This window comes from Leucoraja erinacea, chromosome 5 (genome assembly GCF_028641065.1).
Source record: "Leucoraja erinacea ecotype New England chromosome 5, Leri_hhj_1, whole genome shotgun sequence".
NCBI classification, from domain to species: Eukaryota; Metazoa; Chordata; class Chondrichthyes; order Rajiformes; family Rajidae; genus Leucoraja; species Leucoraja erinaceus.
Window position 1 is genome coordinate 72,748,670 of NC_073381.1, and position 144,179 is coordinate 72,892,848.

At 42.0% G+C, this 144,179-nt stretch overlaps 1 long non-coding RNA gene and 1 pseudogene across 1 annotated transcript; one reads left to right on the plus strand and one right to left on the minus strand.

Moving 5' to 3' along the window:
• Positions 1-575: 575 nt before the first annotated feature.
• On the minus strand, positions 576-92,363 carry LOC129697398 (uncharacterized). Its single transcript, XR_008723518.1, has 4 exons — positions 90,622-92,363; positions 90,418-90,499; positions 87,820-87,983; positions 576-786 (listed from the first exon to the last, which is right to left on the minus strand). It is a non-coding gene; the product is annotated as an uncharacterized LOC129697398 (long non-coding RNA).
• Positions 42,063-42,176, plus strand: LOC129697738 (U2 spliceosomal RNA; annotated as a pseudogene).
• Positions 92,364-144,179: the final 51,816 nt, after the last annotated feature.

Below are 144,179 nucleotides of genomic sequence, written 5' to 3' on the forward strand. Positions count from 1 at the left end.
TGTGGTATAAATAGTAATTAAAAAAATTATGATGACCCTTTCGGGATTTGTCCTTGTATGTACGTGATGGGATATTTACTCTCAGTGGAGAGAATCTGGGGAGTTTTAACAAAATAATTCACTGGTATGGCTAATAAGATAAATCTGTAGGAATATTCTCGCAATGGGAAGAATAATGTTAAAGAACTAAAATGTTTTTTTTTAAAGCAGGCTGATGAAGTTTTTACTTGCCCAGTTGTTGGCTGAAGTGTATTCAGTATTTTCATTTCTAGAAGGAAGATTTTGTGACTCTGAATGTTGATGCAATAGAGAGTGAAGCCTCAGAGTGCATACTTAAAATTATAACAAGGGGTCTCATTAAAATTCATCTCAGGATCTTGGCTCTTTGGTTCAGAATCTAAGTTTCATCTTGTATTCATCCTTACAGCAGTTTTACTCATCAAATTTCAGCTTAAGCCAGGGCCATTTTCAAATGTTTTATTGCTTTATTGCCTTTAGGAACATGGGGTCATGTTGAGATCTCAATTGACTTAAGTTTTGATGCATGAGAAAAGGATAACACATTTTCTTATAGAGTTGTTTATATGTTTCAAGTAGGTATAATGATGTGGGATTTGCTGGTAAATACCAGTGATTCTGAGCAGGACTGCCTTTATTTACCTGCTTAAACAGAGATCAGTGTTGCCAAGGTTCCCCTTCATTTGCCCTCAGGATTGGACTCTTGCATCATGCTGCAGAACCTTGTACAGGTTCCGGCATCACTTTGATTTCAATGAGGATAGGAAGCTGTGGATATAAAACAAAAGTTAACAATTTAATTATTTTACTTTAGTTAATTTTTAAAATATTTCCTCAACTTTATTTTCTTTTTTTAATGTAATCACATCATAAATAAACATCAATCATTTTAATTAAAGAAATGTTTAATTAAAATGTAATAATTTTTGTTTCAGTTTCAGCGACGGTCTATTTTATTCATTGTTCAGATTAAGCCAATGATACAATGATAGTTCAGACCAGTTAAATAGGCAGTTTGGAACTTCACATCTCCCTATGCTTTTCATAGACACAGGGAAATCTTGAGTATCAATTCCAGGTGAGGCAGGGTGGTGCAGGGGGGTTGCACAGAAGCCCTGTGCTAATAGCGGCAGGAATGAACCACCTCAAAAAACTATTCATGCACATCACCCGCCAGGCACTTTCTTCTCCATCTGTGGTAGAGTGCACAATTCCTACATTGGCCTCATCAGTCAATTCAGAACCTACAAAAACCAGAGTGCAAGTGTCATCTTCAATCCAGAGTGGATGTGCAGAAGATGTTTCCACTACTGGGGAGTCTAGGACTAGAGGTTATAGCCCCAGAATAAAAGGACATCCCTTTAGAAAGGAGATGAGAAGCAATTTCTTTAGTCAGAGGGTTGTAAATCTGTGGAATTGATTTCCACCGATGGCTGTGGAGGTGGTCAATGTCTATTTTAAGGCAGAGATTAATAGTTTCTTGATTAGTACAGGTGTGAAGGGTAATGGGGAAAAGGCAGGAGAATGGGGCTGATGGAAAGATAGATCAGCTGTGATTGAATGACAGAGTAGACTTGATTGGTTGAACGGCCTAATAACATGAATTTATGAACTTATGAAATGATGACACTTCTGCTTCCATTTCTCATTCTCTTCATGGCTATGAATACCCATGGCCTCTGCCGCTTTTTTCTTCAGCGGATCTGAGAAAAAAAAAACAGAGTGCAAACAAAGTGTGACAAAAGTTTGCTCAACCTCACCTGGGATTGAGGAGAAAAATAATAAGACAGAACCTTGCAATCATGCAACGTCAGCAGGGATAATGTCATATTATTATGTGTTCAATAATGCGCGCCCCAGAACTTACTATTTTCCACTGCTGGACTGCAATGCCTTCCCAGTGGCACTCTGCCCTGTTGTTGGCAAAGGGATGAGCTCATTAACGTCAGAAATATCCCTGTCTTTCACGTTCTTTGTGAGCCATTTCTCCAGAAATAGAAGGAGTGAATTGGGTGAAGTCTCAGCATTCAAAACTGACCCCCAGGTGGTATAGAAATATTGAACATAGGAAACAGAGACAGTCGGCTCTTGCCGTGTTTAAGGATGTGATTAAGCTAGACAGGGTGCAGATAAGATTCACAAGGATGCTGCCAGGACTGGAGGGTTTGAGTTATAACAAGAGGCTAGATAGGCTGAGACTATTTCCCCTGGAGCAAAGGAAACTAAGGGGTGACCTTATAAAAGTTTATTAAAGCATAAGAAGTATGGATAGCATGGATGGTTACAGTATTTTCCCCCAAGGTAGGGTCATTGGTTTAAGGTGAGAGGGAAAAGATTTAAAAGGGACCTGCGAGACATGGTTTTCACACAGAGGGTGATGGGTATGGAATGAGCTGCCAGAGGAAATGGTGGAGATGGGTACTAATACAATGTTTATAGGATATTTGGACATGTTCATGGATTGACAAGGATTAAAGTGGTGTAGGCAAATGCACAAGATCAGGAAGGCACTTTGGTCGGTATGGATAAGTTGGGCTGAAGGGCCTCATTTCCATGCAGTGTGACTTTATGACTACATGACGTGGCTGATTCTACCCTTGAATAACACCTAGCTGCTTGATACTGAAATCTTCTGATTCACTCAGTCTACAGCCTCATGTTCAACGCTGAGGCCATTCCCATGAATGTCAGCCTTGTACCTACTCAACAATGAGAAGCTACAATTTTCTGAGGGAAAGAATTTCAAAGATTTACAATCCTGTAAACAATTTTTTTTCCCAACACTCCTTATTCAGTGACTATAACTCTTAGTTCTAGATTCTTTAACATGAGAAAATACATGTTCAGTAACTACCGTGCCAATCCTTTTCACAAACCTAGCAACTCCATGGAGTCGTGGGTGACTTACTGCCACTACCGTGCACTCTGAGTTGACTAGTGAACCATATGCAGATGCGGTAGAGATTGGCACAGGTGAGAGAAATGGAGCATGAGAGGGTAGAGGGTAAATTGGTGAGAGGGCGGAGGATAGGGAGAGTTGTGTTCTTGCTTGCACCTACCACTTGGCTTGCACTTGGCCTCCATGTGCTCTTGTCAGAGAGATTTGGAAATTATCAGTGTATTCCAGGATGCACCTTCACCAGTGTATTCCAGGATGCTCCTACACAAAATGCTGGAGTAACTCAACGGGTCAGGCAGCATCTTTGGAGAAAAGGCATAGGTGATGTTTTGGTTCGAGACCCTTCATTAGACTGAGAGTCAGGGAGGGGGAAACTAGAGGTATGGGAAGGTACAGAGCAAAGCAGAACCCACATCGATGACTCAGGAAAGAGGGAGTCAACAATGGTCCATTGTTGGCTGGGGACGAGGTGATAACAAAGGAATGCAAACGGTGAAATTAGGAAGAAGACTAGGGTAGGGGAGGGACGGAGAAAGAGGAAATGCAAGGGTTAGTTGAAGTTAGGTAAATTAATATTCATGCGCTGGGGTGTAAGCTGCCCAAGCAAAATATGAGGTTCTGTTCCTCTAATTTGTGTGTGGCCTCACTCTGACAGTGGAGGAGGCCCAGGACTGAAAGGTCAGTGTTGGAATGGGAAGGGGAGTGAAAATGTTTAGCAAAGGGGAGATTGGGAGAACTGGGAGCTCCTTCATCACACAGATTAGTCATAGCCAAACGTTGCCAGTCAAAGTCAGTCAGTCTAAAGGCCAGTCAGTTAGAAGAAGGGTCGAGACTCGAAACATCTTCATGTTAACCAGAGATGCTGCCTAACCTGCTGAGTCACTCCAACACTTTGTGTCATTTTGTGTATTAATCAACATCTGCAGTTCGTTTTTTTCTACATTTTGACATTGCCATGAGATGATGCAGTGCTTCCTATTTATCCAGGAGGTTCTCAGGGTGTATTTGAACTTTGAGGTCCTGTTATACTGGAAATTATTTGCGATGATCAAGGTCAGATTGGGAGGAGTTCCCCCCGCCACGGGTACCATGTAATCCCATGCTACCTGCTCCATGGTCAGATAGTCGGCGACTAAACCGTCTCCTCCACCTGGTTTGCCAGGTGAGGAGGGGGCTGTGACCCCCAGCAGGACCAAAAACAAGACCTATCAAAGGGTGGATGAGCTCCTAGTGAGCCAATGGCCATCCACACATCAGTAGAAGTTGTGATCACTGTCGTACATAGCATTGTAAAGCATGATGTTTTCATCGATGATGATGATGATGATGATGATGATGATGATTAAGGTTGTGAGTAAAGTGCATATTTAGGGAGATTGATATCAGACATAGATGATGTGGCCTGATCTTTGAGGCTGATGGAAAGCGATCAGAGACTGGACGTGCATGCTTAGAGGAGGATATTATGATACAATACATAGAAACATAGAAACATAGAAATTAGGTGCAGGAGGAGGTCATTCGGCCCTTAGAGCCTGCACCGCCATTCAATATGATCATGGCTGATCATCCAACTCAGTATCCCGATACTGTCAATACGATCGAACTTTGTTTAACCCAAGAGGGAAATTGATCAGGGATGAATAAAGTTCTATCATATCATATCGCAATATCCTCCTCTAAGCATGTCCAGTCTCTGATCGCTTTCCATCAGCCTCAAAGATCAGGCCACATCCTCTATGTCTGATCTCAATCAATTCTGGAGTACTTCAGGATTAAATGTTGTTCACAGGCCATGGACTGTGCCTGCGATCTCCTGCACAGCAGAAGATGCCCACAGTCCTGCAGCAGTCAGCAAATCCAACCCGCAGGTCTTCCAAATAATACATGCTGTAAATAAGTTGAATGATTATTAGTTGGGGAAGTCCTGTATACAGGAGGCTCGAAATCATTATTGTTCAGTGGACCTGCTGGGTTATGTATGCTTTAATTTGATGATTTTTTTTCAGTCTCCACATTCTTGCAAACACAGCTCAATTTTATTGAAGCTCTTCTCAAATGACAACCTCCTTTCCCCTTGGTTATAGAATTTTCCCAGGCCCATACCACTTCCCCTCAATCACAGTTGCAGAGAGTTGATGTAGCGGCTGATAACAGTGGGAGAATGTAGCCTTATCACCCTCTCTGGCACTGGAAGTTTTTATTAAATGGTGCGGCATCATTTCAGGCACTCCAACCAAATATTTCTCTTTCAAATAGGATTTCAATGGACATCTTCCCATGAAAATATAAATGCAATGATCCACAGATCGTTGACAGTTGCACTTCTATTGAGCATCAGCTCGAGTAGTCACTGCAAATTCACTGCACTGTTTGGAATCCCGGGGCCCTTGTTTCTTTCTTCAGCTCGCTCAATGCATTTAAGATAATTAGAGTCCTTCACGTATATCAGAGTTTTCACTTTAATAGTTCCTTGCTGCTATTCAGGACATTAACGTTTTAAAACGGCTTCTAAAAATTACGCATCTGGAATGTAGTAATGAATAAATACTCAAATCCAGTAGAGTGAAAAGGAGGAAATAGCCACAAACAGTGATATCCTGAAGGGATGTAGCTAATTAAAGGCTATTTCCTGCCTTCTGACCATTTGCAAATATTTTCTGCTACAGGAGGTCTAACTCGCCAGTTTATTTCACTAAGATACTCCCTCAGGCCTGAAAGGACACAGTCAGTATTACCGAAAACAGGGAAAGAGCACCAACAGTTCTCCATCATGTGATTAATTTCTTCCAGTCAGTATTCGGAATGAGTCAACAAACATCCAAACTATCTTGAGCAAACATAAGCTTTATATACACAATGTGGTATGAATGTGTACACACATGCATAGGATACACACATCTGTTTACCACTAACCTCCCCACAGCAATAGACACATGTTAGAGGGATTACAAACATGTTATAATTCTAGCAAAAAATAGTATCAGCTTCTTAGCTGTATTCCAAAGTTTCTCTCCAAAGTGAAATTACTATCCTCTATGTAAAATAGTTTCATATTCCTCAGTAGATTAAATGAACATCAGATCAATATGGTATTCAGAAATTAGAAATCTTCGATGAAAATAGTCTGAGAATTCTAAATTTATGCTTTGAAATAGATAATAGTTTTTTTTATTTTAATACTGGGCAATCATTTCAATACAATGTCTTGTAACTCAGTTCCTGCATCTGTACCATATAATCCGATGCCTAATGGCAATGAAACATCATTAGATGTGAACCTATGAAATGTTTCTTACAGGGGTAAAATATAGTTGCGGTTATTTTTATTTTGTATGCCTGAATCAATGGAATTCCTCAGAATTAAATGTATATCCTTTGAACAACTGGACATAATACAGGGGGGTGTGTATGTGTGTGTTTGTATATATATATATATATATATATATATATATATATATATATATATATATATATATATATATATATATATGTGTGTGTCTGTCTGTGTCAGTGTGTATATGTATGTGTGCATTTGTCTGTGTGTGTGTCTGTGTGTTTGTTTGTCTGTGTTTGTGTGCAAGTATGTGTGTGAGTGTATGTGTGTGTATATGTGTGTGTTTGTCTGTTAATGTGTGTGTGTAAATATATGCATGTATGTGTGTCCTTGTCTGTGTCCATGTGCATGTATGTGTGCATGTTGGTGTGCCCTTATCTGTGTAGATGCATAAAAATGCAAAATGCAGGAGTAACTCAGCGGGACAGGCAGCATATCCAGAGAAAAAGAATGGGTGACATTTTGGGTCGAGGCCCTTCTTCAGACTGAGAGTCAGGGCAACCAGCATATTAACCAGCATCTGCCATTCTTTCCTGCACACTCTCTGTATATGCACGTTGTGCCTCTGTGTGTGTTTATATGTTTGTGTGTGTATACATCATGTCTGTGTATCTGTGTGTGTGTGTGTTTGTGTTTGTATGTGTGTGTGTATGCATGTCTGCGTCTGTGTATGTGTGTAAATGCGTGTGTGTGTGTGCGTGTGCATGTGTGTGCATGTGTGTGTCTGTGTGTGTGCGTGTCTGTGTGTGTGTGTGTGCTTATGTTGTCTGTGTATGTGTGTGTGTAAATACATGTGTGTGTGTGTGTATGTGTGTTTGTGTATGTCTGCATATGTGTACGCATGTATGTGCCTGTGTGTGTATATGTGTGTGTGTATGTGTATACACGTGTCTGTGTGTATATGAGTGTATATGTGTGTGTGTCTGTGTGTACGCATGTCTGTGGGTGCGTGTGTATCTGTGTGTGTGTCCGTGTGTGTGTGCGCATATGTGCCTGTGTGTGTACGTGTCTACGTGTGTGTACGCATGTCTGTGTCTGTGTGTGCTGGGGAAGTAGGGGATACTGGGAATGATGTTCCATTCTTACATGCAGCACATACGAGCAAGTGATGTCAAATGGATATAGATTCGGTGTGACGGCTCCACAGCCAATAATCTGAGAAGCCCTGATTGGTTATGACTGCCTTGCAGTTTGCCATGATGCATACAGTATGCGAAATTCCCATCTGCCCCTACGTCTGCCCACCAGTCATCCTGCCACATTGGCAAAAGAAGACCCAGTGGCGAGCGGAAGATGAACAGAGGTGCGGACGCCTTTGCCTGAGACCAAATATCTTCTGACAATGTTCACGTTCAGTTAGGGTCCAGAGTGCTTGTAGCTGTCACTTGTGATAAATGATAGAAATCCCATGTCTGAAGAGGAAAAATGCCACAGGATAAAATGCCACAGCTCTTTCTTTTAAAAGGAAATGAATTTTTTGTAAAAAATTGACTACAGGAAGATTTTTTTTTCTCTCTCCTATTGACTTGCACAGTTCAAGATAAATTTGGTAACAGTCAATCCCCGTTAACAAAATAACATATCCGCCCTGCAGATTTTAGTCATTCCTCAGGAATATTTGCTCAGTATATTTTCATTTAAATGTTAGCACAGTGCACTGCACAATTCAATGCTATTCAAACTAAGAATTTTGGCAGAACAATTTGGGATTGTGTGTACAAATTAAACAGCTATAAACACCAATAGAGCTATCTGAAAATCCTCATTCATCTTACAGTTTGTCGGATTTAAATGATGTTAAACATAAAATACACAAGTAAAAATTGGAAAGCGTAGAAGGTTATAAGGTGATCTTTAGTGACTAAAGCACAACTTTAAAACCCATTGTATGGGCTTCCAAAATCTGATGCAATGTGCCTATATGACGTAATCTGGATATGCCTATAAACCTCTTTCATATTGGACACATTACTGGTTTGCATTTCATGCAAAATTAAGGGATTAGTGGAGTGTCTGGTCAGTGTTCCAGATGGGCTGAAAATGTTTCTCCGGTTTTGCAGAAAGATAAAAACCAGAGAGGGCAAATTAAGAGCACCTTATAGATGGAGGTGGGGGAATTATTAATGGGAATAGAGAAATATAGAGGACATTAAACAGATACTTTGCCTATGTTTTTAAGAAGGAAGACACAACATTTTATTTTGGCAGAAATACTACAGAACTGAAAAAGATAAACTGGAACAAAAATAGTAATAATAGTAACGTGGCACTGGAGAGGCCTGTGAGAGTGAAATGCAATAAATCTCAAGGAAATTATGATCTACATTTTGGAATTTTGAAAGAAGTCACAATAGATTTAGTGTATTAAAAAAGGTAGCAGAGCCTGGAATAGTTTCAGCAAATTGAAGGTTCAAATAAGTTTCACTATTTAAGAACAGAAGATAAAACAGAAAATCCTATTAACCTAACCACAAGAGTGGGAAAAATCTGAACACAGAAACACGGAACTGTAGATGCTGGTTTACAGAAAAAGACACCGAATGTTGGAGTAACTTATTGGATCAGGCAGCATTGCAAGAAAACATTGATAGACACCCTTATTCAGCACTGAAACCAATGATGATGTTATAACAGAACATTAAAAAAAAGACTAATATAACTGAGCAGAGCCAGTATTAACATTTTTTGACTAATCTTATACTTTTTGACTTCAAATAATTAAAATAGGATTTTCAGAAGTTCATCAGTGATAACAGCAGAATTAGGCAATTTGGTCCATCAAGTCTACTCCACCATGTCTAATCTATCATTCCCTCTTATCCCCATTCTCCTGCCTTTGCCCTATAACCCCTGACTCCCCTACTAGCCATAAGGTTCAACATAAGAGACTGGTCACATAGTGAGAACACATGGTACTGGACTTAAAATACTGGAACTGAGTAAGAATTGGTTATCAGACAGAAAAAGAGTTGAAAATAGCCAATGTTTCTCTGAGGCTGGCAGACTTAAACAAACAGGAGTAATGCATGGAACAATGCATGAACTTTAGATCTTTACTATGATTTGTTTGGTAGAGGAGTGGATGGGGGTAGGGAGAGGGGGAACGATAGTCATTTTCCATGTTTGTTGATGATAAAAAACACAGGACTAGTTTGTGGAATTGTGAATTGAAAGAAGGATGTAAAGAGGCTTGAATGAGTCACAGGCAAGCTGAATGAGTAAAGAAATACATTGAATATCAGGAGGAAACAGTGAGATCATCCACTTTGGTGCAATAAATAAAAAGCAGTGTGTTTTTAAATGGTTACAGACAGAAGATGTTGATACTTAATCAGACCAAGTAGTCTCATACAAAAGCAACTTAATGTTAAACAGCAGGATGGTGGTGCAGCAGTAAAATTGATGTCTGTACGAAGTTTGTACGTTCTCCCCGTGAACTGCGTGGGTTTTCTCTGAGAACTTTGGTTTCCACCCACACTCTAAAGACATGTAAGTTTGTAGGTGAACTTGTTTGGTATAAATGTAAAAATTGTCCCTAGTGTGTGTAGGATAGTGTTAATATGCAGGGATCGCTGGTCAGTGTGGACTTGGTAGGCCAAAGGGTCCGTTTCAACGCTATATCTCTAAACTAAACTAAACTAAATTAAATTAGAGGATTTAACAAGAAGAAAGAAGTCTTACTGAACTTGTTTTCAGATTTGGTGGGACTTCATCTGGAGTATTATGTGGAGTTTAGTCTTTGACCTCAGAATGGATATGTTAGCCATTGGCGCTGCACAATGAAAACGCAACAGGATAATTCCTGGTGATAATGGATAGTCTCGTTAATCTCTATTTTGTATGAAGGGAGTATAAAGAGGCTTGTGTTGTATTCCATAAAGTTTAGAAGAATGAGTTGTGACCTAATTGAAATTTACAATGTTTTTGTAGGGCTCAAGATGATAGATGCAGGGAGAATATGTTCCCTTACTGAGGAGACTAAGAATAGGGGTCACCGTCTCAAAATAAGAGGAAGGCCTGATATAAGAAGAAACTTCTTCTGAAAGTGGCAAATCTTTGTAATTCTCAACCATGGAGAGTTGTAAAGGCTGCCTTTGAGTTCAGTCAAATCAGAGATAGATTGATTTTTAGATATTAGGAGAAACAAGAGATAAAATAATTTTGTGATGGTGTAGGAACATATAGCTGATTGAAACGATTGGCTAAGAATAGCAGAACAAGAGTCCAATGGACTATTTCTGATCCTGATTCATATTCTTACATTCTTAGATTTAAATAAACTGGGCAGAGGATGGGAAGGCTTTTTCTAAATGTTGGGTATTTTATCTTTGAGGAGATTAGTTTTTTGTCAATGCATGCCAAGATTATTTGTAGCTCTTTTAATTCTGCTTTGCTTTTTATCTTATTTTATGCAGGTAACCTGCTTCTCTGTTTTACAAGATGACAGTTTTTCACCACTATTATCACTGAATGTTTTTTTGCATAATTGGTGAATTTGGCCATCCTCTTTCAAAATTATGTAGGAGGGCATTTAAGAGTTATTAAGAGTTGTACATTCTCCACGTGATCCCATGGGTTTTATCCAGGTGCTCCGTTTCCCCCCACACTTCAAAGATGTACAGGTTTGTAGGTTGATTGGCTTCAGTAAAAAAATTGTAAATTGTCCACAGTGTGTAGGATAGTGTTAGTGTATGGGGTGATCACTGGTCAGCATGGACACGGTGGGCCAAAGAGCCTGTTTCCGCACTGTATCTCTAAAGTCCAAAGTCTAAAGGCATAGATCAAAAGTCAATGTGAAGTCGATTTAAAAGCTTATTATAATCCATATGCATAATGATGAGGTATTTGTATTAAATAATACTGAATGAGAAGACTTTGATGACTGTTATAGAATCAAGCAACCTTCAACATCATTGTAAACAAAGTCTCTTGTTGATGGATGTTAAGATAACCAGGAAACTATGCCAATATTTAATACACATATAACATTTACACATATTTTATACACATATAAAAGATCAGTCAGGTCACCAATGTTGTGTCGGTTCAAAGATATATACAGTCTGTACTTTATAGGAGACTTGTTATGATTCAGGTGAAAAAAAATCATGTAGCCAACTTGACCAAGAGCAAGCGCTGTCTGCGGAGGGCGCTCAGCATCGCCAAGGACTGCTCTCACCCCAACCATGGACTGTTTACCCTCCTACCATCCGGGAGGCGCTACAGGTGGTCTCTCCGTTGCCGAACCAGCAGGTCGAGGAACAGCTTCTTTCCGGCGGCTGTCACTCTACTCAACAACGTACCTAGGCGACTGCCAATCACCACCCCCCCCCCCCCCCCCGGACACTTATTATTATTTATTCAAATCGTTTGCTATGTCGCTCTTCAATGGAGATGCTAAATGCATTTCGTTGTCTCTGTACTGTACACTGACAATGACAATTAAAATTGAATCTGAATCTGAATCTGAATCTGAAAGGCACAATTGACACGGCCAAAGTCCTTCATAAACTCACCTGCAAGCTTCATTAACTTTATGTCTGGTCCTTTGAAAAAGCAGCAGTCATATGAATATGTTCAACAATATCTATCCAAATTTAGTACCATCCACAAATCCTTGGATCTGGACCTGTGAATATCTTAGCAATTTCCCGTATTACCTCATGGTAATTGAAATCTAACAACTTCAAAATCTGATGATGCTAAGACATACCTGGCCAAATGTTGCACTGTCTTTCATCTGGCTTTCCAGTCTATGACATAACATTACGAAGATCACACATTTCCTAACCAGGGACTCTGTTTTCCCAGTAAGAGGGAGAAATTAAGTGGATGGTTGATGAACTTAAATTACTTCCTCTTGTGTGGCATTCTGTGCCCCTGTGCAGGGCAGAACTTTTGGAGATGTGGATAAAGCTGATGACATGAAACTGTGAATGATAGTAGTGATGAATTGAATTTAAGGGAATGTCGACAAGCTAAGTGACTGAACAGTAACATGGAGTACAATATGGCAAAAAGTGAAGTAATCCATAAAGTAGCAGCATGTAAACAAGCCTTTGGTCCCTCATCTCTTTGCCAATCTATGAGAACCAATCTATACTAATTGCATTCCTTGGCATCTTGACTGATTGCAGGGGTGGGAGGAAAGAAAGCTAGATGAGTGGAGGGCCATGACATGCATGGTGGATCATAGGCAAACACAGGTGAAAGGGGGGGGTTGGTACAAAAGCCAGAGGTGAACACACACAAGTGCATGTTTAAATACTTCTTCAATATCGTGAGAGTACTTGCCTCCGCAAAACGCTTTGAGTAGATATAGATTTCAACCACCTTCTGGTTTAAAGTGTTTTCTCAAATCCCCTCCACATATTCTATTTTTATCTTAAATCTATGTCTTCTGATCATAGCACACTGGATAAAGGGGAACATTTTCTTATCAGCTATCTACTCCATGCTCCTCATCATTATTGTATACCTCCATTAGGTTACTGCTCAGCATTCTCTGCACCACAGTATACAAACACAGTCTATTTAGTAATGGTGTCAGGGGTAATGGGGAGAAGGCTGGAGAATGGGATTGAGAGGGAAAGATAGATCAGCCATGATTGAATGGCAGAGTAGACTTGATGGGCCAAATGGCCTAATTCTTCTCCTATAACATAAACATGAACTTACTCAATCTCTGCTCATATCTGAAGCATTCCATCTTAGGCAACATACTGATGAATCTCCTCTGCACTCTCTCCAGTGCAATCATATACTTCCTATTGGGTGGTGCAGTACACCACGTGTGGCCTTAATTGTTTAATTAGATTGTACAATAACATCCCTGCACTTGTATTCAATGCTTCTGCTAAAGAAGGCAAGTAATCACCTGATCCACACACCCTGCTGCCTAAAGGGATCCATAGATATGTGTACCGAGGTCCTTCTATTCCTCGTACTTCTACGAGTCCTATCATTGAGTATATTTTTTGTCTTTGATTACAAAGAAACTAGTAACTGCACATCCTGGTTTACAAAAAAAGACACAAATTGCTGGAGAAACTCAGCAGGTCAGGCTGCAATGCTAGAGGACGCGGAGAGGTGGTTTATCAGACTGGGACCCTTCTTTGGGTTGATTGTAATGGGAGGAGCCTCACAATCAGTTTGAATAAGGGTCCTGACCCAAAATGTCAACTTGGGTGCTTCAGAGATGCTGCCTGACCTGTTAAGTCACTCCAGCACTTTATATCCATTGTTGTGAATTTTTATTTCTTAACTGACCTGAGCTATCACATCACCCACCGTACCTATATCATATTATTCCATCCTATTTCACCAATCACATTAACATAGGTTCCTGTGTTTTACTTTCAGTTCTGAAGGCGGGTCCATATTAGCCAATATATTTATATGCTTTCAGATTTCATTATAATTTTGGTTCAGATTTCTGAAATCTGTAAGCATTTGCTTTTCATGCTGATTTCGTTCTTTTGTATTTCCAAAAACAAACTCTTTATTGAGTTTTTGAAGGAAAATCTATTGTTAGTTGGGATAGGCTGTGTCACTTGATGTTTCTCTCATTTTCAGGTTGTAAGGCTGATGCAGTGATTTCCATTTACTATTCCATTCTCCTTACATTTTAGTGTTAACTATTCATTTCACGCAAACAAAGGCTAAAAACAGGAGTACATTGACATAAAAGTCCAAGCATAAACTGCTTGTTTCTGCATTAATTAGACAAGGGCTTTTTGTCCTTCAAACGTATACCACAAACAGTAATAAATATTTATTTTCATGCATTATACTACACTTTGTAGACTTACGCAGGCTGCACGGTGGCACAACGTTAGAGTTGCTGCCTTCCAGCACCAGAGACCTGGGTTCGATCCTGACCACGGGTGTTGTCCCTATGGAGTTTATACATTTTCTCCGTGACCACGTGGATTTTCTCTGGGTGCCCCAGTTTCCTCCCACACTCCAAAGACATACAGGTTTTGTAAATTAATTGGCTTCTGTAAAATTGTAAATGGTCCCTAGTGTGTAGGATAGTACTATTGTATGTGGTGATCGTTGGTTGACGCAGACTCTGTGGGCCGAAGGACCTGTATCTCTAAAGTCTAAATCTCCATTTAGCTGTTAAAGACCGTGTCCCCAAGCTGACAACAAAACCATTAGGAGTTTATGCCAGGACCTGCACTAAATAGCCTTGGGCATCTGGTTTGGTTTCTTGATGGCCTTCATGCATTACTCCAGTGATTCTAGGCTGAATATTTTGCTACAGTCTAAAGGCAGCTGTTAATTAAGTTACTTAATTAAAATTGCCCAGCAAATTTTAAAAGGACTTCCATGTTAAAATAATCCTTCTTTCACATCAGGAGACCAAAAGTATCATCCTTTGGGTTTTTGTGGAGAATAATGTTGGCATGTCCCTAGATAGTAAATTCTGAGAATCACAGCAACTTAAGGTCAAAGACTAGAAACACAGAAAATAGGTGCAGGAGTAGGCCATTCGGCCCTTCAAGTCAGCACGGCCATTCAATATAATCATGGCTGTTCATCTAAAATCAGTACCCCCCATTCCTGCTTTCTCCCCATATCCCTTGATTCATTTAGTCCTAATCGCTAAATCTAACTCTCTCTTAAATATATCCAGTGAATTGACCTCCACTGCCTTCAGTGGCAGAGAATTCTCCGGATTCACAACTCTCTGGGTGAAAAGCATTTTCCTCATCTCAGTCCTAAATGGCCTAGTAAGGAGATCATGGAATATTGTTGAAAGATGAGCAGTTGTCATATCCCATCTTCATCCAACTCCAGGACACATGGAGCAGAAGATGCCAGAGGTGAAAAAATTATTTGGTGTTCTAAATAGGAAAACGCCAAAATGATGGTCAATGATCTGATTAAAAAATGATGGGATATGCATGCATGCGAATGTACAGCTGCATTTTAATTATTCTTCCTGGCAAGACTTGGTTTGATTATTCATCACTAATTGTCCTTGAGTCACTTTCTTGAATCAGATTAGGAAATAGTTTCGCTCAAAACGCTTTGACTATATGTTTTCAATTCTAGTAGTTTAGTCAGTAGCAGTAAATGCTGGCAGTCATGCAATGTTCAGGGCATGTCTTTGTGCTCTTTTACTGTGGACCAAGTTTGTTGTACAACCTTCATTAAGGCTTTTCTCTGTAGCTCCTCATAAGTTAAGGTTTCTGACTAAACTGAATGAGAATCAGGACCGATGTTCGTTTTCAGCAATAATTGAACTTAACTGATCTCTTGCTCCTTTTTCATATTGCTTTACTTGCACTACTTAATGAAAGCGATATTCTCCTCCTACTGCCGCAAGTGACTGATCAAAGGAATTGACAGAAGTTGCTTAATGTAGTAATTGTTCTTCTTCATGATTAATTACCTGACTGCATTATTTAGAAGAGATTGCACATTCCCTTCATCATTGCCAAAGGGATTCAGGACAAATGTACTGTACTGCTAACAACAGAGAGGGTTCTTAATTTCCCAATTAGCTTTAAATAGTTTCCTCTAACTGTTAGTAAATGATTTAAAACATATTCCAGCTTACTTATTACGGAGTGCCAGCAGAATGCCAAAAAACAAAACTAATGTTAAGGATGGAGAACTGTGGTTGCATTTTTTTGTGAGAGTGGATTTTAATTGAATCGTTCAGCTGAACACAGTTGAAAATTTCCAGATGATTTTTTGCCAGTGTGCACCCAAACCAAAAAACAAGACCAGAAGTGAGGCACAGACAACGTATTTTGAATGATCTGCTGTTATTTTTTATCTCACAAAAGCAAGTCACAGTGGCCCCAAGAAGAGTGAAAGGTCATGAGGGTTTAAGTACAGTTTTGAGACTAATGCTAATAACAGGTGGACTCAGTGTTAGATCAGAAATTCCACATAGATCAGAGAAGCGACTTTACAACCCATGCCTCAGAAGCAGAGGTCCAAATAGTCTCCAGATCTGACAGCTCATATTGTTCCTCACTTTTAGACTGGTTTTGGTTTAGGCACGCACTGCCAAAAGATGGCTTCGAAAATTAACTGGGCTCAGTTCTGATATCCCAATTTACCTAGAACCGAATATCATGCCTTATATAACAAATAATTGTCATTTTGAATCAGTAACACAGCAAAACAATGGGACTAGACAAAGGGTCTCGACCCAAAATGTCACCCATTCCTTTTCTCCAGAGGTGCTGCCTGTCCCACAGAGTTACTCCAGCTTTTTGTGTCTATCTTTGGTCTAAAACAACGGGACCAGTCATGTAATCAATCCCAACAGGGAACAAAAAAATGTGGAGAGCCAAATAGATGGTAAAACTTCAGTAAATATTCATTTCAGAAGCAAAGGAGAAATAGCAAATCAAACCAGTGAACAGTATAACAATTATATTAATAAGGTCTCATATGCTGTTAGATTCCAAGGCGATATTCATGGCAAAATTACATGGCTAATCTCAAATATATATCTGCACACACAATCTACAGGATGGTTGCTGCAAGTTCAAACTTTAATCTGGAGCTAAAATAAAAGTTACAATAAAGTAAATCAGGTCTCGCTTTTATAACATTTGGTACAGCAGGCGCTTTGAACTTAACTCGTAATTTCTGTCCTAATTTGCTACTGACAGATCTGGCAGGCAGTGCTGAATACTTCAACACACAAAAACTTGCATCCACAAGTATAAAGGAATGTGAATGTTTGCCTTCAGGTTAAATAGACACAACTGTCACTCACTTGAAAGGAGAAGAGTGGAGTTGCATCATCAAATGGCAGATTCAGATGCAGTAGCATGTCAGTGACCTTAATGTGCTCAGTTTGTCATTTATTTTTCATCCAGACTCAGGGAAAAGTTTGAAAAAAAAAACCCCCGCAATCGGAAAGGCTGAAAAACAGCAAGCCGGCAAAAGAAATCCTGTTAGCTGTAAGTCGGCAGTTGTGCTAAGCTTGGCTGATTAATTATTGCTCATAATTTGCGCTAGGATTAATTAACTAATTAGAGACGAATGTCTGAAGGCAAAGTTATGGCTCTGCTTGTCAAACCCAGGGCTTTAATTATTTTGATATTTTTTCATTTTAATCACCCACTGAATCAGCAGCACACTGTCAGCTGTTGCAGCTGCAGCAGGCATAAGGAATTAAATGATTGTGGGTAACGTGCTGCCATTCTACCCGGGATAGCTATTAAAGAAAGACCATTTTCAGCAAAATCAGCCATTATTAGTATGGCGATAAGAGAACCAGAGTAATCATGCCACTTGCTATGCCATAAATAAGCCATTGCTTAGAAGTTGATGGATTGCTGATTAAGCAGCTCTCATGGTGTTTATCTGTAGCTCCACATCCATGGCCTGTTTGTGCTAACCCCCAGAACAATCATTCCAGTCAGATGTTGGGACCTGCTGCATTTGCAGCCTTCCTATACCTTGCATGGTGCGTGGCAAAAGATTGTGCTTGTGGCAGGCTCTTTGCATTGCTCTTGCACACGCAGAAAGACTTGAAGCTCTGCTCACCGTCACAAAAGCGAGCAATGGTTACTCCATCAATTAGAGGATTCCAGGAGACCACTCAGCTCATATCAATATCATCCAGGGATACAAAGAGAAACTTGCAGGATCATTGCTCAGGGTTGCAGATTGAAGGGGTGCACAAAGCCCATTTTCCAGTACATTTTTCAGCCTAAGAAAGGAATTGCTTGACAGGTGTTTCATTTGTCATAATCTGCCAATAGGATGATGGGAATATGGATTGAGTTATCAATTTACCCTTCCAACCCTAAATGAAGACCGTTGTGTCCCTTCGACCTCCCTCAAGAGAGATGCAACAAGACAGGGAAGTAAGATTCATATTTGCAGTTCTCATTCTATTCAGCTCATTTCAAAACTTGTTTTCCTCGGATATTAAATACACTAATTGGAAAGAGCCCCGTACCTCCAACACTCCCTCACAGGCAGCTGAGAACATACAAGATTCAACTTGTGACCTCCAAGTTGGACAGCCCATATACATAATTGCTTGGAATAAGCAAGAAAATAAGAATATGTAAATATAAAATAAGAAAATAAATATTTAACTAATGATAGGCAGAAAATGCTGGAGTAACTCAGCGGGACAGGCAGCATCTCTGGAGAGAAGGAATGGGTGACTAATTATCCACTCACTGTATAGCTCTATTTTCTGTCACTGTTTCCGAGTCGCCTTCTATTTTACTCATTGTATTATTAGGTTTATGTTTAAGTTTAAGTTTATTATTGTCATGTGTATTGAGGTGCCGTGGAAAGCTTTGTTTCGCATGCTATCCAAACAGATCAGATATACATAATTGCAAACTAGTCAAACTCAAGTACAATAGATGGAGATAAATACATTTTATGACAATAAGCTACAGATCAGCCATGATCTCTTTGAATGGTGGGACAGGCTTGAGCAGATAAATGGCCCATTATTACTCAGCATTACTCACTGTTCTCCAGGTGTTCTCAAACACGGTTCTGTATAGATGAGATATTAGGGGATGGAACTTCAATCACGTGATCACATTTTTTGTGGTATTATGCAATTAAAGTTTAACATTGACTTTACTTAGAATGAGATGTGATAACGATCATTTCTGTGTCACTTCCCAGGTTATTATCCCAAGTGTGACAGGGAGTTTTTTTTTACCATTAGTCAGGTATGGAATGACAGGAAAGCTCCACTTCAAATCTAATGAAATAAATTGGACAGAAAGCTGCCTAAATGCCACAGACGGCTGTGGAGGCCAAGTCAATGGATATTTTTAAGGCAGAGATTGATATATTAGTACGGGTGTCAGGGGTAATGGGGAGAAAGCAGAAGAATGGGGTTGAGAGGGAGAGATAGATCAGCCATGATTGAATGGAGGAGGAGACACGATGGGCCGAATGGTCTAATTCTGCTCCTATAACATGAACTTATGAAGACCATGTTGTCCCAGTGGGCCACCAGTGCTTTAAAAAGGTAAACTAGGTTACAATAATACAGGTAAACTAGGTTTCTATAAAATCCTTTCAGGTTGTTTTCTTGTGCATCATTGAGGCTTTTGTTTAGAGATACTGCGCGGAAACAGGTCCTTTGGGCCAGCGAGTCCGCACCGACCAGCGATCCCTGCACATTAACACTATCTTACACACACTAGAAAACAATTTACATTTATACCAAGCCAATTAACCTGCAAACCTGTATGTCTTTGCAGTTTGGTGGCAACTGAAGATCTTGGAGAAAATCCATGCGGTCACAGGGAGAATGAACAAACTCTGTACAGACAAGCACCCATAGTCAAGATTGAACCCGGTTCTCTGGCTCTGTAAGGTAGCATCTCTACCGCAGTGCCACCGTGCTGCCCTATATAAACTCCAATGGTCCTGTCCTGTAAAAGTTCCACTCTCATGGGCTCCAGCTATGCCTGGCTTTTTGTCAATTATATCCAGCAGCCCTTGTTCCAAACATATACTGGCATCACAGCGCAACTCTTTCTCAACTGCATCGGGGCTGCTTCCTGCACACAAGCAGAACATTGATTTCATTAACTTTATAACTAGTTTCCACCCTGCCCTCAAATTGACATGGACTATCTGTGACACATCTCTCCCCTTCATTCATCTCTCTGTCTCCATCACAGGAGACAGGCTAACGACTGACATCTAATATAAACTTACTGACTCCCATCGTTATCCGGATTACACCTCCTCTCACCCTGCCTCCACAAAGACGCTATCCCCTATTCTCAATTTATTCAGCTTTGCCGCATCTGCTCCCAAGATGAAGCTTTTCATTCTAGGACATCCGAGATGTCCTCTATCTTTAGCAAACACAATTTCCTCCCCCCCCCCCCCCCCCCCCCCCCCCTCCCCCCCTCCCCACTGCTGTCATAGATGGACCCATCACCCATGTCACCTCTGTATCTCATAGTTCTGCTCTCACTCCTTTCTCCCCAGATTTACCGCACCTGCCTTCGGATCCAATACATCATCTTCCAACATTTCCGTCACCACAATCAGTCTGAAGAAGGGTCCCCGACCCAAAACATCACCTATCCATGTTCTCCAAAGATGCTGCCTCACGCAGTGAGTTACTCCAGCACTCTGTATATTTTAATACAAATCAGCATCTGCACGTCTTTTGTTTCTCTACGAAGGCTTGGCCTTAATTCTCTGATCCCCATGTCCAAACACAATACCTCCCTGGAACACCACTACAGCAACGTTTCCCTCCCCCACTCCAACCTCCCACTGGGTCCTCCTTAGTGGTCCTGATGCACATCACCGCCCTCTTATCCCACCTACTTACTCAGCTAATCCCAGCCCCCATCTCTTCTTGCAGAACAACGTTCAACCTATTCCTCATAACTTGCCTAGCTCACTGGTGCAGTTTTAACTTCTGATTGGATCTGTAATGATACCTCCTCTCCTTCCCAAATTCTCAATCCCAATCTTGGGATTTGGACGGGAGAGAGAAAACAAATGCCTCGCATAAACACAACAGGGGACTAAAAATATGCAATGCCCAGTAGTGCCCAAAATGTTAGATGCATCCAAATTTCTAGGCAAATTCCCATCTCTGTGCGTATTTCAATTTTAAAGTTTATTCTTTTGTTTTTATCATTTTCAATAACTTTCCTTGATCTTGCAAGGCTGCCTAGAGCTCACTGTTCACAGTATTCTGTTGAGAAGTTCTCACATCTACCTTTTTTTAGTACAAAACCTCAGTTTTTCCTACATTATAATGTGTCTATCATAATTTTGATTCCTCGATTACTATCTCTTTGTGGTTCAATACTTCAGGATAAATAATTTTTTTACAGTGGCCAATTAACCTACAATACCCTACGCCTTTAGGATGTGAGAGGAAACCAGAACACCTGGAGGAAACCCACGCCATCACGGAGAGAAAGTGTAAACTCCACATAGACAGCACCCAAGGTCATGATTGAACCCGGTCCCTTCTGGGGCTGTGAAGCAGTGACATTATTATTATTATTATTATTATTATTATTATTATTATTATTATTATTATTATTATTATTATTATTATTATTATTATTATTATATATATATATATATTGTTTATTGTTGTCACGCGTACTAAGGTACAGTGGGAAACTTTTTGTTGCATGCTATCCAGTCAGCAAAAAAACTACAGGATTTCAATCATATCATCCACAATGTACAGATGAAGGATAAAGGGTATAATGTTTAGTGCAAGATGAAGTCCAATAAAGTCTGATAAAGATAGTAGTCCGATTAAATATAGTAGCAGTGCCACTGTGCCGCGCGGTGCTATGATTATTGTTATTTATCTTGTTGTAAAGTTCAGTTCCCATTGCAGAGTAACAACTACATAGGGCAAGATCCTTTGCTGACCAGCGAGACGCCCAAGCTCATCAACCTCATACCCTGGGACCACACAGTTTGCCACTGAGTCTCTCCAAGTATGAGAGACCACTTTTGCTTCCAAATTGGTTTTGGCAGCCAGTAATGCCCTAAAACTAGCCGGCAACGATATTCTCAAACATCTGCACTCTATTAGAATAATTTTAATATCTCATTGATATGAAATAACGACATAAAAATATACGTGCATTTAAGGATAATGTAAACTAATTGAATTAAGCAGTCATTTCCTCCCATTCATTTCAATGAGGCCACAGCTCTTTTTGCTTATTCACTCCGGAAATGGAGTTTGTCACTAACTCTGTCCCATCTCTATCCTCAATTGTCCCTGATTTGTGCAGCCTGTCCTGAGATGTAACACACTAGCAAGCCTGGATTTAGATGTTGGTCAAACTGAGTAAGGATGGCAGATTTCCTCCCCAATAGGATAATAGTGAATTAGATGTTTTTTTATAACACACTAATAGCTTCACGGTTGCTGTTGCTAGCATTTTTTTTTAAATCTGGATTTATTAAATTTAAATCCCCGAATTGCCAGGGTGGAATTGGGCCTCATGTCTCTGGATTAATAATCTGGAACTCTGCTGCAGATCTATGACATCTACACTATGACATTCACAGAGGGTTAACATGGTGTAGTCAGTGGCCAAGTTTTTGCAGCCTAACAATCTAATGATGTCTGCACTGCCTCATTCAACTTCAGTATAGTTGTGTGGGGCAAGCATACTACTGGCTAAAGTGCAGTCCATGGAAAACAAGCTGCATGAACTTAAAGCTAGACTGACCTACCTTAGAGAACTGAGGGACTGCTGTTTGCTCTGTTTCACAGAGACATGGCTCACCCCTGACATATCAGACTGTGCCATTCAGCCCCAGGGCTTCTCCCTTCACCAGATGGACCGTACGGCGTCTTTGGTCAAGGTTGGAGGTGGTGAGCTCTGCTTTCTAATTAATACCTCATGGTGCTCAGCACCTCATGGAAGTTCATGCTCACTGGACCTGGAATATCTGACTGTGAAGTGCCGTCCCTACTACTTGCTGAGGAAATTCACCTCAGCTATCCTGACAGCAGCCAACATCTCTCCCCATGCGGATATAAAGCTTGCTCTGAATGAACTGTACTCTACTATCAATAGCCTTGAGACAAAACACTCCTAAGCTCCGGTCATTGCAGTCGGAGACTTCAATCAAGCCAACCTCCAGAGCGTACTATCAAAATACTATCTGCATATCCATTATCCCACCAGGGGCCAAAACACCCTTGACGATTACTACACATCCATAAAAATGTAGGGCAAGAGGTTTAGGACTCAGATGATGAGAGAATTCTGCATTTAAAAGGTGCTGAACACGTGGAATGTGCTAAAGGACCTGTCCCACTTAGGCGATTTTTCAGCGAACTGCTGGCGACTGTCAAGTTCCCGGCAGTCGCCTGAAATACCGGGAACTGGAACTGCGACTGTCAGAGTGGAACACACACACAAACACATCGCAAAGGCAGGGGTCGGGGAAAGCGGGGGAGCGCTGCCTGAAATTCACACGGTGCAAAGCCACGGTGATACAGAACACACCGCGATGAACAGGAATGTTAAGATGGCTAGCATAGTTTACAGTAAGTCCTTTAAAAGAGGGGGGATTGGAGAAGGGGGGAGCAGGAATGGAGACACTTTTAAGAAGCCAGACAACTTTTAATAAGCCAGAGATACACAGCTGTGAAGTTTGGCCAGCATTTAACATTACCGGTCGATTATCCTTGGTTCTGAAAACTCGTGCTTACATTTTTTTCCTGCAGTGAGCCAATGAAAATGACCGGTCAGCAAAGGCGAGTAACTAAAACTACCCACGACTACCTCAACTACCCATAACTACATGGTGACCCCACTACAACTGCACCTACGACTACAGGATGATCGATTTTCTCCATGGCGACCAATCTTTCAACATGTTGAAAAATCTGCGGTGACCAGAGGCCGCGACTATTTTCCAGAATGCAGGAACTCCTCGTGACCATGAAGGAGACTCACCAGAGACCACCAGCGAACATGTGGTGACCATGTGGCAATCATAAAAAGTCACCTAAGTGGGACAGGCACTTAAGGTTAGGTTTAGGTTTATTACAGTCACATGTACCAAGGTACAGCGAAAAGCTTTGTTTGCATGCACGCTTCTTGCTGCTTTTGCTATGTTTCTTTGGTTATTTTAAATTGAGCCGTTGCATGGGATAAGTCTTGACTGCGACTCAGATCACTACAAGCAGGAAAGATTCTCAGCCTGGTGTTCAGCCTTCCAAATATCCATTGTGTTTCAGTACCAGTGGAATGGAAAATGTAACCTTTCATCCCTGAAAGATTTTAACTCACATAGTTTAAACTTAATCATTATCCACTTCCCAACCCACCCCCTTCTCACCAGAGTCCAAAATCAACTTTAATTTGAGCTTAGAAGGTATCAAGCCCAAAACACAGCTATATTTTGTAGATAACTGGATTAGCTTGGATGTTAATAATGAGTTGGTCAATTTGCCCCTGGCAGTTGTTTAACACCAGAAGAGCGTTAATCCTCAAAGCTTTGATGTCTTATACATTGCATTAGTGTGTGGCACACCCTATTTTATCCTTAAAATATCCACCTCTTTAAAGATCATATTGGGTCTTCATTAGTAGTACCTATTACCAAGGTGACTTCCTCATGCCTGAAACGCTGAGGAGGAAAGCAAACATAAATACCATCTTCAATCTGTTTCTTTGTACCACTGCCAATATCTAAAAAAATATATGAAATAAAGCCCTGTTATATGTTGCGATTCGACTTTTTATGGCAAAGCTTTACTGGAGAAATGTTTCTGATGAAAAGTTTGCTTTTAAAAAAATGCAATAGCCATTTAAAATGAGTGGATTAACAACAATACACAATGCATTGCATTGGTAGGTAACATAGTACTTTTGTGGTAGTGGACAGTGAATTTGAGTGTCTGTAATTGTGTAAACAGCCTTAGAACTCGGGACTCAGCTCGGGATATCACACAAGTCAGAAAAGAACTATGATAAGTCTAAAAGTGTAGGAAGGAACAGCAGATGCTGGTTTAAACCGGAGATAGACACAAAAAGTGGAATAACTCAGTCAGTCACACAGCATCTCTGGAGAAAAGGAATAGGTGACGTTTCGGGTCGAGACCCTTCATCAGATTGAGTGTCAGGAGAAAGGGAAACGAGAGATCTAGACAGCTCTACATCACCGCCTATATCTCTCGTTTCCCTTTCCCCAGACTCTTTCCCTTTCCAGAGACAACGAAATGCACTCTCAGACTGAAGAAGCGTCTCGACCCGAAACGTCATCTATTCCTTTCCTCCAGAGATGCTGTTTGACCTGCTGAGTTACTCCAGCTTTTTGTGTCTATCTATATGATAAGTCCGAGCAGCAGACAACCGCAATGGTCTCGATTTATATTTTAATGAATGATAATGTGATCTTTATCATCCATTTAATTGTTTTAACATTAACAAGAAGCAAATAATCCATATCAATTTGCATCAATTGGACTGGATTACATTTTCACTGGGCAGAGAAATGTGATACCCATGTCACCACTTAGTTCTACCAGTCTAGAACCTGTGGTGTAATTGGCTCTTTAATGTGTATATACCTTATTTGAAATAGGTATTCAATTAAAAATGAATCAATAATTTGTTTGTGTGTTACAGAGATGAGCAAGTAAATGTAACAATGGCACGTATCCAATTAGAAAATCTGAATATATTTGTGTGAAATTATACTGCCTTTTAATAAAATATTAGATCATTCTAGTGTGAAGATTAATTTTATTCACATCAAATATGAATGAAGAGGATTTATTGTCATATGTACCAAAGACAGAACAATTATATGTCTGTAAACACAATACTCATAGATAACAGAACAAACAAAAGAAAGTTCAATAAATTAAAAAAAACAATATTTGTGCAAACAAAATCGCATATTACCCTAGTGCAACTAAGCCAGTAGTTATATATATATATTACAATCATAAATAAATTACATTTGAACAAACCTATATTCTACTGTGTAGTTGGTTAGTAATTCTGAATGCAATTTCGATACTTACTATTTGAACTAATTCATTAACTTAAAACATCGAAACTTTAGAAGCATTCTGGGAACTAATTGTATGTGGTTTATAGCTCATTATGTAACTGTAGAGTATATTTTGTGTTTTGGAATCTGGAATTGCTTAACATAGACTAGCTGTAAAATGATAAGGATTTTATCTGTCAAGTTACTCCAGCTAATGAAAAACAGCCCAACCTCCTTTCGGCTGATTGTTCAACTAATAACATGCCGAAAATCCTATCTTTGTTTAACATAAAGAAAGTGATATTAATGTGGTTCAATTTGTGTCACTTTTATGCAATAGTGCATTTCAAACTATCCCATAACCTCAACAAATAATGTTCTCTGGACCAATCCAAATATGGAATTTGCAATTTTGAGAATATATTGGAGGAAAAACTCAAAGCACAATATACAGATGAAAATATATGTCACAATAAAGATCATGGGAGTAACGAAGAAGGGAACTTTACACTACAGATCTGTACCCATCCATATGAAGATGAGGAAGGCGAGATAGCTCCATTGTTCTGGCTATGAAACCAGGAATGATGAAGCTCCTTTTGGTGTGTACTTTAGTTAAGATGTTGGTGATAGTGATGTTTAGTTGGGGGTGGTGCATCTGTGGAAATCATTGGCACAGGTGGCTGTGGAGGCTAAGTCAATGGATATTTTTAAGGCAGAATCTTGATTAATACAGTGTCAGGGGTTATGGAGAGAAGGCAGGAGAACGGGGGATTGAAAGGGAATGATATATCTGCCATGATTGAATGGAAGAGTAAACATGATGGACCAAATGGCCTAATTCTGCTGCTATAACGTATGAACATGAGATTTCAATCAGGTCAGCTAACTTCTGTCAAATGACCTTAGGAATTCCATTGTGTATGCAAGATTTACCTGCATAATATGTATATATATATAGAATTTCTTCTGAAATTTGATCGCCACAAGTGAAATAAAAAATATTGTATTGATCATAATATTTGAGGTTTTCCTTCCTGGTCCACTGTGTATATTGTATATTTATGCAAGGAGGCATCATGCGGTGCGATCCAGCAGATTGCCATGGACATCCGAGTACTCAAAGAATTTCATGGAAACATAAAGGGAATTTTTTTTTTCTGATCAGGTAACAGCTTGTGGAGCCCAGTACTGGGCATTGGCTTCATGGAGGTTCACTTTAAGATTAATAATTCACCAAATCTCATGTCTTCCCTGTTATCTTGCTTTTGGTGCAGAAGGGCCTTTGTGTGCATTTAACATTCAAAGCCTGTCCTATTGTGCATGTATGCAATAATATTTTTCAGTAACACTGGCAAAATCTTGGTACAAAGAAAATTGTACTCCCATATGTTTAATACACCTTTCCCAGCAAGGAAGGACTAAACTATGATCTTTACTTCCAGAAAGTTAGTATTTGGAGCAACGCTCCATGAGTTTGAATTTGCAATAACTCAGTGGATTTCCGGATAGAGCAACTGAGCTGGTATCAGAAATCGTAAGGGACACCCGGCTTTAAAAAGACACACTTCACCTGCATATTAATGGACTAATGCTGTACTAATCGTAGATTGCAAATTTCCTCGATGCTTCAAACACTGCGTGAAATAATTGATCATGAAATTAAGTAAAGCCCACCTTGATGCCCGGGATACCCACATTAGATAATGTTTTTGATAGGCGATGGCTAGAGTGTTAAATATTTTAAGTAACTCCAGAAAACTTGCCTTTAACTGTGGGGTTAGATGATGGCTCACTAGAAAATTGCTTTAAGTAATGCCAGAAAGAATATTTGTCCAAAATTGTCCGAAATTTGACCTCAGAAGATTTTACTCTTCTTTCTGTCTCATTTTCAATTTGAACATTGCAAGATTTCAAACATGCTGCAACCTGTACAAGCAACTTTTGTCATATAGAAATTATAGCAATGTTCCAAGCAATAAATCCTCCTACAGTTGATAACAGCTTGGCAGGTTAATCTCACAAGGATGATAAATAATTTTTGATTGTGACCGGGCTTGCTCTCCATTTCCAACTGAATGGATGAACCATTCAGTTAATGTCCCAATTAAAATTGGAGAGGGTGCAAAAATTATAAGCATTGGCACTGTTTGAGAAAACAGTCTTGTTTAACATTATCTCCAAGTGTTTTGAGCATTGGAAGGCTCTGAAATAAAGATACCGCAAATTCAGAGACCTGGGTTCAATCCTGACTATGGGTGCTGTCTGTGCAGAGTTAGTGCGTTCCCCCTGTGGCTGTCTGGGTTTCCTCCAGGTGCTCTGGTTTCCTCCAACATTCCAAAGGCATACATGTTCGTAGGTTCATTGGCTTCAGTAAATTGTTCCTTGTGTTTAGGATGCAAAAGTAGAACTGCTATATGGGTGATCAATGGCCAGAGTGGACTAGGTGGGCTGAAGGGCCTGTTTTCACACTGCCTCTAATACTAAAACCAGAGTTGAGTATACTGTATGAACTTGCACTGACTGAGCCAAACACACTCTCTGAAGCTTTACTCTCTAAACTTTATATTTTCCATTAGCCGTATTAATACAAAGATTAAACGAGAACTTACCGTTTGAAATTTGATCTTTATTTTATGAGAAGTTGAAGTGATGGACTACGTGAAGAGCCCGCCATTCACTCATGGCTGATCTAACTCTCCTTCTTAATTGGATTCTCCTGCCTTCTCCTCATACTTTGCAGCCTCAGCGGGGCTCACTGAACAGGTCATGCCTGCCATTACTGCAAATCTGGTTCAACAGGCTGCTCTTGCAGGGCCACCTAGTGACTCCCGACTGCTCCTTTCTGAAGCTTCAATGGCGCTTCCTGCCCCTTGTATACAGGGGTGAAAACCCGCCGGAATACTGGAGCTTTACCCACATAGGATGGTACTCCACGCCTTAAATTTTCCCTGCAAGACTTCAAGTTGCTACATAAGTCCTCTCTGAAGAGATACTATGCAGGCCGCACGTTACTGGCCCTGTAAAAATGAGCCATTTTAGACATTTTCTCATGCCTTATAGCACCGGAGCAGTATGTGTGGAAGTATTGACGCACATGCGGGCTGGCGGACTCTTCACGTAGTCACTCATGTGACTTCTATATAAAATGCTGTGTAAGTGGCACAAGCGTGCTGTTTTAAAGAAAACAGGATGGTCTAAAAAGAGGATTACTAAACATTATCAATGATTCTGCAATATTTATAATGGAATCGTGGTAAACTGTGCAAGTGAGATCAAGATTGCTCATGAGGTAATTTAAGCATCATTAAAGTCTCGGAGTGATGAAGAGCCAGATCCAAATTTGTACATTGAACCTTCCTTCATTGAATTAGATGGACACAAAAAGCTGGAGTAACTCAGCAGGGCAGGCAGCATCTCTGGAGAGAAGGAATGGGTGATGTTCCGGGTCGACACCCTTCTTCAGACTGGTTACGGATAAGTGAAACGAGAGGTATAGACGATGACGTTGAGAGATAAAGAACAATGAATAAAAGATATACAAATAAAGTAACAATGATGATGGAAACAGGTGTTAGCTTTGTTGGGTGACAATGAGAAGCTAGTGCGACTTGGGTGGGGGAGGGATAGAGAGAGAGGGAATGCCGGTTCTACCTTAAGTGAGTGAAATCAATGTTCATAACACTGGGCTGTAAGCTGCCCAAGTGAAATATGAGATGCTGTTCCTCCAATTTGCGTTTAGCCTCACTCTGACAATGGAGGAGACCTAGGACAGAAAGGTCTGTGTGGGAATGGGAAGTAGAATTTAGTGTTTAGCAACTGGATTTGAATCAGCCTCATTCAATTTTTCCTCCCCTAAGCTTGACTTGATCATGGATGGGATTGGCACTCAATCCCCTCACCCCAAATCATTACTTTGTCAGGAACTGTTTTTACGGGTTCTTAAGTGAGAACTGATTCCTCGCCTATTTCACTCTTGTCAGCTGACAATAATAACATTCCAAGCAGGTTAGTGCAGAAATCAGCATTAGGTTGTGTACATCAGGTCTACAAGTTAAAATTCACCTCATAATTCTGGGGACAGGAAGGTTTGCAGCTACATTAATCATGTTCATTAGGCTATAAGTGATAGGAGCAGAATTAGGCCATTCTGCCCATCAAGTCTACTCCGCCATTCACTCATGGCTGATCTAACTCTCCTTCTTAATTGGATTCTCCTGCCTTCCCCTCATACTGTAACCCCTGATGCCCGTACTAATAAAGAAGCTATCTATCTCTGCCTTAAAAATATCCATTGACGGTCTCCACAGCCTTCTGAGACAAAGAATTCCACAGATTCACCACCCTCTGACTAAAGTAATTCCTCCTCATCTCCTCCCTAAATTCCTTTAATTGTGAGGCTATTACCTCTTGTCCTCGAATCTTCCACTAGTGGAAATATCCTCTCCACTCTATCCAAGCATTCCACTATTCGGCAAGTTTCAATGAGATTCTCCCTCATCCTTCTAAACTACAGTGAGTACCATCAAACGCTCATCATATCATAACCCACTCATTCCTGGGATCATTCCTGTAAACCTCTCCAGGTCCCTCTCCAGAGCCACTACATCTATCCTCAGATATGGTACCCAAAATGGCTTACAATACTCCAAATGTGGCCACCCCTTCGCCTTAAAGAGCCTCAGCATTACATCCCCATTTTTGTATTCTAGCCCTCTTTAAATAAATGCTAGCATTGCGTTTGCCTTCCTTACTACTGATTTCAACTTGCAAATTAACTCCTCATTTGGGAATCCTGCATTGTGAGTTCAATCTCACCTTGCATTAAAAAATCAGCCTACTCTATCCAATCAAGTTTCAATCTTCTAAACTACAGTGTACCATCAAACCATAATCATAACCCACTCATTCCTGGGATCATTCCTGTAAACCTCTCCAGGTCCCTCTCCAGAGCCACTACATCTATCCTCAGATATGGTACCCAAAATGGCTTACAATACTCCAAATGTGGCCACCCCTTCGCCTTATAGAGCCTCAGCATTACATCCCTATTTTTGTATTCTAGCCCTCTTTAAATAAATGCTAGCATTGCGTTCGCCTTCCTTACTACTGATTCAACTTGCAAATTAACGTTTTGGGAATCCTGCACGAGCATTCCCAATCCACCATGCATTAAAAATCAGCCTATATAATCCATGAAACCATGGCATGCCAAAGTATATATATATATATATACATATATATATATCAGATAGCCAGATGCCATAGTTGTTGGTAGTTGATCCTATGTGCCTTTCTTCATAAAACAGTAATAACATTTATTTTGTCCTTACCTTAAATGGAAAAGTAAGCATTTGCTGAAAAATAATTGCTGATAAGTGGCAGCAATGACACTTTAAAGCTCACTTAAGTTCCTGTATTGTCAAACAGTTGGATTAAAAATGTTGTTCTGAAGTTCACGATTTTTCTTCAGAGAATCACATAGGAAGTAAAAGTATGTTGGGGCATGACTGACTTTCACATAGACTCACCCCAGTGCCCCTCTGTAAATGTCTTCTGTAAACATGAGGAAAAATAAGCCCATGTTATTTATACTAGATAGACCAGATAGCCATTGTAAGAAAGGAGTCTATTAGCGACCTACAAGAAAAGCTTGGCAAATTGAACAAATAAACAAATGAAAAATCTAGTGATCTTATGGAGTAATACTGTATAGGCTGGTTTGCTTATTAACCTTTTATATTAACTCTTTATGTACATATTTCAATTTCTGAGTCCTTAAATGGAACAGAATTAGTACTGTTCTTGTTTCTTAGCAGAACTCTTAAAGATCCAATTTCAGGTCAGTCATTATATGATACCATGAACTATAAAGGAGATTAAACCAAACACCAATAATTTTGCAATTGAAAAAGAAAATACCTAATTTCTTAAGGAGGTCTTTAAGCATGTGTACCTGATCTGATGTATGAATGTAAACGTATCAGGCAATGCCGAAACAAATATCTCATTTTGTTTTGGATCTTTACACGTGCGCGCATGTTTTCCCCATCTGTTGTACTATTTATCCTTAAAGTGCAAACCATTTGATGCTTATCTCTTCAGAAAGGAATAATTTAAATGTAGATTGTATTTAATACCATGTAGAGAATAGGTACAGTGTGCAAGTGTCAGTAGACTTGAGTGTATGGAGATATGGAGTTCTGAGCTGCTGAATTTCCAAGTAAAACCTACTAAATTACTGCCTCATTCAGTATACATTGAATTAGCAAGAAAGTGTTGACGGTCATCCATATGTTATGAAAGTTTGAACTTTAGTTTATTCATTCTGCACGTCCAAGTGCTTCTGTCTGCAACTTTTGTACTCATCTTTCTATCACAATCTGTCTCAAATTCTTTAAGACCATCGCCGAGCTGGTCGGGGAGGCAGAAGAACAACTACAGGACTGCTTGGAGTCTGTAGACTGAGCTATGTTCAAGGACTCGGCAACGAACCTAAATGAATTTGCCACAGTCGTTACAGACTTCATAAGGAAGTGTGTGGAGGACTGCGTTCCAACAAAAACTTTCCGAGAGTTTCCTAACCAGAAGTCTTGGATGAATCAGGAGATCCGCATTCTTCAGAAGACCAGATCCCGGGCATTCAGGTCTGGTGACGCAGAGGTCTATAAGAAGTCCAGATATGACCTTGACAAGGCCATCAAAAAGGCCAAAAGGGACTTCTGCTTAAAGCTGGAGGTTGGGGCGGATGTTCGGCAACTGTTGCAGGGCTTGAATGCCATCACCTCTTACAAGGCGAAATCAGGAGGCAGCTCAAGCGACAGCGAAGCATCACTCCCTGACAAGCTCAATGCGTTCTATGCACGCTTTGATAGGGAGAACACTGATGTGCCTTCCTGAGCCCTCATTTGCCCTGATGGTATTACTGTCACAGTCACGGAGGCCGATATCAGAAGATCCTTCAGTGGGGTGTACCCTCGGAAAGCTCCAGGACCTGATGGTATACCCGGTCGAGTTCTCAAAACCTGTGCAGACCAACTGGCAGGGTTTTTGACAGACATTTTCAATATCTCACTGCTGAGGTCTGAGGTTCCCTCCTGCTTTAAGAGGGCATCAATAATATCGGTGCCCAAGAAGAGTAAGGTGACATGCCTCAATGACTATTGACCAGTGGCACTAATGTCCGTGGTGATGATGTGCTTTGAGAGGTTGGTTATGGGGCATATCAACTACTACCTCAATAAGAACCTCGACCAACTACAGTTGACCAACCATCACAATAGGTCCATGGAGGATGCGATCTCACTGGCTCTCCACTCCGCACTGGACCACTTGGACAATAAAAACACTTACATCAGGCTGTTGTTTATAGACTACAGCTCGGCATTCAATACCATCATCCCCTCCAAGCTGATTAAGAACTGGCCTCCCTTCGGTGGCCAAAACTACATGGGCTCACCAGCTCGCTGAACCACATCCTCAGAAGAAGGGGGAGGGGCAAGGGGGTGAAACAACCTGGAGAAGGACGCCAAGACCAAGAGCAGTGTCGTTCCTGTTGAGGGCAGAGGGACCAGTGGAGCGTCCCTTGTAGCCAGGGTCCAGAGGGCAAGGAGCACCGCCATTCCACCTTGGATCAGCAAGGGGAGGAGTGGCTCAGCTGTCAGTGACTGAAGGACTGGTGACGGGATCTAGGGAGTAGGCAGGAAGATGCCCTGGTTGGGTTGCTCCTAGGCCTGGCCAAGCTGGCCATCTGCGAGTCACGGAGTCAAGCATAAGAGGGTTTTGCCCGAGCCAGATGCTTGCCCCTTTATCTGGGTTGTATAGTAGTTATTAGAATATTTGTAAAATAGTTGTTTGATGATTTTTTAACATGGCGGTGGTTTTTTTTTTTGGTTTTTGTATCGTGGTGAAATTAAATAAATTATTTTTTGACACATAAAAAAAGGCTGGTTACGAAACTCACAGAACTGGGTCTCTGCACATTCCTCTGCAATTGTATCCTCAACTTCCTCATCCACAGACCATAGTCTGTTCGAATTGGAGGAACCACTTCATCCTCAGTTATAATCAGTACAGGAGCACCTCAAGGCTGCGTGTCCAGCTCCCTGCTCTACTCACTCAATACTCATGACTGTGTAGCCGGACATAGTGCAAACTCCATTTTCAAGTTCGCTGACGACACCACTGTTGTGGGACAAATTACAGATGGTGATGAGTCAGAGTATAGAATTGAGATCGACCAACTGACCATATAGTGCCTGCACAACAACCTGGCTCAAAAATATCAGCAAAAATAACTGTTTGTGGACTTTGGAAGAGGAAGGACGAGGACCCACAATCCTATTTACATCAATGGAACGATGATGGAGAGAGTCAAAAACATCAAATTCCTGTGCGTGCTTATTTCTGCCGATCTTTCCTGGACCCAGCACACTGATGCAATCATAAAGAAAGCACATCAACTCCTCTACTTCCTGAGAAGATTACGGAGAGTCGATATGTCAAAGAGGATTCTCTTGAACTTCTACAGGTGTACAATAGAAAGCATACTGACTGGTTGCATCGTGGCCTGATCGGCAACTGGAACGTCCAGGAGTGGAAAAGACAGCAAAAAGTTGTAAACACTGCCCAGGCCATCACCGGCTCTGACCTCCTCACCATCAAAGGGATCTATCATAGTCGCTGCCTCAAAAAGACAGCCAACATCATCAAAGACCCACACCATCCTGGCCACACACTCATCTCACCACTGCCATCGGGAAGAAGATACAGGATCCTGAGAACTGTAACGTCCAGGTTCTGGAACAGCTTCTTCCCTACAGCCATCAGGCTATTAAACTCTACAACCTCATTAGCTATGAACTACAATAGACTATTATTATTATTATTATTATTATTATTATTATTATTATTATTATTATTATTATTATTATTACACTGTTATTGTTTGTTCTTTTTTTCTGAGTTTTTGTTATATTATTTATTGTGATGACATATTCTGTTGTGCTGCAGCAAGTAAGAATGTCATTGTTCTATCTGGGACATATGACAATAAAACACTCTTGACTCTCTTGACAAATTAAACACTCTTGACTCAATAACAAATATATAACCTGCAAATCAATTACATTATTTCATCCTTCAAGTCTATTTGAACCTTCATCGAAACTTAGAGACACAAGGAACTGCAGATGCTGGAATCTGCTGGCAGGTATATGGCAGCGGGAGGCGGCAGTTGAGGCAAGTTCTGTCACACCATCTAAAGAACATTTAGACAGGTAGACAATCGACAATAGACAATAGACAATAGACAGTAGGTGCAGGAGTAGGCCATTTGGCCCTTCGAACCAGCACCGCCATTCAATGTGATCATGGCTGATCATCCACAATCAGTACCCCGTCCCTGCCTTCTCACCATATCCCTTGACTCCGCCCAGCCGTTCCATTCTATCAACATATGACAGTCCCGCCATCCTGGGAATTAACCTCATGAACCTACGTTGCACTCCCTCAATAGCAACAATGTCCATCCTCAAATTTGGAGACCAAAACTGTACACAATACTCCAGGTGTGGTCTCACCAGGGCCCTGTACAACTGCAGAAGGACCTCTTTACTCCTATACTCAATTCCTCTTGTTATGAAGGCCAAAGCTTTCTTCACTGCCTGCTGTACCTGAATGCTTACTTTCAGTGACTGATGAACAAGGACCCTCAGATGTCGATGTACTTCCCCTTTTCCCAACTTGACACCAAATAATAATCTGCCTTCCTCTTTTTGCCACCTCTGTTTTCACCCTGTATGACTCTATGACTCTATAACAGAGATGTGCAGCCTCTTGGAGCGGTGATAGGCAACATTATTGCTAGTGGCAGGACTGGAGATCCATGAGCCATTGGTGAATCTACTTGAGCCCAAACCACGGGCAAGATCATGTGTGAAGACAAAAAAACAGAAATATTGAATAAACATAAATGAATAAACATCATAAAATATTTTTTTGAAGAGCTACATATTTGTTATTTGCAAATATGGGTCAAAGGAAATGGTCAATAAATTTATAGTTGGGCTAAAAGGAGACATTTGCAAACTTACATAATGCAAGATTGCAAAATGTGCAAAAATAATTCACTTAGAAGCTATTTGATATATGGGATTTAACACTCAAGTTATTTGCCTGCATGGAAATAGTTCAAAAAGGTTTAGTAGTTTTGCTCGGGGCACAATTCCAAGGCGCAAGCAGGGAATAAGCCCACAGAAATGTTAATGACATTGCAGGCTTCTTCCTTATGGCTAACATTTATGGATGCTGCAAATTACTTTGGTCCAAAGCGACAAACTAAGTGAAAGCAAAAGGCATTACAATTTGTGCAAGTGAAGTGTGCCATTGTAGTCTGGGAGTAAATGGGCCTCATGATACCTATTTAAACAGCAAGTAAAGATGGTCATCCCTGCTTGCCTCAGATGCAAATAGCAAGGATATGGAAGAGCTTCATGGGATTTGTATATTCTTGAGAGAATCAGATATAAAAGGAACTAGCCAGAAATACCTGCAATATTTAGTAGGTCAAACAACATGTATGAGATGAGATAGACACAATATGCTGGAGTAACTCAGCGGGTAAGGCAGCATCTCGAGGGAAAAGGGATAGTCTGAAGATGTTTTGTGACCCAAAACTTCACCTATTCCTTTTCTCCAGATGCTGCCTGACTTCTTGAGTTACTCCAGCATTTTGTGTCTATCTTTGGTGTAAACCAGCAACTGCAGTTCATTCCTACACTGTGTGTGAGACAAGAAAAATATTTCAGGCCAAACCCCTTTATCTGGGGAAGATGTATACCTCAATCACTTCCTGGTGAATCAGAGTAGGATACAAATCAGGAAGGACACTCAGAGTTATGGTGAAGTGAAATGTTGGAGATAAATATAGCCAGTTTCATACCAGTTGTGTCATACACATAGATTAATCAGTTAGTGTGCCATATACAGCCTGTCCGCGTTTTTTCATTTTGGGTCTGTGTTTTTATGTAGTTTTTGTTATTTTTAGTTGGGGTGTGTGTGTGGGGGGGCGGGGGTGTGGGTGGGAGGGGGGGGAAACTTTTGAATCTTCCCTGCACTCACCTTTTCCTCGTCGGGTCTAGTTGTCGTTGGGGCCGCAACGAGGAGCGGCCTCCCAGAAGAGCCGGGGACTCTGGTGCTGACTCACCTCATGATCGCTGGCCGAGACCGGAGCGGGTGGAGCGGTGGAGGAGCGATGGGCCTGGCTCTGCTGCCTGATGCTGACTGCTCTGAGCACCAAGACTGGAGGGAGACCGATTTTCAGGCTCCTGCAACTCCAGCTTCGAAGAGCTCCAGCCTACATCACTGGCTTGGAACATAATGCGAGCGCACACCGGGGGACTCCCCAACACCAATAACCCGGGTGATGCGACCTCGCATCACCCCGGCGTGGCTTTAATGGCCGCGGGACAATCGCCATCGCCAGCCGGGGGCTGACTTTGACTCTGACAATCGGGGGGGGGGGGGGGGGGGGGGGAGAGTGCCGTGGAGAGATAAGTTTTTTTGGCCTTCCATCACAGCTATGTGATTGGATGTTTATGTAAAATGTAATTAGGTTGTGTCTGGGGTCTATTTGTGTGTAATGTATGGCTGCAGAAACGGCATTTCATTTGGCCCTCCAGGGGTCCAAATGACAATTAAATAGACTATTGACTATTGACTATTGAGCTAGTTGGATTGTGTAATTTTCAGTATGCAACAGTGAGATCCAGGAACATTGAACACTCAGGATGCTGGCTCTGCTAAGAAGATCTCTGGCCCGATGGACTTGAGAAAGACTAGGAAGTCTCCAGCTTACAGGCACTGGTGGAACATAATTATTGACTGCAGATTCAACAATAAACCTAATTCTGTGCTTATCCTAAGTCACACCTGATCCCACCTATTTGTTACTCCTGCCTTTGTTGGTATACATTGGCTCAATGTTTTTCTCTTGCTTATCTTGATAATCTCTTGTTCTTAAACATCTCAAGAAATGTTGTGTACACAATATCTAGCTGGCTTCACCTCACCCATTCCATGCACACCTCTGTTAGCCAATCCGCTTTCAGATATCGAGCAAGTTCTGGACTTTCTTTCCAGCAAATTTCTGTTTCCTCTCCATCCAGATATTTCTTAAAGTTGCCTCTGGTTTGGAAATTATTGTTCGAGTAGCCTGGACAAGTAACTGCAGTGCATTTTGCAGATGGCATACTGTCAGACAGTGGTGTAGGAAGCGACTGTTTAGGTTGGCTGATGGACTACAGTTGCTTTGTCCTGGATAGTATTGAACTTCCTGCATGTTGTTGGAACTGCATTTATCCACACAAACGGAAAATATTCCATCATTATTTATGTCCTGTAGATAATGGAAAAGCTTTGGAGTTTTAGGAGGTGAGATATGGGCCTGTCCCACAGGCAAATTTTTAGGCAACTGCCGGTGACTGTCAAGTCGTAGCAGGTCGCTGATAAAACCAGCGACTGGAATGTGGACTGGAACTGCGACTGTCAGAATGGAACACACACACACACATACACACACATCACTTCCTTCACCAGCCAGTTATGCAGGCGGGGGACAGGGCAAGCGGGGGAGCGGTGTCTGATTGAAATTCACACGGTGCAAAGTCAACATGACACAGACGCACACGACAATGAACTCCGAGGTTGGCGCGGTGTAAGCACAATGTACGGGAAGGGTAAAGTAAGTCCATTAAAACAGGGGGGGGGACAGGGGTGGGAGAGTGGGGGAAAAAGGGGGGAGAAGGAGGGGGGGGAGGTGGATACGGAGTGGGGTGAAGGACTGGAGACAACTTTTAAGAAGCCAGAGATACACAGCTGTGAAGCTCGGCGGACATTAACATTACCGGTCGGTTATCCTTGTTTCTGAAAATTACTGTTTACATTTTTTCCCCCAATGAGCCAATAAAAGTCACCGGTCAGCACTGGCAACAACCTATGAGAAACTATGACAACCTTCAACCTCCTGGTGACCCACTACCACTGCACCCATGGCACGAGAATTCTCGCTAATCTCCATGGCGGCTTCATTCTGGTCGCCGCAAATTTTTCAATATGTTGAAAATTTAGCGGCAACCAGAAAGAAGCGGCGACTAGTTCCGAGAATGCGGGAACTACTCATAATGATGAAGGCGACTCCTCGGCAATCACACGCGAACATGTGGCGACCATGTGGCGACCACATAGTCTCCTATAGTCGCCTGAAAAATCGCCTAAATGGGACAGGCCCATAACTTAGCAATGTTACAAAATTTTGAGATTTAAAAATTCAAGTCTGCAATTTATCCCATCAGATAAAGCATATAAATAAGTTTAATTTGACACCTAATTCACTTGTATATCTCAAGTATTTAAAACGTTATGGCCATTTTCATACTCAGAAATTAGCATATTGTTCCCTATTGATTTTCTATGGACATAACAAAAAAGCTGTAATCGTGGACAGTCAAAAGCCCATAACTTACTTAAAAAATAAGAGAACTGAATGAAATTTGCAGTTATCATAGATTGAAGCATTCTGAAACAAATATAAAATAATCTTACTTGGATGACCTGAAATTAAAGCATATAATTAGTTAGTTACCCAATTGTAGCTAATTTCAAACTTCAATTACTAGATCTAAACATCTATCCATTTCTTAATAAATGATTAACATTTTTAAATAGCCTAAGTGCCCAAATAATATTCACAAATAATTCACAATAAAACATGATTTTTAAATCTCATTTACATTAATTTATAGGCCAAATGGAAGAAATTTAGTGTTCAATTGCTGTAAATTAAAGTCCATTTAAATCAGCTTTCTAGTGGGTTCCTGTGAACGCGCTGGTTTAGAATGTTCACATTGCGCTAGATTTGTACCCTCAAATGCCCAGAAAAATACTGCGGGATATAATGGGCCCAAAATTAGCTGCTCGCAACATTAAACTTTGTATAAAGGGATCTTAAGAAGCCCTTTTTAATGTAAAAATAAACAGCCTACCTTCCGTTGTCCCCTGTATGAGATCCGGCCGGTTGCCGGCCGTCGGGGGTTTAGAGGTTAATTTTTAAACTACTATAACAATTACATAAAGCCCTTAAAGCTAATAATAGCTAAAGCGACGGAATCTGCCAGCGAATTTTTGTTAATAATTAACTAGGCTGAACATCCTCAATTTGAACAGCCTAGAGAAAATTGCGTTTTAAACCCGACCCCTCTAAACAGCGCCAAAATCGCGCACACGGGCTGGGACAGATTTTCAGCGACGCTTCAGGTAGGCTTTGCAACATACCTACATAACTTGTCAAGGGATGGGCAGCCTCAGATCTGTTTTTGTTGGACAACATAAATACACTTGGCTATAGGTACAAGAAATGTGCATTTACGTGACTAGTAAAGTTTTTGGTCAATGAGGAACCCCCAGACTGACATCAACAGGATAGTTATGTTGCTGCATATCTTGAGTACGTTTTTGGAACTCATATTTTAGATTGACTGTTCTGTGCATATTTCAGAGATCCTATTACATGCAGCTAAGGTCTACTTCATCTGAGGACTTGCAACTTCTCCATCATTGTTTTTGTCAGGAAGGACCACAGCAGTAAAGGAGCAGAAAATTGCTGGGAGCTACTTTGTGATAGCCCCTTAGGTAACCCTACTTGTGGACATCTTGCTCATTTAATAGAACAAGATAAAGATGCTGCAGAAACTCAGCAAGTTAGCCAGCATCTGCAGAGGAAAATGAATGGTTGATGTTTTAGGTCAACACCTTCATTTAAGAGAGGAGGGGCGCCGCATTGATGGTAGCCTCTGTTACCATCAATATATAGACTGTCTGTTTACATATATATATATATATATATATATTTTAGTCTGTTTTAAAAGTATGTTTTGGAGGTTTCTTTAGTTTTTCTATGTGGAGAAGGGGGGTAGGTTAAGGGGGAAACCGTTTCCCAGTATGCTGTATGGTGACCAACATTTCACTGTACCAATTGGTACATGTGACAAATAAATGTATCTTGTATCTTGTATCTTGTTCTATTAAATCTTGTATCTTGAAAATGTCTTTAAAGTGGGCATACTTTGAAGAGGATTCACCTGCGCACAATGCAATGGAGGTACAAGAGACTAATGATGGGAAGAGGTACCAGAGGAACTCAATGTGTTAAGCTTCATCTGTGGATGGAAATGGATAATAGTGGATTTTACTTCGGAGTCACGTGAGTGACTTCGTGAAGAACCCCGCTTCCACGCATGCGTGTCATATATCGCTACACGCATTGCAACGAGTCACACAGCGGGGAACGGCGTTCCCCAAGCGGGAGATTTGAAAGTCGGGAACAGCAGGTAAGCGACTCTGCGTTCCTTTTTTCTACTTACTTTTAGGAGGCTGCGGAAAGCTGGCGGGGAGACCCGTGGAGGGCGAGCAGCCAGCAGCAGCAACAGCACGAGTTTCCCTGGGGGGGGGAACAACCTGAGCCCGACTTTGCTCCCGCACCGGCAAAATTCACCTCTCGGCCGGGCGGGAAGCAAAGTAAAAAAGGTCCCTATGCCAGTCTCAAAACGAGACTGGCTTGGGACCAGTCGGTAGCGGCCAGCACAGAGGCTGCGGGACAGACAGCTCGGAACAGCGGTACCGGGGCTCGAAACGCTCAGCGAGTGCAGCGGCACTTATGGAGTCGGAACGGGACGTTCGGGCTGAAAACCTTCTTCACAAGGTAAGGGCCAGGGGATCAATAGGAACAGCCGGGGTTACCGGCTGCGGAACTGCCGCGAAGGACCAGGCCCGTGAACACCGGGGTCGGTCCAAGCGGCTCGAACCCGACACAGGGAACGACGGTCACCGGCGGGAGAAGGAAAGTTGGGAACAGCAGGTAAGAGACCCTGCGTTTTTCCTTCAACTTACCTTTCTAGGTGCAGACATGGACCAGGTCCATGTAAGGTGCAGAAGGCCGGCGGGAGAACCGCGGAGGAGCGGCAGCAGCAGCAGTAGCAGCAGCAGCGGCAGCGGCAGCAGCAGTGGCAGCCGGCAGCTGCAGGAGCACAGGCAGCAGCAGTGGCAGCTGGCACTTCGTGAGGAGCTGGCAACGGCAGGAGCAGCATGGGCACATCGGTTCCCGGAGAGGGAAAAACACCTGTGCCCAACTTCGCTCCAGCATGGTGAGAAAGTTCATTTCTCGGCAGCAAAGGACTTTACAGTTGACTGGCTGCAATCTACTACAAGGGACCAGTATGTGAGTACCAGGGTCGGTCCCAGCGGGGTTTTGTTACAATAATCGCTGCTCTCGCCTTTTTTTTGGCTAAGATCAAGTGTAGTATCTGTTCTTATCAGTTTAATATCTGATACAACCCCTTATCTAGGGACTATATATATTATATAAAAACTATAGTAGCTGTTTCATCAGTTTTAATGTCTTATATGTCCCTTATCTAAGGACCATATAAGTAGGAGTGCCCAGAATTGAGGGCATTAGAGTGGGGTTGACCGGCTGCAACGACCATAAGGGACCAGTACCGTTAGTACGGGGGTCGGTCCCAGGGGTCTTAGATAAAGGAGCAGCCAGGAGCGCTGAGAGCGTTGGTGCCAGGTTTAAAGGAATAGATGGAAGCAGCTGTGCCAGTTATCCGCCACACCGGCCATATCCACTTCACGGAAGGAAGGACAAAACTGGAGAAGGAGGACCATGGAACAGCGGGCAGCCAGCAGCAGCCAGCGGCACTTGGATCAACCGTAGTGGGATCAGCTGTGCCCGATGTCGGCCCCGCACCGGCCAGATCCATGTGACCGAGCGGTAGGCTAGACACAAATCAAACAAGGTAGTGGACTCAGAAGGGTCCGACTTTGCATAAAACCGCCGGCAACCAGCGCCCGAGAGGGCTGGAGCGGGAAGAAGCGGTGTATGGAGCCTTGCTCCAACGTGATAAAACCACAGCAGTACCTCTTTGAGGGCTGCACAATGCTTCTACCCCATCAGAGGGGAGCACTGTGGGTCAGTTTCTGGGCTGACCTGCAAGAGGGGTCCGCAGAACAAAAGACAAGTGGGCAGCAGTTAAGCCCACATGGGTACCCCGTGCGGGACCCTAGAGATCTCTAACTCTATAAAAAAGAGTAGGCAGGACCCTGATGGGCCAGAGCCTGGTAATACAGCGTCCCATGATCCTAACACAGCAGGGACTCTGCTGGACATGGTGGCCGATTACTTTAGCCAAGTCAAACATGGGTAGACTTGGATCCAGGATGGCAATAGTATTACTATATGTCTGGCCACAAACGCCAACAAGAAAAATTTACAAACACTGGCCAGACATCTGCCACCTGGCAACGGTGAGGCATTACAGGTGCCCAGTGTAATCCAATGCATTTGGCAGCATATGGACGAACATCAGGAACCAGGACCTCAAGATCCGGAGAACCTTCAAGGGATTGACGGAAGGCATCATAGCATACACCAGCACCCTGGACTAAACGTAGGTAACCAAAGACCATCAAGACGCACTAAATCTGTTTAATAATATGCAATATGACCTGAACTACACGTGGAAGGCGGCCATTCAGCCAGCACTAGGACCCCAAAAATGCTACCATTTGCAAATAAAGAACCGTGTGTGGACTAAGCTAAGACACTGGGGCTCATCAAGGCCAGCGCAAGGGCCTATTTTGGAGCATGATACCAGCCACAGGCAAGGCCATAAAAAATGTGGCTCATACCAGTAGCAGTGTCAGAAATCAATATAACCTGCAGGATCCGTTTTAGGGTATGGCCAGGGCGGCCACCCTGGAAGATGCGGAAGCCTCAACCTCCCACACAACCCCGAACAAGAAATATTAAACCAGAACCTTATTTTCAAAAAACCAAGGAAATAACAAAACCACCGGTAACCATGGAGGTAGGTGGGTGGGGTTTCTTCTGTTAAATAGGGACCTACGGGTGTAGGGGAGGTTGCAACACTATAGTTATGTATGGTATATAATCACTACAGATTCATATAATCTCAGCAGTATTCAGGGTTATCTGATAGGGTTTTTCTCATCCCATTAACCACGGTACATCATACACCAGAAGGGCATTTTGTCCTTACATAAACCAAACAATCTAAAACCCACATGGTGCTACAAGAATTGTACACAAAAGATGGGATTGAACATATTTATTAAAAATAAGATAGAGTAGGGTTGCAGGATTATCATTGATTTTAACCCTAAACACATTTGTTCTAGATATTCATTTTAGGATGGATGCTCTTATTATTCATAAAGACTTGGTGTCAGTTGTGGGTTTCTATATGGCAGGCATTGACTCAATAGAGGAACTTTGGCAATATAGAGCTTACAAAAGGGGCAATCATTAGCCCCAATATTATGTACTAAAATTCGTAAACCAGCTTGGCATTGTTATGTAAATAAGCCATAGGGTGAGGTTTTTTCCCCCGTTCGGACCCATCATGGGGGTACTAGGGAAAATTCAACCACACTCGGCATCTGGAATTTTCAGAGTACCCGACTGACCTTCTCAAACATGGTATTTTCAGTCTTACAGGGGATGGTGTTAGAACCATGTTCCCTATGAACATTGCCAAAAATTATTGATTTATCCAGTGACTGGAGGCAGTCATCCATGCCATAACACTTTGGATTTATTGATTTGTAGAGTCTAACAGACCAACTACACTGTCAGACAGGACGATGAATCTCATCTCATCTGCACTAAGACTGGCAACACGGAAGCAGTACCTTGGACACATCAAGAAATGGGGCATATACTGCTTGGACAACAATCTCGACCAAAAGGCCAAGAACATTCTGGCCGTATTGGAATTTTAACAAGCCTCCATTAGGATAATCGATGGAGCTACAGTGCCATCAATAGTGCCCCAAGTGCACTCTCCAATTACCTATCACAAGGATCGGAACGGCACGCGGTGGGAACGCACCCCTGGTAAGCTAACCAGGTACTCCGAAATCTGGGACATGGGTGTCGTTTTCTCAACATGCTGAGGAGCTTGTAGCTCATAACAGCGTTGTCACCTCAGTAACAGACCAGGAAGATGGTTATGCTCATGGTGTTATTTACTGCACAACAAGTCCAGCCAATTAACCAAACTGAGCCTGGACTCCCTGATCATCTCACCGAGAAACTGGTGTTGTCATACAGGATTTAATAAAAGAAAACAGATCGGGTTCCTCGGGTCTAGGGTTTGATTTTATGGTACACCCATATGGCAAACGACTGTGTATAACAAGACACATCTAACAATACATAGCATATACTCAGAACATTCGAGGTCAGAGTATGGAGTTGTTTATCTCTTACAAGAAACTGCATGATAGGGTCACGACTCAAACTATTTCAAGGTGGCTCAAATAGGTCCTAAAAATGGCAGGAATAGACACTGATGAAACATCTCATTCCACCAGGACTGCAGCAACATCCGCAGCAATATTATACAGGTACCCACAGACCAAATCCTCAGAATGGCAGGAGGGTCATTTTAAAAAAGGGGTTTTTCCACAGGTTGTATAATAAACCAGTTAAGAGGAGGGAGCCATCATTGTATTAAGAAAACATTTTAGGTTCAACATCAAATAATTTGGCCGATAGGTTACAGGGTTATGATTCTCAAATTTAAAAAAAAAATGTTTATTTTTTTTTTCGTTATACCACACAACTCTTTGTATAATTGTGTTTTTAAAAACTTTAATGATGCTCTCTCTCCCAATACCCAAGGCAGTTGTGAAGCATGGACTCGTTCCACGGCATGAGGTCACAGAGCTTTGAAATCTTCACGAAGTCACTCACGTGACTCCGAAGTAAAATAGTAAGATTAAACGAGAACTTACCAGTTTGAAGTTTGATCTGTATTTTATGAGGAGTTACGATGAGGGATTTCGTGCCCTCCGCTCCCACCCTCTTATGATCATATCAAAAACTGGTATCTCTTTGATAATCTTACTATGTTAGATCATTATAGGTTTCTGTGACCTCACACCGCTGCTTTGAAGAATGACACGCATGCGTGGAAGCGGGGTTCTTCACGAAATCCCTCATCGTAACTCCTCATAAAATACAGATCAAACTTCAAACTGGTAAGTTCTCGTTTAATCTTACTATTTTATAGCACATCCCTTGTACCTACAGCCAAGTTGATTTTATTTAGTATACCCACAGTGTGGTATAACAGGGCATATTTCCTCACAAGCTTGTACAGGGTCTGCAGTACACCTGTCAGTCATTTAGGGACTTATTCACCTCCATGGACTTTTAATTCTCCTTTTCCAGCTATGACATAAGGAATTTGGCAAGTAATGTTAACCTCTGTACAAGTAGAAGATGATTGACTGATATTTAGCAGTATCGAGGAGTGGTGAAGATTTCAAGATAGGAGATGCTTAGAAATCGTGGTATGGTATGGAATTGACCCTCTTTTTTAGCAGAAAGCAATGAAATACTTCTTGCTCAGCAATGTGCTAAACATCAGTCTTCATTGCCTTTTGACGACAGCATTGACCCTACTTGAAGATACTGTTCAGTTTTATTATTGTTGCACATAAACTGATAAGATCAGTTGCAAAGTTGTGTTCAGTGTCATTCCTTTACCTTTCTCCAGAGACATGTTTATATCCGATTTACATGAGAATCTGTCATAATTGCTTTGGAAATAGATGGGTTGTGTCATTTTAGCCATTTATGAGTGTCTGATTGCTATGATTTTTTTTTGTATTGCATACTGCTCTTGCATTTCATTTACATACCTTGACAATACCAAAGCGATTGCAGACTGATAAACCATCCTTCTGTATGCAATGAATTGAATCTGAAAAGCAGAGCTCTACATATTGGGATATTGGTTCGCTAGATTTGCTCTGTATGACACAAACAAAACATCAAGTGTTGTAACATGTTTATGCTCAGAACTATCATTTTTCAATGTAATGGTTCTGATACATTGCTAAAATGTTTTAGCTTTACAGAGTGGAAATTATATTTGGTACATTATCATTGCACAACTATTGTAAAACATATATATCATTACTGTTTTAGGCAGATATGCTGTTCAAATGTTTTCTGATTTTTATCCTTCTCCCAAAATGCTTCTGCCTAAATGTAATGTGCCACTTCTAAACAAGAATCAATAGTGTTTTATTGTCATATGTCTCAGATAGAACAACAAAATTCTTACTTGCAGCAGCATGACAGAATATGTAAACATAGTACACTGTAAACAATATAATAAACAAGAAAAAAATGAAAAATAATAAATGAGAAGAAAAGTTCAGTGTGTGTCTCCACAATGACAAGGATCCTTTTTTTGTTTTCCGAAATATGACACTGTGTTTTTATAATGGATAAACACAAATGCTTTTTAAAAAATCCATGACAATATTTATGTACAGGTATAACACTGTCATTTACTGCGCACATGAAAAACTTTATCTGTCAGAATACTTCAATGAATCATTGATGTGTTTTACTCACACCAATATAAAATACATAGTTATGTCAAAATGAAAGGCACATTTCGTGAAACTTGTGACAGGAAGTATGAGTTAAACACATGTAAGAGCTTATTAGATTTGTGTTAACAGATTGTAAGGTTAGTGAACCTTTAGTTCTACTAATGACTAATTCCTGCAGATTGCCTTGCTTTAAAGGACACTGTCACCTCAATTATATATCGCAAGATCCACCACAATCAGAATTATTTTATTTTACTGCGTTCCTATTGAGTAAGCCAGTGAGTGATGGAGGGTGATCACAAGATGCCAAAACTTTGTCTCTCTCATGGCTCTCCTAATAAATCCTTTGAGACTCCCTGAAGTCCAATACATATTGAGATTTGTTACCCAATGAGTTATAAATTGAATACTAATATTTTCACCGTTACGTTTTCTATTTGTCATTTTTGAGAAAAAAACAAATTTGAATTTTTATACCTTGCATGATCACAGAATAGTCCAAAGAGCTTTGCAGCAAATGCAATATGTTTCAAGTTTTGCATACAAATGCACACAGCAAGATTCCACTGTTCTAGTGGTAATTTTTAACAGATAAATATAAAGATTCCTGGGTTCATTTTACATCCAGTGATGATATGTGGTGATGGGAATATATTTAAAATTGCCATCTTAAGTTCTGAAACAGAAGTTATAAAATAGAGTGATTTGATAAACTACTCTTTTTCCTAAATTGAGACTGACCAGAAGGCCAGAAAACCAAGCAGCTCAAAGCAGATGCAATATTCTAATCCATTCAGTTTTTACACATTCAAAGCTATGGAGGAGCTTCAGGAAAAATGGGAGTAGCGAACTTTCTGCCTGAGCCAATAGGTTTTCCAGTATGTACAATGTCCACTCAAAACTGTAAATTAGGAGCAGAGAGGGTGAGGACGGAGGTAGGGCAATTGGGGGAGAGTGATGGCTGATTGAGATGAATAAAATCATAAGGCATTGACAGGGTAGACGGTAATAAATGTTTTCGCAAACATTTAAGCTGGAAAGAGTGCATAAAAAAATTATGAGGATGTTGCAAGGACTTGAGAAGCCGAGACATAAGGAGAGGCTGACCAAATTAGGACTTTGTGTAGAAAGGAACTGCAGATGCTGGTTTATATCGAAGATAGATACTGTACAAAATGCTGGAGTAACACAGTGGGTCAATCAGCATCTCTGGAGAAAAAGGATGGGTGACGTTTCGGACTGGGACCCTTCCTCAGCCTGACAGAAATGTCACCCATCCTTTTTCTCCAGAAAAGCTGCCTGGCACGATGAGTTACTCCAGCACTTTGTGTCTATCTTCACACTAGGTCTTTATTCCTTATAGAGGTGTATAAGATCATAAGGGAGAATAGATTGAGTGAATGCATTGAGTCTTTCCCTCAGATTAGGGGAATCAAGAACCAGAGGGCATAGGTTTACGGTGAGAGGGAGAAGGTTTAATAGGAAACAAGGGATAACATTTTCACACAGAGGGTGGTGGGCATATGAAAGGAGTTGCCGGAGGAGGTAGTTGAGAAGGGTACTATAACAACATTTAAAAGACATTTGGATAAGCATACCGATAGGAAAGGTTTCGATGGAGATGGGCCAAATGCGGGCAGGTGGAACTAGTGTAGATGGGGCATCTTGGTCAGCATGCAAGATGGGGCATAGGGCATGGTTCCATGCTGCATGACTCTATGGAGTCTTTATAACCAGAGTGCAAAGCTTTAATAAAGTTTAGAGCAGGGATATAAAGAAGCAATATTTCACCCAGATGGAGCTTGGAATTCTTTGGGTGGTGAAGACTGAGACATCACATTTAAGAAGTATCTTTATGAGCATTTGAATTGCCAAGGCTCAGAAGACAATGGCACAATTGCTGGTAAATGGGATTAATATAGATAGGTACTTGGTGATCAGGATGGACTAGATGGGCTGAAGAGCAGGTTTTTGTGTTTTTGTAGTCTCTATGACTTGAAGACACAAGGCTAGAGTTCAAAAGAAAAAAATGTTTATTTAAAATCTTATCCTATTAAATATTCATACCAACACTCCATTTCAGTAGGCCGGACAAGTGAAGTGATAAATGAAAGACTTATCACGTTCATCAATTAAACTAAGACACTTAATGTTCCTCTTCCCTCCATGGATCCCCGTGCATTTATAACAACTCCCTCAGAGACACAGTACTGAAACATTCATAAACTTTGTTCTGTTTTCCTGGGATAATTTTATTTTAGTTCAGACATGGATCCATTTTAGAAAATGTTTTTAAATAGCTGGAAAATTACCATGGCATTGGTCCCTTGAGAGTATTTTATTTTGGCTAGCACTTCAGCTAACATTTTTTCCAATGAACCTTTCCCTTGAATCATATCTATCTATCTATCTATCTATCTATCTATCTATCTATCTATCTATCTATCTATCTATCTATCTATCTATCTATCTATCTATCTATCTATATATATATATATATAAAACTCAAATCAGTCCGCCTGCCGTCCGGCTGCCGTCCGGCTGCATTTCTTCCTTTCATTCATTGCCACGCCCAATCCAGACGCTCAATCTCCGAGATATTTTCCATTTCGGTAGAGATTTCGCTTTTCTTTCTAAGTATCCGCTCCTCATTTCATTTCGTCGTGTTGAAGTACATGTTTTTTAATCAAATCCTTCTCCCCCCCCCCACCCACCCCCAAGTATTTCGAGAATAAACAGGCTTCTTCATTTACATGTCAGCTTCCAACACACTTCGAAACAAAGTTGCAAGAGAGGAACACTGAACTTTTCACTGCTGCAGCAGGCAGGGGAGGGCTGCAATCTTACATTTGGGAACGGGCTCAGTTCCAATGGCGGAGACGGGTGTATGGTGGAATATTGGGTTGGGGGAGCAGACCCAACGGGTCTGCACTTGGTCTAGTATATCTATAAAACTCTGGGGCTATCCGTCCGGCTGCCGTCCGGATCCCTTTCTGCCTTTTTATTCGTGCCCGATGCTCGCAGATGTCCAATCGGAATGGCCGATGCTCGCAGATGTCCAATCGGAATGGATCCATTTGCATGTACGGCTGCCGGCTGCATTGTTTCCTTTGATTCATTGCCACGCCCAATCCAGATGCTCAATCTCCGAGATCTTTTCCATTTCGGTACAGATTTCGCTTTTCTTTCTAAGTATCCGCTCCTCATTACATTTCGTCGTGTTGAAGTACACGTTTTTAATCCAATCCTTCTCCCCCCCCCCACCTCCAAGTATGGCTTCTCCATTTACATGTCAGCTTCCAACACACTTCGAAACAAAGTTGCAAGACACGAACACTCTGAACTTTTCACTGCTGCAGCAGGCAGATGAGGTGCCATAAGAATTTTTTAAAATCCACTGCTGAGGGAGGCAGGGCAGTGCTGGAATCTTACTTTTGAGAACGGCTTCAGTTCCATTGGAGGAGACGGGTGCATGGTGGAATATTGGGTTGGGGGATCACACCATTGGGGGAGCAGACCCAACGGCTCTGCACTTGGTATACATTTAAAACTCTGTGTGTGAGTGGGTGTATGTCATTTTGCCTTTGAAACTTATCTCCTCGAAAACCGGACGCAAAAACGTGGATATTTTTACAATTTTGGTAGGGATATAACATGATTTCATAAATGCACTCCTCTCTAAATTCAGTCAATTATTTCCCCAGATTTTGAATAAAATTGTTTACGAAACATCAAAAAAATTTAAAATCAAACTGCTGCATGTCACAGGTCCAACTCACAAATGCCCAATCACAATGGATCTCATTTACATATATGACATCACAATGGGACTGGTGTGGGAGATTGGAACCTTCACATGGTCCAACTAAAATCAAACTGCTGCATGAGTCACAATGACATCTCACAGATATCACAATGGGATAGGAGTGGGAGATCTCTCCCCCTCCCTTCCACCCCCCGTGCCTTTCCCCACTCCCCCCTCTCTCTCTCTCCCCCCCACCCTTCCTCCCCTTCTCTCTCCCTCCTCTCTCTCTCTCTCTCTCCCCTCTCCTCTCTCTCCCCCACCCTCTCTCCACCCCCCTCCCCTATCCTTCCCCTCTCCCCCCTCCCCCCTCTCCTCCCCCCTCCCCTCCCTACCCCCCCCCCCTCCCCCACCCCTCCCCCCCCCCTCCCCCCCCCTCCCCACCACTCCCTACCCCTGTCCCCCCCCCTCACCCTCCCCGCACTCCCCTCCCCTCCCCATCCTCATCCCCCTCTCTCTCCCTTCCTCCTCCCCCTCCTCCCCCTCCCCACTCTCTTCCCATCTCCCCCCCCTCCCCACTCTCTACCCATCTCCCCTCTCCCCCTCCCCACCCTCCCCCCTCACCCACCCACTCCTCCTCCCCTCCACCCCCCTCTCCCTCTGTCTCTTGCCCTTCTGCCTCTGCCCCTTTCTCTCTGTCTCTACCCATTATCTCTCTGCCCTCACTCTCTACACCCCCCCCCCCCCCCCCCCCCCTAGACATGTCTGCGAGTTGGGGGCTATGTGCCAATGGATAGGGTGGTTATGGGGTAAAAGGAGAAAAATAATAATATTGATATAATATCAAGGAAGGTAGTTAGCGTGTGTGCTGGGTGGTGGTTAATGTTTGTGATGCCACATGCCGCCCCCCCCCCCCGCAACCGCAAGTTGGGGGAACAGACCCAACGGGTCTGTACTTGGTCTAGTATATTTTAATTCTAAATTTGTAAATTATACTCAAAAGACATCTTGAATGTAAACAAAAAACCCTCCTATTCAAGTAAATTCAGCTACCCATAATAGCAAATGGAAAACATTTATATGAGAATTATGGTGAATAGCAAAACGTATGCTGGCAGCATTGTGCTAGCTTGCCTTTATTCTCTAGGATAGATCTACCTGTGAGTATGGATAAATGTGCTTGTCAGAATTACAATGTAGCGATAGAGTGGGTTGCTTTGTTGGGGGGAAAATATAAATGTCTTCCCCTAAACGGGTTAAAATTATCACAGCACCCATGTCACCAAAGCTAACCGCATTGTGCCTGAAGGAAGGTCTCCAAAACCACTCAACTGCATTCAGAGATGGAGCTGAGTTCTTCTTGCATATGAAAAGCGCGATCAAGCTTTCATGAGAGGGGGGAGGGGCAAAGGGGGCGTCCAGTGGAGGAGAAAATCATCGGCATGCAATGCATTGGTTTTTTACTGGCTTTTCAGCTGGGTGACCTGGTCTTCATGTCAAATCAGAGCAAAGTGCAGGGAGAGAGAAAGCTGGAGAGACAGAAAGAGGATGCATCGAAAATAGATTATTACACATCAGTCCTGGATAATGGAGGGAGCCTTTGTCCTGTTTCAGCTAAGCATTAATTGACAACAATTTAAAGTGACTTATGCTGACACATTATTGATCTAAATCAAAGATTTGTTGTCATTTTATTTTGTTGTAGGATTAAACGTGGCAGAGTTAATTGAAAAAGTAAGCCTCGGTTTTGGGTGTCCTACACTAGATGGCCATCCTACTTTAAAAAGACAATATTGAGACTGTCAAATTGTGATTTCCCGTATTTAATAGTGCATGCACTCCAGTCACATTTGGTACTGTGTCGTGACTGCTAGGTAAGAGATGACAAATCGCTCGCATTAGTGCACAGTACAGCTCATGTTGGTATAAATGTCATTCCATGTACATGTACATTTTGAGTGGGTAAACCATGTGCCCTACTATCACAGGAGTAGAGGGCAAACTGTGGCAGGATGAATGAAGCCACATTTATTTATGTGGCGTTTCATTTAAAAAAGAAGCCTGAGGCCAAATAGGTTTCATAACCACTTCTACATACATCTTGCATATTGACCAAAAACTAAACTGGACCAACTAAACTGCAGCAGCAACCTCATTTTGTGGTTAATACATGTCAACACCTTGCAGCAGCAGATCACACATCAGAGGTTGGGTTTATATGGGCCAAAAGCAGGCAGGTTAGTAATGGTGGCCATCATCAAGTTGGCATCCTGTTTCCACGCTGTATGACTCTATGACATTGTCAAGAATGTTGTAGGGCATTCACAACTTGCTTGAATGAGTGCAGATCCGATAATAGTCCAGAATCTCAGGGTCACCAGGCCAAAATGTTCCACTTAATCGGCATGCCATCCACCACTGTCGATATTCACTCTCCCCACCACTAGTTCAACACATCAATCATTGATCACCGGTTGACACTAGTTTTATGTTCTCCCACCCTCTCATCCACACCCACAACACTAGATGCAACTTTAAAGAATCCATTTAACCTACAAACATATATGTCTCTGGGACATGAGAGGAAACCGGAGCACCTGGAGAAAACCCACATGGTTACTGAGAGAACATGAAAACTCCACACAGACACCACCTGAGGCCAGAATCAAACCCGGCTCTCTGTGTCAATATGCTTAATGGGAACATCACCATTTGTAAATCTTTGAGTTATACACCATGCTGACTTATAAAAGATATCACCATGCCTTCATCATTGCTGGGTCTCAGTCCTCGAACACCAAGAGCCAAATATTCAAAGAAAATCAGATGCTGGAAATCTGAAATAAAGTAGAAAATGCCAGAAACCATTCAGGCAGCTTTGGTGCAAAGAGAAGGAGAGTTAATGTTTGAGGTTGAAAATCTCTTGTCAGACTGGGAGAGTGAGAAAGCAAGACTGAGGAAGGAAGAACGTGGCAAACAAAGGAAAGTTTAAAGCAGTGAAATGCAGGTCGGAGATGTTATTGAAACTCAAGGCTGAATGCTGGAACTACTCAGCAGATATGGCCATGCTTGCATCTCCAGTCGCACCTGTCAAAATGTATTAGATGGTCAGTGACGTGTTGAATTTCTTTGAAAAGATTTAGGCAACAGCTCATGCTTGAATTTTAACATAATCTAATGGGTTTTTAATCTTCCTTGATCAGTCCCCATTAGTCTACGAACAAAGGAGCTCTGTAAACATTGGAGGTAGACAAAAATGCCGGAGAAACTCTGTGGGTGAGGCAGCATCTATGGAGAGAAGGAATACTTCTGAGGTTCCACTGAGGTTCCCTGTGTTGGGAGAGGGAGAGCATTAGGATCCGGCACAGTCAAACCACGTGGTGTGAGAGTCTGCAGTGTGGAGACTTGAGGCCCGGTGCTGAGCCTGGGACTCAGGTAAGGCGACGACTGCGGCCTGCTGCTGGGCGGTGGAGTGGCGGGGGTCAGTAGAGTCACTGGTGGAGGCCCGCAGGGTGTGGAGTCCAGGTTAACGGGCAAAGCGTCGGAAGTCCCGGTCAGCAGATGGCCAGGGAGGCAGCAAGGGTCGGCGTCATCGGTCGGTGAGGCACCGATAGTCGGAGGTACCGGTGAGGCAGTGTAAATAGCTCATTCTAAGCTTCCCGTCAGACTAGTTTCAGTCAAAAATCACTGAATCAAGCATAGAAACATAGTCAATAGGTGCAGGAGGCCATTCGGCCCTTCGAGCCAGCTCCGCCATTCATTGCGATCATGACTGATCAATAATCTGTGCCTGCCTTCTCCCCATATCCCTTGACTCCACTAGCCCCTATCTAAGAGCTCTATCTAACTCTCTCTTAAATCCATCCAGAGATTTGGCCTCCACTGCCCTCTGTGGCATGGAATTCCATAAATTTACAACTCTCTGGGTGAAAAAGTTTTTTTCTCACCTCAGTCTTAAATGACCTCCCCTTTATTCTAAGACTGTGGCCCCTGGTTCTGGACACGCCGAACATTGGGAACATTTTTCCTGCACCCAGCTTGTCCAATCCTTTTATAATTTTATATGTTTCTATAAGATACCCCCTCATCCTTCCAAACTCCAGTGAATACAAGCCTAGTCTTTTCAATCTTTCCTCATATGACAGTCCCGCCATCCCAGGAATCAATCTTGTGAACCTACGCTGCACTGCCTCAATCACAAGGATGTCCTTCCTCAAATTAGGAGACCAAAACTGTACACAATACTCCAGATGTGTTCTTACCAGAGCCCTATACAACTGCAGAAGAACCTCTCCACTCCTATACTGAAATCCTCTTGTTATAAAGGCCAACATTCCATTAGCTTTCTTCACTGGCTGCTGTACCTGTAAGCCAACTTTCAGTGGCTGGTGTACAAGGATGTCCAGGTCTCACTGCACCTCCCCTTTACCTAACCTAACCCCATTGAGATAATAATCTGCCCCCTTGTTTTGGCCACCAAAGTGGATAACCTCACATTTATCTATATTATACTGCATCTGCCACGCATCTGCCCACTCACTCAATCTGTCCAGTTCACCCTGCAACCTCCTAACATCCTCTTCACAGTTCACACTGCCACCCAGCTTTGTGTCTTCCACTAACTTGCTAGAGTAGCTCCTAATTCCCTCTTCCAAATCATTAATATATATGGTAAACAGTTTCGGCCCCAACACCGATCCTTGCGGCACTCCATTCGGTCTAGGCGGTCTACAATACACCCCTATAAGTGTTACTACACCTTTCCCATTTCTCAGTTCCACCCAAACAGCCTCCCTAGACGAGCCCTCTAATCTATCCTGCCAAAGTACTGCTGTAATATCTTCCCTGACAAGCAACGCAACACCTCCACCTCTTGCCCCTCCAATTCTATCTCACCTGAAGCAACGAAATCCTGGAATACTTAGTTTCCAATCACAGCCATCCAGCAACCATGTTTCACTAATCGTCACAACATCATACTTCTAGGTGTCAATACAGGCTCTAAGCTCATTCACCTTTCTTACAATGCATTACAATATACAATACACATTTAAGAAACTCACCACCTCTTATTCTCTGTTTATTATCTTTTTCTTCTTTCTCCCCTACATGTTGGGTCTGATTGTTTCCCTTTCTCTGCCTCCTGCCCCACACATTGTCCACTAGCTTTCTCTGTTTGAGTCCCTCCCCCCAACGGTTCTAGTTTAAAGTTTAAAGTTAAAAGTTTCTTTTAGTTTTATTCTATCCCTAACCTCTTGTCAGCCACGGTTGCCTCCTACTCCCCTTAGAATCTTTCTTCCTTTTTGGAATGAAATGATCTTGTGTCTTCCGGATTATGCCCAGAAATTCCTTCCATTGCTGTTCCACCGTCATTCCTGCTAGGATCCCTTTCCAGTCTCCCTTGGCCAGCTCCTCTCTCATGCCTTCATAATCCCCTTGGTTCAGCTGCATCACTGCCACTTCCGATTTAACCTTCCCCTTCTCAATTTGCAGATTTAAACTAATCATATTATGATCACTACCTCCAAGCGGATCCTTTACCTCGAGTTCTCTTTATCAAATTTGGTTCAATGGAGAACACTAAATCCAGAATTGCCTTTTCTCTGGTCGGCTCCATTACAAGCTGCTCTCAGAATCCATCTCGGAGGCACTCTAGAAACTCTTTTTCATGGGGTTCTGAACCAACCTGATTTTCCCAGTCTACCTGCATATTGAAATCCCCCATCACCACAGTGGCATTCCCTTTGTTACATGCCAGTTTTAACTCCTGCTGCAACTTACACCCTACATCCGGGCTACTCTTTGGGGGTCTGTAGATAACACCAATTAGTGTCTTCTTGCCTTTACAATTCCTCAACTCAATCCACAGTGACTCTACCTCGTCAGTCCCTATGTCTTCCCTCGCAAGGGAAGCGATGATCATATCGAATGGCGGTGCAGGCTCGAAGGGCCGAATGGCCTACTCCTGCACCTATTTTCTATGTTTCTATGTTTCTATTCCTCACCAGAAGAGCTACCCCCCTCCTCTGTCCACCTGCCTGTCCTTTCTATAGGATGTATAACCTTGAATATTAAGTTCCAAGACCTGATCCTCCTGCAGCCACGTCACGGTAATCCCCACAATGTCATATCTACCAACCTCTATCTGAGCCTCAAGCTCATCTACTTTACTTCTTATACTTCGTGCATTCAAATACAGTACTTTTAATTCCTTACACATCTCACCATTCACATCGATCCCTACTACACTTGGCCATACTCTTCTATCCCTTTGTGAGTTTTCTTTCCCATTAATTCTGGGGTCATTAACTACCCCTTTGCTCCCTTTCCCTTTAACTCCATCCTTGCACTTGCGCATCTAAACTTTATTTTGACAAAACACAATTACAGTTCAACTACTATACTGAACCACCACGAATTTGATCCTCGTATCTGCCTGACACGTATCTGCCTAGCTCAAGACACTCCAGAAGGTCACGCAGTCCGAAGCACTCTCTCAGAAGATCGACGCAGGACCTCGTAGCAGAGGGGCCGATCCACATGGGGGTGGTCTCTTAACAATCCAATTACAGATATCGATTAACCCCATACATAACAGACATTTCCCTAACCCAATAATACAGTGGCTAATACATTGTATTCAAACAGTGTTTCTTAGAGGAAACGAAAATCGCAACATTTGCCCTGATATGCAAGAAAACCAGACAAGGCTCAATACCTAATCCAATCAACATTCAGCAAAGTAAAGCTTTTCAACATTATTTACAATGTATATGTTTGGTTTGCATTCATCCAATCCATTCAATGCATTCAGCAAGGTCTGTAGATGTTCCCATTCTTTCCTGCAGCTCTGATCTAGACTCCAGACAAACTGGCACCATTCTGCTTGTCCCATTTCTACAGAAAGCACTTTTAAATTGACCAAATGGCCTAGCAGCCCAGAAGCCTTTACTCAATTTTAGGGTCCTAGCCTCTCCAATTTGGCCAGGATTAATGGCAGCAAGGGTCGTTGTCATCGGTGAGTCGGTGAAGGTTGGTGGCAGTGGCCCCGTGGAGGTGCCATGTGTATGAGGTGCCTAATATTTTGCATGGGTAGTTTCCATCCCAGCGGTATGAACATTGACCTCGAATTTTAGACAGCCCTTGCTTTCTCCCTCCTTCCCCTCCCCTTCCCAGTTCTCGCACAAGTCCTACTGTCTCCACCTACTTCCTTTTATTTTCCGCCCCCCCCCCCCCCCCAACCACCCCCGGCATCAGTCTGAAGAAGGGTCTCAACCCAAAATGTCGCCAATTCCTTCTCTCCATAGATGCTGCCTCACCCGCTGAGTTTCTCCTGCATTTTTTGTCTACCTTCATTATATCGTTACTTACTGTAATACAATGACTAGCAAATTAAATTTGAGATGGAAGAAAGAATCCAAACCCATTCTGTATTCTACCTTACATTGTCTGCATATATCAAAGTTGTGCAACTAACATGGAAATCATTTTGAATCATGCATCAAAGGTTTTCAACAATGTGTAAAAAAAATAAGCAAATCATTTCAAACTACGATTAGTTCCCCTTCTGTGAAATTGAGCGGCACTGACATCTATAATCTTTACTCCATAATAACATTGCACAATGTGGAGATTCACACACAGATTATGTCACCTCCTATATGATATGTTTACTCTGTTTCTTCTTCCTGTTCCTTTTCCTTTGTTGTGGATTGATGCATACTCCCAGTCTCTGTGTACTATTAGTTATTAACTTCTATTTATACTGTTGCTTCTGTCCAACCCACCATGACTAATATTCATGTAGAGAATCCTGTTTAGTTTAGTTTAGTTTAGTTTAGTTTAGTTTAGTTTAGTTTAGAGATACATCTCGGAAACAGGCCTTTCGTCCTATTGGTTCCGCGCCGACCAGCGATCCCCGCACATTAACATTGCCTTACACACAATGGGGACAATTTTATATTTATACCAAGCCAATTAACTTACAAACCTGTGCGTGTTTGGAGGAAACCAGAGATCTCAGAGAAAACCCACACAGGTCACTGGGAGAACGTACAAACTCTGTACAGACAGCACCCATAGTCAGGATTGAACCCAGGTCTCTGGCGCTGTAAGGCAGTAGTTTTACCGCTACGCCACCATGCCGCCCATACTGTATCATGCATTTGGCAATTCATATTCAGTCTCCAAGGATTCAAAACTACTTCACTGACATATATATCTCATAGTCAATGGTGGGATCCTGGTGTATATTGAAGAACAGAGATACTGAGGGATGCAGGTACATTGTTCCACGGAAGTGGTGACACAGTTGGACAAAGTGGTGAAGAAGGCATTCAATATGCTTGTCTTCACCAGTCTGTGTATTGAATACTCCTGTAGTTATGTTACAGATGTACAAGATGTGCGGTTCTGGTCGGCCTGTGATAGGAAGGATGTCATTAAATTGGAAAGGGTGAATAAAGGGTCTAGACCCAAAACATCACCCATTCTCTTTATCCAGAGATGCTGCCTGACCCTCTGAGTAACTCCAGCACTTTGTGTCTATCTTTGGTGTAAACCAGCATCTGCAGTTCCTTGTTTCTTCAAAAATCTATTACCAAGTCCGAAGGGTTTGTGTTATGCAGAGAGGCTCAATAGACTGGATTTTACTGAGAGGTCCTATTCTCTCTCTGGTTACCATTTTTCCCTTTATGTACTTACAAAATCTCTTGGGGTTATCCTGATTATTGCTGTCTGCCAGAACTATCTCCTATACCCTTTTTGCCCTCCTGGTTCTCTTAGCTTACTCCTCTGTTCCTGAAACTCCTCCAGGGATACACTTGATCCCAACTGCTTATACCTGCCCTATGCCTCCTTCTTTCTTTTGACCAGAGCCTCAATTACCCGGGTTATCCAAGAACCCTTAAGTCCATCTGTCTTGCACTTCACTCTAACAGGAACATGTATGTCCTGGACTCTTGTCAGCAAACTAAAAACACCCCACTTTCCTGACGTTCATTTTCCTTCAAACAACATGATGCAATAAATTAGAGCAAGTTTCTGTCTTATACCTTCACAGTTAGCCTTGCTCCAATTTACAATTTTAATGTTAAAGTGGTTTAGCAACCAGCAGAAGCAGTAGGTCTTGACGGTCCAAGTGTAAGTCAAAGATGATGGCGGCGCTTTGCGGCAGCGGCCTCTGCAGTCCGTCTGTCTTTTTTTAATTTTTGGCCTGTTGAGTGTATAGTTTGGTTGCAGTTTATATATTGTTTTTAGCTGTGTATATGTGGGGGGGGTGGAGGGGGACTTTTAAATCTCTTCCCTGTATGGGGGACCCGACTTTTTCCCTGTCGGGTCTCCGTTGTCGTTGGGGCCCAACCGGAATGACCTATACGGCTGCAGGACTTGTCATCGCCCGCCGGGGGCTCCAGTCGCGGAGCCTGCGGACTCACCATCGTGGACCTGGCCGGCTTCGGAGTGTGGAGAGCTGTGGTGGCGCACGGCTGCGACCAGACTTCGGAGCTTCGGAGGCTCCAGCCACAGGCCCGGTGGACGGTGACATCAGCAGCTCGCGGGTCCCTGGTGGGAGACTTTTCGGCGCTCCCGCAACGGCAACTTCTCCCGCCCGAATTGCGGGGTTGAAAATAACCCGGAGCGGGGCCTTACATTGCCCAGTGCGGCTTTAACCGCCGCGGGACTTGCCATCTCTTCCTGCCCACCGGGGGCTCCAACATCAAGACCCGGAGCAGGGCCTTACATCGTCCGGCGCGGCCTATATGGCCGCGGGACTTGCCATCGCCCGCCGGGGGCTTTAACATCGGGAGAAGAATGGAAAACAGGGGAGCGACAATGACATTGCCTTCCATCACAGTGAGGAGGAGATTCACTGTGATGGATGTTTGTGTAAATTGTATCAATTGTGTGCCTTGGTTTTTTTTTTCTTGTTTTATGACTGCAGGAACCAAATTTCGTTTGAACTTCATTTGAGGTTCAAATGACAATAAATGGTATTGTATTGTATTGTATTGTATTGTATTCAGTGGAACAGTTGCTCAGTCTTTGCTTTGTATCGCCAATATGCAGGAGCCCACGTTAGGAACATCGGGAATTCAGTGGATGAGGTGATTGTTTTACCTATTCACCATGCTTTTAGATTCAGCTTGATATCTTCTGTGCTGTAACAGATTACATCACTGTATAATGGTACAATATTCATCAACTAGTGTCTTACTGGTTTCATAGTGAGTTAAACAAGCTTCTTTTCATTTTTCAATTTCAAAGATACTATTGCCACGTGTACCTTGGTACAGTGAAATACTTTGATTTGCATACAACTCGGTAAAATAATACAGCTGACCTCACCTAGGCAATACACGAGTCACCACATTTCTGGCGAGTCTTAAATAATAATAATAATAATAATAATATCATAATAATAATATTATTATTATATTATTATTATTATTACAATACAATATAACTTTATTAATCCCAGGAGGGATAAATCTGTTCCCGAATGCCCTTGACCAGATCTGGAAACCGATAGTGAGCATGGTGAATATCATTATCTGATTCAACCTGTGTTCCCAATGAAAATTAAAAGGGAACATTGTCTTCTGCATTTATGACAACTTTGTTTCATGTGAGATCGAAATTAAACTGTTGCATTCCATCCTCAATATTGTTTCAACATTTGGAATCAGAATAAGTTACATTCAGAAGTTTCAAACAATTGTCACGCTACAATCCCTGGCTTCTGATGGGAGGGGACTACAGGCCAGAGGGCAGTACTCTTGTAATGTTGGCAGTACAGTCAAAGATAAAAGCCTGACGTAAATCCCTCCATACAGATTTAATAATCTTGTCTTCATCCAAAATCTTCATATAATTATTTAAGAGCTTAATTCGATAGAACAAAAGGAGTTTAAGTAGGGCTTGAATAACAAAGCAAAAATCATATGTTTCATTTTTAAGAGCAGATTTAAACTATCAATTGCTTTCCTCAGAAGAGGTATTAGCTGCAGAAAGGATTTGGGCAATTTATTTTCAAAGCCCTTGTCAAGCCCTTGGTGGTGTGTCTATCTGCAGTGCTTTTGATGTACCTTGGCTAAAGGAAGACAATGTTGCAACTTGTGCTTTGTTTCAGTAGCTTCATCAGGTTGACAGGCTGTTCATCAACACAGTCCATTAAACGGACTTTAAATTAATACTGATCTTGTTTTCAGCAGCCAAGCTTCCTTTTGCTCTGCTGGGTGCTCAGGTGTGAATGCCTGTTATTCCATCCAGGTGTCTGTCTTGCTGATGGGTCGAACAGCCCAGTGTTCAGACACTGCCATTGAGGAGCTTATTGAATAAGTCACGGTCAAGAATAAAGCCCTGACTGTTTAGGATGGCAAATGAATGAGCATGCATGGAGCAAGATGACTCTGTCGGTTAGTGCCAGGGGCAGTATTCTCGAAACCTTGTTGTAATACAGCAAAACCCTACTGGGAATGCCACAGTAAAATCAAACAATATGACAAATTCTACTTTACTACTGTACGATATTCTACTTTACTACCCTTTCCTACTGTACGACAGGTTGCTGCCCTATCACCTTTGCAATAGTTTCAACTCTCATTCGTGTCTGTACTCTGCCATGGACATTCTGTTCTTTCCATCGTCGCCCACTACAACAACCCTTCCTTTCCCCAGAGTCCCAGCAGCCTGCGCCACTACGCAACGTTACAATTACCTGTTTCCTCACGCTTACAGTTCCAGGGTCATTAATAGTCATAGAGTCTTACAGAGTGGAAAAAGGCCCTTCGGCCCAACTTGCCCACACCGGCCAAAGTGTCCCATCTACGCTAGTCCCACCTGCCTACATTTGGCCCATATCCCTCTGAACCTGTCCTATCCATGTACCTGTCTAATTGTTTCTTAAACTTTGCGATAGTCCCCCCTCAACTACCTCTTCTGCAAGCTCATATCATACACCCAGCACCCTGATATACCTATTATCCTCTAATCCAAGCAACGTTTTGGTAAATCTCTTCTGCACCTCCAAAGCCACCACATTATTTCTGTAATGGGGCAACTAGATCAGCATCTTAGCATTTAGTTTGCAGGTTGCATAATAACCTACTCATGTTGCTCTTAAATTCAGAACCACATGCAGCTGAATTAATTAATTACAATTAGACGTGTTTAGATGGAAAAAACAGGCAATGTGCAATAGTGGCTCACAATCATTCAATGCTTTTCCACTATCATGCAAAACTAGTTTATAATTCAATGATTTTTAGTTAGACTCTGTGAACATAAATAGTTTTTTTAGCATCTCCATTAGTTAATTTTGAGCCATAGACTCATTGTCATACGGCTTGGAAACAGGCCCTTCAGCCCAACTTGTCCATGCCGACCAATATACTCCATCTACACTAGTTCCACCTCCCTGCTTTTGGCCCATATCTCTCTAAAGCTACCCTATCCATGTATCTAAATGTGGTGATCATCACAACCATTTCATAACAATATGTAAAGCATTTTCAGTCTCTCAATGTTAAGATTTGTATCAGCTCTCATCTCTATAATGACTTGAAAATAACTGCTGTCCTATTAATCTCAGCAACTTTATCTGATCATAATATTGCACTTCCAGCATTTACTCAGGAATTGCTGACCTCTATTGTTTCAATAGCTTACGGATCATTTATTGTGAAACGTTTGCTGTAATCATTTGGATTGTCATGTTGTTCAAATGGAAAGGATAGTTCTTTAAAGTCCAGATCCACATCAGGAAGTGGTTTGGTGCATTAGATTTCAACTGGCAAACCCCACTGTTAAAATGGTGTTATTATTATTATTATTGAGTCAGTGAGATCAAAGGCCAAATCCTGTGCTATAGGAAACCACCAAGTTAATTGGAGCTTCCCAAGCAAGTAAAGAGGATATTAGAGTGAGACGGTTGTTTCTGAAATATTTGAAAACAGCTGCAATCTGAGAGACAGCAGTGGCACATTAGACCCTCGTGAGCATCTTAAAACATGTTGTCTGTAAAGTTGCATGTATCAGTGACATTTCTGTTAATAGTTAAGTCAAGAGTGCTCAATTGTCATATGTACCGACAACGGAATGATTGAATTCTTACCTACTGCAGGCCCATAAATGCAACAACAAAATGATAAAATATAATAATAAAAAAACATAGTAAATGAATATGATGGCTCACCATAACAGTACAAAAATTGAAGTCCATAGTACAATCCAGGACAGGGTCCATAGACCATAGGTTAGTGCTGTGATAATGTTCCAACCAAGACGTCAATGGTGGACAAGGCGGAGGATGATGGTTAAATTTAGTGGAGCGTCACAAAGGCTGGGAAGGCGGATGAAGGCTGCAGCAGAAAATGTTCCCCAGTCATCTTGGATTCCATGAAACTGGATTCTGACCCAGATCTGTCAAGGACCATGTGGTGGTTGTCTGTGCACTAGTTTCCTCACGTTAAACAAAGTGACGCACAGGCATCCTCCATGAGAGGACAGTCATACTCATTCCGCGTGACCGCCAATGAATGTTACTAAAAATGGAGGGAAACTTTTAGCCACAAATAAACTGCTGGAGGTAATCAGTGAGTCAGGCAGCATCTGTGGAGGCAAACAGATGGTTGATGTTTAGGGTTGCATCAGAGCTGAGAGTGGAGAGGGATGATGTTGTAAAGAGATAAGAGGGAACGGTGAGAAAGTAGCAAGTAGGTAAAAGGTGTTATGACGTTTAGAGTCAAGACTATTATTCTGAAGATGGGTCACGACCTGAAACGTCACCTATCCATGTTCTCCAAAGAAGCTGCCTGACCCATTGAGTTAATCCAGCACCTTGTTCTTTTGTGTAAACCAGCTTCTGCGGTTCCTTGTTTTTAAATCTGGTCCTAACAAAACTGGCTTTAGCTAGGACAACGGGAACACAACTCCAATTGGTTTTATTTCCTAAGGGTTAGCAAAAGAAGCTGTGTTTTCTGTCCACACTTGCATTTTCAACAGCAAATCAATGACTATTGACCAATGTTATGTGAGGACTGCATCTATCAATGCTGTTTCTGTAAGAAATGTTCTTTACCAAAACTCACTTTCCTCTCTACCAGATGATCAATAGCCATTTGTAAGACCATAAAACTACATTCAAATGAAGAATGAATTCCTTCAGAAACAGGAAAGACGGGAGGAGTATAAACTGTGAGCAGAACTAAATCAAAAAAAGTGTTCATTTTGTGGCAGCTTAATAGTATCAATTCAGATGTCTTTTGTCTTAGTAGACATCCAATATTTGGTAAATTACTGGGACAGCAATATTCTGGAGGGTAAATTAATGTTAAAGACTTAAGACCCCAGAGGATATATTTTTGCTGCTCACGGTGTGTGTCTAAATAGCCTGATTATTCAATTTCAATTGTCTCAAAAATATAACATTAAAAGTTGACATCAGATCTAAATGACTGAAAATTGATTTAAAGTTTCAAACAAACACCCAGTAGTTCTATTTGTAATTGCTTAGAGACCAGAGTTGAGTGTTCAATTATGTCTATCCAATAACAACACCAATCTCTTAGTACTAATGCATAATGCATTTTCTGATGCTCAGAAATCGATAATAACAGAAAATACTGGAAATGCTGATCAGAAAGTATCACCTTGATTAATGACAAAATGTTTACTTGAGTATTTCCAACATTTTTCTTTTTGTTTTATTTTCAATTTATTTTGGATATACTAATGAGATCTCGACTTAAATCCATCGTCATAGAGAGACAGTGATTGAATCATTGCTGCATGGAAACAGGCCCTTTGATGCACAATATAAATGCTGACCATTAAGTTTACGGAACTCATTTTCCAGCACTTGGTCTGTAACCTTCTGACAATTTAACTGCTGATCTAGATACTTCATAAATGCCTCCATTACCACCTCAGGAAGTGCAATCCAGAATCCAGTCACCATATTGGTGAAAACATTCTTCTTCAGGTCCCTCCTAAACCTCTCACATGATGCCTTAAACCTATCTTCTATGACTCTATAATCCAGAAAGATTTCTAACCATCTTTCATATGCACCTTGTAATTTTGTTCAATTAATCAGGTCCCTCCTCAGCCTCCTTTGCTCTGAGGTTATCATCTCTCTTCTCTTAATTGAAATGCTCCATCCCAGTCAACACCCTGGTGCATCTTCTATGTACCCTTTCCAATATAATCACATAGACTAAGTTGGACAATTCTGATCACAACAACGCCTGTTGATTATGGCAAGGGTTGCATGCTGTAATGGGTTACAAAGCAACGATGGGCAGTATCGCTGGCAATAACGCTTCCATTCCCGATGAGCTCACTACATTCTATGTACTCTTTAAACAGATGCGTCACTTGCCCTAACAGCCCTGGGCGCACCCGTACCCAGTCACCATCACAGATGTCAGATTAGCCTTCCTGACATTGAATCCATGGAATGTAATAAGCCCAATTGGAGTCCTTGACTATGCCTTCATAACTTCAGTGGACCAGCCGGCAAGAATATTCACAGACATCTTTAAACTCACCATATGCTAATTGTTGATTCCCACCAGCTTTAGGAAGACTATCATCCCAGTGCCAAAGAAAAATAACTTGGCAATCGCTTGGCCTAAGACGGCAAGAAACAGTGGAGATTTATGTGAACAGTTCAATCCATCATGTAAGCCATCCACCCCCCTTCACACCCCCATTCTCCAACAATTGACTCCATCTGTACTTCACGGTGCATCGGAAAAGCAGCCAATATTATCATGGACCTTCAGACTTTGGTCATCCTTTCTTCTCCCTACTTTCAAGAACTGCTTCTTTTCCATTGTTGTCAGACTCTGGAATGGACATTTCATCTACAAAGAATGTATTTCCAATCATAGAATAAATCTCATTACGGTCCTTTTTTAATCCCTACAGCTGTAACACTGTTTTCTGCACTGCCTCTTTTCCCTTTTGTACTACCTGGTGTGCTCACATCTGGTATGGTTGTACCCATGTATGGTTTCATCAGCCTGGATAGCACACAAAGCAACGTTTTTTACTCTATCTTGGTACATGACAATAATAAATCAATACCAATATTCTATGTCGCCTACAATCATGCCAAACTTGGATCTAATTTGCCACCTTACCCTAGCCTGTTACCAGGCTAACAAGATAGCAAGATATTTTCCGCCTCATATCTGGAGCATTCAAGCTTCATAAAACAATGATGTGAATGCAAAGTTTCCTCAGGATTCCCCTGCTTATTCACTGTAATTTATGTAGAAAATCTTAGAAATCCCAGAATAAAGCCATCAAAAGCACGTGCACCATCCCTCAATGGCTCTGGCACAGTGGTTATATTATGGAGGCACAGGAGAAACTCTCAATGATATTCACCCTTTCAGCATTCAGTAACTGTGAAGGAGCCTGCACATGAATTTCTGTGTTTTCTCTCTTCGCAATTACACCAGACATTAAAAAAAGAATAAAGTATGTTACTAAATAGTAAGAATCAAACATAAATGACACAGTTTAAGCACACATTTGTTTATAAATTCCACAAGAAATCCTCATATACTCATCCCTTTTTATTCATTATTGTCTATTCATAAAACCTCTTAGCTGGATGTTTTACAACTTTGCACGGTTTAAACGATAAAATGCCTGATTGTGTGAGTAGGGCCATCTGCGATGTTTATAAATGTACACATCTACCAAGTAAAAACTCAAGCTGTGTGATACTTATTTGACAAAAGCATCCCATAGAGTTATTGATTCTGCATCTGTGCTTTAGTTAGCAAGCTGTTTAATATCATATAATTTATTACAAGAGCAGCCAAGCTTTGTAATTGTTGCCACTTAGGTTCAACAATTTGTTTTGGAGAAATTGAGACTTACAATATGATATTTACAAAATTTGGATCCTCTGTAATGAAAATTTTAGTCCATTGTCAAGAGATCACTATTTTGGGGGGCCACTGGAGATAAAATATAATTCCCAACTATATTTCGAACACTGATGTATGCATCACTGATTATGGCAAAACCAACACGTATCAATCTACCATAAAGGTATCAAATGGATGAAATAGAACCAATGTTTTATCCTCCTTATTTTGCAAATCATGGGCTATAGCTATCTGAAGAACAAAGGGAAAACACTAGGAGCTGAACAGAACAAAATTGTTGCCAGCAACAATTTCAGACCATGAACAAATAAACCTACTGGGGTTTTTCCCATTACCAAAGTAAGAAGGCAATGAGCTTGCAATTAAACCATTTTTAGGTCAATTTGAAAATGATTAATGATATCCATATTTAGTGCTCTGCGGAGCCAGACAGCTGATGGAAATCAGAGACAATTGTGAATCCTCCTTAGATATGCTAACTGTGCTGCAAATGGGGGGGGGGGGGGGGGGGGACATACATAAATGTAACACCTTTAAAGAAGAAATGGAAGAAACTTGTTGATTTGACATTGACCAGAGACAGACACATTGAATTAATAATAGAAAATCAAATTAGTGATAATTAGAAATGTGGGGGATAATCAAGAAAAGTCAACATGGATTGGTTAATGGGAAGGTCATATTTAGAACATTTGAATAAATTCATTTTGAAACATTGATCTGGTCAATTAGGTAAATAAAGCACGATAATATGGAGTTTAAGAAGTCGTTTAGGAAGATCACGCACATGAGACATTTCAGAATATGTCACATCTATATCATGAGATGTTGCCGCGAGTGGACAGAAACCTATTTTGTGGATCAAAGAAATGTTTGATGTGGTCGACCACAGAATTGCAAATAGGGTTCATTTTTGTTTCCTGAATATATAAATAATTCGCCAAGAAATGTGAAATTTGTCTTGGCAAAGAAGTAAATCATTTGTCAAATAGCACGGGGGGGGAAGGAAAATAGTGTGGAGAACACAGACAATATAGAACAACGAGGAGACAGCCAGCAGGTGCAAATTAATGTGTGAATTAATGCATTTTTAAGGAGGTACCAAACAAGGGATTGATGCTGACAGGTGTGGAGAAACAGAGTCTTCAAATTACAAGTGATGTGGTGAATGTCTTAAAAATGATAATTCTGGGAAACATAAATATAGCATTGGCCAATTTTCAGGTACACTTAAGCTTTCAGTGAAATGCCATCATTTAAAAAGCGTTGAAGGCATAGACAACATCAACTCATGAGCAAGGTGCCAGAGATGAGAAACCGTCATAATGAGAGATCCAATATTATAGGACTAGTCCCATTGCAGCATAAAAGCAGATAGTAAAATCATATTTTTTTCCATTATGAAAGATTTTGAGAGCGATTGTTGAAAGATTTGACTGTCACTATATTCTGTTTGAGAAAATGGACGTGTGCATAATTATGGCATGCCTTGGAAAGAATGTAATATTGCATATTCAAGGAGAAAGGTGGATAAGAAAAGGGAATTACAGCCAGAGAGCTGTGCATGTGGGTTGTATTGCAATGTTGGACAAGTTGCCATGGGCTAAAAGGCTTTCTTGAATATTTGGTTTATACAATATATCCTGATATCAGCTTCCCTATATCTCGGCAAATTTGTTTGCAGAAACAAATTGCCATGTGAGATTAAGTCATGTTCTTAATGAATTGTTCAGCATTAGCTATAAAATGTAGCGAGATTTGGATGTGTTTATGCATGATTTCAAAAGACTAACATACTGTTACAACAGGTAATTAGAACAGTTAAGAGAATGTATTTTGCAAGAGGAATCAAGTACAAAAATGAAAAATTCTGCTTCAGTTATTTTGGAAAATGGTGAGTCCACATCGGGAATATTGGTCGCCTTAATTATGGAAGGATGTAAGTAGTCTGAAACCAGTTCAGATAAGATATTATAGACTGATACCTGGAAAGGGCAGTTGTTTTTTAAAGGGAGATCAGGCATGGCTTGTATCAACTGATCTTGTTAATTTTACAGGGTCAATTTTAAAAGGATTTTTCATCCTTTAGGAAAATCAGGAAGTAAGAGTCACAGTATTAAACATAGGGAACTGAGTCTAATCTTTTCTCTCAGAGGGTCTCCAGTCTTAGCAAGTTCTTTCCTCATAGTCTTTGCATATTTCAAAGGCAAAGATAGATCCTTGACAAATATAAAGGGTCACTGTAGTAGCTAGGATTACATAATTGAAATTATAATCCGATTATAACCATGAGTTTATTGACTTGTGGAGCAACTTCCAATTTATGAGATTATATATACACTAATGGTCCACCTTTGCCACTTAATTGCTTTTGCATTGGGCATTCTATCATATTGAATAATTCAGTCAGTTAACCCATTCAATTATGGAGCAGTCTTTAAAAAGACTTTGTTATCAACATTGTGAAATATAAAAGGAACTGCCTTTCCATTCAATGTTGTCAAAAAATATTGACATATATCTGCTTATAAATTGATCATATGGTTCTTCTGAATAAAGCATCAATGTAAAGTGAGGATAATTGGTGAGATTTGCAGAGTTTATGATTCTTTTCACCAGGTTGCTCCACATCATATTATTCTGAAAGGGTACTCCACTCACAACTAGTGGTATTCAACAGTATGTATCTCACATCTGGACACAACATTCAGGGTGTTTACATAGAAACATAGAAACATAGAAAATAGGTGCAGGAGTAGGCCATTTGGCCCTTCGAGCCTGCACCGCCATTCAATATGATCATGGCTGATCATCCAACTCAGTATCCTGTACCTGATTTCTCTCCATACCCCCTGATCCCTTTAGCCACAAGGGCCACATCTAACTCCCTCTTAAATTTAGCCAATGAACTGGCCTCAACTACCTTCTGTGGCAGAGCGTTCCAGAGATTCACCACTCTCTGTGTAAAAAATGTTTTTCTCATCTCAGTCCTAAAAGATTTCCTCTTTATCCTTAAACTGTGACCCCTTGTTCTGGACTTCCCCAACATCGGGAACAATCTTCCTGCATCTAACCCTTAAGAATGTTGTAAGTTTCTATAAGATCCTCCCTCAATCTTCTAAATTCTAGCGAGTACAAGCCGAGTCTATCCAGTCTTTCTTCATATGAAAGTCCTGACATCCCAGGAATCAGTCTGGTTATTTATTTTAGAATGGCCTGCATCATTCATAGATCTTTCCAACAGAAGTAACCATCCAATGATCTATACAATCGAGTTCTACGGAACTAAAGCCCCTGTTCCACGATGCGAGTCACCCAAGAGCTCTCCCGAGTTTTAAAAAACCCTCAAACTCGTGGTACTTCATCACGAGTATTTTTTTACTCTTGGAAATTTTTCACACTGTTGAAAAAACTTCACGAGTTTCCGCAGTTCCGAAGTACCTGCCGTTAGCATTACAAGCTGCTACGAGACATCCACGAGCTCCGACGTGCCCGCTACGTACATTCTACGTTCTTACCATGAGTTTGATTTTTTTTTTAAACTCGGGGGAGCTCTTGGGTAAATTCGCATCTTGGGACGGGGCCTTTTGGGAAGACCTCTGCCAGCATACTCCAGGCCCTATTTTGCAAACCGAACTGAAGGTAGGTCCCCTCACAACCCTCATTTGACCTAATTCCCTCACCCAGCAATCACTTAGCTGGATCTCCCATCCACGAGTCACCCAACGCTTCCTGTATGTAGGTTTACCTCTTCACTGCTACGAATTGCTGACAACTGGCTACCCTCGGCTCAGTAGTCTGCCTATGAGGGAGGGAGGGAGGGGGAAAAACAATGAACCATGGGGGACCCGGTGTGGGGGGACCATGCTGGGGAGGGGGGGAGAACAAAGGGGGAGCTGGCGCGGGGGAACTTTGTAACTTTGTAAGTGCCCTTTATGGGTGACTATTTGCATACCATCGGTATGCAAGCAAAGAATTTGACTATGACTTGTCACATGTGATCGTAAAATATTCAATTCAATTCAATGCGTGATCCTCAGACCCAGATGATTTATTTTGTGTGCTCTGCACTTGTGCAGAATGCAAACTAAAAACCTTCCCTCTTTTGAGGACAATTCTTTGGTACTTGAACTTTAGGCATTGGGTGCTATTACATTGTCTCCTGATAAGTTTGCAACCAAAACAGTCATTGACATTCCATGTGGTGACCTTTTAACATGCTTGAGCCATCAATGAGGAGATTTTTGTCATAAATGGAAGTCAATTAATACACTGAAATAATGTCGTCATCATGTAAAGTTTGTCCACTTAAGTTATCACATCAACAGTATGATTTGCTTATGCCAATTTCAGTAAATACACTAATTTCATGTAATTTGCGAGCAATATGTGAAATATTCAAGAGCTATTGAACATTTCTAATCATTATTAGTACTATACAATAACATCACAGTGAAAATGTATCTTTATTGCAATAGCCTGCTGAAAATTAAGATTTAAATTAGGTACAATAGCATAAAAACACCTATTGGGTTAAAATGGTAATGAAAGGCGGGTGGGGAATTTGTGACACTGGGAAAGAAGTTCATTTCGACCTCACTAATGGCTTGAAACGTCAATAGCTCTGTAACTTTTTGTGTAAGGACTATGAGAGATTGAAGAAGTTTCACAAATGAAAAGTTTGTTAGTTTGAATTCTACCCACAGAATGAATCGTAAAGGATTATTTCTTTAAAGGATAAATATTTTCATTAATAAAGCTCTTGAACTTAATATTTTCATTCAAAACCCGTGAACTTAAACATTTTTTTTTAAGAAAGATTTCTCACTTAATACTCAATACATTCTACGACATACTTACGTGGTCTGAATTACTGGTGAAATGTACATTGTTTTTCAGTGTGATACTTTAACACAAAGTGGTACCGAAAGATGGTTATTTGTAACACTGGAAGAGTATCACACTGAAGAACAATGTAAATTTCACCAATGTGTATTTATGCTGTTATAATTAATTCAAAATGTTTTTTAAATCACAGAAGTATGTCTATCTTAATTTTCTGAAAACTACTGCTATAAAGATACACTTTGCAATGTGATGCTATTGTATTGTAATAATAATATTGAGGTTCTATTTTTACTGAAAGTAAGGTAAACAAACAAATCTTGAAGCAATTGGGCAATGTTTTTACTTCTAGCTGAAATAATAACCAGATCATGTTTTATAACATGTTTCACTACCACAAAACTTCCTCTTCTTACTGCAAGTACTTTCAACTCTCGGGAAGATTCCAGTCTTCCGTGCTGAGATTAAGCTGATCCAGTCTCATCTAAAATAATGCACTGAAGTAATCAAAGTCAACTGAGTTTAACAATGGGCTTTTTTTCCCTAAACTGCATACCCATTAAACATACACAGTGAAGAATCCAGTAGACTTTGATTTCCTTTTGTGTGTGTGCAGCTTGGGAGGATTTGATCTTGTACAAAACTTTGGCTAAATAAAGGGAAATGTGGTTATAAACAGGGTATTTGAAAACCTTGATAGAACACTACAATGCTGAGAACTATATTCTGCACTCTGTATACCTCCCTCTGCTCTCTCTCCGTTGTGGTTGAGTTTGAAGTGACACAAAAAACAGGAGTAACTCAGTGGGACAGGCAGCATCTCTGGAGAGAAGGAATGGGTGACGTTTTGTGATCCTTCTTCAGACTAGTCAGGGGGGAGGGAAACGAAAAATATAGATAATGATGTGGAGAGGTAAAGAACAATGAATGAAAGATGTAAAAAAGTAACGATGATAAAGGAAACAGGCCATTTTTAGCTGTTTGAAGGGTGAAAACGAGAAGCTGGTGCGACTTGGGTGGGGGAGAGAGTTAGAGAGAGGGAATGCCAGGGCTACCTGAAATGAGAGAAATCAATATTCATACCACTGGGCAGTAAGCTGCCCAAGTGAAATATGAGATGCTGTTCCTCCAATTTGTATGGTATATCTAATCTGTTTGGATAGCATGCTAAACAAAGGTTTTCCCGTATTTGATACATGTGACAATAATAAACCTAAACCATCTCGTATTATTTTTCTCCACCGATGATCTTGCACTACTAAGATAGACACAAAAAGCTGGAGCAACTCAGCAGGTCAGACAGCATCCGTGGAGAAAAGGAATAGATATGCTGTCTGACCCACGGACCCAACAGAGCCAACCTAAACTATCACCAAACTACCACAAAACTATGATTGATCACTCTCCGGATTGTTACAATCAGAGTGATTTGCAGAGATCCAGATCAAGTCAAGTCAAGTCATGTCAAGTTTATTTGTCACATACACATACGAGATGTGCAGTGAAATGAAAGTGGCAATGCTTGCGGACTTTTGTGCAAAAGACAAACAACAAAACAACCAAACAAATTATAAACACAATCATAACACACATATTCTTTTACATAATAAATAATGGAAGGAAAAACGTTCAGTAGAGTTAGTCCCTGGTGAGAGGCGTTTACAGTCCGAATTGCCTCTGGGAAGAAACTCCTTCTCAACCTCTCCGTTCTCACCGCATGGCAACGGAGGCGTTTGCCTGACCGTAGCAGCTGGAACAATCCGTTGCAGGGGTGGAAGGAGTCTCCCATGATTTTATTTGCTCTGGAGTTGCACCTCCTGTTGTATAGTTCCTGCAGGGGGGCGAGTGAAGTTCCCATAGTGCGTTCGGCTGAACGCACACTACTCTCTGCAGAGCCTTCTTGTCCTTGGCAGAGCAATTCCCAAACCAGATGGTAATGTTCCCGGACAAGATGCTTTCCACCGCCGCTGCGTAGAAGCACTGGAGGATCCTCGGAGACACTCTGAATTTCCTCAATTGCCTGAGGTGGTAAAGGCGCTGCCTTGCCTTACTCACGAGTGCTGAGGCGTGTGATGCCCATGTCATATCCTCGGAGATGTGGACTCTCAGATATTTAAAACAGTTCACCCCATCCACAGGATCCCCATTTATCCTCAATGGAGTGTACGTCCTCGGATGATGTGCCCTCCTAAAGTCCATGATCAGCTCCTTCGTTTTTTTGATGTTCAAGAGGAGGCTGTTATCCTGGCACCAGAGTGCTAGATCAGCCACCTCCTCCCGGTAGGCCTTCTCATCGTTGTCTGAGATCAGGCCCACCACCACAGTGTCATCAGCAAACTTAACTATTGAGTTGGAGCTGAACCTAGCCACACAGTCATGTGTGTACAGGGAGTACAATAGGGGGCTGAGGACGCAACCCTGGGGCGATCCTGTGCTCAGGGTGAGGGACTTCGATGTATTCCCTCCCATCTTGACTACCTGGGGCCTGGTGGTGAGAAAGTCCAGGACCCAGGCACACAGGGAGGTGTTGAGCCCCAATTCCATTAGCTTCCCGGTCAGTCTGGTGGAGATCCACATTGACCTGATATATCTGTCATAAAGAAAGCCATATATGGAAACAGCCCTACAATTGGCGAGGATGGGGATGGTTGGAGAATTATTCCAACAATTAAGCCTGGTATTTACGTTGCTATGAAATTGCTGAGATTGAACTTTTGACAGTCATTAATAATAATAATAATAATAATAATAATAATAATAATTATAATAATAATAATAATAATAATAAATTTTATTTGTGGGCGTCTTTCAAAAGTCTCAAGGGCACCTTACAGAAATTAACAAGTGTAATAAAACATATAATCGGAATAAAATAAATAATAAAGACATCACCAATACACAAATTAAAGACAGAATTCGATCCAAAGACAAAAAATCAAAAACACAATGTGAAGCGAGAGCAGCGGCAGCCAAACCGCGCCAGCGTACACTCTCCCTTCCGACAGCCATCTTGGACACAAACTAAAATATTCACTCACACACAAAAATCATCCCCCCACAATGGTTACCACTGTGGGGGAAGGCACAATGTCCAGTCCCCATCCCCAGTTCTCCCAAAGTCAGGCCTATTAAGGCCTCCGCTATTGCCTCCACGGAGGCCCGATGTTCCTGGCCGTTCTAGCCGGGTGCTGTTGCCCCGGCGTCGGGAGAGTACATAACTATCCTCTGCTCCCTGCATTCTTCTGGAGAATTAATTCTGCTCTTTGGACAAAGTTACTCTAGTTACTCTTTCCTATAATCTTTACAAACTTTTTTTCCGAATAAATTGATTTTATTCAACGTGCTAAAGACTGTTCATTGTGAGGCTTAACTGCTACTCCTTGTTTAACGCAATCTTGTCAGTAAAGACTCTGCATGAAGAAAGAGGCCAGCAATAATGCCAAATATGGGCTGCAATTCCCCTCTCCCAGGTCTGTCCATAGAATCATTGAACCGTACAACACAGAAACGGGCCCTTATGGGTCACTAATCCATGCTGACTCTTCCCTAATTCCATTTGCCCACATTATGCAAGTATCTCTCAGTGCCATTCGCATCCAAATACCTGTCCAAATACGTCTTAAACCTTGTAATTATATCAGCAACCACCTCTTCCTTCAAGAGTTTGGCCTGGTATTCACAATCCTGGGTGAAAATTCAATCCTTCAAATTCCCTTTACATTTCTCCTTTCCCTCTTTAACACATTGACCGCTGGTTCTAGATTTCTCTGTCCTGGATTTAAAAAAAGTCTTACTATCTCTCATATTTATGTCCTCCATCATTTTATAAACTCCCTTATGGTCACCCCTCAGCTTCCTACATTCTTTGCAAATAAATCCAGATTGTCCAACCTTGTAACTACCCCCCTCTATTCTAGGCAGCATTCTGGTGAATCTCCACTGCATTCTCTCTATTGTTTCCACATCCTTCCTGCAGTGTGACATCTAGATCTATACATCAGACCAATTATTACCGAGATGGTCTAACCAATTATTCGTACAACAAGAACATAGAACAGTACTGCACAGGGTCCACAATGTCTGTGCCGAACAAAACACCAAGTTAAAACCGCAATATGACGTCCCTATGTCCCAGTCTGAAGGCAAATAGCCCAAATGCCCTTTTCACTACTGTGTGTACCTGTATTGCCACTTTCAGGGAGCTATGAACTTGAACCCAAGGACTTTTTTTTTGCATCAATGCTTCCAAAGTCCCTGCAATTTACGCTCTCTGTCCAACTAGAATTTATCTGGTAAGGCATAAGACTAACATCTTATAGAATGGTTCCTTACATGCAACAGAGGAGACATCTTTACATCCTATAACATTTCCTCCAAATCAGCAGCAAGAAAATATGGAGCAGTTTTCCCTTCTACCTGCTTGCTTCTCCTATCCTTTCATTTTATGCACCTTCTTGTTGATCTGCATACTATTTAGCTTTGGAATTTTACATACCAGTAATTGGTTGAGACGATTTGAAGGCTTTGAACATGTCTCAGTCTATCATGCCACTTAGTATTCCTTTAGATTTTACCACTATACAGTTTGTTGGTTCTACTGTGTAACTAAGGTAAATAAATCATTCCTGGCTGTATCTTTTATTATACTATCTAATGGAACTCTTTGCAGTTCTCAATACAGACAAATTATCTCAGTACCTAATTTTAATTGAAAAATAATAACCATTTGACCAGAATACTTGGACTAATTGATTAAATGATTATTATGTCTAAATGATTATATAAGCCATTTGTAATTAGTGAACTATGAACAATATAGCTCTTTAAGATTGTTGCCTTTTCGGTAATCAACATATATTATAATTGTAATATATTTAACTATTACTTACAACTGCATTTAACAACTGTGGCAGGGACTTTATGGGAATCTTACTTAAGCATTCAAAGTAATGGAATACTTAAATGCTCAAATTTTGACTTTTGCTACTTGCTCTCTCCTGAGATTACTTCAGAGATATAAATTATTCCATTGCTTTCAAATATCTTAAACATTCAGGGGATATTCATAAAACACATGAGAGAAACTTGGAGCCGATTGGCAAATGGAACATTACAACATTTTGTTTGTTCAATTAAAAGTTGAATGCAGCATCTGCTTTAAAATGCTTATATTAGGAATTATGTTGGTAATGCCATAAAATAACAACACAGTTTTAAGACTTGTTGGTCCCAATAAAATGAGAATATTCTCCATCTGCAACATGTAAGAATCTCATTTGGATATGTCTGTAATCTAACTTGCAACTGGAACACATGTTTAGTTTAGTTTATTGTTACAAGTACTGAGGTACAGTGAAAAGCTATTATTGCATGCTAACCAGTCAGCAGAAAAACAATACATGGTTACAATCAAGCCATTCACAGTGTACAGATATATGATAAAGTAAATAACATGAATAATGTTTAGTACAAGATAAAGCCAGTAAAGTCCGATCAAAGATAGTCCGAGGGCCTCCAGCAAGGTAGATAGTAATTCAGGACTGCTCTCTAGTTGTTGGTAGGATGGTTCAGCTGCTTGAAAACCGCTGGGAAGAAACTGTCCCTGAACCTGGAGGTATGGGTTTTAATACTTCTAAACATTTTGCCCGATGGGAGAGGGGATAAGAGGGATTGGCCAGGGTGCAACTCTTCCCTGATTATGCTGCCGGCCTAACCGAGGCAGTGTGATGTGTAAATGGAGTCGATAAATTCACATGTAGGCTGGTATTAGTTTAAATCTAAAATATTCCAAAGTGTTCAATGGCTGAGTGTTTGCTGAAGGCAAGAATCTTCACTGGTGGTGTATGCTTAGAGAATCAGTCCTTAGATTTACTGTTACCCTCAGCAAGATAACAAAGAATGGAAAATGAAAATGTCATAAAGAAAAGAATGAGCTAATCTTTCATAACTGGAGAAAATGGTTAGAAATGGCAATCAGAAAAAAATCAGCTTGCTCAAATTACACTCGAAAACACCCATACTGCCATGATCAAATATGTATTTAAAGCATTTCAGCATTCATATGTGGAACACTGCTTTTATTAAATGTAATAAGCCTGTTGCAATTTACCAATAAAACAATTTGGTGTCCCACAAAAGAATAATGTACGTCATGTTTCAAACAACAGAATTGACTACTTTCCAAAAGAAACAATAAATGCAAACTGATTTCCCATTCAGTAATCACCTGCAGAATCCTAATAATATGTATTGCATTAAAAAAAATGTTTGTCTTGGATTACTGCAGAACTTGTTGATTTGTCCCTAAACAGCTAAACATAGATGTATTATGTAGTTATGCTGGAGAGAAAACAATGTGACATCCTTGGCTAGGAATTGAAAGGCTTGTTGCACTGCCTGATGAAGGGTCTCGACCCGAAACGTCACCTATTCTTTTCTCCAGAGATGCTGCCTGACCCACTAAGTTACTCCAGCATTTTGTGTCTATCTTTGGCTTGTTGAATAGTTTGCTTGTGGCAGGCTGAAAACCATTTTGAAGATAGACCCAAAATGATCGCGTCGACGCAACAGTTTGATTTTAAGCTGCGCTGGGTGATGAAAGGCCCCGTGAACGGGCCGATACATCCCTTAGAAAGTGTCTGATACCTGCTTGAATCTTTCAAAAGCTACAATGTGATAAATAACACAAACAAATAAAACTGAAGCAAATAAAGGGAAACAGAAGAGCCAACTTTGGAGAGGGGAGAGAAGAGAGAGAGAGATGGGAAAATAAAACGTGAGTGACCGTGAATGAAAGACTTACCTGCAAGCCTGCCAGGAAACCCATTCCACCGGAGCCCTTAATGACCTGACCCGTATAAATCCAATACCCATTTAAATCTTTCCCATACACCAATACACCCAATTAGTTCAAATGGTAATTGTACCCACATCAGACAGCTTTAAATTCTCCGTGAATACCTTCAGTAATACTTGAAGGTTAAAACACAATTGGTGACACGTCATGTTAATACGATGTCAATAGAGACATTTAACAAGCACTTAACAGTGACACCCCCACTGTCTCGCGGAAAGCAAAATTTGGATTACAAAACATGGGGGGGATTGTCCCCCACCTCTCAAAACATGGGAGGGACAAGCAGCGTCAAGCAGCGTCTCTGGAGATAACGTTTAGGTGACATTTCTCGTCTGAACCTTTCTTCGGACTGACAACAATTTTGTTAGAGTGCCTGAAAGTGGGACATTCGACAGGATGTAAAGTTGCATTACTGTCAGGCTCAACATAGAAACATAGAAAAATAGAAAATAAGTGCAGAGTGGGCCATTCGCCCCTTCGAGCCAACACCTCCATTCAATATGATCATGGCTGATCATCCAACATCAGTCACCCATTCCTGCTTTCTCCCCATATCCCTTGATTCCGTTAGCCCTAAGAGCTAAATCTAACTCTCTCTTGAAAACATCCAGTAAGTTGGCCTCCACTGCCTTTTTCCACATCTCAGTCCCAAATGGCCTACCCCTTATTCTTAAACTGTGATCCCTGATTCTGGATTCACCCAACATCGACGACATTTTTCTTGCATCTAGCCTGTTCAATCCATTAAGGATTTTATATGTTTCTATAAAATTCCCTCTCATCCTTCTAAATTTCAGTGATCCCAGCCAATCCATTCTTTCTTCAGATTGTATGCACAATCTACTAAAGGAGATGGTAATTCTGGGCCAGGAACTGAGCTTGGTGGGATGGGGAGGGTTGTAGGAGGGAGAGGCCTTATGATGAGAAGTTGAGGCCAATACCAGTAATCTGAGTGATTGACAAAGGGATCAGAGAGGGTTGAGGTTCAGAGTGCATAATGGCTGACAAGAATGAGGCAAAAGGAATGAGGAGATGCCTGTCATTTATGGGAAATCTATGCTCGAGGCAGGTGAGGGAAGGTGCCAGTGTCGGGAGTTGCCATGCAGTGGGGTTCGATTCAGGTTGTGAGATCAGTGGGATGTGAGGAGTTCCGATTTGAAATGAATGTATGAGCTATGAAAGAAGAGGGGGAAGCAGGTGACAAGAAACCTGAGGAAAGGCTAAGAAGTACAATTATTTAAATAATTTCTGTATCAGTCTGAAGAGTCTTGACCGGAAACATCACATAAACGTTCTCCAGAGATGCTCCCTGACCTGCTGAGCTGCTCTACAACTTTGTGCACTGTTGTGCATTACTCAGCATCTGCAGTTCTTTGTCTCTAAAATTATATAAGAAGTATTATTCAAACACTGGGCAGAGACCTGCTCAAGCAAACCCCCCTTAATAATAACTGAAGCAGGATTGACAAGCGATGTGAATGCCAGTTTCTGCAGGTCCTTGGTTCATGCCTTGGCTGTGAAAATCCTCAAAGCAGCAAAGACTTGAAAGGAAAGTGTTGATTTGTGTTTCTTGCAATGTTACTAATTTTCTATGATGTTATACCTTGTACTAAAATGAAATTAAATAGTGCATATAAATAAATAATATTTATTAGATATTTATTTAAGTATGTCTGCAAAAGCTGGAGAGACCAGTTGCACGAGCAATTATTTTCTATTTTGTTTTCTTCATTGTGGATACCTTAAAAACCAAACATGCTTTAAAGAAAATTATTTTGCTATTAACGTTTACCTATAAAACACAATGTTCTCATCAATTAAGGATAACTCACCATCCCTGCACTTCAATGTCTCTACATTTTGAAATGTAATCATCTGGCATAATATTGAAATAGTTAATGTCATGTGTTGATGTCAGAACCTTAAAGAATTGCAGCACATAGTCGTCTATTTTTGTGTGCACTTTCTTATTCATTTTTGTGCAGCCACACACTTAATAACGTCTGAAATGCATTTGCAGTAATTTGCTTTTATGTTACTTAATCTCTTTTCTCTGTTTCAGCTCCAGCTGAAATTGGAGAGCTGGGATCTTTACTACCACTAGCAGTGGCTATACCTTTTCATCTGAGAGGAGGATTGCCCATCGGGGCTGAAGAAATGTCAGTTTTTCTAAAGACTTGAGATGTCATAGGGTAAAATAGGAAGATGTGCCTTTAAATCTTCTACCTGTACAGGCCAACAAAGGAGCTATGGCCGCATTTTAAAAAATATATCACTGCCAAACTAATTTGTGTGTCACGTTTCCCTCCAACTCTTCCACATTGTTCCTTTCTTTCAGGAGAAAAATTGTTGAACTTTACCATGAAATAAGTCAAGGGAAAAATGAAGTACTAATTAAGAAAGATGGGGTTTATGCAAATCACTGTACGCCAAAGATATTCTAATGAATCTGCCCTGAGCGGATGTGTGCGCAGGAAGCTGACAGCTGGCTTCGAGGAAGGTCACACAAAATCAACAGCATGGAGCATAATCCTTCAGATTGGCAGCTCTGCCCCTCGGTCACTGTTTGATTATCTACCAAATTGCTGTATTTCACAGAGATAATGATTTTTTATGGTCACAGACTCCAAGACAACTGCCATATCCTCAGGGTCATCAAGCAAGGAGACAGCAACTTCTCTGCAAAAGGCATCCTTTCAGATTTTTTTTTTCATCCCCTTCACTTCAGTCTATTGTGATATTTCATTTTAATTTATTATCGGCTTTTTTTCCTCTCTCTGGCGAAATGTGAATATTCTTCTCATATTTCTCTCCTACCCTGCCCCCTCACCCTCCAACCTCCACACTCCCCCTCGCCCTAACTCACTGCTGTCCCGGGCACATCTAGTCAATTACAAACCAGACCACAGTCATGAAAGAAACTAATATTTTTTTTCACCCCCCTGCTCCACAATAATGCTACATTCTTCTGATCTCTCTGATCATACTGCACAGGCACCAGGGGCAAACGAGATATAAGTTGCACCATTCCCCATGGGGTAGAGTGTTTCGGAATAAATTTAACCCTTCCCACCTTTCGCTATAAGAAAAAAAGATGACAACCTCATAAGGGTTATCAGGCTCAGCACTGAGTTGAGGCGGAGGGAGGCAGGGAGGGAGGGAGGGAGGAAGGGGAGAGAGGGAGAGGAAGGAGGGAGAGTGGAGAGGGGTGGAGGGAGGGAGGGAGAGAGGGAGGGAGGGAAGGAGGGAACAAAAAGGATCAATGGATTCACATCAGGTCATACATCAGCACCCCCTACTGGCTGGTCCTAGGTTAACAGAGACAAGTCCGCACAGATCTTCACTATCAATCTTTGTGCAATGCATCTGACAGAGAATAAAAGGAATGCATGAATAGAAATGGAATATTTACAATAAAACTCACCATTAAGAAAAAAATGTTCCTCTTCATTTAATTATCCTCCCTTATATTCTCCCTTTTTATTTTAGTAAGTTCTCTGTCGACTACATGAAGTGAATGCAAACCCCTACAAAGTGGCTGAATAAATGAGAAGGCAGCAGTGATGCAAAGTGGAAATTACTGCATGCATTTGAACAGCAACATTTGAAAGTAAAATATGAAATGCTGTAAGGCAGCAATGTGATCTTTTTGAGAGAAGGCATCGGTGTTTTAAACAGCAAGATATTGACTGGGCGACTGCAGTGAATCTTAATATACTCAAAGTACTTAAAGTACAAACTGCAAGATAACTATGAGCAGACACAGCTGCACTAGTGGAAGTGGACATCAACACTGGAGAAAATGCATGGCATGGTGACAAACCTATACGATAAATTACCAATAGTGCTTGCAACTGTGGATCAGATTTCACAGGTTAGGTGCTTCACAGACCAACTCCAGTGCAGCCTATTGACAATGCAAACATTGCTTTGAATTTGTGTGCCCCTAGAGTCTTCATGGTATAAGGATGCAGCATTATTTCCAGAAATAGTTTGTAAAAAATATGGGTTTCTTTCAAGGGTATGGTCTGGTCCTTAACTGTGCATGAGGACAGTGGGAGGTGAGGAAGGGAGTGGGGTTGCGGAAAAGGGATAGTGGAAGAATGATTAATGATATGATACGGTAGACCTTTATTTATTCCAGGAGGGAAATTGGTTTTAAGGAGAGAAACGTGAAATATTCTAATGAACCATCAGCAGTCCCATGAAAACAAGATTATTTTTAATGAGCAAAAACAGCACCTGGTGAGGGGCACCACTCCCTGGCGAAGAGGCATACATTTTCTAAAGAAAAGTTGAATTGAGAGAATGATTGTAACCAGGGATACCTAGCATAAATGAGAAAATAGTAATGCAAAAATAGATAACTTCCCATTACACTTACAGTAGCAGACAAAATCCAAGTGGGCCTACTCTACCCAAATGACCAGATATAAACCAGCATATAGAAACAAGGAACTGCAGATGCTTGTTTACAAAAAAAGACACAAAGTGCTGGAGTAACTCAGCGTGTCAGCCAAAATCCCTAGAAAACATGAATAGATGACGTTTTGGGTCGGGACTTTTCTTCAGACTCGGAGAACTTTGCAAAATGAAGATGGGCAGTCTGAAGAAGGGTCCTGATTCAAAATATCACCTATCCATGTTCTCCAGGAATGATGCCTGACCCACTGAGTTACTCCAGCACTTTGTGTCTTTTTCTATTATAAACCAGCATATGTGCAAATGATTGCTAAAACAAAGGATACCCGGAAGATTGTAGAAACAAGGAACTGCAATTGCTGGTTTACATAAATTGACACAAAGTGCTGGATTAACTCGGTAAGTCAGTAACCTGAAGAAGGGTCCAGACCGAAAAGATTACCTGTCCATGTTATTCAGAGATGCAGAGTTACTACAACACTTTGTGTCCATATCTGGAAGACTGTTTCTCTTTCTACAGACACTGCCTGACTAGCTGTGTGCCTCCACCATTTTTGTTTTTTATTACTTTTGTAATTGAAGGACTGCTCCAACACTAAAGACCCAACACTAAATTGTTGTTCCATGAACATTGACTTGGATTCCTCTATCTTCTAAAACATATTAGCTCTTTGCAAACAAAAGGCCCTTGTGGATCATCAATGGCTGCCTCACCAACAGTCTGTTTGGCCTTTCCTTCTTTGTGTTTAAATAATATGTGTTAAATGTATGTCTTTAATGTTCTTTAGCTTGTTTTATGTGGGGGGGGTTGGGGGAAACGTTTTCTAATCTCTTACCTCGACGGAGATGTGATTTTTTACCGTATCGTATCTCCGTCCACACTGTAGCTTAACGTAGAGGAGTTGGCGGCCTTTGCTGGAGACCAACTTTTGAGAGCTCCACTGCGGGGAGCCTGCAGGACTTTAACATTGCAGAGCCCACGATCCTTTTGCCAGGGATCGACCTCGGAGCTCCAACTGTGGGTGCCTGCAGACTTAACATCACGGAGTCCATCATCTCTGGTCAGAGACCGACATCAGGAACTCCAAGCCGTGGGAGTTTTGACTCCCCCGACGCGGGTGTTTCGATCGCCCCGACGCAGAAGCTTCGACCGTCGGCTGTGGGAGCTTTGATTGCCCGATGAATGGTTCGACTGCCCCGACCGCGGGAGAAATAAAGGGGAAGAAGATTGGACTTTGTTACCTTCCATTACAGTGAGGAATGTGGGGAATCTGCTGTGGTGGATGTTTGTGTTAACTTTTATATAGTTGTGTGTCTTGTTCCTTTTTTTTCGTATGGCTGTATGGTATTTCACATATCACTGTACCTTAATTGGTACATGTGACAATAAAAAACCTTTGAAACCTTTGAACATTGAGCCATTTCCACCTCTATTTTGTCTATCAGCTTGGTCCATTGTTTAGTTTAGAGATACAACATGGAAAACCTTCAGCCCACCGAGTCTGCGTTGACCAGTGGTCACTCTGTACACTAGAACTATCCTACACACTATGGACTATTTACATTTTTATCGAAGCCAATTAACCAACAAACCTGTACATCTTTGGAGGGTGGCGCACCCAGAGAAAACACGAGCGGGCAAAGGGAGAATGCCAAAATTTAGGTCAAGTTCATACCCATGTCTGGCGCTGTAGGACAGCAACCTTTGATGTCATTCTCAACTCTGAATTAAAAGTTTTATTCATTTAACTCCCAAAAGTGAGCCAGAGGGCATAATCTTGCCTCACATTTCAGTGTAATTTTGAAGAAATCCATTATTGTTGATGAAATGTTAAACTATAGCCTAGTCTAGCAGCTTAGATGAGCATAATAGATCCAAGAAGACCAGGTGTTTCCTAGGTGGCTTGTCTTTTGTTCCCCACTCGACCAAATCAGACTATCAGTGTATTTATTCAATATGACAAAAAAAGTAATTGACCTAAGAGCTGCACAGGCACTTGTGTTTGGCAGCAACTCAAGATTGTCTGGTGTTCAAACCTGTGCTGCTCTCAAAAGTGTCAGAGGTTATGGGGAGAAGGCAGGAGAATGGAATTAGGAGCGAGAGATAGATCAGCCATGATTGAAAAGAGGAGTAGATTTGATGGGCCGAATGACCTAATTCTACTCCTATCACTTATGATCTTATAAACATAGAAACATAGAAAATAGGTGCAGTAATAGGCCATTCGCCCCTTCGAGACAGCACCGCCATTCAATATGACCATGGGAGATCATTCAAAATGAGTACCCCGTTCCTGCTTTCTCCCAATATTCCTTGATTCCGTTAGCCCCAAAATATAACTCTCAACTTGAAAATATCCAGTGAATTGGCCTCCACTGCCTTCTGTGGCAGAGAATTCCACAGATTCACAACTCTCTGGGTGAAATAGTTTTTCCTCATCTAATGATCTAAAAAACAAATTCAAGTTTATCATCACTATTTTAAACCTTGCCTCAGCATCCCTGCGGGCTGCCTTTGCTGATATATGCCATATATGCACTTTGCTGCTCACTGTTTTTTTATAGTCAGCCCCAGGGTTTCTCTCTTAAACCGATGGACTATATGGGTGTCTATGGGCTAGGTGGTGGGGTCTGCTTTCTAATCAATACCTCGTGGTACTCAGACATGGTGTTCCTGGCAAGCTCATGCCCCCTGGACCTGGAATATCTGACTGTGAAGTGATGTCCTTACTACCTGCAGAGGAAATTCACAGCTATCCTGACAGCAGACTACATCCCTCCCCATGCAGATGTCAGGCTTGCTCTGAAGGAACTGTATTCCACTATCAATAGTCTTGAGACAAAACACCCCATTGCTCTAGTCATTGGAGACAGAGACTTCAATCAAGCCAACGTCAGAGATGTACTACCAAAGTACATTTGGTAGGATGTTTCCACTAGTGGGAGACTCCAGGATTAGATGTCTTAGCATCAGAATTAAAGGGCATTGTTTTAGGAAGGAGACGAGGAGAAATTTCTTCATTCCGAGGGTGGTGAAACTGTGGAAATATTTGCCACAGAAGGCTGTGGAGGCCCAGTCAAGGCAATGATAGATAATTCTTGATTAGTACGGGTGTCAGGGGTTATGGGGAGAAGGCGGGAGAACGAGGTTAGCAGGGAGAGATAAATCAGCCATGATTGAACGGCGGAGCAGATTTGATGGGCCTAATTCTCTTCCCATTCCTTTCCTTATGACCAAAGTACTACCAGAATGACTTGTCCCACTAGGGGTCAGGACACCCTCGACCACTTCTTCGCATCCATAGTAAATGCCTACCACTCCATTTCTCAGCCACATTGCGAGACGCCTGGTCACCTAGCTGATCGGGTACAGAGAGTTGTTAAAATGCCGGTTGGTGGACACGGATGACATCCTACGCAACTGGTTTGAGTCAATGGACTGGTTCGTATCCAGGGATTCTGAAGCCAATCTCAATGATTACGCAACTGCTGTGACAGACTTCATCAACAAGTGTGTAGAGAAGTGTGTGATGACAAAGACAATCCGAGTGTTCCCCAACCGGAAACCAAGGATGAACCATGAGGTACATTCACAGGTGAAGGACTGGTTTGCTTCAGACCAGTTTAATGATTATAAGTGGTGCAAGAAAGCTCGCTATGATCTTCACAAAGCCATCAAGGAGGCCAATAATCTGGAGTCCCTGTATAATCATTCAGACACCTGCAGACTGTGGCATGGTCTGAATATTGTAACTGGCTGCAAAGCAAAATCAGGCAACATCATTGGTGATAGAATGGACCTACCTGATGAATAATACTTTTGATGCACATTTTCAGCAGAAGGCCAACTTCAGTCCCAAGTGTGACTCTTCTCAGGTTCACCGTTGCAGAAGTCAGATCAGTCTTCCTGGGGTTGAGCTGGAGAGCAACTGGCCCAGATGGAGTTGTGTAAGAAGGAGCTGCAGATGCTGATTTAAAGCAATGATAGAAAGAAAAAGATGGAGTAACTCAGCGGGACAGGCAGCATCTCCAGGCAGAAGGAATGGGTGATGTGGGGGATGGAGGTGTAGAGTGACTGAACGTCCATAGTGAAGATGAGGGAGTGGGGGCTCAGAAAGCGGAAGTCATTAAAGAGACTAAAGGCATGCGAGGTGTCTTGGACATAGGTCGGGAGAGATTGGACCAAGGGGATTGGATGCAGTCAAGGCACGTGAAAATCATTTCCGTGGGACAGGAGCAGTCAGAAACAATGGGTCTGCCAAGGCAGTTGTGTTTGTGGATTTTTGGGAGAAGGTAAAAAACGGGTTGTGCGGGGCTAGGAAATGATAAGTGATGGTCCAAGGATAACTACCATCATTTTCACGTAACTCGATCCATCCTTTCCCCCATGGTCCAATCTCTCCCAACGTATGTCCAAGATATCTCACATGCCCTTCATCTCTTTAATGACTTCCGCTTTCCGAGCCCCCACTCCCTTATCTTTTCTATGGACATTCAATCACTCTACACCTCCATCCCCCACCAGGAAGGTCTTTAAGCCTTCCATTTCTTCCTCGACCACAGAACCATCCAATTTCCCTCTTCTAACACTCTACTCCGCCTAGCGGAGCTGGTCCTCACCCTCAACAACTTCTCCGTTTACTCTTCCCACTTCCTCCATCCAAGGCATAGCTATGGGCACCCACATGGGCCCCAGCTATGCCTGCCTTTTTGTAGGGTACGTTGAACAATCCCTGTTCCAGGCGTACACTGGCCCTATCCCCGAACTCCATTACATTGATGACTGCATCGGTGCTACCTCCTGCACCCATACAGAACTCATGGACTTCATCAACTTCACCATCAATTTTCAACCTGCACTCAAATTTACTTGAACCATCTTCGTCACCTCCGTCCTCTTTTTGATCTCTCAGTTGCTGGACACTTTAATTCTCCTTCCCATTCCTAAACAGACCTTTCTGTCTTCATCCTCCATTGTCAGAGCGAGGCTAAACGCAAATTGGAGGAACAGCATCTCATATTTCGCTTGGGCAGCTTACAGCCCAGCGTTATGAATATTGATTTCTCCCACTTCAGGTAGCTCCGACATTCCCTCTCTCTCTATCCCTCCCCCACCCAAGTCGCACTAGCTTCTCATTTTCACCCTACAAACAGCTTGCAATGGCCTGTTTCCTCTATCATTGTTACTTTTTTGCATATCTTTTATTCATTGTTCTTTATCTCGCAACATCATCATCTATATCTCTCATTTCACTTATCCCTAAGTAGTCTGAAGAAGGGTCTCAACCCGAAACATCACCCATTCCTTCTCTCCAGAGATGCTGCTTGTCCCGCTGAGTTACTACAGCTATTTGTGTCTATCTTTGGCCCAGATGGAGTCCTTGGCCGCGTTCTTAGCAACTGTGTGGACCAACTAGCGTGAGTGCTCACTTACATTTTTAACCTTGCCCATTCAGAGGTATCCACCTGCTTCAAGAAGAGCACTATCACCCCAGTGTCGATGATAAGCCAGATCTCATGCCTTAACAACTACCGTCCAGTGGTCTTATCATCTACCATCATGAAGTGCTTTGAGGGGTTGGTTATGGAATGCATTAAATCCAATCTACCAAGCAACCTTAACCCTCTGCAGTTCGCCTACCACTAGAACAAGTCTACGGCTGATGGCATCTCTGCAGCCCTACATTCATCCCAGGAGCACCTGAATAAGAGAGTCACCCACGTCAGACTTCTATTCATAGACGACATTGACAGTGCCGAATTAGAGATAGTCGAATGCTTCAAGTTCCGAGGAGCAAATAACACAAACAACTTGTCCTGGACAAGCCATATTGAAGCAATGTCCAAGAAAGCACACCGACACCTCTACTTCCTTAGACGTCTGAGAAAGTTCAGCATGTCCCCAACAACTCTCACCAACTTCTACAGATGCAGCATTTTATCGGGATGCAACACCAAATGGTTTGGGAACAGCTCCATCCAAGACTGCAAGAGATTGCTGAGAATTGTGGATGCAGCCCAGACCATCATGCAAACCAACCTCCCTTCCATTGACTCCATCTACACTTCAGGCTGCCTCGGCAAGGTGACAGCATAATCAAGGAGGAGCCTCACCCCGGACACTCTCTCTTTTATCCTCGGGCAAGAGGTACAGAAGTTTGAAAACGCATTTGTAGTTGTTGGTTTGGAAAGTCATGCAGATTCTTCTAGCTTCCTGGAAAGTCAATCCATTCCCACTCGCCAACCCTCAGCACTGTACCCTCTTCCCAACACCGACCAACCCACTGCATCATTATAACATTTCAACCCCCCTGAGTAACCTGAAGAGTGCTAATTGTATTGTGGGTGCGCCTTAAGGGGGTACTTCCTGAGGTTAGAGCTGAGAGGAAAGTTACTACTTACATGGAAAATACTCCACCAAATCCCAGCAGATCCTCAAATAAACTGATGTTACACAGCTTCTGGAACCCTATGTCATCCAATCCTGTTCAAACCAGAGGAAATTCATTTTTTAGAGCCTTTCGTAACAGCACAATGGAGGTTGCTGTCTCCATTTTTCAATCTAGAAAAAGAGAACAGATGTATTTTTGTGCCTTTAATTCTTACCCTCGTTCTATAGATGTTGCCTCACGATGAGCATTTTCAGCATTATTTGTCTTCGTATTTGCTTACTCTTCCAATGGTACTCCGTAATTATGAGTAACTTGACAGTACTTCAAAGGTAATGCACTTGCTCCAGGGCCTGGGTCATTCAGAAGATCTGGCAGGCTGCTACATAAACACTATTCCTTACTTTCCCTTTCTTGTTGAGTCGCTGCATGATGTATAGGAGAGCAGGGACGGGAGGGAATGGAGTTAAGAATTTAAATGCATGGAGTGGCTCCACTGAGAATATTTCCTCTGAGAAGCAGGTTTTCAATCTTACAACCACTGCAAAGCAAGAGGGAAACAGTTTTGAGTATTATATGTGTCCTATGCTAAAAATGTGTGCCATACATAAAGTCATTTTTTACAGCTGTGGCAAAATAAATCAAATTCTGCTCGTAATCTCAAACTGATTTTAAAGCAGGTTGTTTTCCAGCCCCAGGAAACAGGATACTCAGCATTTTAAAGTGATAATTTGTTTCTCACAAAACTGCATTAAATTCTTTGAACTATGATAGTCGATTGAAATTGTATTAAAATATTCCACTGTGTACTTGACAGCAAAATTACGGGTTTTATCGTATCTTCAAAGAAATTTGACAAAGAACGCTTTTTATAGCATTCATCTTTTTTTTTTACTGTATTTCAAAATGTATGTTACAAGTTGACTGATAGTCTAGAAGAAGCAAAGATACTTCATTCTCAGATCGCATTCTGGGGCCCATTCTGGGTACTGGAAAGACAATACATGATTACAATCGAGCCATCCACAGTGTACAATTACATGATAAAAGGTATAAAGTGAATAATGTTTAGTGCAAGATAAAGTCCATGATAGTCCGATCTCTCACCATCTCCATCATGGTCTGGTTTGGCTCAGACACCAAGCACGACACCTGGAGACTGCAGCGAATCGTCCAATCAGCAGAGAAGATTATTGGCTGCAATCTTCCATCCATTGATGAACTGTACACTGCAAGGGCCAGGAAGCGAGCGGGCAAGATCATCTCTGACCCCTCTCACCCTGGCCACAAACTCTTTGAATCACTTCCCTCAGGATAGCGACTCTGGACTGTCAAAGCTGCCACAGCCAGACATAAAAACAGTTTTTATCCACGAGTAGTTGCTCTGTTCAACAGCCAAAAATCTGTAGCCTCCCTTTGATCTGGTATTTTGTTGGTTCGCATAGAAACATAGAAACATAGAAAATAGGTGCAGGAGGAGGCCATTCGGCCCTTCGAGCCAGCACCGCCATTCATTGTGATCATGGGTGATCATCCCCTATCAATATCCCGTGCCTGCCTTCTCCCCATATCCTTGACTCCACTAGCCCCTAGAGCTCTATCTAACTCTCTCTTAAATCCATCCAGTGACTTGGCCTCCACTGCCCTCTGTGGCAGGGAATTCCATAAATTCACAACTCTCTGGGTGAAAAAGTTTTTTTCTCACTGAGGTCTTAAATGACCTTCCCTTTATTCTAAGACTGTGGCCCCTGGTTCTGGACTCGCCCCACATTGGGAACATTTTTCCTGCATCTAGCTTGTCCAGTCCTTTTATAAATTTTATATGTTTCTATAAGATTCCCCCTCATCCTTCTAAACTACAGTAAATACAAGCCTAGTCTTTTCAATCTTTCCTCATATGACGGTCCCGCCATCCCAGGGATCCATCTCATGAACCTACGCTGCACTGCCTCAATCACAAGGATGTCCTTCCTCAAATTAGGAGACCAAAACTGTACACAATACTCCTGAAGTGGTCTCACCAGAGCCATATACAACTGCAGAAGAACCTCTTTACTCCTATACTGAAATCCTCTTTTTCTGAAGGCCAACATTCCATTAGCTTTCTTCACTGCCTGCTGTACCTTTAAGCTAACTTTCAGTGACCTGTGTACAAGGACACCCAGGTCTCGCTGCGCCTCCCCCTTACCTAACCTAACTCCATTGAGATAATAATCTGCCCCCTTGTTTTTGCCGACAAAGTGGGTAACCTCACATTTATCTATATTATACTGCATCTGCCACGCATCTGCCCACTCACTCAACCTGTCCAGGTCACCCAGCAACCTCCTATCATCCTCTTCACAGTTCACACTGCAACCCAGCTTTGTGTCATCCGCAAAGTTGCTCGTGTTGCTCCTAATTCCCTCTTCCAAGTCATTAATATATATGGTAAACAGTTACGGCCTCAACACCGAGCCTTGCGGCACTCTACTCGCCACTGCCTGCCATTCTGAAAAGGACCCGTTCACTCCTACTCTTTGCTTCCGGTCTGCCAACCAATTTTCTATCCATGTCAACACCCTACCCCCAATACCATGTGCTCTAATTTTAGTCACCAGTCCCCCGTGCAGGACCTTATCAAAAGGCTTTCTGAAAGTCTAGATACACTACATCCACTGGCACCCCTTCATCCATTTTATTTGTCACATCCTCAAAAAATTCCAGAAGATTAGTCAAGCATGATTTCCCTTTCATAAATTTCATACATGCTAGATCAATGGTGTTTTATCATTAATTTTTTATTATTATTAATGTTTAGTGTTTTCTGAGTCATTTGTAACTGTCACTGTATGTCATGTTGTTACTTTTGGGCGGAGCACCAAGGCAATTCCTTGTATGTGAATACTTGGCCAATAAACTTACTTACTTACTTACTTACTTACTTACTTACTTATTCACATTGCTTCCTCCCCCACCAACCTGAATATGCCTTCCTTCTAAAACTCCCTTAAATTCTAGCAGTTTGCTTGGGCCTTTGTTAACCATTTTACCAAATATCTATTTTCTTAACACTTCCTTCCTGAAAGAGCTTATTTACATTTAGTTCCACTGGCGACTTCACTGACTAGATGATGTGCCAATGATGAGGCTTGTCTTTAATATGAAGTTGAGGTATGGAGATGAGTGTTACAGATTCAAATGTTTATATAATGAAGGTAATTATCCAGTACACCAGTATGTTTATCAAGCATACTAGTATCTCTTTGTGATGTTTGTATTTGGTATGTTCAAAGCTCTATCAATGGAGAAGCTTATGTTCCATGTTGCAACGGAGCGATTCTATGACTATGACTCTACCTGTATGTACACAACCCTTCTTATCTTGCACTCGATTGCAGATAATTCCACTCAGTGATAAGTGTTACTTTTGAGGCTATGTGGTGACTGATTCCGCAACTATTATTTCCCCTATCATAGCCTGCTGACAGATGGAAAAGAGATGATAAACATTAAAGTAATTTTTGACATTTAGATTAGCTGGTCTTGTGCAACCTTGTCCTTACAGGGTTTGAAGAAGGGGTTTGTCCCAAAACGTTGCCTATTTCCTTCGCTCCGTAGATGCTGCTGCACCGGCTGAGTTTCTCCAGCATTTTTGTCTACTTTACAGGGTTCATGGTCTTCAGCTTCCTGATAAATTATCCGCTCCATCTTGAAATCATAGGTAATTTTATAACTTTGTGCTTACCACTCAGACCAGTTACGAACATCAACCAAAACATCTCAGGTTAAAATGACACCTTTAACATAGTATGACATACCCCGTCATTTCATGGGAGCATTTTTAGGCATTGGGACAATCCAAAAGATACATTGGATGGTGGATTGTAGGGCACAGTTTAAAGGTGAAGTTCCAAGTCAGAGAGAAGAGCAAGAATAGGGAGATTGTCCCAGAGGCAAAGGTTAAAGCCATCTAAAGCTATGTCCATGGCGGAAGTATGGAATAATGAAACTTTGGGAGGCAAAAAGGCTTAAAATTGGAGGGAAACATAGTCCACAGGGAGTTGTAAGACTGCTGTAAGAAGAAATAAAGAAAAGTGACATCTTGAAGTGGTTTGTTGGGAAAACATTGTGAATTCTGCTGTGGAGTGCACACTATTTTCCAACTGTTTAAAACAATGGCAAATTTCAGGCAATTAAAATTGCTTCACGCTGTGGAACGGCTAATGCACATCCTTAGCAGGCAAGGAAGGATCTGCTGTGGGAGTGAAAATCAGAAAAATACCTTGTTTCAAAATCAGTAATTACATCTGTAAGTGCAAAATTATACATAGTTTTGTATGTGTAATAAATGATTCGAATGCCAATGGGAATCAACAGCATGGATTTTTTTGACATGTAAATCTAGCCTGCCAGCTCCCTTCAGGCAGGTTAAAATCCCAACATAAAAACAGGAGCATAATAAGTTGCATCATTGTAGCCATTTAACCTGCAAGCAGCAATTGTCATTGAAGATTATTTATATGAAATAATGAGTAAATCCAAATATTTGAATTTATATAATTCGAATTGTTAATTACAAAAGAGTAAATCAGACCTTGATTACTTTATATAAAATATTAAAAAATAAACTTTGGATGCTTCTTCATCTTTACAAATATTTTGTATTATTCGCGAGACTGCGTGAAGAACATATTGGAATACCTGACAAAGGGTGTCGGATCTGAATCATTAACTCTGTTTCTCTTTCCATAGGCATTACTAATCTGCTGGGTGTATCCACCAATTCTGTTTTTTTTTTGTGCAAATCTGGGTGAAAGCTGCCCTTGATTTTTTGACCATTTGGACAACATTGCGGCAATTGCTTGTCATGTACATTTCTGATGGTCTAAGTTTAGAATGTTCTTCTCGTTCCTTTTCTCTCTACAAAAATACTGCTGATTATTGTAATGTAAATGTTGTATATGTTCCTATGTGGGGTGTATGCAAGCACAAATAAGGCATTAGAGTGTACACACTCCTTTTTAATTGACAATTCATTTTACTAACTGAAAATATTGCACGAAAAGCTGTTTTTCTTTTCAAATTGTATCTGCACACTGTAAACGGCTCGATTGTAATCATGTATTGTCTTTCTGCTGACTGCTTAGCACACATCAAAAACTTTTCACTGTACCTCGGTACATGTGACAATAAATTAAACTCCATATACAAGCTGGGTTCCCAAGGTTCTGCACCAAGAGTGTTCTCTCATAAGATATTTTCAAATAAGCTTATAATTTATTGTGAGATAAATTGTTGCAGCTGATAGCCTGGAAACTTAGTAGGAGTCTCATTTTTAAAGCAGTGATGTCTCCCTGGGGGTTTCATGTCTAATCTAGGCTGATGATTTGATATTGGGTGCATTGCTCAATCAGATAATAAGCCAAAGCCTTGGTTCTCCATCTCAATTGGATATAGAATGTTCTATATCTCCATGAGAATGTAGCTAAAATGTTCTCCAAACGTTTGGGGCAAAACGTATTCCACAACGAAGAGCACAAAACAAAACAGACCATTTAGTTTAGTTTAGTTGAGAGATACAATGGCAAAACTGGGTCTTCGGCCCACTGTGTCAACGCCAACCAGCGATCCCAACACACTAACACCATCCTACACTCACACTAGGGACACTTTACAATTTTACCAAGCCAATTAACCTACAAACCTGCATGTCTTTGGAGTCTGGGAGGAAATGGGAGCACCTGGAAAAAAACCCTCGCAGGTCATAGGGAGAACATGCAAACTCCATACAGACAGCACCTATAGTCAGGATCAAACTCACTCGCTAGTGCTGTAAGGCAGCATCTCTACTACTGCACCATCATTCTGCCCAAACTAACAGGTCATTTAACACTGCAATTTGTGAGATCTTACTGAGCACGTAGCCTGATGCGTTATAACAGTGATCACACCTCAAAAGTCCTGCATTGATGGGGAAATAGTTTAGTCCTTTCTCTCATCATGGAAAGCCCTGTGAGAATATGTGTAATATTGTGGGATCGATTTCATTTAAATAAAATGAACCAATTTTTGAGATTTTACTGGTATTATTTCTCCATACTAAGATAAATTAAAAATAAAACTCAACCTTTTTGTCTGGGAAACAAGGAATTGCAGATGCAGGTTTACAAAAAAAGAGACAAAGTGCTCAGTGTGACAGGCAGCCTCCCTGTAGAACAGGGAAAGGCGACCCATTGGGTCAGGACCCTTCTTTAGAATCTGAAGTCTGAGGCAGGGTCTTGACCCAAAGCATCAAGTATCAATTTGTGTTCTCAGAGTTGTTATCTGACCTGCAAGATACTCCAGCACTTTGTGTCATCTTTTTTGTTGGTAATCTTTGAAGGTTATAGGTCACGCTACTCAAGAGTCCTAAAAACTGATGAGCTATATGCCTAGTGTAAGCTCTGCTCCGTTCCTAACCTAACTTAATTTCATATTGAAGCATCACTGCACCCTTGCAGCAAAATGGCAACAGTAAGAACCTTGTTGGCTGAATGCCCTTCTTTTCTGCTACAATAAGTACATTAAACAATGAAGTACCCACCTACTTACCAGTTCAATCTATCACAGAATCATCGCTAAAACCCCACCATCAAAAACCTGGGGGCAATGACCACTAATCATCTAGATCAGGCACATGAACTCTATGTCACTTGGGAGCAATTTAAAGGCTGAGTATTCTGTTCTGGGTGGAACAAGCCAGGAGTAGCTTCATTATCACCGGGTTAAAAATCAATGCCAATCCTGTGCATTTGCCTTATCTACATAGAGTGCAGTGATTCAAGGAGGCACTTCAATATTACGCATTCTAGAAGTGGACAGTACATAGCAATCTTAAAAGTGATGCCTCCTCTCCAAGAAGGAAACATTAAACAAAGGCAGATTTCCTTTAGATCAGGCTGGAAAAAAAAACATTCATTTCTCTTAACCCGTGTTACCTCGGGTTGTCTGAGGATTTTAATGATGGCTTTTGTTCCTATTATACAATGTTATGATCTGCAATATCACCAATAATCATCAAAAGTTGAAACTCCCATAAAAGCACAGAATCGTTTCAGCACTGTGCTATCTGCCAAGATAACCATTTTACTCTCTCTCATAAATGTGAATACCTTTGATCATATTTTCTTGTTTAATGTATAGTACCAGTGTCTCACAAAATAAAATAAATAGTTGGGGAGTAAATGGAGAGGCTCGTACCTCTTCAAATGAAATCCTTTCAAATGCAATTGCAGGTCGTAAAGGAACACCAGTCATTTCACAAAATGGATATTCATTGTACAAAATAACCTAAAATAAAATTATCAGATGAAAAAATACAAAAGGTCACTTTGAAGAGCTCAATAGCTTTTTCCAATATCTAAAAATCTAAATCACATTGAGTATTTTGTTGCTTTGCAACATCAACAGCGTTGATTTAAAGTCTTATGCTACTGCCAATGCACCTTCCCTGAAGCTAGCTTAACAATTAACTTACCCTTTTCTTCTCAACAGTCACAAACAAATCCAGCCTTACTACTGCTATTTGGGGAATGGAATATGGTGATAGTTTGATACATTGATAAATACTAACGGTCCATTCAACCATATCAGTAAAATTATCGAGCTACACCACACAAACAATAAAAGTTAAAGACGATGAAACTGATTTTGTTTTTACAGTATATGATATTTTACACTATCAAATCGCCAGCCTGTTTTTCAACTCTTACCATATTTCCTCCATATTTATTTGCACTGCAGTCAATGCAGCCAATATTATATTACTCTTATCTTTTCTTTTATTTAAACCAATACCATAAAAATTTGCTTAGTTTAGTTTAGAGATACAGCGCGGAAATAGACCCATCGGCCCACCGAGTCCGTGCCGACCAGCGATCCCAGCACATTAACACTATCCTACACATACTAGGGACAATTTACAATTAAACCAAGTATACAAACCCAAGCCAATTAACCTACAAACTTGTACGTCTTTGGAGTGTGGGAGGATCTCGGAGAAAACCCATGCAGTCAAGAGGAGAAGGTGCAAATTCGTGCAGACAGCACCCGTAATTGGGATCAAACCCGCGTCTCTGGCGCTGCAAGCGCTGTAAGGCAGTCAAGTCAAGTCAAGTTTATTCGTCACATACACATACGAGGTGTGCAGTGAAATGAAAAGTGGCAATGCTCGCGGACTTTGTGCAAAAAGACAAACAAACAAACAACCAAACAAACTACAAACAGGATCACATATTCTTTGACATGTTAAATATTGTGGGCGGAAGGGTAAAGGTTCAGTAAAGTTAGTCCCTGGTGAGATAGGAGTTTACAGTCCTAATGGCCTCTGGGAAGAAACTCCTTCTCAACCTCTCCGTTCTCACAGCATGGCAACGGAGGCGTTTGCCTGACCGTAGCAGCTGAACAATCCGTTGCAGGGGTGGAAGGGGTCTCCCATGATTTTATTGGCTCTGGAGTTGCACCTCCTGATGTATAGTTCCTGCAGGGGGGCGAGTGAAGTTCCCATAGTGCGTTCGGCCAAACGCACTACTCTCTGCAGAGCCTTCTTGTCCTGGGCAGAGCAATTCCCAAACCAGATGGTAATATTTCCGGACAAGATGCTTTCCACAGCCGCTGAGTAGAAGCACTGGCGGATCCTCGGAGACACTATGAATTTCCTCAATTGCCTGAGGTGGTAAAGGCGCTGCCTTGCCTTACTCATGAGTGCTGAGGCGTGTGATGTCCATGTCATATCCTCAGAGATGTGGACTCCCAGATATTTAAAACAGTTCACACTATCCACAGGATCCCCATTTATCCTCAATGGAGTGTACGTCCTCGGATGATGTGCCCTCCTAAAGTCCACGATCAGCTCCTTCGTTTTTTTGATGTTCAAGAGGAGGCTGTTGTCCTGACACCAGAGTGCTAGATCAGCCACCTCCTCACGGTAGGCCTTCTCATCGTTGTCAGAGATCAGGCCCACCACCACAGTGTCATCAGCAAACTTGATTATTGAGTTGGAGCTGAACCTAGCCACACAGTCATGTGTGTACAGGGAGTACAATAGGGGGCTGAGGACGCAACCCTGGGGCGATCCTGTGCTCAGGGTGAGGGACTTCGATGTATTCCCTCCCATCTTGACTACCTGGGGCCTGGCGGTGAGAAGGTCCAGTGCCCAGTCACACAGGGGGGTGTTGAGCCCTAATTCTAGTAACTTCTCGGCCAGTCTGGTGGGGACTATCGTGTTGGAGGCTGAACTGAAGTGTATGAACAGCATCTTCATGTAGCCCCCCTTCTGGATGTCAAGATGAGAGAGAGCAGTGTGCAAAACCTGGGAGACCGCATCGTCCGTGGATCGGACGGTATGCGAACTGTAACTTTGCCGCTGCACCACTGTGCTGCCCTTGCATCTTTTGCAACTTTTGGTCCTTTGGAATCTAGCAATTTTTTTTGATACCGTGCAACAGAATCAGAATCAGAATCAGAATCAGAATCAGAATCAATTTAATTGTCATTTGGACCCCTGGAGGTCCAAACGAAATGCCGTTTCTGCAGCCATACATTACACACAAATAGACCCCAGACACAACATAATTACATTTAACATAAACATCCATCACATAACTGTGATGGAAGGCCAAATAAACTTCTCTCTCCACTGCAATCTCCCCCCCCCCCCCCGATGTCAGAGTCAAAGTCAAAGCCCCCGGCTGGCGATGGCGATTGTCCCGCGGCCATTAAAGCCACGCCGGGTGGTGCGAGGTGGCACACCGGGTCTTGATGTTGGAGCCCCCGGTGTGCGCTCGCAGAGTCCGCGGCCATTCCAGCCGAGCGGGGCAGTGGTGTCAGGCCCCGCTCCAGGAGCTCTTCAACCCCGCAACTCGGGCGGGAGAAGTCACCGCCGCAGAAGCCCCGAAAAGCGGTCTCCCTCCAGGGAGCCGTGGGCTCCTGGTGCCGCCGTCCACAGACCTGTCGTTGGAGCCTCCGACTCTCGGCGGCAGCAGCAGCAGCAGCAGCAGCAGCAGCAGCAGCAGCAACAGCATCAGCAGCAGCAGCGCTCCTCCACCGCTCCGGACTCGGCCAGCTCCGCGACGGCAACGGTGAGTCGACACCTGAGTCCCCGGTCTCTTCCTGTTGGAGGCCGCTCCTCGTTGCGGCCTCAACGACGACTGAGACCCGACGAGAAAAGGTCGGGTCTCCAGTGCAGGGAGAGATTCAAAAAGTTTCCCCCCCCCTCCCACCCCACCCCCCACCCCCCCCCACACACACACCCCAACATAAAATAACAAACACTACATAAAAACACAGACAAAAATAATAAAAACGCGGACAGGCTGCAGAGGCCGCTGCTGGCCAGAGCCGCGCCGCCTACCGGAGAACCCTATAAACCTGCACGTCTTTGGAATGTGGGAGGAAACTGGAGCACTGGAGAAAACCCACGCAATCACAGGGAGAAAGTACAAACTCCGTATAGACAACACCCATAGTCAGGATTGAGACAGGGTCGCTGGTGCTGTAAGTCAGCAACTCTACCACTGCACCATTGTGACCTTTCCCATCATTCCCTTTATCATGCATCTGTATACTGTGGATGGTTCAATTGTAATCATGCATTGTCTTACCGATAACTAGTTAGCAGGCAACAAAAACTTTGTACCTTATTGACACAGCACCTCAGTACACCTGTCAATAAACTAAACTTAAACTCAAACTTTGTCGCCCAGCAGGAATAATAGGGTTGGGTGATGTTTGTGCTCACATAGCCAGAATGACATTGTACTTCCTGGAATTTAAGTTGCCATTTTAGGAAGTGCTTTCAATGAATCTTTGCCAATCTATAGAGGTGCATTATGAAGATCATATACATGGCAGTAAAGGAACTGACGATGATTCACCCTGAAGGACAGTTCTTTTTCTTGCGTATGATGCAATTTCTAGGACAACTTGTTGTATTTGATCCTAGTTGATTGTGCATGCTAGGTTGATTGCATTCGTCGAAACAGGGTGGACCACATGTAGGTTGCAATCTCCCATCCCGAAGGACACTTAATCAGGTAGACTGTATGGAACTACATGGTAGAAACAAGGAACTGTAGATGTTGTTTTATTAAAAAGGACACAAAGTGCTGGAGTAGCTCAACAGGTCAGGCAGCATCTCTGGAGAAGATGGATTGGTGATATTTCACATCAGGACCTTTCTGCAGTCCAAGAAGGCTTTGAGTTGCTTGCTTCCAGCAATAGGCACCCATCAGAGCAAGCCTTCTGTTATACTCTGATATGTGTTTTGTGGGTGAAGGACAAGCCTTGGGCAGTTTAGTTTAGTTTAGTTTAGAGATACAGCGTGGAAAAAAGCTACTTCGGCCTGCCGAGTCCGCGACGACCAGCGATCCACATACATTAACCCTATCCTACACACACTAAGGACAATTTTTACATTTACCAAGCCAATTATCCTACATACATGTACGTCTTTGGAGTGTGGGAGGAAACTGAAGATCTCGGAGAAAACGGGAAGAACGTACAAACTCCGTACAGACAAGCACCCGTGGTCGGGATCGAACCAGGGTGTCCGGCGCTGCAAGCGTTGTGAAGGGCCTATCCCTCTAACATGACTTTTCGGCGACTGTCTTCAACCTTCAAGCTCAAGGGCAGTACTAGCCTGAAAAACCTCGAGCTGGATCGACTGTCAGCGATGAAACCGCGAGCCAGGTCGACTATCTGCACACACACACTCACCCACACCCACACACACACAAACACATCGTAAAGTCTCGGGGGCCAGGGAAAGCGGGAGAGCGCTGTCTGAAATTCATACCCGCGATGAGCAGGAAGGTAAAAGACGGCTGGCACAGTTACGGTAAGAACTTTAGAGAGCGTGGAGGTGGGGGAAGGGGGCGGGAGAGAAGGGGAGAGAGGGAGGAGAAGGGGGGAGAAGGGGGGGAGAAGGGGGGGGGCGAAGGGGGGAGTGGAGGGGGGGGAGTGAAGGGGGGGAGAAGGAATGGAGACACTTTTAAGAAGTCGGACAACATTCAATAAAGTTTAGCAGGCATTTAACATTACCGGTCGGTTTACATACCTTTTTTTTCTCAATGAGCTTTGCCTTTGACTACCTTTGATTACCTTTGATTGCCTTTGAATACCTACGATAACAATACAACCTACTACGACCTACCTCGACTAAACCCACGAGTAACAAAATATCCATTTTTTTCTGTGCAACCTTTTTTTACTCATTTTTCAGCATGATGAAAAATACGCTGCGACCTAGCTGAGGACTCGAGTACGTGGGGACTACTCTCGAGAATGAAGGAGAGTTACAAAGACCATGCTGCGAGTATGTCGAGGGCAAACTCTTCTTAAGTCACGAATTAGGTTGCCACAGTGGGACAGGCCCTTAACGCAGCAATTTTATCACTGCGCCACAGTGCCGCCACCATGCCACCACAAATAAAACAACACAAGAAGATTTGCATTTATATAACGTCTTTCATAACTTGAGGGAGACTCAAGCACTTTATTATCAGTAATATACCCTTGAGGTATAGTATATGTTTGCATGCTGGATATTGTGGTCACTTCCCACAGGATATTCCACTCCCCTAACCTTTTACAGGGACTATGCCAACCATTCATATCTGATGCAGTGAACGTCTGGTGAATGATTTCCCCCTCCCCCCTAAATATTGAACGCAGGTATATAAGAAATAGAATCAGGATTTAACAATTTGGCCCTTCATTCCGACTCTATCATGTAATAAGATTATGGCTGACCTTGTATCCCGTAATATCAACATATTTATCAATCTCTGTCATGGATATTCTCAGTGACGGTTAATACAAGTAAACAAATGTACAATGCAAAACTTTGGATTTCGAAGGTTTACCCAATGCTTCTTTCACTTAAACAAAATTCTGCCATTTGATCTTTTTGCGTTGTACAAAATCATGAGAGGAATAGATCAGGTCGACACACAGAGTCTCTTGCCCAGAGTAGGGGAATCAAAATCCAGAAGACATAGTGTTAAGTTGAGGGGGGAATGATTTAATATGAACCTGAGGGGTAACTATTTCACACAAAAGGTGATGGGTGTATGGAACAAGTTGCCAGAGGAGGTAGTTGAGGTAGGTACTACTGCAATGTTTAAGAAACATCTAGACAAGTGCATGGATAGGACAGGTTTAGAGGGATATGGGCCAAATGCAGGCATGCGGGACTAGTGTAGCTGGGACATGTTGGCCAGTGTGGGCAAGTTGGGCACAAGGGCCTGTTTCCGTGCTTTATGACTATGACTATAATGAAGCTGTTGGATCATAAGTTACATTACCGTGCCATATTGTACCTTTCCACCTCGGGAAATGCTTTATGATTATTAACAGTTGCATACATAGTTTTGATGATGTTTATAGTGCTTGACTCTTAATGGCATGAGGCTTGGTGAGTGACTTTAGACTTTTAGACTTTAGAGTTTAGAGATACAATGTGGAAACAGGCCCTTCAGCTCACCGAGTTCACACCGACCAGCGATCCCCCAGAACACTAGCACTATCCGACACACTAAGGACAATTTACAGAAGTCAATTAACCTACAAACCTGTACGTCTTTGGAGTATGGGAGGAAACCGGAAAACCTGGCGAAAACCCAGGTGGTCACAGGGAGAATGTACAAACTCTGTACAGACATTACACATAGAAACATAGAAAATAGGTGCAGGAGTAGGCCATTCGGCCCTTCGAGCCTGCACCGCCATTCAATATGATCATGGTTGATCATCCAACTCAGTATCCTGTACCTGCCTTATCTCCATACCCCCTGATCCCTTTAGCCACAAGGACCACATCTAACTCCCTCTTAAATATAGCCAATGAACTGGCCTCAACTACATTCTGCGGGAGAGAATTCCAGAGATTCACCACTCTCTGTGTGAAAAAAGTTTTCCTCATCTCGGTCCTAAAAGATTTCCCCCTTATCCTTAAACTGTGACCCCTTGTTCTGGACTTCCCCAACATCGGGAACAATCTTCCTGCATCTAGCCTGCCCAACCCCTTAAGAATTTTGTAAGTTTCTATAAGATCCCCCCTCAATCTTCTAAATTCTAGCGAGTACAAACCAAGTCTATCCAGTCTTTCTTCATATGAAAGTCCTGACATCCCAGGAATCAGTCTGGTGAACCTTCTCTCTACTCCCTCTATGGCAAGAATGTCTTTCCTCAGATTAGGAGACCAAAACTGTACACAATACTCCAGGTGTGGTCTCACCAAGACCCTGTACAACTGCAGTAGAACCTCCCTGCTCCTATACTCAAATCCTTTTGCTATGAATGCTAACATACCATTTGCCTTGTTCACTGCCTGCTGCACCTGCATGCCTACTTTTAATGACTGGTGTGCCATGACACCCAGGTCTCGTTGCATCTCCCCCTTTCCTTATCGGCTACCATTCAGATAATAATCTACTTTCCTGTTTTTGCCACCAAAGTGGATAACCTCACATTTATCCACATTATACTGCATCTGCCATGCAATTGCCCACTCACCCAGCGTATCCAAGTCACCTTGCGCCTCCTAGCATCCTCCTCACAGCTAACACTGCCCCCCACCTTCGTATCATCTGCAAACTTGGAGATGTTGCATTCAATTCCCTCGTCCAAATCATTAATATATATCGTAAATAGCTGGGGTTCCAGAACCGAGCCTTGCGGTACCCCACTAGTACCCTACTGCCTGCCATAGTGAAAAGGACCCGTTTACTCTTACTCTTTGCTTCCTGTTTGCCAGCCAGTTCTCTATCCACATCAATACTGAACCCCCAATACCGTGTGCTTTAAGTTTGTATACTAATCTCTTATGTGGGGCCTTGTCGAAAGCCTTCTGAAAGTCCAGATATAACACATCCACTGGTTCTCCCTTATCCACTCTACTAGTTACATCCTCGAAAAATTCTATAAAATTCGTCAGACATGATTTACCCTTCATAAATCCATGCTGACTTTGTCCAATGATTTCACCACTTTCCAAATGTGCTGCTATCCCATCTTTAATAACTGATTCTAGCAGTTTCCCCACTACCGACGTTAGACTAACTGGTCTGTAATTCCCCGTTTTCTCTCTCCCTTCCTTTTTAAAAAGTGGTGTTACATTAGCTACCCTCCAATCCTCAGGAACTACTCCAGAATCTAAAGAGTTTTGAAAAATTATCACTAATGCTTCCACTATTTCTGGGGCTACTTCCTTAAGTACTCTGGCATGCAGCCTATCTGGCCCTGGGGATTTATCGGCCTTTAATCCATTCAATTTACCTAACACCACTTCCCGGCTAACCTGGATTTTACTCAGTTCCTCCATCTCATTTGACCCCCGGTCCCCTGCTATTTCCGGCAGATTACTTATGTCTTCCTTAGTGAAGACAGATCCAAAGTAGTTATTCAATTGGTCTGCCATGACCTTGTTCCCCATGATCAATTCACCCGTTTCTGACTGCAAGGGACCTACACTTGTTTTAACTAATCTTTTTCTCTTCACATATCTATAAAAGATTTTGCAGTCAGTTTTTATGTTCCCTGCCAGTTTTCTTTCAGAATCTCTTTTCCCTTTCCTAATTAAGCCCATTGTCCTCCTCAGCTGGTCTCTGAATTTCTCCCAGTCCTCTGGAAGGCTGCTTTTTGTGGCTAATTTGTACGCTTCATCTTTTGTTTTGATACTATCCCTGATTTCCCTTGTTATCCACGGATGCACTACCTTCCCTGATTTATTTTTTTGCCAAACTGGAACGAACAATTGTTTAAGAAGGAACTGCAGATGCTGGAGAATCGAAGGTACACAAAAAAGCTGGAGAAACTCAGCGGGTGCAGCAGCATCTATGGAGCGAAGGAAATAGGCAACGTTTCGGGCCGAAACCCTTCTTCGGCCCGAAACGTTGCCTATTTCCTTCGCTCCATAGATGCTGCTGCACCCGCTGAGTTTCTCCAGCTTTTTTGTGTACCTACGAACAATTGTTGTAGTTCATCCATGCAGTCTTTAAATGCCTTCCATTGCATATCCACCGTCAACTCATTAAGAATCAACCGCCAGTCTATCTTAGCCAATTCAAGTCTCAGACCCTCAAAGTTACCTTTCTTTAAGTTCAGGACCCTTGTTTCTGAATTAACGATGTCACTCTCCATCCTAATGAAGAGTTCAACCATATTATGGTCACTCTTGCCCAAGGGGCCACGCACAACAAGGCTGCTAACTAATCCTTCCTCATTACTCAATACCCAGTCTAGAATAGCCTGCTCTCTCGTTGGTTCCTCTACATGTTGGTTTAGAAAACTATCCCACATACATTCCAAGAAATCCTCTTCCTCAGCACCCTTGCCAATTTGATTCACCCAATCTATGTGTAGATTGAAGTCACCCATTATAACTGTTTTACCTTTGTTGCACGCATTTCTAATTTCCTGTTTGATGCCATCCCCAACTCCACTACTACTGTTAGGTGGCCTGTACACAACTCCCACTAGCGTTTTCTGCCCCTTAGTGTTTCACAGCTCTACCCATATCGATTCCACATCCTCAAAGCTAATGTCCTTCCTTTCTATTGCGTTAATCTGCTCTCTAACCAGCAACGCTACCCCACCTCCTTTCCCTTTCTCTCTACCCCTCCTGAATATTGAGGATATTGAGACTATATTGAATATAGTCAGGATCGAACGCTGTCTCTGGTGCTGGAAGGCAGTGGTGTAATAAGAAGCATGAACATCTATGGGAAGGAACCACAGATGCTGGTTTACGCCGAAGATAGACACAAAATGCCGGAGAACTCAGTGGGTCAGACAGCATCTCTGGAGAAAAGTAGCGGCGCCTCCTGGCTCATGCAGGTATCGAACCCGGCGTTCGGAAGCTGCGGTCACATGACTCGGGAGGGGCAGTCCATTTTTTGCGCGGTTTCGCTTTCGCGCGGCAGTTGTTTTGCTGACCACCATTGTGATCAGATGTGTATGCATAGACCTGTTGACTAAGGAGCGAGTGTTTAATAACGATCGTTCAGAAAGCTTAGTCGTAGTCTCTGCATCCGCTAAATTGGTGACCCCGACTTGTTTAGCCGTCGTTAGACAGGGATCATCTAGGAGGACTACGTCCCCGCTGAAATGGCCGGCACGAGGCAGGGCTCACCGGGTTTCAAGCTGCCCATGTTTTGGCCCGATCAACCGCAGGTGTGGTTCGCCCATGTAGAGGCACAGTTTCACCTGCACACGATCATAGCGGATGACACTTACAAAATTCTTAAGGGGTCGGACAGGCTAGATGCAGGAAGATTGTTCCCGATGTTGGGGAAGTCCAGGACAAGGGGTCACAGCTTAAGGATAAGGGGGAAATCCTTTAAAACCGAGATGAGAAGAACTTTTTTTCACACAGAGAGTGGTGAATCTCTGGAACTCTCTGCCACAGAGGGTAGTTGAGGCCAGTTTCATGTTGGCTATATTTAAGAGGGAGTTAGATGTGGCCCTTGTGGCCAAGGGGATCAGAGGGTATGGAGAGAAGGCAGGCACGGGATACTGAGTTGGATGATCAGCCATGATCATATTGAATGGCGGTGCAGGCTCGAAGGGCCGAATGGCCTACTCCTGCACCTAATTTCTATGTTTCTATGTTTCTATGTAGGGTTATGAAAGCAAGTCGCGGCATGGGCCCGCGCTTGTATCCCCTGACAGACATCCAAGGTGCAGAGGCATGTGCGCCCGTCCGTGCAGGATTTCGCTGTTCCTGACGGCAGGTTCCTGCACATCCATGTTGACCTAGTGGGTCCCTTACCGTGCTCGCGCGGAGCCACGCACTTACTCACTATTGTGGATAGGTTCACCAGGTGGGCAGAGGCAATACCGTTATCCGATGCCTCCGCTGAGGCTTGTGCCCGCGCTATTGTCTCCAATTGGATCGCTCGTTTCGGGGTCCCTTCAGATATTACTACCGATCGTGGGGCCCAGTTCACGTCCTCCTTGTGGTGTGGTATGGCACAGCTGTACGGCACAAAGCTGCACCAGACCACCGCGTATCATCCAGAGTCGAACGGTTTAGTCGAGCAGTTTCACAAACACCTTAAGTCTGCGCTGAAGGCCCGGCTCAACGGCCCCGATAAGGTTGACCAGTTGACCTGGGTTCTCCTAGGCATCAGAACTACACCTAAGGAAGACCTCGACGCCTCCTCGGCCTAGCTGGTCAGTTTTGCGGGTACCTGGGGATTTTTTACTCGCCACCCACGATCAGGAGGTCCCGGTTTTGGCGGTGCTAGCTGACCTTTGCGAGCAGGACGCGCGTTGGTCCCGGTTCTCACCTCCTGCCATGGGTCGTCCGCGGTGCATGTGCCTACTATGTTATGGGATTGTGCTTATGTTTTCCTTCATAGAGCCGCTCACCGCTCGCCGTTACAGCAGGTGTACGAAGGGCCGTACAAGGTGTTAGCGACTGGTACCTTGACGTTCACGTTGGACATGGGTGGCAGGGAGGAGTTTGTCTCCGTCAGCCGCCTTAAGCCAGCCTAAGAGGATAGCCCGGTGGCTGTGGCCACTCCGCGGCGTAGAGGGCGCCCGCCGGCCGTTGTGCCGCCCTCTGCACCTGTTACCTCCGGTTTTGGTCCCCTAAGTTACACCCGTCCCTCGTTCGCGTTTGTCACGCCCCTCCGGTTCTGTTTTGCCGGCCACGAATGTTATGCTCGCCCCACAACCTCGGAAGTTCTGGTCGAACTGTCCGGTTACCCATGCGTTTCCATACCGAGAATTCTGGAGGGGGGGGGTCATGTAGCGGCGCCTGCTGGCACACGCAGATATCGAACCCGGCGTTCAGAAGCCGCGGTCACGTGACTCGGGAGGGGTTGCCGTTTTTTGCGTGATTTCGCTTTCACGCAGCAGTTGTTTTGCTGACCACCGTTGTGATTAGATGTGTATGCATAGGCCTGTTGACTAAGGAGCGAGTGTTTAATAAACGTCGTTCAGAAAGCTTGGTCGTTGTCTCTGCATCCGCTAAATAGAAAACATTTCAGGTCGAGACCCTACAAAGGCTTGTTCACATGTGTTTCAAATTTACCAAGGTACATTAACAACTGTGCCGGTAAACATGCAAGCTTGGATAGGATTTTGTAGCTCCTTATTTAGCAATTTGGTGTCTTTGTCATCCAAGGCCAATATGGTTGGCACACATTACTTTACTACTAATACTAATATCAAACTAAATAACACGTGAAAATAATAAATACATTCAGAACAAATGCAACTTTTGAGAAGTTACCCGTTTCTCCAGTCAAAATTTTGCATCAATTTGGAAAATTGCTCAGCAACACAGAATTCATGCTTTGTAAACTGTTGCACTTTTGTTTAGAGAAGCATATAAAGCATAGAAATGGTGCCAAGAAACTTAGATGTGTTTTCTCTAAAGTTTAGAGGAATGAGGAATGAAACATGTAAGATTCAAAAGGGACGTGACAGGCTGTTGAGAGATTGTGGGAGAATTTTGAATGATGGGACATAATTACAGCTTGAGGAGATGGTCATTAAAAACAGAGATGTGTACGAATCCTTTCTCACAGAGGGTCATGCATTTCTGGAATTCCCTCCCTTGGAGGATTGTAGAGGCTCAATCGTTGGAGATTTTGTTTTAGTTTAGTTTAGTTTCGAGATACAGTGCGGAAACAGGCCCTTCGGCCCATCGTGACCGTGCCGACCAGCGATCCATGCACACTAACATTATCCTACACACCAGGGACAAATTACAAATTTAACAAGCCAATTAGCCTTACAACCTGTACTTCTTTAGAATGTGGGGAGAAACTGGAGCACCCGGAGAAAACCCACGCAGGTCACGGGGAGAATGTACTCTGTACAGACAGCACCTGTAGCCAGGATCGAACCTGGGTCTCTGTCGCTACAGGGCAGCAACTTTACTGCTGCGCAACCGTGTCACCCCAAAAATATTTATTTAAAAAGGAAGTAGATAAATTAAATTGTAGAGATACAATAGATTGGAGAGAGTGTGCTCTGTGGAACTGGCACAAGAGAGGAGAGGAGACCTGGGACGTCTTGAATATATTGAATGGAGGGCAGGTTTGTGGGGTCCATTCCTCATCCCATTTCTCGTGGTTCAAAGACTTTTTAAATATAAATGGATAGTAACTGGACCATCTCTTTCTTAGTTTAGCGAGTTGCTGTAGAAATGTAAGATTTAAGGTGTGGGAACAATGAATTCAAAGAGCTCTTGCTTGCTCACTACAAATCTCCTTGTCCTCTGATTTTCAGGGAAAACAAGATAATTTATGCTACACATTTGCAAAGTGTGTTTCTTTCATCCCTTCAAGGTTAATCTGTGATATCCGCCAGCAAAATCAATTGTCATTGCTATCGGCAGGCTACCAAACACCCAACATGTGTTGTGATTTATAACTATGCCACTAGAACCTATGCAGAGAATGATAACCAATGACAGATGAATAACACTCGCCTAAAATGTCACCTTTGATCAACTTAGCTAAATATTCCAGAGACTGGGTGCTATGGGTACTACTCTGGTCTGAACTTCAGTTCCTTTGAAATTAATTGGAGTGAGAATCAGAATCTGAGTAAAATTCACAGCCACTATTGGACTGCACATTCTGCTTTTGGTGATCAGTGGTGAATTGCTGGTCAAGTGATTCTTGACATAGATAATAATTAGCTGAATCTCGAGAAAGATCAATGTAAGGGAATTTTATTTGTTAATAAGATTGTGAGCTATATTGATTCTCTAATAAATCTAGTACCAATGCAGAACCATAATAAAATTACGCTGCAAATATTCGACGAGGGCTTAAAGTAATAATACAAAATAACCAAAAAGATCAAGAGGTCCTATAATGTTCAAAGTCAGTATTAGAATATAATGAATATCCTAAGGAATAAAATACTTCCCACCTCCCAGTTAGATGGAATGAGCCGCAAAATTGCATCAACTGAAATATAGAACCTAAAAAATGTCATGTATATATTTGCAGACAAGTGAAATATTGTCCAGATTGACTTCTTTCTTTCTGCTAAGTAAGTCCCCCATAAAATTCCCTTAGAACTTACTTATTCTGGAAATCATAGCAAACCTTTTATTTCTTCCTCCCAGGAATTCACTTTGATCCATGGAATAGATGCAGAGTGAAAAACTCAACTAGCATATAATTGCTTTCTCTGCGACTGATAATACCGCATAGCAAATTTGGGGTTTGAATGGGAAAAAAAAAAATCATCAGTTGGCCCCTGACAATTACATTCAAATATTCCTTTGAGCATACAGAAATCCTACCAGGCTTGGGGGCATGAGTGATGGCCAGAAGACAGTTAAATCCTGTCAGCGCTTTCACAGAGAAAACAGTGAGTAATCCTTGAGGGGGAATACATGCACAATTTTGATGAGTATATCCTTAGGGTACGGCAAATATTTAAATATTTAACTAATAAGGAGAGACCTACTAACACAACTACAAAGTTGCATTTATGGTGTCCCCACCCACCATTCCCACATCCCCCCCCCCCCCCCAACGAACAATTCATATATCATTTTTTTCTTAGACAGAATTCATTGCCTGGAACTACTTCATCTAACTGGAAAGGTGAAGTAGTCAAGGTTGTAGAGATCCTACGATGCATTCCAAAGTCTCTCTATGATTAGCAAATAAAGACACACGTACAGTGGAGAGAGCTGAACAGGACACCACAACAGGAAGGGGAGGATCACGACAGTGTGTGTGTGCCTCCCTTCCTGCAATCCATTTCACCAGTGCCTTTTAGTGCCACACAGCTAAGTGTGCCATTCCCCCACTGCCCAAGGCTGCTTGAACAATCCCAATGCAACCGCTTCCCGTGTTCTCTCAGCTTCCATTCAAAACAATGTGTTTCCTGACTGGCTGGAGACTGGATAGAGAAATTCAATAAAAGAAGCACAAGGATAGAACAGCATTCACAACAGTCCTTAGAGGTTTACATGAAAATAATTAATGTCATTATGCTGGTAACAGTGCAGAGTTTTACAAGGATGTTGCCAGGACTTATTAGTGCGAGGTGCTACATCTTGGCAGGATAAATCAAAATAGGACGTACATGGTAAATGGTAGTGAATTGAGGAATGCAGTTGAACAGAGGGATCTAGGAATAACTGTGCATAGTTCCCTGAAGGTGGAATCTCATGTAGATAGGGTGGTAAAGAAAGCTTTTGGTATGCTAACCTTTATAAATCAGAGCATTGAGTATAGAAGTTGGAATGTAATGTTAAAATTGTACAAGGCATTGGTGAGACCAATTCTGGAGTACGGTGTACAATTTTGGTTGCCCAATTATAGGAAGGATGTCAACAAAATAGAGAGAGTACAGAGGAGATTTACTAGAATGTTGCCTGGGTTTCAGCAACTAAGTTACAGAGAAAGGTTGAATAAGTTAGGTCTTTATTCTTTGGAGCGCAGAAGGTTAAGGGGGGACTTGATAGAGGTCTTTAAAATGATGAGAGGGATAGACAGAGTTGACGTGGATAAGCTTTTCCCATTGAGAGTAGGGAAGATTCAAACAAGAGGACATGACTTCAGAATTAAGGGACAGAAGTTTAGGGGTAACATGAGGGGGAACTTATTTACTCAGAGAGTGGTAGCTGTGTGGAATGAGCTTCCAGTGGAAGTGGTGGAGGCAGGTTTGACTTTATCATTTAAAAATAAATTGCATAGGTATATGCATGGGAAAGGAATGGAGGGTTATGGTCTGAGTGCAGGTAGATGGGACTAGGGGGAAATATGTGTTTGGCACGGACTTGTAGGGCCGAAATGGCCTGTTTCCATGCTGTAATTGTTGTATGGTTATATGGTTATATGACGAGAGTTTGAGCTATAGGGAGAGTTTAGGGAGAAGAGGACTTTATGCCTTGGAACCCAGAAAGCTAAGGGGTGATTTTTTAGAGGTTTATAAAATCTTAAGGGGAATAGATAAGGTGAATGCACTTTCTTTTACCCAGGGAAGGAGAATCAGAGGACGTAGCTTTAAGGTGAGATGGTCAAGGTTTAATAGGAACCCAAGCAGCAACTTTTTCATTCAAAGGGTGATTGGTAAAACGTGCTGCTAGAGGAGGTAGATGAGACAGGTACAATAACAACTTTTAAAAGACACTTGAACAAGTACATGAATAGGAAATGGGGCTTAGATGGGGCATCTTGGTTGACATGGACAAGTTGGGCTGATGGGACTATGTTGTATCACTTTAACTCTGTTACTTTGACCCTAATTACATATTTTAACATACAAATAGATCTTGAATATTTCATAAATATGTATTTGGTTTTGGTGCTAATATTTATAGGGTAGTGAGGGCAAGACAATACTGAAGTAGAAGGAAACAAGCAGATGATTGTTGTAGGAAGAGCAATGAAATGAAGTGTAGCCTGTTGATGAAAGGTGATGATAGATCAAGAAGAAGGATATGTCAGGCAGAGCAATCTCCAGTGAGCTATTCCTACAAAATCAGACAGCTAAGAGCACTGGAGGTGAATTAATTTGTTATTCTTCTTCTTCTTCAACTTCTAGACCCTGCCCTTTCCTTGCACCCTTAGTTTGGTTTATTGTCACATGTACTGAGGTACAGTGAAAAGCCTTTGTTGCTTTTCACTTATCACAAAGCAACTTCTTCTTCTTTCGTGTGGGGTGCACAACCTAAAGTTGTTGGACAACTTGTTCTATGTGATCTTCCATTTGCGCACGTTGAGTTGATTGCATTAGTCGAAACAGGGCGGACCACGTGAAGGTTGCAATCTTCCACCCCACAAAGCAACTTATCACTTATCACTGCCACAGAGGTGATAAGAGCGGACGCTTCTTGATGACCAAGTTATTAATCATGCAGCAGGCGATTTAAAGAAAACTGAATAAATGTTCAGGCTTGTAATGCAGGTTTTTGAACAGCATTTCAATATACTGAATGATTATGTTTTCCATGCCACAAAGCTCACACAACAGCCTTTGCTGGGGTACAAACTGGGTACAAACTGGAGTTATATATGTGTAGGAAGGAACTGCAGATGCCGGCTTTAAACAAAGATAGACACAAAAAGCAGGAATAACTCAGCAGGACAGGCAGCATCTCTGGAGAGAAGAAACATTCCTTTTCTCCAGAGATGCAGCCTGTCCCGCTGAGTTACTCCAGTTTTTTGTCATCTATCTGGAGTTATATATCATGTCTGGATGAAATCAACCTGGCCACATAGCGACCAGTCTAGGTATCAAGATGGGAACCTAAGGACGTTATCTCCTATGTTGATATCCAATCACTTTGTCTCTTTATATTCCCTTGAAGCCATTTTACAAGTAGATAGAACTGTCTTTATCCCAGGAGGGAAATTAATTTCCCAACAGTCATAAAAAACACAAAATATATGAAACATGAAAATAAAGTGATGATTGGTAAGGCTTTGGGGATATGCAGCCAGTCGGAATGGTCGGAGCTCCAGCAGTTGATTCCTGGTGTAGTCAACAAAGAGACCTGCTCCTGATTGTTGCAATGCAGAGACAGAAACATCTGAAAAAGTATCTCCCCAACGAGGAAAGAGATAAAAAGTTTCCCCCATCACAACATGGTGTAATAAACTAACTAACTAACCAAAAAAACATCCTTATCACAATTAACACTTATCACTTTCATGAGAATTAGATTTAGTTCTTAGGGCTAACGGAATCAAGGGGTATGGGGAAAAAGCAGGAACGGGGTACTGATTTTAGATGATCAGCCATGATCATATTGAATGGTGGTGCTGGCTCGAAGGGCCACATGACCTTCATAGCAAAAGGATTTGAGTATAGGAGCAGGGAGGTTCCACTGCAGTTGTACAGGGTCTTGGTGAGACCACACCTGGAGTATTGCGTACAGTTTTGGTCTCCTAATCTGAGGAAAGACATTCTTGCCGTAGAGGGAGTACAGAGAAGGTTCACCAGACTGATTCCTGGGATGTCAAGACTTTCATATGAAGAAAGACTGGATAGACTCGGTTTGTACTCGCTAGAGTTTAGAAGATTGAGGGGGGAATCTTATAGAAACTTACAAAATTCTTAAGGGGTAGGACAGGCTAGATGCAGGAAGATTGTTCCCGATGTTGGGGAAGTCCAGAACAAGAGGTCATAGTTTAAGGATAAGGGGGAAATCTTTTAGGACCGAGATGAGGAAAACTTTTTTCACACAGAGAGTGGTGAATCTTGGAATTCTCTGCCGCAGAAGGTAGTTGAGGCCAGTTCATTGGCTATATTTAAGAGGGAGTTAGATGTGGCCCTTGTGGCTAAAGGGATCAGGGGGTATGGAGAGAAGGCAGGAACAGGATACTGAGTTGGATGATCAGCCAAGATCATATTGAATGGCGGTGCAGGCTCGAAGGGCCAAATGGCCTACTCCTGCACCTATTTTCTATGTTTCTATCACCTACTTTTCTGTTTTCTATGTTTTCTATACTTAGTTTCATGTCATCAGTAAACTTAGAAATGGTGAGTTAGAAGAAGGTCTCGACCAGAAACATCATCGATCCTTGTTCTCCAGGGATGCTGCCTGATCTGCTGAGTTACTTCAGCACTTTTTGTCCTTAGAAATGTTACAGTTGGTTGCATCAGTCAATCAATGGTATTGTTTGTGAATTATTTGCATTGTTTTATTGTCGTTCGGTCTACTGGGATACAGTGAAACTCCTTGTCTGCATGCCGTCCAGCCAAATCAAAGCATATGTAAATTGGGTGGTGCAGAAAGAGAAAGAAAACAGACTACAAAATATTTTGTTACAGAGGAACTGTGGACTAAAAAAGTGCAAGGACTGCAACAAGGTGGATTGAGAGATCGGGAATACATCCTTAGTTTATGAGAGGCCTGTTCAATTGTTTGAATACAATGGGGGGAAAACAGTTTTCGGATTTGGTGGTAGGAGCTTTCAGGCTTTTATATCTTCTTTCCGATGGAAGAGGGGAGAAGAGGAAAAGACCGACGTAAGAATGGCCCTTGATTATGTTGGTTGCTTTCTGACTGATGAAGGGCCCCAACCCGAAACATTATCCATCCTTTTTCTCCAGAGATGGTGCCTGACCCGGTGATTTACTCCAGCACTTTATGCTTATCTTTGGTATAAACCAGTATCTGGACAGGTACGAGCATCTGGGACGTTGTGTCCGACGGAAACCTGGTTAAGGGAGGGGCAGGACTCAATCTTTCAGGGTACAGGAGCTTCAGGAGAGACAGGGGTGACGAGAACAGAGGAGGGGGGGGTTGCATTGTTTGCTAAGGAGGATGTCACGGCTGTGTTCAGAGGTGACATTACGGACGGTTCATCGAGTGAGGCTATATGGGTGAAGCTGAGGAACAAGAAAGGGATGATCACCTTGTTGGGGGTGTACTACAGACCCCCGAATAGTCAACGTGAATTAGAAGAAAAAAATGTGCCAGGAGATTGCAGACAGCTGCAGGTCAAATAAGGTTGTTGTAATAGGGGATTTTAACTTTCCCAATACAGACTAGGAAAATCATAGCGTGAAGGTTTAAATGAGGTGCAATTCCTCAAAAGTGTTCAGGAGAGTTTTATCAAGCAGTATGTGGAGGCCCCCCCACATGAAAGGGCAACACTGGATCTATTATTGGGAAATTGGGAGGGGCAAGTTAATGAAGTGTTTGTGGAGGAGCCTTTTGGGACTAGTAACAACAGTTCGATTAGGTTTAAGATAGTTATGGATAGGGATGGAGAGGGTCCACATGTTAAAATGCTCAACTGGGGTAAGGCTAACTTTGAGGGTATGAGAGAAGGCCTCGCTCAAGTTGACTGGAGCAGTTTATTTGAGGAGAAAGGAACATCGGCCAAGTGGGATGTTTTTCAACGTGTGCTGATGAAAGCTCAGGATATGTACTGTACGTCCCCGTTAGAGTGAAGGGCAAAGCAGGCAAACATTAGGAAGCTTGGCTGATGACAGAAATTGAGGCGTTGGTCAAAAACAAGAAGGATGCATGGGACAGGTATAGGCAGCTGGGATCAAGTGCATCCTTGGAGGCATTTCAGGAACTAAGGAGAAAACTGAAAAAGGAGATCAGAAGGGCAAAAATGGGCCAGGAGATGAATAGACAATAGGTGCAGTAGGCCTTTTGGCCCTTCGAGCCAGCACCGAAATTCAATGTGGCTGATCATCCTCAATCATAACCCCCTTCTCCCCATATCCCCTGACTCTGCTATCTTTAAGAGCCCTATAGCTCTGGCGGGTAGCATTAAGGACAATCCCAAAAGATTATATAAATACATAAGGGGGATAAGGGTAACTAGAGAGAGAGTGGGACCTTTCAGGGATCAAAATGGTCACCTCTGGGTGGAGTCACAGGGGATGGGCAAGGTCCTCAATGAATATTTCTCCTCAGAAAGACAGTAGGACGGAGGAACTTGGGGCAGTCAATGGAAGTGTCTTGAGAGCAGTTAGTGTTACCATTGAATAAGTACTGAAGGTACTGTTGTGTATGAAGGTAGACAAATCTCCAGGGCCTGATCAGATATATCCGAGGACATTGCGGGAAACTTGAGAGGAAATTGCGGGAGCTCTGGTTGAAATTTACGAGTCATCCTTAAATACAGGAGAGATGCCGGAAGACTGGAGGATGGCAAATGTTGTGCCTCTTTTCAAGAAGGGCTGCAGGGAAAATGCTGGGAACGATAGGCCGGTGAGCTTAACATCTGCAGTTGGAAAGTTACTAGAGAGTATTCTGAGGGATAGGTTATACAGGCATTTGGGTGGGCAAGGGCTGATTAGGGATAGTCAGCATGGTTTTGTACATGGGAGGTCGGATCTCACAAATCTGTTGATTTTTTTGAAGACGTGGCCAAAATGGTCGATGAGGGCAGAGCTGTAGATGTTGTGTACATGGATGTCAGCAAGGTTCTGCATGGTAGGCTGCTCTGGAAGGTTAGATCGCATGGGATTCAAGGAGAGATAACTGAATGGATAGCAAATTTGCTCCATGGAAGGAAGCAGAGGGTGATGGTGGAAAGTTGCTTCTCGAACTGGAGGCCTGTGACTAGTGGTGTGCCTCAGGGTTCGGTGCTGGGCCCATTACTGTTTGTCATCTATATCAATGATTTGGATGAGAACATACAGAGCAAGATTAGCAAGTTTGCTGATGATACAAAAGTGAGTGGTTTTGCAGATAGTGGTGAAAGATTGCAGAAGGATCTGGATCGATTGGCCAGGTGGCCTGAGGAATGGTTGATGGAATTTAATACAGAGAAGTGTGAGGTGTTTCATTTTGGGATGTCGAACAAGGGCAGGACCTACACAGTAAATGGTAGGCCTTTGGGTAGTATTGTAGGGCAGAGGGATCTAGTAGTACAGGTGCATGGTTCCTTTAATATTGAGTATAGAAGTTGGGAGGTCATGTTGCTGTTGTATAAGATGTTGATGAGACTGCATTTAGAACATTGTGTTCCGTTCTGGGCACCATGTTATAGAAAATACATTGTCAAGCTTGAAAGAGTTCTGAAAGGATTTACGAGGATGTTGCCAGGATTAGAGGTTATGAGCTATAGGGAGAGGTTGAGTAGGCTGAGTCCCTATTCCATGAGGGGTGATTTTATAGAGGTGTACAAAATCATGATATGTTTAGCTCGGGTAGATGCACAGAGTCTCTTGCCCAAAGTAGGGCAATCAAGGACCAGAAGACATAGGTTCAAAGTGAAGGGGAAAAGATTTAATAAGAATCCGAGGGGTAACTCTTTCACACTAAGGGTGGTGGGTGTATGGAACAAGTTGCCAGAGGAGGTAGTTGAGTCTGGGATTATCCCATCATTTAAAAAACAGTTGACAGGTACATGGATAGGACATGTTTGGAGAGATATGGACCAAGCACAGGCTAGTGGGATAGTGTGGCTGGGACATGTGGGCAAGTTGGGCAGAAGGGCCTGTTTCCACACTGTATCACTCTATGACTCTATGCAGCTCCTTGCTTCTGCAAGGTTCCAGGGGTAATTGATTAGTCATGTCAGGAGGGATTGAGTAGACTGGGACCATATTGTCTAGATGTTAGAAGAAGAGACCTTATCAAAGCTTACAAAATTACAAAAGAACTGCCAGGATAGAGACTGGGAAGATCGGGCGCAGCAGGAGGGGGGTGGGGATGGGGTTGGGTGTAGGGTAGTAAGTTGATGGAGATGGGCCATTGATTGAGATTAGGGAGAAAGGGTACGTTGCTCATCACTTGGATAAACAGATGCAGCGTGATGAATGTTTAGAATTCTTCACCATGCAGATTCAATTATGTTCATTGTCCTGGATTTGATCCTGATTACGAGTGCTGTCTGTATGGCGTTCATACATTCTCCCCGTGACCTCATGTGCTATCCCTGGGCACTACCGGATTCCTACCACACTCCAAAGACGCACGGGTTTGTAGCTAAATTGGCTTCGGTAAAATTGTAAATTGTCCCTTGTGTGTAGGATAGTGCTAGTGTATAGGGATCGCTGGTCGGCGTGGACCAAAGGGCCTCTTTCCATGCTGTTTCTCTGAACTAAACTAAAGTAAACTCTACACCACTCCACGATTCTTGGACTACGCTGCCAACTTGATGGTCTCCATAATTTGGTTTAACTACTAATATTCTAATTCATACTAATGCTTGTGTACTCAGGCTCACTGATCTATATGGACAAAGACCCAGCTAACCTCTTTCTATCTTTGGAGCATCCTCCAATCCTATGGTTCTCTGAGATGAATATGCTTCTCAATTCTTGGCCATCAATGGCTCTAACCTTCACATATCCAGGGCTTCAGATCAGGATTTTATTTTCCAATTATCTCTTTTTCCCTCTGCTCTTCAAAAACTCCACCTCAATGAACACTTTTAGAAAATGACCTCTTCTAAATTTGCTTTATACAAGCTGGTGTCAGACCTCATTTGATAATGTTCTCACGATGAACTTTGAATGTGTATTTAGCTGCAGGTGTCATGGTTGTACATTGATGAACAGTAAAATTTTACAATCCATTACAACTATTGTAAAATGATAATAAATATGAGACAACGGCATGCTCATACATAGTGCATTATTATTGTACCAATATACGACATTAAACTATTAATGTTTACAAATTCTATGTTAAATTTCCAGCTGTTTTTAGCAAATACTGTTGATCAATATTGTGTACACCAATGATCAATGACAACATGATCATATTAAAATGAACTGATAATGAAAATTAATTATGAAAATTATTTGAAGTTTAGAAATAAATTAGAGTTGAAAATGCTTTGTGTTAGCATGCTTGAGCCAAAACAATCCCATACCATTTCAGATGCTGGTGGATCAATTGGGTATTTTCGGCTGCTTGCGTTTTCATCTTGCATCAGTGAATAAGATTTCTGCTGCCAATGAAGTCTCTTGTTTCCTCACCAGTCTGTACATTTGTACTGAAGATAGACACAAAATGCTGCAGTAACTCAGCAGGTCAGGCGGCATTTCTTGAGAAAAGGAATAAGTGACATTCTGGGTCAAGACCCTTCTTTAGACCAAGAGGCAGGGGAGAGGGAAACTAGAGGTATGAAAAGGTACAGAACAAATCAGAGCTGACACCGATGGCCCAGGAAAGGTGGCGCCCACAATGGTTCATTGTTGGCTGTGGAAGAAGTGATACGAATCGCGAAACCAGCAGGACAACTAGTGTGACTTGGGTATTTGTATTGTGGTTTCCCCCATTATATCAACGTTCTCTTTTGGTGGTTCCATGTCTTTATTGAGGGAAAGGTTATGAAGCATTCTGCAAACCACAACCTTACAGGACACTGAAGCCTGTTTATGAGTTGCAGTCATTGCCTAAGGACATAGTTCCTCATTCCCCGAGGTTCTCGATAATGTGGCACTTCAGTTCAGCTCTTGAGCATGAGTTTTAGCAGGGATTTTTGACCCATGTGCAGTAAATTGATCAGTTTTCGCTACAATCATCCAGCCTCGCATTTGTTGACAATAAAGCAGCATAAAAGCATAATTGCCCCATTATCAGAAAGTTAGATATGCAGCTATTATAACACTACTGGTGATCTCACATCAATTGTGTATTGCTGGAAAAGCTTTTGAGGACAGGAGAGGTCTCACAAAGAAGCTTACAAGGCCATTTGCTCAGTGCAGTCTGCGACTCAAGTCAATCCTGTCATCTGTGCGAACTCTGCATCCCTGTGGTATTTTTTTCTGCGCCAGAAAAATGGCAGAGGAAATTATTGGAAGGAGAATTGTTCAGTGTTGCAAATACTTTGTATCTCCTTCTTCTTTGACAGTCCCTCAGAATGGAGATAACTTGCGTCTTCAATAAGGATGTTACTTTTTTTCAAGGAGGCTTTGAGAACTTTATTACGAGTGTTTTATCTGTCTTCCGGCTAATTTGAAGTTATGAAGAAGTCGAGTGTCAAGCACGTTGACAATTTGGCTTCCCTCTGGAAAGCTGACAGTGCAATCAGAGCCTAGACATTATGTCTCCGCCACGCGTTCTCAGAGAGGCGCCAAGAACAAAGAGGGACCCGTCAGGGAGGCGGCGCCGAGGCGGGGCACTGAGAACAATGAGGGACAAACATGACTCTAATGAATACTTATGTGACTTTGTCAACACCAGAACCATGACGATTCTTTTGTGTGTTTTGTGTACAGCAGGCGAAAACAAAGAATTTCACTCTATCTAGATATATGTGACAATAAATTATCATTGAATAGATGTTGAAAATATTTTGGTAGGAATGAACTGCAGATACTGGTTTACACCAAAGATAGACATAAAATGCTGGAGTAACTCAGCAGGACATGCAGCATCTCTGGAGAGAAGGAATGGGTGATATTTCAGGGGGAGACCTTTCCTCAGACTGAGAATATTTATCTATAAAGAGTGTGCCATATCTTTGAATTGAACAACCCATGTTTACCAGTGGTGTAGGACACAACACTTAGAACTTTTATGGCCAAAAGAACCCTGCTTCTCATTTCTTCATTCATTCGTGAGATCCAGATTCCTGCAGTCAATTCTTGCTGCCAGTTGCAGTCTGTCCAAAAACAAGAACAAATTGATAAGGGGTAAACCAACATTTTGTTTTGCAGGCACTTTTAATCTGGTTAGATTCTAGGTGAAAATGGAAATGTGATAAGCCCCAGTGAATTACATGTTAGAATTACAGATACATGGGAAATTGTAGAAGGGATGTTCAAAAGGGAATGTTAAACAATTGATCTTAATGCAAAATATAATTTAGTTCATTGGCATTATTGTTTTTGTGTAGAAACTTGCTTATGTTTAGCGATATAAAGGATGAAAAAAATCTGGATATTTATAAACACTTTACCCAATTCAGTTATAAATTCATAACAAACTAGTAAGAATCAAAATAGACAATAGACAAAAGGTGCAGGAGTAGGCCATTCGGCCCTTCAAGCCAGCACCGCCATTCAATGCGATCATGGCTGATCATCCACAATCAGCACCCCATTCCTGCCTTCTCCTCTTATCCCCCGACTCTGCTATCTCATTGCTCCATCTTTGGTACATATGCCAATTAAATACAAAAAGACTTCACATGCTGGAGTAACTAAGCAGGTCAGGCAGCATTTCTGGAGAACATGGACAGATATCATTTTGTGTGGGGACCTTCTTCAGATTGGGTGGGGGGTGTGTTGAAAACTGAAAGTGAGGTGGAGGCGGGACAAAGATTGGTGAGTGATAGTTGGATACAAGTGAGGGAATGATTTCTGCCTGAGTTATCAGACCCTATCCGTTAGACCATAGATCAGGAGATTATTGCGATTTGATTTTGAACATGAGTTTATACTTCTGCTGATGGCTTAGACCCAAAGATGTTGCTGCACTTCTGAAGGAATGAATAACATGGCAACATTCATCTCCACAAGAATTGGCCACGAAGATTGTGGAAAGGTAAAAGTCAGGTCCAGTATTTCTCCAAGTTCTTCAGTTCATTGTTTGAGTCCTTGGCTCTCTGGTATAAAGGACACGCAGTATTGCAGGGCATTATTCTGGATAAATATGGGCATCAGAATATAAAGGTAACAACCTGTGTATTACAGAGATAATCAGCTCTCGAATGACTACTAAATTATTAAATAGTCATTGCAAAAACATAGAATAAGTCAAAAAACTCACTTGCAGCTGGCGTCTTTGAACTTATCACAAACAAATATAATAATCACTGATGCTACTTGTTGGTTTTACAGCAAATTGATCTGTGGGTTCCGCAGCATATTGATCAAAATACGCCAAATCTAATAATCTCTTTATCCCTGCAGTCAAGACCATTCTGTCACTGAGAAATGGTAAAAGTTACCTGAGAAAACCTATTATCTGATAAGTAAGCAGGACCCATTGACCCAAACATTTTTGTCCTTGACAAATTATGTGTCAGTTTTTTTTTGCTTGCTGTCACAGTGCTATCTCTCGTATCTCACATTTTTTTTTATGCCATCAACACACTGATGGATGATCAGCAGAACCTGTCACTTTCAACCCATCAATGCTGTAAAATGTTTTTCAAATCACATTTATAATTGACAACCTTTGAGCAAAGAGGCAGACAGAGTTCCCTAACACAAAGGTCTTGGCCTGAGGAGAAAAATTCCTTCTTCAGAAAAAAAAAAACCTGACACAAGGCAGGCTGCATTGGTAACCGGGGGCATCAAAAATTCAAGCTTATTACTTGGCTGTCCAGCAGAGACTCAGATTGAATTTAAGGAGCATTATCCTTCCTATTTACAGTAAAACCAGCTTCAGATACTGTGAGACAAGATTGATCAGCTTACAACTTTCCAATGCAATAACGAGCTATAAAAAACATTTCTTGTTTTCTCAAATAAAAGATATTACTCTCAGAAAATGCTTGCTAATTCTGCACAATAGTTTTCCAAATGAATATGAGGTTCAATACCATAGAATAAACACATATTTCAACCACTAATAAGCGACATTGAGGGCAGACAGATCACAGAGTGTCTCCCAATGAGGATGGATGAGTAATAGTACAATTGATTAATGCACTAAATCCAGACAGACAACAAGCAAAATGATGGAGGAACTCAATGAATCAGGCAGCATCTGCGGAGGGAAATGGACAGATGCATTTTGTTGTCTCTGTACTGTACACTGACAATGACAATTAAAATTGAATCTGAATCTGAGATGATCTTTCTTCATACTGATGGAGTGGGGGGAGAAAGCTGGAAAGAAGAGGCAGGAAAGACACAAAATGCTGGAGTAACTCAGTGGGTCAAGGAGCATCCCTGGAGAACAAGGATAAGTGAAGTGTGGAGTTTGGGCCCTTCTTCAGACTGGGGTGGAGGCAAAGCCTGACAAGTGATGGATGTATTAGATGAGGAGGGGTTTTTTTTGGGATGGGGGGTTGTTATTGACAGATGATATTGACAAAGGCTGGAGCTGAAATGAAGATTAAAGGATGGCAAATAAGGAAAGGAGGAGTGAAATGTGAAACCAGAGGGAGGTATATGGCTAAAATTGGCAGAAGGGAAGGGAAAGAGTGGGGAAAAAGGTGGGCAGGGATGAGAAAACCAAGGAGTTGCGAGGAGAATGGCCTTTCACAAAGCGGAAAACGCATATTTTGCAAATCCTCCCAATCTACACATCCCATCCCTCCCCTGACACTTTGCCCTGCAACCACAAGAGATGTAACACCTGTTCCTTCACACTCTCACTTCCATCCAGGGACCTCGGCAGCCCTTCAGAAATAGATCTATCAATCTGAGGCTAAATATGCTGAAATAATAAGATTCCATAGATACAAATTTCCCGGGTGAGGACATGTAAGTGAAAAAGGTGCCTCTGGAAGAGTAAAGTGGTTGCACATTCAACCAAGATAAATCATGACGTTCAGATATTAGTCTGAGGCCTTCCTGGAATATGTTGCAATTTTAACATGACATCCATGCCAAGGGCACATGGGATAATATCCTTCCCCTTGCGAGACATCTTTTACAGAATAGGAGGGAAACTTTGACCATGGTTTCCTGGGAGAGAGATGTGGTGGTGGGGAACTGCAGAGGGATTCCTGTTGTGTAGCACCACTGAGACAACATGATTTTAATATTGGAATAGAGGCATAGAGTCATACTGTGTGGAAACAGGCCCTTCAGCCCAACTTGCCCACCAACATGCCCCATCTACACTAGTCCCACCCTGTGTTTGGCCCATATCCTTCTAATTCTACCCTATCCATGTACTTGTCTAAATATTTCTTAAACGTTGCAATATTACCTGCCTCAACCACCTCCTCCGGTAGCTTGTTCCGTACACTCACCACCATTTGTGTAAAAAAGTAATCCTTCAGGTTCCCAATTAATCTTTCCGGCCTCACCTTAAACCTGCGTCCTCTAGTTCTCAATTCCCCTACTCTGGGCAAAAGACTCCTGCACGTCAAGGAACAAACTCATAACCTGCTCGTCCTTTCCCAATAGCTCAGTCCCTCGAGTCCTGGCAACATCCTGGGAAATCTTCTCTGAACCCTTCCAAGCTTGACAACATCTTTCCTATAACATGATGACCAAAACTGAACAAATTACTCTAAATGTGGCCTCACCAACATCTTATATAACCTCCCAATTCCTATACTCAATATTCTGACTGATGATAGTCAAAGTGCCAAAATTCTTTTTTGCCACTTTCAAGGAACCAAGCACTTGCTTGGTTCCAAGATCAAACAGCAATGGACCCAGCACCGAACCCTGATGCACACCATTAGTTACAGGCCTCCAGTCCAAAAAACATCCTTCCACCATCATCCTCTGCTTCGTTCCATGAAGCCAATTTTCTATCCATTCAGCTATCTCTTCTTGAATCCCGTGTGATATGTCTGATCTAACTCATCTATTGCTGAGTCACTACAATATTTCCCTGAATTCTTGGGCCTTCCACCTCCTCTCTGCATGGACACCCTGACTCCCTAAGCAGATGTCCCTGCATTTCTTGATGCATAACCCATCTCCTCCAACTTTCACCGAAACCCCTGAAAACCTCACCCTTGCCCACATGGATGACTATTCCAATGCCTCATCCCAACCAGTCTGTGACCTACATACAAACCACTGCCCGCCACAACGCATCCCATTTCTGTTAAAAAATCAAGCCGCCAATGACACGAGGTAAAGTTCAAGCTCATTCCCTCCCACAGCTGGGCTTCAGGCCAATCCCCAAGTTGAACGTCAGAAGAGAAGGGCCAAAGAGCACATTTCTGAATTGTGTGCAATGCATGGTTGATTGTGTAAAGACATTGGGCTTCTTTTGAATGAATGAATCAATGAATGAATCAATGATTGAATAAGTTTATTGGCCAACTATTCATATACAAGGAATTTGCCTTTGTGCTCCACTGCAAGTAACAACATGACATACAGTGACAATTAAGAATGACACATAAAACATTAAACATTAATAATAAAACCTTATTGTTTAAACATGTGCATGAAATGAGCAAACTGAGGATACAGATTTTGGTTATTGAGTAGAGCTACTACTTGCGGAAAAAAGCTGTTTTTATGTTTGGCTGTGGCGGCTTTGACAGTCTGGAGTCGCCTTCTAGAGGGAAGTGCTTCAAAGAGTTTGTGGCCAGGGAGAGAGAGGTCAGAGATGATCTTACCTGCTCGCTTCCTGGCCCTTGCAGTGTACAGTTGATCAATGGGGAGGAGGTTGCTGCCAACAACCTTCTCAGCTGATTGGACGATTCGCTGCAGCCTCTGGATGTCATGCTTGGTGGCTGAGCCAAACCAGACCATGATGGAGAAGGTGAGGACAGACTCTACAATGGCAGTATAGAATTGGACCATCATTGCCTGTGGTAGATTGTGCTTCCTCAGCTGCCGCAAGAAGTACATCCTCTGTTGTGCCTTTTTGACTGTGGAGTCAATGGTTGCCCCCCACTTAAGATCCTTAAAAGACTCCACAGATGTGACTGTGGTGTTGTTGATGGTGAGTCGGATGAGCGGAGGGGGGTTTCTCATAAAGTCTACTATCAATTCCACTGTCTTAAGAGCATTGAGCACCAGGTTGTTACGAAGTCACCAGGACGTCAGCTGTTCCACTTCCTGTCTGTAGGCAGATTCCTCCCCATCCATGATCAGTCCAATCAGGGTGGTGTCGTCCACAAACTTGAGAAGCTTGACAGAGGAGTCTGTGGAGGTGCAGTCGTTGGTGTAGAGAGTGTAAAGGAGAGGCAAGGGTATGCAGCCTTGTGGTGCTCCTATGCTGAGGGTCTGCATGTCAGAGAAGTGCTTTCCCAGCCTTACATGCTGCTTCCTGTCTGTCAGGAAGTTGATGATCCACTGACAGAGGGGTTCAGGCACAGTCAACTTGGAGAGTTTGGAGTGCAGTAGCTCAGGCACAATGGTGTTGAATGCAGAGCTAAAATCAACAAACAATATCCTTGCATCAGTGCCCTGGCGGTCCAGATGCTGGAGGATGAAATGCAGCCCTAGGTTGGCTGCATCATCCACTGATCTATTGGCTCGGTATGCAAACTGCAGAAGGTCCATATTTTTCAGCTTGACCAGCACACGCCTTTCAAGTGTCTTCATGACTACAGAGGTCAGTGCAACAGGCCTGTAGTCATTAAGACCAGTAATCCTTGTCTTTTTGGGTACAGGGACTATAGTGGAGACTTTGAAGCAGGCAGGGACAATACAGGTTTGCAGGGACTAGTTGAAAATGTCTGTGTAGACCGGTGCCAGTTGTTCGGCACAGTGCTTGAGAGTAGAGGGGGAAACATCGTCCGGTCCTGGAGATTTCTGGCTTTTCTGCCTTCTGAACAGCCTCTCCACCTCCTCAATTGCTATTGTTGGTGATGGAGAAGTGGCCAGACTGATGTTGGGCAGCAAGGAGGGGGCGTGTAGTGGACAAGGGCCCAGTCTTTTGCAGTCAGGCTGTAAGTGGGTGTTAAGTGGTGATTGGAGAGGGGTGGGTGGGAAAGGGCCCAGTATTTGTAAATTGGAGTCAGGCTTTAAGTATGTGTGAAGTGGGGATTGGAGAGGAATGGGTGGGGAAGGGTCTCGTCTTTGCAGACTGGAGTCAGGCTGTGAGTAGGTGTGAAGTGTTCGGTGGGGAGGGGGTACCAGGGTTAAGTTTCTGTTTATCAAACCTGCAGTAGAACTCGTTCAGGTCATTGGTCAGCTGACGATTGTCCAAGGAGCGGGGGGTTTTCCTCTTGTAGCTGGTGATTTCTTGCAAGCCCTTCCAAACTGAAGAAGAGTCATTAGCTGAGCACTTGCTTCTCAACTTCTCAGAGTACCTTTCCTTGGCAGCTCTGATTCCTCTTCTCAGCTTGTACTTTGCCTGCCTGTAGAGGTCTGCATCCCCGCTCCTGTAGGCCTCATCTTTAGACTGGCGGAGCTGTCTGAGTTCTGCTGTAAACCAGGGCTTGTCATTGTTGAACCAGATCTGGGTCCTAGTGGGAATGCAACTGCCCTCACAAAAGCTGCCATATGATGTCACAGTGTCTGTATACTCATTGAGGCTTATGGTTGCATCCCTGAACAGTAGTTCTGTGAACCTTGCTATTAAAATGACTGTTGTTCACTCATCACCGTTCCAGTGAATCTTAAACAAAAAGTGTTGGAGTAACTCAACAGGTCAGGCAGCATCTCTGGAGGACATGGATAGGCAACAATTCAGGATGGAACCTTTCTTCAGACTGTAGATTTTGTTTGTAAACCAACATCTGCAATTCCTTGTATCTTCCTTATACCTTAAGTTCACTTTCACTTGAAAGTTTTTACATCTGCCAAAAATTGGTTGAATATCGCCACAGAGCATCTATTAGCTTTTAAAGGATATGGAAATTAAAATCAAATTCACCTTTGGTCACAAGCACTATTTTTTGTGAGCGTTAGCTTCTGCATGTTCTCAGCCCCACTCATGGAGGTTCATTGGCCTGCAGAGAAAGGGAATACACGCACATTAGGCGTTTGTATATTAATTTCTCACTTCAGAAGCTCTGCCACTGGACAGTTATGACACGAGGGCCACAGAGGGAGATGAAAGTAGGAAGTTGAAGAAAGAGCCCTGGCATTGTTCAATGTGCTGATTGGCCTTCTTATGCATTGCAACCTCTATGCTTCCTGCTATAATTTGTGCTATTTTTATGCAGGCATTAACTTGTTTAAATGGGTTAACACCTGTATAAAAATAGTGCACAGTGGGATCTGTTACAAACACATTAAGCGCTTGTACATGAACTTCGTTGATCGGAAACTCTACCCTCTAATGACATAATGCCCTGCTGGACCATGGGGAAATCAATGCTTAATGACCCATTTAACTGTCAGCAGAATCAACTTTGGCAGCAGCTCTGTAAGGTAAATGAGGTAGCCTGGTGCCTCCTGAGACTTCCAGACCCACTTAAAGAAGTAGTTTATGCCTTCACCTTTGGTGACAGCACCACCAGAATATCAGCATTACCTCTAGGGCAGAGGCTACCATTCCTCCTGGGTGTGTGGGCTAAAATCAGCACGCTTCATACATTAAAGCTGGAAAGAGAAACGTATTTTTCAGTCGGCCATTAGGGAAACAAGGCGGTGCACTGTGATTTATAAACAACGGTGACGCAGGAATCTTAATCGTTTAACAATAAATTGAAGTGAGCATTCTACTTAATTGCTGTGACTCAGGAAGTCCTATTTCAGACACCTATGATACCATGACACACAAACTCGAGATTGTGAAATTGGTATTCCAAAGCAGGACAACATTAATATTTCATAGCCTTATTTATACTGATGCTATAATCAGCATCTATGGTATCCCACATTTACATGTTTTCCCATGTGGGACCATGTTAAATAAGCATTTGAACAATATCTTTTCATTCCATTTGTTTTGGAAACTTTAAATTTTTGACAGTGTTAACATGCATTTCTCGCCATGGAATCATGGAATTACAACGATAAGATATAAATGTGAATCTCAATGATATTAGTGTTTCAACTGCTAACTTAAATTAAAAAAGATCATTGTTGTTTAATCACCAAGTAAATCAATACATAATCTTTTGGTTCACACAAATTCCCACTTATAGATGATGGAATGAAGGAATTAAACATATAAATATGTAACGTCAGTTGAAAACCAAGGTGAAGCAAGCATAATCAAAGAGAAGTTTACATTTCCAAATTCTTTGTTGAGGCTGCAAACTTTTCTTATAGCAGGAGCAACATTTATAAATTGAGTTTATCAAGCATGTAAAGACCTGGAGTTTATCTGAAATATGTCTCCATTGTGGTGGAAGATAGCAGCTTTCTTGTAAACCGCAATGGAATGTTACATTCCAAGGGCTGCACAGTGGCACAGTGGCAGAGTTGCTGCCTCACAGAGCCAGAGGTTCGGGTTCAATCTTGACTGCCAGTGCTGCCTGTACAAAGTTTTTACATTCTCCCAGTTACCACGTGGGCTTTCTCCAATTGCTCCGGTTTCTTCCCACATTACAAAAAATTGCTGGTTTTTAGGTTGTTACAAAATTCTGGAGTAACTCAGTGGGACAGGCAGCATCTCTGGAGAGAAGGAATGGGTAACATTTTGGGTTGAGACCCTGGTTGCTAGGTTAATTGGCTTCTATTAGAAGTCCCTATTAGGGTCATAGTTATAGAGTGATACAGTGTGGAAACAGGCCCTTCGGCCCAACCTTCCCACACCAGACAATATTGTTCCAGCTACACTAGTCCCACTTGCCTGCACTTGGTTCATCCCTCCAAACCTGTCCTATCCATGTACCTGTCTAACTGGTTCTTAAGCAATGGGATAGTCCCAGCCTCAACTACCCCCTCTGGCAGCTTGTTCCATACACCCACCACCTGTGTAGGTAAGGGCTAGTGTTCGGTGATTGTTGGTCAGTGCGCACTCGATGGGCTGTAGGGCCTGTTTCCATGCTGTATCTCTAAACAAAACTGAACTAATCTAATATCATCAAACTGGCGGTTGAATTGACAATCTCTCCTTGTCAATGGAGCAACTTTCAATTGAGGTTAATAGGTAATTACCAGCAAGGGAGTTTAAATGATTTTATTTTTACTGGTTGGGTTTAATCCAGAATTTCAATGTGTGTGGTGTTCAGCTCCATTTGATTCGATATTTTTGCTTATTGGCCGAGATTTTATTTACTTTCTGAAGATTAAATTGAAACATGTGATGAAAGGACCAAGAACAAAACACATCAAAGGAAACATTTCACAAGGAGTTAATTTTTAAAAGCGACAAGCCAAAATAAAAGAATATTTGCTGAATATTGGATGATGGAGTGAGAACAGCACACTGAACCATACTGTACAAGTGAGGCGATGAAAGGTCCCTGGAGCATCTCCAAGCACGTGGGGGAGAAAATCAAAAGGAAGGCTTTCTCTAGCACTTCTTGGTATTCGTGATGGATTGACAGTAAGAGGCATGGGTGACAGGTCAGGAAGACACTCTGTTAACCATCTTGATCCTATTGCACCGGCAAGGCCAAGTATGGGACGTGTGTAGGAAGGATTGAAGAAGGGTCTCGACCCGAAACACCACCCATTCATTCTCTCCAGAGATGCTGCTTGTCCCGCGAGTTGCTCCAGCATTTTGTGTCTATCTGAAAGTCTGGGAAGTATCCAGAAAAATTAAGATTTAATTTGGCCCACAAATGTAAACTTCAATCGGCATGTCAATTTTATCATTCATGCATAACATAATTATCAAGCTGTTAATGTCGTAGTATTATGTGTCAAAAGCTAAGATCCACTCCATACCCATTGCATCCACCACTTAATGCAGAAATTGCATATATTGATTGCTGATATCCTACACTTAAATTGTGCAGAAATTAAAAATAACTCAGGAGTAACTTTTTCAGCATTATTTTATACCAACATGAAAGTAGCATTGCATGATTCCCAAACACTGTTTAGAAAGATTTTAAAGGATTATGAGATTCGAAGCATGGTTTATGGAAGTACATTATGGTGCTTCTGCAGGTGTTATTGAGAAACATTAACTGAATATCTTGCAGCTGTTGGCGTCTAGCCATGCAGTCATGTATCATCAGACAGCCCTTTAACGTGCAAGTGTATGGCTTCAACAGCACTCATCCATTTACTCGAGAGTGATAAAACAAGGAACTGCAGGTGCTGTTTCCAAAAAAAGACACAAAGTGCTGGAGTAACTCTGCGTGGCATGCAACATCTCTGAAGAAAAAAGAGATGTGACGTTTGGGTGGGGACCATGTAGTAACCATTTAGCTTAACTCAGTATGTTATAACTATATCCAGTTACCTTTAAATTTTATCTGCCTGTAATTAAGTGGGTGGGATTTATACGTAGTCTGAGGCGTGTTTGCGGCTGGGATTCTCGTGCAGACTCCCATAGAAACATAGAAACATAGAAATTAGGTGCAGGAGTAGGCCATTCGGCCCTTCGAGCCTGCACTGCCATTCAATATGATCATGGCTGATCATCCAACTCAGTATCCCGTACCTGCCTTCTCTCCATACCCCCTGATCCCCTTAGCCACAAGGGCCACATCTAACTCCCTCTTAAATATAGCCAATGAACTGGCCTCAACTACCCTCTGTGGCAGAGAGTTCCAGAGATTCACCAATCTCTGTGTGAAAAAAAGTTCTTCTCATCTCGGTTTTAGAGGATTTCCCCTTTATCCTTAAGCTGTGACCCCTTGTCCTGGACTTCCCTACCATCGGGAACAATCTTCCTGCATCTAGCCTGTCCAACCCCTTTTTCAAATTTTGTAAGTTTCTATAAGATCCCCTCTCAATCTTCTAAATTCTAGAGAGTATAAACCAAGTCTATCCAGTCTTTCTTCATAAGACAGTCCTGACATCCCAGTAATCAGTCTGGTGAACCGTCTCTGCACTCCCTCTATGGCAATAATGTCCTTCCTCCGATTTGGAGACCAAAACTGTACGCAATACTCCAGGTGTGGTCTCACCAAGACCCTGTACAACTGCAGTAGAACCTCTCTGCTCCTATACTCAAATCCTTTTGCAATGAAAGCTAACATACCATTCGCTTTCTTTACTGCCTGCTGCACCTGCATGCCTACCTTCAATGACTGGTGTACCATGACACCCAGGTCTCGCTGCATCTCCCCCTTTCCCAATCGGCCACCATTTTTTTTTTTTTTTTTTTTTTTTTTATTTTTTTTTTTTTTTTTTTTTTTTTTTTATTTTAAATAAAAATAAAAGGATAGGTGAAAAAAAGGGAAAAAAAAGGGAAAGAAAAAAAAAAAAAAAAAAAAAAAAAAAAAAAAAAATAAAAAAAAAAAAAAAAAGGAGAGAGGGGTGAAAAAGGTAATTAAGGAAGAATGGAAAAGTTTGTTTAAGTTTAAAGACATCATTCGAGATATGTTCGTATATTTCAAAGTGTAGTATTTCATCCAATCTTTAGTCCGGGTGCTAGTCAGGTTCCTGTGCTGAACTATTCTGACCCTTTAAGTACTCAATAAAAGGAGACCATGTTCCAACGAATAATTCCTGTTTGTCCAACAGGGCAAGTCTAATTCTTTCCACGTTTAAGGTCTCCGTCATTTCTATAATCCACATTCTGATTGTGGGGGCCGTAGGGCCTTTCCAAAATTTTAGGATTAATTTTTTTCCTGTTATTAAACTGTAATCGATAAAGTTTCTTTGTGTTATTCTAAGTGTTTGATTTAATTCTAATATTCCGAGTATTATTAATTTTGAGTTTGGTTCCAGTTGTGTTTTGGTTACTTTGGATATTATACTAAAAATATTTACCCAAAAATTTTTAATTTTTGTACAGCTTGTAAACATGTGCGATAATGTAGCTTCTGAATGTTGACATTTATCACATATAGGTGAGATATGTTGAAAAATTTTATGTAATTTTGTTTTGGCGTAATGTAACCTATGTATTACTTTAAATTGTATTAGAGAGTGTCTGGCGTTTAGTGAACACTGATGTATGTATTGTAAACTTTCTTCCCAAGTGTCTTTCGTTATTACCTGATTTAATTCTTTTTCCCATGCTTGTCTGTGTAAGTCCGTCATAGGGATGTCACTGTCTAATAAGATATTATATATAAAATATATTAATTTTTCTGTATTAGGATGCTTATTCCAACATTCGTCAAGAATCTCTGGGTTTCTATTTCGAAAGTTTTTAGAATTTGATTTAACATAATTTCTAAGTTGAAGATATCTAAAATAATCATTCCCTCGAAGTCCATAAACCTGTTGCAACTCCTGAAATGTCAAAAAAGAGCCTTCCTTGTAAAGGTGTCCCATATTTTTAATTCCATTATTCTTCCATTGTGTAAAACCCCCGTCTAAACATGAAGGCTTAAACAATGAATTATTCACGATTGGAAGAGAAAGAGCCACCATTTAGATAATAGTCTGCTTTCCTGTTTTTGCCACCAAAATGGATAACCTCACATTTATCCACATTATACTGCATCTGCCAAACATTTGCCCACTCACCCAGCCTATCCAAGTCACCCTGCAGTCTCCTAGCATCCTCCTCATAGCTAACACTGCCCCCCAGCTTAGTGTCATCCGCAAACTTGGAGATATTGCCTTCAATTCCCTCATCCAGATCATTAATATATATTGTAAATAGCTGGGGTCCCAGTACTGAGCCTTGGGGTACCCCACTAGTCACTGCCTGCCATTCTGAAAAGGACCCGTTTACTCCTACTCTTTGCTTCCTGTTTGCCAGCCAGTTCTCTATCCACATCAATACTGAACCCCCAATGCCTTGTGCTTTAAGTTTGTATACTAATCTCTTATGTGGGACCTTGTCGAAAGCCTTCTGGAAGTCCAGATACACCACATCCACTGGTTCTCCCCTATCAACGCTACTAGTTACATCCTCGAAAAATTCTATAAGATTCGTCAGACATGAGTTACCTTTCGTAAATCCACGCTGACTTTGTCCAATGATTTCACCACTTTCCAAATGTGCTGCTATCCCATCTTTAATAACTGACTCTAGCAGTTTCCCCACTACCGATGTTAGACTAACTGGTCTGTAATTCCCCATTTTCTCTCTCCCTCCCTTCTTAAAAAGTGGGGTTACGTTTGCTACCCGCCAATCTTCAGGAACTACTCCAGAATCTAAAGAGTTTTGAAAGATTATTACTAACGCATCCACTATTTCTGGAGCTACTTCCTTAAGTACTCTGGGATGCAGCCTATCTGGCCCTGGGGATTTATCGGCCTTTAATCCATTCAGTTTACCCAACACCACTTCCCGGCTAACCTGGATTTCACTCAATTCCTCCAACTCCTTTGACCCGCGGTCCCCTGCTATTTCCGGCAAATTATGTATGTCTTCCTTAGTGAAGACGGAACCAAAGTAGTTATTCAATTGGTCCGCCATATCCTTGTTCCCCATGATCAACTCACCTGTTTCTGACTGCAAGGGACCTACATTTGTTTTAACTAATCTCTTTCTTTTCACATATCTATAAAAACTTTTGCAGTCAGTTTTTATGTTCTTTGCCAGTTTTCTTTCATAATCTATTTTTCCTTTCCTAATTAAGCCCTTTGTCCTCCTCTGCTGGTCTTTGAATTTCTCCCAGTCCTCCGGTATGCTGCTTTTTCTGGCTAATTTGTACGCATCATCCTTCGCTTTGATACTATCCCTGATTTCCCTTGTTATCCATGGATGTACTACCTTCCCTGATTTATTCTTTTGCCAAACTGGGATGAACAATTTTTGTAGTTCATCCATGCAGTCTTTAAATGTCTTCCATTGCATATCCAGCGTCAACCCTTTTAGAATTAATTGCCAGTCAATCTTGGCCAATTCACGTCTCATACCCTCAAAGTTACCTTTCTTTAAGTTCAGAACCATTGTTTCTGAATTAACAATGTCACTCCCTGGTAGTTAGTTTAGTTTGAAGAAGCATGGAGGAGAGGTCACAGCTTTCCACCATGCACGAGTTTGACCATGAGTGAGATCAAAATGTACTTATCCAAGAAGAAATTTGGATCAATATCGCACTGTTTTTACTACTACAATAAAGAAACTATTAATTAAGAGACTGTGTTTGGAAGATTTGTCTTTGGACGGCATTGAATGTCACATGGAGAGCTCATGAGTGCGTTTCAATTATCTCCTGAACCCCTGTCTTCAATCATAGTGACTAAAGGAAAGATTTGTTGAAAGATATGAAAATCTGTCACTGCATTAAAGTCAAAAGCAACCTTACACCCAGGAGGTAGGGATTGGTCCCATAGAAGAGGGACAGAAGATTGGGCTATATCTCTGCTAGAGATTACTACCAGAAGAACTGGTTCCGTAGAAGAGGAACTGAAGAAGCTAGATCTCTGCCAGAGATTGGTTTAGAGCCTACCTGCCGGTAGGTTAATCAACTGGAATCCAGGTGCTCATCCTTGATATGTTTTGAAGTTGAGATAAGACATTCTTTCTGAACTGGTCACTTCTATTCTTCGAAAATAATTGGATGTTTTCTGAAAGTCCAGTTTTGTTTTGGATTCTTTTCAGGTGTTTATGGAATATGGACCAGAATGTTTGTCCATAAAGACAGAAGCAAACTGAAGAGGTCCTGTTTGTCCAATTAGCAGATATGGCAGTCTGCCAAGACCTGTTTAATTCATGGAGCCAGAATATGCAGGTAAGCCGGGCGAAGGAGCGCCACCAGAGGGAGCCATGGAATCTTCCACAAGTAAGCCAGGTGAAGAAGAGCCGGAACGATCCAGCCAATGAACAAAGAAGCCTACCGAAAAGGCCCGAGTTGCATTTCTGGAAAAATGCCAGAAGGAGAGAAACAAGCTATGGTAGTGGGTTATTGACTTAATAAAGATCCATGAGTAACTCATGCGCCTTGAAGAGAATGCTGAAAAAGTAAAATGTAATCATGGACAACTAGTCAACTTCCGCCTTGAGTTTGCACAAAACCACGACTTATTACTGAGCCTATCACTGCCTGATGAGGAAAGCAAAGAGCATAATCAGTTTCGAGAAGCGATTGAATATCTCAACGGCGTCGTTAGCAATGTAGAGAAATGGTTTGCTGAAGTTGATCAATGGGCGGCGTGTGCTGCAGCAGGAAGTGCGATGCAACAAGGTGCTGAAATGCAACATGAATGGCACAAAATAGTATCTCAAATGTTTCAACATGAAGATCAAGACATAAGTCTAGTTCAGAAGCCAGTTCAATTTCAAGAGCCTTTGGTCGTTTGGAAGCTGAAGCAACTGTGGCTGCTCTTTCGCTACAAGTTGCTGCCTTGTCGAGAAAGCATGAGATTGAAGCACAGGAAGAACAGTTGGAAAAGATGAAGAGAGAGGCTGAGGCATGTGCGGAACAGACGAGGAGAAAGGTTGAGGAACAAAGAAGGTAGTTAAAGAGAGAGAAGGAACGGTTGGAACTGGATACGAAGTTGGAAGAAGTCAGGACGAAGATTGAGATACTAGAGGGCCAAGGTTCAAGAGGTGGCTCTAAAGTATCTGATGGGATGAGCTCTTATTTGAGGAAAAAGGACTGCTCAAAGGGAGACAGCAGCTGGATTAAACCCACAACCGGGGACCACCAGATCTCGTGGCTGTGAACACCCACTGGTACAATGGCGGGCCGACTAAGCTTTACCTCAACAACAGGATGTTAGACCGAAGCAACAGATTTATGGGCCTCCTGATGAGGCCCGTAACAAACCACCAATTCAGTATTCTTTTCAGAGGCCTGTTTATCGTCCGTCTGCACCAAGCCAAGGATCTCTAGGTGAATTCTATGAAGGTGAAGAATCAAACAGAAATCGGTAAGCTCATAGCTCAACAAAATCTCTCTACCACCAATAGAAATTCCTAGATATGATGGTGATCCTTTACGGCATGAAGCTTTCATAATGGCGTTTCACAAAGGAGTAGAAATGAAAGCGACTGATGAAAAAGAGCGCTTACGATTTCTGGTGCATTGCACAAGCGGACATGCAAAGGTGCTTGTAGAAATTGTCTAAATAGGCCTGGAGGCCAAGGCTATCGAGAGGCAAGAAAGTTGCTAAAAGAACGTTATGGTAACGAACAGAGGATTGCTAACGCATACATCGAGAAGCCATGTTGCTTGACCTGGCGGCTTTCTTAGAAAGGGAAGTACGGTTCATGTTAAATCCACGCCATGGGAGTATTCATGATCCTAAACCAATTGCATTGTCAAAGGTTCTACCTTTACTAAAACAAAAGGAAGATCAGGAGCTAAGGGAAGTAGTTTTGCTACCGCTGTAATACCTGCAGAAACGAAAGGCGAAAAGGAAGGAGATAAATCTACTGTTAAGCCTAGATGGTTCTGCTTATCATGTAACAAAGTTGGTCACACCTTAAGGTGGTGTCAGAAATTCAAGAAGAAGGAACATAAAGAAAAGATGGATTTCTTAAAGGAGAAGGGAATCTGTTTTGGATGTTTGAAAAAAGGACACATGGTTAAAGACTGTAAGAGCCCTATAACTTGTGATAAGTGCAAGCAAGATCATCCTGAAGCACTTCACATGGAGCAGAAGAAGCCGGAGCAAATAGAACAGAAGGAGAAGCCAGCTACTAGTGATGCTGTCACCTCACCTCAGATAACTGCTCATATTGGGGCTGGGGTAGATACCTGTATCTTCTCTCTCTTACCAGTATACCAGTAAGGTATAGCAAGGTGAGTACAGTGTTGGAAACATATGCATTTTTGGATCATGAAAGTTCTGCTACCTTTTTCACAGAAAGTTTGATGAGAAGCCTGAACATCACAGGAGAAGAGATTAAGATTTGATTGCTTACCATGAAGATAAAGAGTGCATTAGTCATTGCATTACAATTATGGAGATATCCAGTCTGGTGAAGATAATTTTATACCAATATCTGAAGTATTTACACATGAGACCATGCCTGTTGGGTGTCAAAATATGCCCAGATGTGAGGACTTGAGGCAACGGACTTACCTGAAGGATGTCAAAATATCTAAAATAAAATATGATATTAACCTACTTATCGAAACGAATGCTTTGAAGGCATTGGAACATATACAGACTGTGAGGAGCCAAGGTGATTGACCATTTGCTGTGAAAACCCTAATTGGATGGGTTATCTATGGCTCCTTGAGAAGGAACAACGAAAGCGGGAGCCGGAAGAACTACCCTGCCGCTGCTGTTAATCAAATACTGTATCTACTGGTAAATTAGAAAAGCTGTTAATGAAGCAATACAATCATGACTTCAATGAAAGTACCAGTAAGGAATCTGAAGAAATGTCCAGGGAAGAGTTAAAGTTCTTGGATATTATGAACTACTCAGTAAAGATGATTGACGGACACTATTGTCTGTACTTACCTTTGAAACAAGAAAGTGTTAATCTGGCGAATAATTGTCTAATGGCAGAGCAACGCACCCAGAATTTGAAACGCAAGTTTGGCAAGAATACAAAATTTCATGAGGAATATACGTCCTTCCTAAAGGATATGATTGACAATGATTATGCCGAAATGGTACCAACAAACCAACTGAATCGAAGTGATGGAGAGCTTTGGTACATTCCGCACCATGGGGTGTATCACTCGAAGAAAGGGACCTTGAGGGTGGTCTTTGACTGTGCTGCAGCCTTCAAAGGAACATCACTTAACTGTCAACTTCTGCAAGGTCTAGACCTTACTAACGCACTCCAATTAATTCTTATTAAGTTCAGTCAAGAACTGATTGCTTTGATGGCTGATATTAAAGCGATGTTTCATCAAGTCAAAGTATCAGAAAAACACATTGACTACTTGTAATTCTTATGGTGGCCTGATGGGGATGCGCAACAAGATCTTGTTCAATACCGGATGAAACTACATCTCTTTGGAACAGTGTCATCAGCAAGTTGTGCGAACTTTGCATTAAAGAAAACCGCAGAGGACAATAAAGCTCCTTTTCCAGAAGAAGTGATAACCACTGTGAAGAATAATTTCTATGTGGATGATTGCTTAAAATCCGTCTACAGAGCAGGAAGCAATTTAAATGGTAAAACATCTGATTTCCCTCTGCAATAAGGGAGGATTCACACTTTCCAAGTGGATCAGCAACAGCTGTGTTGTATTGGAGAGCATTCCGCCAGTTTATAGAGCCAAGGAGACCAGGGAGTTGGATTTGGACAAAGACAATCTGCCAATGGAAAGAGCATTGGGACTGCACTGGTGCATTGAAACAAATGTGTTCAAGTTCAGAATCTCGGTTCAAGAGCAACCATGTACTAGACGGGTATCCTATCCGTGATTGGTTCTGTTTATGACCCTTTGGGATATCTTGCACCATTTACACAGCCAGCCAAATTGATTTTGCAGGATCTTTGTATGGAAATACTTGGATGGGATGAGGGTATAACGCAAACTTCCTCTCACCGATGGACAGAATGGTTGTCAGATCTTAACAAGATCTCGGAGTTCAAAGTGGTCCAGTGCAAGAAGCCTACAAGCTTTGGTAAGATCAGAAGTGCACAGCTGCATCATTTATCAGATGCCAGTGGCTAAGGTACTGTTTCATATCTAAGACTGGAAAATGACAACAAAGAAGTACATGTTGCATTCTTAATGGGAAAGGCCAGAGTGGCACCATTGAAGCAAATGACAATTCCCAGAATGGAACTTACTGCCACAGTCTTCGCTGTTAAAGTTGACATATTGCTGCAAAAAGAACTACAGCTTCAACTGGAAGAATCTATCTTCTGGACTGATAATACTATGGTGCTTAAATACTTCAACAATGAGAACACATGTTTTTTGACATTTGTAGCAAACAGAATCTCTTTTGTATTGGGAGCTACTAATGTTTCACAATGGAAATATGTTAACACAAAGGAAAATCCTGCGGATGAAGCTTCTAGAGGGCTAACAGCAAACCGTTTCTTAAGCAACAAGAGATGGATCAATGGACCAGAGTTTCTCTGCAGGCCAGACAGAGAATGGCCAAAGCTTGAGCTAGGATTTGAAATCTCTGCTAATGATCCGGAAATTAAACAAAACATCACAGTGAACGTTATTGATAAAAATCCTATTATTCTCTCGAAAGATTTTCGCATTTCAACATTATTGTTACGACATATCCATGAATTGATCAGACATGGAGGAAGGAGTTTCATGTTGTCAAAACTTTGGACTTTTGAGTTTTAGACTATATACTGGGTGTTATGCCAGACGTTAAGGGTTTAATGCGCACAATATGACTTTAGATGAAGAACAACGTTATAATAAGACCAATAACCAAGTAATGCTTGCTTCTAGAAGGTGAATGTGAAGATGGAAGAATCGCTTAAGAAATCTGAATGCTGATATATAATGCATGTTATTTTGTGTTTTTTGATAAATGTTAAGCTTTTATAGCTCCTTTTTTAATGTCTATTAGTAATTGCCTTGTTACAGGTATATACTCAGAACAATTAGGGGCCGGTATGTAGCAGCCATTTAACTTAACTCAGTATGTTATGACCATAACCAGTTACCTTTAAATTATATCTGCGTGTAATTATGTGGGTGGGATTTATTACGTAGTCTGAGGCGTGTTTGCGGCTGAGATTCTCGCGCAGATGCCCTAGTAGTTAGTTTAGTTTGAAGAAGCATGAGGGAGTGGTCACAGCTTTCCACCTTGCAGGAGCTTGACCACGAGTAAGATCAATATGTACTTAAACAAGAAGAAGTTTGGATCAATATCTTACTGTTTTTACTACTACAATAAGGAAACTATTAATGAAGAGACTGTGTTTGGAAGATTCATCTTTGAACGGCATTGAATGTCTCGTGGAGTGCTCATGAGTGTGTTTCGATTAATCTCCTGAACCCCTGTCTTCAACCATAGTGACTAAAGGAAAGATTCCTTGAGCGATATGAAAATCTGTCACTATAGACCATTCTTTAGACTGATTGGTCTGAATCAATCTGATAAAGGGACCCAAAACCACACCGAACAGAGATCCCCGCGCATTAACACTATCCTACACACACTACGGACAATTTACACTTATTCCAAGCTAATCAAACTACAAACCTGTATGTCTTTGGAGTGTGGGAGAAAACCGAAGACCTCAGAGAAAACCTATGCAGTCACGGGGAAAACATACAAACTCCATACAGACAGCACCCATAGTCGGGATCGAACCTGGGTCTCTGGCGCCACAAGCATCGTAAGGCAGCAACTCTACTTCTGCGCAACTTCCATTGTGTCACATCTTGTAATTTCTGGACTTCTGTTGATTAATCATATTTTAAATTGCGTTTATATTGGCACTGTGCTGGCCAAGAGCAAACATGTGTTATTTCTGTACAGAATACCGTGCAGTGAAGGGTGATGCAGCACAACAAATATACAAGTAGCTGTTAATATTAGTTACCTATAATGACATAGATATATATTAATTCCTAAAATACTATTACATGCCTCCTCAACCATTAATGTTGAATATCCCAGTCAAGTCTTGGTTATCTCCAGAAATAAATCTCTTGAGAGGTCATTTATCCCTCATCCACATGAAATCATTCAATACGTTGCTGCCTATGTCCTAGCTCACACAAAGTTCTGCTCACTAAACACATCTGTTGCTGAAGTATTATGATTTCTGGTCTGGAAGTCCTTCATTTTTTTTAATACCCTGGAACTTATGTTCAAACCATCCATGGCTCTCTCCTCTCTGACTCTCGGTTCATTGCAATCCTCCAATTCTGTTCTTTTGTGTATCATACATTTTTTCCTTGCATAATTACAGGCTGTAACACCAGCTGCATAGATATTTAGTTCTGGGATTATCGATACAAATCCCTTTATCTCTTAACCTTCCCTAAATGTTTCATTAAAACTACCTCTTTGACCTTTTTTTATGTCTTAATAATAAGTGGCTCCCAGTCAGCTGTTTTTACTTCTCTGAAGTAACCTGGGGGCATTGTGGTTCCTTAAAGGCACTAAATAGGTACAAATTGTTGTTGTTTTATTGCTTCACCTGAGGGGGAAAAACAAAACTTGCTCGCCTAAAATGCCTCATGTTAAAAAGATAGTTGGGGCCTATTTATCCCATCAGCATGGGGCGGCACCATCACGCAGCGATAGAGTTGCTGCCTTTCAGTGCCAGAAACCCGAGTTCAAACCTGACTACAGGTGCTGTTTGTGTGGAGTTTGTACGTTCTGCCCGTGACCGTGTGGGTTTTCTCCAGGTGCTCCGGTTTCCACCCACACTCCAAAAACATACAGGTTTATAGGTCAATTGGCTTTGGTAAAATTTGCAAATTGTCCCTAGTGTGTAGGATGGTGCTGGTGTACGGGGATCATTGGTCGACCCGGACTCGGTGAGCCGAAATGCCTGTTTCCGCGCTGTGTCTCTAACTAAACTAAATTATGCTTTCGTAGGCAGCACTTCAACAAAATAATTGGATTGCTGCATGTTAAATTGAGTGGGGGAAAAAACGAAATATGTTCCTCAACTCAGCTTCACTGCGTTCCTTCAGAAGCCAGCCTGACTGGGTGGGGTGGTAGAGTTAAAGGCCCATATTTCTGAAGCAATACTTTCATTTGTGACAGCACTATTGAACTGCTGTTTGAAGGAAGGTATATGGTTTGAAGTAGAGATAGTGGTGGAGCGGTGAGTGCAATGTAGTTTAAGACAAATGATACTGTGATACTGAAAGCAGGACTGCTCTTTTATGTAGGGCTAAACTTCTATTTGAGCTGTTTGTTTGCACCTTTAGCAGTCAATTCCAGCAAAGGGACACAAAATCTAGCCGCAATAATTAAAAAATAATAATGGTGGTGCAGCAGCCCTTCATTGGT